The sequence below is a fragment of the Equus asinus genome, chromosome X, assembly GCF_041296235.1.
Source record: "Equus asinus isolate D_3611 breed Donkey chromosome X, EquAss-T2T_v2, whole genome shotgun sequence".
Classification (NCBI taxonomy): domain Eukaryota; kingdom Metazoa; phylum Chordata; class Mammalia; order Perissodactyla; family Equidae; genus Equus; species Equus asinus.
The window spans coordinates 138,625,814-138,761,143 of record NC_091820.1 but is presented as its reverse complement, the minus strand read 5'-3'; the positions used below and the strand labels follow the sequence as shown (position 1 = coordinate 138,761,143).

General features: G+C 55.1%; 2 protein-coding genes across 12 annotated transcripts; one reads left to right on the top strand and one right to left on the bottom strand.

Moving 5' to 3' along the window:
- The first annotated feature begins 47,894 nt into the window (after positions 1–47,894).
- CCNQ (cyclin Q) lies at positions 47,895–59,222 on the top strand. Of its 3 annotated transcripts, none has more exons than XM_070502404.1 (5): positions 47,895–48,125; positions 50,623–50,806; positions 52,321–52,453; positions 54,482–54,709; positions 58,675–59,222. In XM_070502404.1, exons 1-5 carry the CDS (start codon positions 48,008–48,010, stop codon positions 58,762–58,764), a joined length of 753 nt encoding a protein of 250 aa, XP_070358505.1. In that variant the 5' UTR covers positions 47,895–48,007; the 3' UTR covers positions 58,765–59,222. The 3 variants fall into 3 exon arrangements, with proteins under 3 accessions (XP_070358505.1, XP_070358506.1, XP_070358507.1); XM_070502405.1 differs by having other exon boundaries at positions 47,896–48,125; positions 58,735–59,222; XM_070502406.1 differs by lacking the exon at positions 47,895–48,125 and adding an exon at positions 48,749–49,578.
- A 4,313-nt stretch (positions 59,223–63,535) lies between these two features.
- Positions 63,536–135,083, bottom strand: ATP2B3 (ATPase plasma membrane Ca2+ transporting 3). 9 transcript variants are annotated; one of them, XM_070502527.1, is made up of 23 exons: positions 134,841–135,083; positions 115,924–116,127; positions 115,124–115,470; positions 109,843–110,040; positions 109,377–109,634; positions 108,867–108,992; positions 108,063–108,188; positions 104,824–104,865; positions 102,972–103,136; positions 102,447–102,661; positions 101,413–101,655; positions 100,773–101,014; positions 97,454–97,688; positions 92,681–92,860; positions 92,439–92,526; positions 91,686–91,792; positions 90,414–90,605; positions 88,066–88,279; positions 86,350–86,561; positions 85,129–85,236; positions 83,203–83,385; positions 77,682–77,768; positions 63,536–66,542 (listed from the first exon to the last, which is right to left on the bottom strand). In XM_070502527.1, the coding sequence occupies exons 3-23, from the start codon at positions 115,329–115,331 to the stop codon at positions 66,222–66,224; spliced, it is 3,750 nt and encodes a 1,249-aa protein (XP_070358628.1). In that variant the 5' UTR covers positions 115,332–115,470; positions 115,924–116,127; positions 134,841–135,083; the 3' UTR covers positions 63,536–66,221. The 9 variants fall into 9 exon arrangements, with proteins under 9 accessions (XP_070358628.1, XP_070358632.1, XP_044619922.2 ...); XM_070502531.1 differs by having other exon boundaries at positions 77,615–77,768; positions 134,841–135,077; XM_044763987.2 differs by lacking the exon at positions 115,924–116,127 and having other exon boundaries at positions 77,615–77,768; positions 134,841–135,077.
- Between the last annotated feature and the right edge of the window lie 247 nt (positions 135,084–135,330).

The window sequence follows — 135,330 nt, the reverse complement described above, 5'->3', positions numbered from 1 at the left end:
CCCGGGGCAGTGACCTGCCCAAGCCCCTACAGCAGAGGTGGTGAAACTGGAGCCAGAACCCAGAGCTGCACGTGGCAGGAAGCACCTTCCAGGGCCGGGGTCAGAGAGCGACACAGCAGGTACTATGGGCGGGCCAGCTCATAGAGCCACTTGGCCACCAGGAAGGGGACTCGGGAAGGGCCCTGCCACGCCATGTCGCCATGTCGCACAGCCAGCTCTCTGTCCTTTGAAGAAAGCCCTGCTGTCTCCGAAGTTTCCAGCTCACAGATCTCAAACTTGGGGAGCCAGTCCTCCTTACTTCAGGGAAGGCCCCATGCCGGGATCCCAGAAGGTGAGGCGGCAGATCACACCCACCGTGCTGGGAACGAGGACGATGAGCAGCCATGCTGTTATCGCACTGTCCTGGCAGTCCTAGATGAACCTTGGAGATGAGGACACCAAGGCACAGAGTCAAGGCTGAGGACCCCAGCCAGGCCGCAGCCTCCAGAGGGGACTGCCTCTGCCCTCGGGGGGGCTTGGGTGTGGTCTGAGTAATTGTTTCTCACAGGCTTGGGGGAAGCCAAGGAGCGGGGCCAGCGACCCAGCCAGAGCGAGGAGGAGGGCAGCTCCTGGTTGCAGCGGGGCCCTGGGGAGCGGTCCCAGCAGTTGGGATCAGCGAAAAACCCGCTGCGGAGAGGGCCTGCTCCACCTCCGAGTCCGGGCCAACCCCGCCAGGTCGGAGCCCTGGTCTGTGGCTCCAGGGTGACAGAGATGGGCTCCTAGAACAGACGCACCCTGGCCGGATGAGGGCCTTCCCCTCTGTCACCCTCTTTTGGTCCCCCCACCCCTGTCCTCCATGCAGTCCCCCAGGCTCTCGCTGCCCCCTCCCCACTTGCCACAAGGAAGGCTCAGGATATTTCTGCCAACTCTATGGGGATTTTTCCCGTCTAAATTTAGAGAGGAGCGATTACCCCGCAGTCCCTGCTTCCCACATTGCTGACTGATTTGCATCCCGAGAGCACCCAGCTCTGAGAGGAGAGCAGCGCAGATGCAGGACCACGTGACCCCGCCGCCCCTCAGGGCCAGCCCCTGGGCAGAGAGAGGGAGAGAAGAAGAGAGAGTCAGGACCTGGTGGCAGTGAAGCCAGAGGGCTCAGTCACATCCATGCATCCACCCAGAGGTGAGAGCCCCTGAGCCCCTGCCTGAGAGACGCCGCAAGTGGGAAGGGGACAGCCAGGGCCCCTCACTCAGGGTCAGGCACACAGCCCAGCCTAGATGCTGACCCTCCCAGTGGGGGGCTTTGATGAGTCCCTGAGCCCCTTGCCGGGGTCCTCACTGTCCTGCCTGCAGATGACAGGGTACCGGTCCTCAGAGCCATCTCCCTCTATCACTGTGTGCTGGCCAGTGTGGGGAATCAGCCCCCCATGCTCCCTGACTCTTGTGGGGATGCACAGAAGGGCTTTGGCCCAATGCCCAGCGTGTGGTGAGCGCCAAGTTCCTGCCAGCTGCCTGCCTCAGGAAATGCCCAGCACCATTTCATTATCACAGAGAGAAAAGGCCAGGATCTGTTGGGGCTCTGAGAGGTATGGCTCAGCCTGAAGTCCCATTTGACTCTGCTGCCACCAACCTGGAGCAGTGGCCTGAGGCTGATCATCTAGCAGTGGAAGCCTCTTTTCACTGCACCCCCACTCCAAGGACAGCTGTTGGGGCTGGCATGAGGTGTGACCAGGAGTATAACACAGAGCCCAGCTTGTCAACCTGCAAGGTTTGGGGTCAAAGATGGGGTTCCCAAGGCTATAAGCCTAGGGGGACTTCCCAGTCGTCAGAGCAAAGTCACGGTGGCCCAAACCAAACTTCCGGCTCTCAGTCATAGCCCCATGCACCGCAGCCTGTCTGGACAGGCTCTGCAAGTTACAAGGGAGAGAAGTATCCGGAAGTTGTCTTCAGGAAGGGGGACTTGCGGTGCCTGGAATGCTGTCTCCTTCTTAGCCAAGCCTACCTTTCTCCCATGGCTCCAATCACCGTGTCTCCCCGGCTGTCACCCCTGGCCCCTGTTCTCCCAGGACCAGCCTTGCCTCCACCCAAGTCCCTAAACGGTTCTGCTAATCCTCCCATGACCTCCCTGTGCCTTCAGAGTGGAGACACCCACCTCCCAGACCTTCCCAAGGCAGTGGCTTCCAGAAATGACTCGTCTGCCCTCCTGTCGAACTCCAGGGCCTTTGAGCCTCTTCTTCCCAGCCACCCCACCCCTCCCCCCTGGTTGTGGGCCCACTCCTGGGGCCTTGGCTCCAGGCTCAAGGCCTCCCTCCTGCCATGCCAGCCCTCGTCCCCCTTCTCAGTGCTTCTCCGGTGCCCCCGGCCCCATCCCCACTTGGAACCCTACTCTCCGCCTGCTGAATCCCTTACTTGCTCCTGGCCACCTTCCTTCCCACAATCCTCAGTGGCCGCTCCAAACCTCCACTAGTCTCCTGGAGCCCAGCTCAGGCCTGTCCCTCCCAGTGGGCGCCTTTGCCACCCACAACATCAAGCACTTTCAGCCAATCAGGTGAGAGCTCTCTGGACTTCCTGCCCCTCCCCAGGTGAAGCCACCAGCAGTTGTAGTCCTGGTCACCCGGTGTGCAGGCTCAGAAGAGGTGGGGGCCTCCTCCCATCCCCAGCTGGTCCTTCCACTTCTGCCCTTGACAGCCCCAGACTTGTTCTTACTCAGACCCTCGGCACCGTCCTGCTGAAACACTCTCTTCCTCTGCCCTCCACAATGTCCCCTGCTCCTTGTTTTCTTCCCGCCACTCTGGCCATGTGTCCCAAGTCTCTCTTGGGCTCCATGGCCCTCGTCTCCATCTACGTGTTCCCACCGGCTGATGACTGTGACATCAGTGTCTCTTGGGGGCCGTGCCCACAGCTTCAACTGCCAGCTGACTATTGCCACCTGGATGCCCCTTGGCCCTTCAGATGCATTGTGTCCCACAGGGAACTCACTGTCTCCCCAACAGTCGCCCAAATCGCAACCTCGGGGGTTGCACTCAATTCCTCTTTCTCTCCATCGCCCCCTTGCCCTGCCAGTTTCTGCTGAGTTTACCACTTAAAGAGCTTGTAAGTTCATCGCCTCCTGTACCTGGCCGGGTCCTGGCCTCTCTTCACTGTGCAGCCTCTGGGCTCAGCCCTGCCTCCCACCTGCTACAGGGTGGACATGTGGAGGCAGAGACGGGGTGCTGCTCTCCAGAGGCTCTGGGGACCAGAAGGTGCACGAGGTGCGTGAGGCCCACGGGTGGCAGCATCTCCGCAGCCTCCAAGGGGTATTGACTGGGCCGGGTGGAGGCTGGGGCCGCCCAGAGGCCTCTTGCCCATGCTGTTCCGCTTGCCTCAGACAACTTTCTTCCCTGTTCCACCTGGTGAATTCCTACTTCAAGACTCTGCTCAGGGGCCCACCTCTGTTCTGCCCTGTCTGTGGATTTTGTGGGCTACTCGTTGAAGGTAATTCACTTCTTCCTGAGTCCTCAGCTACCATCTCAGTAACCATCCCCAAACTTGGATTATCCCTGGAAACCAATCCGATCAGTTTGTTCATTTATGCCACAGGTGTGTGTTGGATGCCAACTACATTATACTTTCTCCTTAAAGATAAGCTCTTGGTTAGTATAACTAATCTTCAATTAGTACGTTGGGATACATATTTAGGGAAATCTATAGTTTAGAGCAGAGTTTAAAGAAATGCCGTTAATTAAGAATAAACTAAGACCTGTTTCAATGTTAACCATGAACCACCGTTGCTTGCTAAGTACTGGGTCTGTCTTGGAGGCGGAATAAGCAAACACCTCTTCGTGGAACTCTAAGTTTCCTGTCGATCTCCCGCCCCGTCCATGCCTCTGTTGTGTTGGAACTCCCAAGCAGGAGGGGATGTTCACTGGCGGCTTCCTCCCTTTTCCATGATAAGGGGGAGCGGAGGGTGCAGGCCACCCTTCCTTTTCCTTAATCTGGGTCCAGAATTGCCAAAAAAGCAAAACTATCTCCTCTGAGTTGAGTTGCCTTTCTCTCCAAGACCCTCTTCTGCTGCTGGGCCCCCTATACCATAAAAACTATAACTGGTAAAAAAAAAAATCATCTGCGTAAAAATCAAAAATTTCATTTCAACGACAACAAAAGCTTATTATGATAAAGGATCATTCCACCAAGAAGGCGTAGCACTCCTCAGTGTGCGTGTGCGTGCACCAAACAACAGGACTGCAAAATATGCGATGCAAAACTGGTAGAACTGAAAGGCGAAATAGACAAAGCCACAGTTCTAGTTGGAGGCTTCAACACTCCTTTCTCAACAACTAGAGAGAAAATTAGCAAGGATATAGAAGAACTCAGCACCACCAACAACTAACAGGATCTACTGGACGGTTATAGAACATTCCACCCGACAACCGCAGACACTTATTCTTGCCAAGCACCCATGGAACACATACTGATATAGACTCTATCCTGGGCCACAAACAAACCGAAAAGAACTGGAGTCATGCAGAGTGTGTCCTCCAACCATAATAGAATTGAACTAGAAGTGAATAACAGTAAGATAAGAGAAAAATCTCCAGACAATAGGACAATAAACAACACACTTCTAAATAAATAATCCATTGGGCAAAGAGAAAGTCTAAAGAAAATTTTAAAAATACACTGAAATGAATGAAAATAAAACTGTAACATAGCATAATTTGTGAGATCCAGCTAAAGCTGTGCTGAGGAGGGACATTTGTAGCAAAAAAAGAAAGACTGACTATTTCTAGCCCTAAAAAAGAATCCATTTATCAGAGGTAAGACAGTACATAGGGTAAGGGTGGGCAAGTTGCCTTGACTCAATCAACAAAATCTGTCAAGCCCAAAGCTTCAGAAATATACATTCTAAAATAAAATTAAAACCTGACTATATCAGGAAGCCAGGAGACTTAGAGCTCTTCATGTTTACTGGATTGGGATTTCAAATCAGAAGAGCTGCACTGAGCCCTGCATCTGCCTCAAACTGATGAAATTACCCTGTGCAAGTCTTTAAATGCTCTGCATCTTAGTCTCCTCATCTGTGAAACGCTAAGACCGTTAAACAATACAACAGACGAGAAAGCATTTTGAAAACAGTAAAGCTCTGTATTAGTTTGCTAGGGCTGCTGTAACAAAGCGTCACACACTGCGGGGCTTCAAACTACAGACGTGTTGTCTCACCATCTGCAGACCAGACGTCCGGGGTCCAGCTGTCAGCGGGCTGTGCTCCCTCTGGCGGCGCGGGGAAGGGGTTCTCCTGGGCTCCCCGGCCTCTGCCGCCGGGCTGGCGGTCTGTGGCCTGCCTTGGTTCGTACAGCTCTGCCTCCAGCTTCACACGGCGTGCTCCCTGTGTGTGTCTCTGTCCAAATGTCCCCTTTTCACAAGGACATCAATCATATAGGATTAGAGCCCCCCTCTCAACTCTGGTACGACCTCATCTCAATTAGCTACATCTTTGACAACCCTATTTCCAGATAAGGTCATATTCAGGGATGTGGGAGTTTAGGACTTCAACAGACGAACCGGGGTATGGGGGGGAGGACACAATTCAATCCCAAATAAGCTCTATACTAATGGTTTTTTTTTAAGCTCCAGATGGTTTTTAAATTTTTATTTATTTATTTTTGTGTGTTTGTGAGGAAGATTCGCCCTGAGCTAATATCCGTTGCCAATCCTCCTCTTTTTTTGCTTGAGGAAGATTCGCCCTGAGCTAACATCCGTGCCAGTCTTCCTCCACTTTGTGTATGTGGGCTGCTCCACAGCATGGCTGATGAGTGGAGTAGGTCCACACCCGGGCTCCAAACCTGCGAACCCCGGGCCACCAAAGCAGAGCACACAGAACTGTAACCACTCGGCCACAGGGCTGGCCCCGATACTAACTTTACAGTAGAATATTTTAGTCTTTTTGGTTATTGTCCCTTATGTTGGCTACAGCTTATGTGGTCCAATTAAATCTTAAGTTTATATGTGTGTGTGTTTGTGTGTGTGTATCTCAAGCTTGGCAGCTCCCTGTCAGTCTGCCTGGGTGGCTGGAGAGGTATATGTACGCCCTGTGAAGGGGCGTATACACCCACGTGTGGACACCATGTGATGGCCCAGGTTCCAGGTATGTGTGGCTGCCGCGTTGCTATTGGCACAAGTTCCAGCACCGATGCCAGGAAGCAGCCAATGCGCCCAGGCTTCCCCTGCCCCCGCCTGCAGTGTGCATAGCCCTAGCCCCCGGGGGCACCGCAGCCCCAAGGGTAAGCCAGGCCCTCGGTGCCCATCTTTGGGTCTGTCCAGTGGGATTCTGTGCAGCTGCATGGACGCCCCATCCCTCATCCTTTGCAGAGGCGTACTCTGCTTGTCTCCTTCCTCCCAGGTGACAAGAACTCACACATGGCTTCAGCTTCTGCAGTCACCAAGGCCTGTGGCCGCCTGGTCACAAAACCTGCCACAGAGGTGTCACGAGGACTGCCCAAGGGATGACATGGCAGCCTGTCTTCCTCCCGGCTGTGCCCACCTTCCCTCCACAGCTTGTGCCCAGCAAGCACCCCGAGGCGGGGCTGGCCCCATCCTTGGAAAGCGCACACTCAGCCCTCTGAGCTTGAGCAGCCACAGGGCCCCAGCCCCCCCCAGGGGGGAAGCAGACGGGGCAGGCAGGTGAGGATTGGTGCCTGCAGGCTGGGGGCACAGAAAGCGTGGAGGAGAAGGCAATCATCTGGGCCCCACCCCAGGAATTCAGAGTCCTCCCTTGGAGGCAGGACAAGGCCAAAGGCATGAGGAGGCAGTACATACTGCATGTGCAAAGAGAGAGGGAGGAGCAGGAGGGTGGCCCCTGGGCAGGGAGGGCCCTGGCAAGTGGAGGAAAGTGAGCGTGCCCTAGCCAGGCAGAGGGTGCTGTGATGGCAGGAGGCGGCGGGCGTGGCGAGTGGAGACACTGGGATGGTGGGAATATATTTTGCACATGGGCCGGACATGAACTGGGGGCAGCGGGTGGGTTGTAGTGGGCTGAAGAGTGGCCCCACAAAATATATGTCTACCTGGAGCCTCAGAATGTGGGCTTATTTAGAATAAGATGAAGGGACACAAGACATCCTAGTACATTCTGGAAACCAGTTGTAGTGAGCTGGGGCTGGAGGAGTGTCCTGGGAGAGAGGGGCTGGAGAGGTGGCAGGAGCCCGTCACACAGGGCCATTCCAGTGGGCCACAGAGCTTGGACTTTATCTTCAAGGCCACCAGGGCCTTTGGAGGGTGTTGAGGGGACCAGTGCCTGTGGCCTCCGCTTTAGGACACCTGTACCTGGAGCCACACCGGAGAGGGGTGGGCGGAGGGGAGCTGGGCATCGCTGAATGGCTCAGACGCATGGCGAGGGCACTTGGGTGGTGGAGGTGCCTCCAGGCTCCCCGTAAGGGAGGCAGGTCTGGGCTGGAGGACATGGGCCTGCCCAGAACATCCCTGTGAGATGGTCGGTGGGTGGCTGGGCCCCAGATCTGGGGCTTGGCTGCAAGCCTAGGCCGGGCACAGGGAGTCACAGGCAGTGGGGAAGAGAGCCCCAGGGGCAGCACGCCTGGCTTCCTTCCTGCCCACCCCTTGAGGCTCCTGGTCATTGCCCTCTCTGCTCCAGCTCCAGTCACACTTGACCTTTGCACTCAGTTGACGCACATTCCGGCTCTTCTGGTTACGACCTTGCTTCCCCTTGACTCTGCCTCCCCACGTGAACGAATACCTGGGACCATTGCTGTCTGGGCCTGCCGCCACCCCAGGACCCTGCTTTCCGCCTGGGGCCCTTGCAGACACCTCCTACCCACACTGGCTTTGACCCGGTCTTGCAGTGGACCAGGGGCTGATGGGGACTCAGAGCTCCGGGCACTCCTCGCCCAGCAGCCTGAGCCCAACTCAGGACCCCCTTGCAGGCTCCCTGATGAGTGGGCCGGCCGCCTGCCCTGGTTGGTGCAGATGTGGGCCGAGGTTCCAAGTCTGGGCCTGCTGCCCTCGGGGCACTGTCCCTTCCTGCCGTGGGTGAGGCCACCTCTCAGAGAAGGTCCCAGGCCTCCTGGCTATGATAAAGGAGGTGGCTGGAGGAGAGCTGGAGCAGGATGGCCCTGCGTGGATGGCTGTTGATGCTGACCGGTGCATCCCCAGACTTTCAGGAGAACCACCACTCTCCTTCTCCCCACCAAGTCCATGTGGCACACGTGGTGGCCCTTGGGGAGATGCCTACTTCCTGCAGATGCTGCCAGGCTCCTTCCCCCTGCAAAGTCAGCCCATGGCCCCCTTAGGCTTGGTCTCCCCACTGCTGGCTTGGACCCCTCCCTCCAGAAGGGCTTGTTCACTTCCCACTGGCCACTTGGCTTCTCCCTGGGCCTCTTCTCCAGGCCCCTTCCCTTCTGGGGCCCCTGGGATTTGCTGCAGAGGGAGTACCTTGCTGCCCACCTGCCCCCAGGAGGCTGTTGCCTCTGGTCTGGCCAGTACCCCCATCACTGTGGGCAGTGCCATGGCCTTGGGACAGTGCCAGCTCTTTCTGTGCCCCAGCTCCTTCAGCAGCCCATCCTGAGGCAGCTTCAAACAAGGGGAGAACAGAGCTGAGGATGGCCAGGCCAGCCAGATGTGGAAGAGGCCAGGCAGGGGTGTGGGGGGCTGGGGAGGAGAGCCCCCCACTCTTCCTCCCCAGCTCCTCCTCCTCTGCTCCCCCTACACTCCAGCTCCTCCCCCTCCCTCAAAGGGAAGACCCCTGCTCCCTTCCTGGACCGCTGGCCTGTCAGGCTACGGCCCATTTGCATGCGGCCTCTGTGCCCAGTGAGTGTTAGCCCCAAAGGGGCATCCGAGAGAACTGACCACGGGGAAGAGACTTGGACCCAGGGGCAGTGAGGAGCTGGAGCAGGACTTGTGTGATATGTCCCCGCAGGGCCCCCAGGCTCCAGGCTGTGTGACTTTGATCAGGAGGCCCCTGCCCCTGGGGCACTGTGAACCATGCCCCTGGTCCCCAGGCCACCCTCCAAAGAGGAAGAGGGCACAGCAGCCATACCCTGATGACAGTGGCCCAGGGCATGGGCTGCCCAGACTACCCTCTGCCCCTGCTCTTGCAGTGTTGGGCCCCTTCATTCATTCAGGTATTCATTCATTCATTCAACAAATGGTGAGGTACCCCCCACGTGCCCGTGCTGTGCCGTGTGCTGATAAAAAGCTGAGCAAAACCCAGCAACAGTTGTCATGGCGCTGACATTCAAGCAGGGGAGCCAGATGGTTAGCCAGATAAAAGGACCCTCCCAGAGCCCCTTGGGGCCAGCATGGCTGTGCCAGGTCCCTGACTCTCCAGCCTTCTGCCCTCTGGTGACTGGTGGGCCCTGGGTGGCCACTGGGTTTGGCCACATGGAGGGCCCCAGCAACCTTGGCCAGAGCTGTGTCGGAGGAGGGGTGGGGGGCAATTGAATGAGCGGAGACTGTGAGCGAGAGAGCAGTGGCTGGTGGGGCCCCCGCCCCTTCTTTCTGGTGACTCAGGCCTCAGTCATCGAGAACAGGCTGGGCTGTGGGCTGGGTCTGGGACACTTACCGAACAGATGCTGACGGCTCCTGCCCCGCAGCCCAGGCCAGTGTGGGTCAGGCAGGCCAGCTGGACACCGTGCTGCGAGGCCCCCCATCCCTGTGCGTGAAGGGGCTCCATCTCACGCCCCCATTTCCCCCACAGTAGGAGTGTCCCGGGTTGCCCTAACAGATCACCACAGCTAGGGGCTTACAACCACAGAAACGACTTCTCTCACAGCTCTGCAGGCCAGGAGTCTGAAATCAAGGCATGGGAGGGCATTCCGGGGCTCGAGGGGGATCCTTCCTGCCTCGTCTGGCTTCTGGGGGCCCCAGGCATTCCTTGGCTGGTAGACACTACTTCAATCTCTGCTTCCGTCTTCACATGAACTTCTTTCTGTTTCTCTTCTGTCTCTTATAAGGACACTTGTCATTGCATTTAGGGCCCACCCTACTCCGGGATGACCTCATCTCAAGGTCTTTAACTTCATTACATCTGCAGAGGCCCTCTGCCCTAATAAGGTCACATTTACAGGGTCCGGGATGTGGATATACCTTTTGGGAGCCACCGCTCACCCCACCACACTCACTCTGTGTCACATTCTCAGGCACCCCACTTCTGAAGACAGCGATTTGTGGGGGTTCCCAGGTGGCCCACACCATGCTGTGTTCTGCTCTGTGGGGTGGCTGTTCTCCTTTGAAGGCGGGAAAGGGCTGTCCACTGAAGCCACACACTCTGCAGCCCTTTCCCACTCTGGCTATGGTGAGCTGAATGGCCTCCTTCTCCCTGCCACCCAGCCATTGTCCAGCATGAAGCTGGACGGGAGGGCAGCAGCTTGGGTGTGTCTGTGGCCTGGGCATGTGCCCAGGTTAGTATCTGAGAGGTCTCTGTGTGTGACTGAGAGAGTGGTGGCATTGGAGGACCAAATCCTTGACTGGAGTGGGCCAGTGGGGCAGGGGTCAGCGCCCCTGCGGAGGGGCTGGCCTCAGATGGGAGCAAGGACAGACCATCAGGAGGGACAGGGAGAAGCAAGGGGCAAGAGGCACACCTAGGGTGGTGGGTTCAGTTTCCTCAGGGAAATACGGGGCCCGGGGGATGGCGGGGCTGGGGGAGGAGTGTGCAGAGTGAAGAAACATCCTCTGAGCCCTTGAGCATTTTGGAAGAGGGACCAGCCACATCTTGAAAACCTTCTTGTATGCTTCCCTCCGTCCTGCCCCCAAACCTTTGCTCACGAGGGTGCCCCACTGGGAGGCTGGGCACCCTTACAGCTCCGGCCTGCTTCCTTCATAAGATGCCGCTTCTGCTCTCCCCACCCCCTCTTGTCCCCCCTCCTTGAAAGTTATGCAGCCACGTAAATGCCACTCGCAGTTAAGCCGTGCGAGCCATGCTTACTTTTCTTCTCTGCACACATTTTGTTTTTCTAGGAGTTAATAATTGTCCTTTGGCTTGCTGTTTGCTCAGCTTCCCATGCACTTATCACTAATTCAACCCCAGACTCGTCCGGGTGTGTAAATGTTCTCTCAAGACGTTCAAACACGCCAGGCATTCTAGTGGTTTCATCTGGAGAGAGTTGTGCTCAGCGGAGCCCTCTGCCTGGCTGCAGGCTGTGCCACTGCCTGGGCACCTGTCCTCAGGTACAGCTGCCCTCCTGGGCTCCCTCTGCCATCTCCTGGGGAAGCCTCCCATGTGGGAGCCCCCAGCTGATGGTCAATTCCCTCCCCCTCTTTTTTTTTTTTTTTTTACAACAAGCAGGTGTTTATGTTCTGCTTGTGTAAAGTTCAAAAAAATATATTTAAAAAGAGCTTGACTGGTGATTGGAGGCCTGGCATGGCCTCTGCTGATCCATGTGGCCTTGAGCCGGCTTCTCCCCCTCTAAGTCTCACTTCCATTATCTATAGAACCACAGTTTAGACTGGGGTTATTCATTAATCCTTCATTTATTCATTCAACAGACATTAGTTTAGCAGTGACTCTTAAGAAAAGTGTTTATCATGGAAAAATGTCAACCACAAATAAAAGGAGAGAGAATCGTTAATGAAGCCCTGGGGACTGAGCATCCAGTGTCAACAATGATCAATAATTCGCTTGTATTTTTCATTTATACATTATTTTTACATTTACACATACAAAAATACATTGTTCTTCATTTCCTGGAGTATTTTTTTGGAATTTGTTACTTTGAAATCATTAGAGTCATAGGAAGTTGCACAGAAACGTACAGGAGGCCGGTGGCTCCTCTGCCCGGCTCCCCCGGCGGCAGCATCTTGCACATCTGGCAGGTGACATAGGTCTCAGCCTAGAGCTGCTCAGGGTAGCACTCGTCGTGCTTGCACTTGTGCGTGTGTGCGTGCGTGCCTGCACACGTGTGCGTCTCTGCAGTTTGATCACCTGTGTAGATCCGTGTGACACCACTGCAAATACGACCCTGTTCTGTCACCACGCAGATCCTATGCTACCTCTTTATAGAGGTCTATTTGTATAAGAAACTACCAAATGGTTTCCTAGAGCAGCCACCCCTCCTTACATGCCCACTAGCAAGAGAAGGGATCCAGCTTCTCCATGGCCTCGCCAGCATTTGCTGCTGTCCCTATTTTTCATTGTAGCCATTCTGGTAGGTGCGCGGTGATATTGCATTGTGGGTTTGGTTGGCACTTCCCTGACGGCTGGTGATGTTGAGCAGCTTTTCGTGTGCGTCTTCACCCTTTATGAAGTGGATTGTTGCCCTTTTTTTGGTGAGGAAGATTGTCGCTGAGCTAACATCTGTGCCAATCTTCCTCTACTTTGTATGTGGGACTCTGCCACAGCATGGTTTGATGAGTGATGTGTAGGTCCACACCAGGGATCTGAACCTGGGAACCCTGGGCCGCCGAAGCAGAATGCGTGGACTTAACCACTATGCCACTGGGCCGGCCCCAATTGTTGCCCTTTTATTGTGGAGTTTTGCCTGTCCTTTTCGTGAAAACTCCCATTTTTTTCCTGGAATATTTTTTTAAAGTGAACTTTTTTGTGGAATAACTTTAGTTTTACAGAAAAGCTGCAAAGATGGTACAGAGAGTGCCCATGTCCCCTCACCCAGGTTCTCCTAATAAGCTCAAATGACAAAGGTACATTTGTCAAAACTGAGAGATTAACATTGATACTGAACTCCAGACTTCCTTCAGATTTCACCAGTTTTTCCACTAATGTCCTTTCTGTGTTCCAGGATCTCATCCAGGACCCCGCATTGCTTCTAGTCTGGATATTTTAAAATAAATTCTAGACATCATGCCATTTCACATATAAATACTCACCCATGGATTTCTAACAGATCAGGGCTTCTAAAAACAACCCCACAGCATCATTATCACACCTAATGATTGATACTAAAAGTAAGTCCTTAATGCCCCCTAACACCTGCTTTCTCTGATTGTCTCACAAATGCCATTTTATGGCTGGTTTGTTGGGATGTGAACACCAGCAAGGTGTGTGATCAGGACAGGGTTGATGCATCTCCTATGTCCTCTAAAATCTGGAACAGACCCCCTCCCCCTTTTCCATGCCATCTATTTGTTGGAAAAGCCAGTCAGTCCCTTGTCCTGTAGCATTTCTCACAGTCTGGGTGTGGCTGGTGGCACCCCTGTGGTGTCTGCCATGTTCCTCGGACCCCGGAATTTCCTATAAACCAGTGGTTAGAGCAAGAGGCATGATCAGATTCAGGCTAGGTTTTTGTGGCAAGATGACTCCCTGGGTGGGGCCAAGCACTTCCCATCCCATGACCCCACGAGGCACACCTCGTGTCCTGTGGCCCACTTTCAATGACATTAATATGTATCCGCAGATGCAGGTGGGGTCAGCTTGATCCTGCCTTTATAAAATTCCCCAGCAACCTTCCACCCAGCGGTTTAGTAGCCATTAATGATCTCCGTCTAGGTCCATTGTTTAGGGTTACAAAGGGACAATTTTCCCTGTCTATAATTCTTCATGCATTTCAGAGTTGGAATTCTGTAACGGAAGTGCTTTCCCTCATTGACTATTTGGATATTATGAAATACAGGTGATGCAGGAAAAGCAGGATGGATGCACAGTCCTTCTTTGGTTTCTTCTTCTTCAGAGTAATGACTTGGTTCCCCAGCAGCTGCCAGACGAGCAGCCACTGAGGAGACCCAGGCTTTTCCACACTGAACAGGTTGCAGCCGTCACCCTCAAGCTTCCTGCCGATACTCAGAGGGTCCCATCTTTGGCCCGCGGGAGCTCCTTTGAGGTGACTCAAATGTCCCCCTCAGGTTGTCCTAGGGGCCTGAGGACTTCCTCTTTTTCTGCCACAGCAGGATGTCCGAGGCTTATCTTGTACATTTCCTGCTCCAGACCTGGATTGTGACATTTCTCCAAGGAGTCCTGGTGCCTTGTGGAAGGAAGTGGTGTTGAGACAGCACGCTTGGGCCCTGCCGAGTCCAGGTTCGGATTTCCTCGCTGTCCTTTTTATCCTCCAGGTAGGTCCCGTTAGGTTTGTACAATCGAAATACCATGCTTTCAGGGCCCTTGAAGTTCTTCTCCTTTGTCCGGTTATGCCACCAATGTTTACATGGTCACGTTCATTTGTTTCTGTTTGGTTTTGATACTTAGGGATTGCTTTGTTTTTCTTTTTGGTTTTTTAAATTACAGAAAACATTTTTCATGAAACCCTATCTGTATAATTTTATCCCCTGGTTTGCTAGACCAAAGGTGGCATACTGCACTGTGCCTTGCTTTCAGATGTATCCTCACATCCTTCACCCAGCGCAGAGCGCTCCAGGAGGCAGGCCTAGCACAGCTGACGCAATAAGGCCTGAGTGACAGGCGGTGGCGTCATTTCTAGTCATTTGCCATTACTGAGAAGTCCCTCCTCTTGACAGGTCTGTCAGATTCCCTCTCTCTCTCCCCATTCCTTCATTATTTCAATACATGCAGAGTGCTGGCTGTGTGCCAGACACTGGGCCAGGCTCTCTGGACGCAGTGGTTGCAATGGAATCTGCTGGTTGCTTCCCCAGCCTCTGTTCGCCCATTCTTCTCCAGTGACAGATCCTCAGCCGGGGCCGCTTCTGAACTTCTTTCACAGCCAAGGGTGGCCACGTGACCAGTTCTAGCCAGTACAATTTGATTGGGAGTCTTGACTGGCAGCTCCCGGGAGGGCCTTTCAGAGATGCTGGGATTCTCCTTGTTCCCGTGCTCCCCTTGCGCTGTTCTCTTCCTTGTCTCCCTCATGGGTGGCGGCTGGAGCTCTAGTTGCCAGCTTGGATCAACGCAATGAAAGCCACACCCTAGGGATTATGGAGTAGTGAATTGGAATGATCTGGAAGGACCCTTGATCCCTGATGATTTTGTGGAATATCCGTACTAGTCCTGAACATTTTCCCTCTGGGCCCCGTTAACGCAAGAGACTGATAAACGCCCACCTGGGTAAGCCTCCATTATTAGGAGGTTGTTCTCATATGTGTACCTGAACCTAATCCTAACTGACAGAGGAGAAAACCAAACAGCCGTGGTCTCTGTTCTTATCTAGGGAGGGGACAGCCATTTGATGACACATCTAATAAGTAAGTGTGTGATTACTATTGCAAAAATATCTGTGAAAAAGATATAAGGCTGCCCCTCAACAAAAAACCAAGAGTGAGAGAAAGAGAGGCTCACCTTAGAGGAACACATCCAGATTTTTGCAATCAGAAAACCCAGAAGGAAGCTGCTTTTATGTCGGTGTGCATGTAAGTTTTGTGACATTTCAAAAGGTACAAGTTGATTTGTTTCCTTCAGTATTATAAACTAGATGCTCTGAATGACCTTTCTGATGAAAATAATGAAAATTGTTGAATAAAAGATTTTAAAATCATCTTTTTAAATGCACCAATGAGATGGTGAAAAAGTATGGAACTTCAGAGTCCGAAAGTTAAGTTAAGGCAGGAACCCAGAGTGTAATAGAACACTGAGGCCAACTTTCAGCCTAGGGGCGTTTGTGGGTCCTGGTGACCTTGAGCTTCAGTTGTCATGGCCTCATGGATTGTGGTGACAGGCCACGAAGCCCAAGGCTTGCAAAATAAGAAGTCCGATAGGAAACACCCCCTCCCCCTGCCACGCAAAGGTGAGATGGAAAAGGCTACGCCGTCATCATTGGAAAGGTGACCTAGAGACACCAACCTCACCTCCTCGCCCACCAGGTCTTATTTCCAACCCTAGCAGGAGAGGGAGGGGAAAATATCTGCTCTGCAAGTTTGTACTGACAAGCCAGCATCACGCGGCTCTGCAGCTGGAATATAACACCTGGATAGTCTGTAAACTCCTCACACTGAGAATTTAGTTTAAGATGGTTCTGGGTTGGAGTGCCCCTAGAAAATCATCAGAAGCCAGTGCAAATCCCCTCTGGAGGAAACCACCTCTCATTCAGGTTTCAAGGCATTTTCACCATGAAGTTCTAAGAAACAAACATATCCAGTCAGAAAATCTAAACACACAAGTGAAAAAGGGAATAGATATAAATACATATGAAAAAGAACCAAATAACACTTCTAAAAGTGAAAAATAAAATAATTGAATTTAAAAATTCAATGAAGGGGGCCGACCCCATGGCCGAGTAGTTAAGTTCATGCGCTCTGCCTCGGCAGTCCAGGGTTTCACCGGTTCGGATCCTGGGCGTGGATGTGGCACCGCTCATCAGGCCACGCTGAGGCGGTGTCCCACATGCCACAACCAGAGGCGCTCACAACCAGAATATCAACTATGTGCTGGGGGGCTTTGGGGAGAAGAAGAAAAAAAAAAAGAAGATTGGCAAGAGATGTCAGCTCAGGTGCCAATCTTTAAAAAAAGAAAAAATTCAATGAAGGACTTCCACCTCTGGTAATGATAAATTAGTTAATTCATGTCTTGATGAGGACAATTAAAAAAGCTGGAAAAATATAAAAATCACCTGCTTGAAGGCATCACAGAGTAAAAAGAGGACAAAGAATTTCCAGGCCAAGATGCAGAGAAGGGCAGAACCAGAGGGAGATGAGGCCAGTGTTTGGAACTGATTATCCCCTGGGGGCTTCTGAAGAGTCTAGAATGGGTGAGTTGGAGACTCCAGATGGGTATTGACAGCTACACAGGGCTAGAAGGACAGACATCAGAATCTAGGGCCTACCATGGGAGCACCCTGGTGAATATCCCTCATTTTAGTTGAGACACTGAAGAGCTGCTCCCTGGGACTAAGGTGATCCAGAAAGAGAAAGAGTCTCCTAGGACTTCAGCTATCTCTTTGTCTTCTCAATTCCTGAAAGTGGATTAGGATGACCCTAGATTGGTAGTGTCCTCAGAAGCTCATAAAGCTGAGTGGAATCTTCTCTGGAGGAAGATAGCATCATCCTCACCCTCAAGTTATTGCTACAAACGTTTTTGCAATTACAATGTGCAGCAAACAACAAAAATAACTAGGCATATGAAGAGAGAAAGCAATATGAATGAAAATCAAGAGAAATAACAGACAATAGGAAAAGACCCACAGTGGCTCCAGACATTGGAATTATCAAATATAAACTTTAAAATAACTAAGCATACACTGTTCAAAGATGTAAATGACAATATTGAAAACTACGGCAGAGAGCTGAAACTATAAAAAAGCCATTTGAAAATTCTAGAACTAAAACTGAGAGTAACCAAAATTAAATGAATGAATGGGCATAACAGCAGAATATCTGCAGCTGAAGAGAGTGTCAGTGGACAGGAAGGTAAGTCAGAAGAAACTATCCAAAATAAAGCATGGAAAGACAAAGGAATGGACAATAAAAAGAGAGAGAAAGAGACAGAGAGGATACAGTGAGATCTGACACATGTGTAATTGGAGTCCCAGAAGAAGAGGAGAGAAATAATGGGGCATAAACAATATTAAAAGGCATAATGGCTGAGAACTTTCCAAAAATGGAGGAAAACCTCAAACCACACAGTAAAGAGGGCCTGGAAACTCCATGCAGAATAAATGAAGAGAAATGGACATCAGGGCAAAATAGCTAAAAACCAAATTACTTAATTGTGAAATGTTGAAAGCTTTACATTTGAGATCAGGCAAAAGATAAGGTTACCGGCTAACACCAATTCTATTTGACATTGTACTTGAGTTCCTGGTTAGTGCAGTAAGGCAAGGCAAATAAAAAAGATTTAGAAATTATTTGTGAGTGATAAGATAGTTTATGCAAAAAATCTGAAGAATCCACAGATAAATTATTCAAATTAATCAGAAAATTTAGCGTGGTTCCTGGATACAAAATCAGTATATAAAAGTAAACAGAAACAGAATTTGTTTTGTTTTTCTTTTAAAGATTTTCTTTTTTTCCTTTTTCTCCCCAAAGCTCCCCGGTACATAGTTGTATATTCTTTGTTGTGGGTCCTTCTAGTTGTGGCATGTGGGATGCTGCCTCAGCGTGGTTTGATGAGCAGTGCCATGTCCGCACCCAGGATTCGAACCAACGAAACACTGGGCTGCCTGCAGCGGAGCGCGCGAACTTAACCACTCGGCCATGGGGCCAGCCTCAGAGACAGAATTTGTAATCAAAAGAAAGATAATATTTACAATAGGATAAAATATATGACTATGTAGGAATAAATCTAATAAAGACATGCAAGACCATTATGTAGAAATCTATAATAATTTGAAAGACATTGAAGGAAAGACAAAAAACAGTAAAAAATATGCTATGTTCATGGATTGGAACACATAATATTTCTCCTTTTAACTTTTTTAACATAATTTCAAATTTATAGAAAGTTTATAAGAATAGTAGAAATAAATAAAAGGGAACACCTTCAACCTGATAAAAGGCATGTATGAAAACCCCACAGCTAACATTATGGTTAACTTAATGGTGAAAGACTGATTAGGAATAAGACAAAGAAGTCTGCTCTTGTCACTTCCAGTCAACATTGTACTGGAGGTTCTAGCTAGGGAAATTATGCAAGAAAAAGAAATACAGTAGAATGCATCTAGATTGGAAAGGAAGAAGTAAAATTATCTCTATTCCTAGGTGACATGATCTCATACATTAGAAATCCCAAAGAACCCACTAAAAACTATTAGAACTAATAAATGAGCTCAGCAAGGTTGCAGGATGTGAGATCAATGTACAAAAATCAATTGTATTTCTATACACAGCAATAAATAATCCAAATGAAATTAAGAAAACAGTTCTGGGGTCCAGCCCCATGGCATAGTGCTTAAGTTTGGTGCACTTTGCTTCAGTGGCCCAGGTTTGTGGGTTCAGATCCCAGGCACAGACCTACATCACTTATCAGCCATGCTGTGGCGGCAACCCACATATAAAGGGGAGGAAGATTGGCACAGATGTTAGCTCAGGGCTAATCTTCTTCAGCAAAGCAAGCAAACAAACAAAACCCCAATTCTATTTATAAAGCATCAAAAAGATTAAAATACTTAGGAATAATTTAACAAAAGAAGGGCAAGGCTTGAACAACAGTATATTGTTGAAGGACATTAAAGAAGATCTAAATAAGTAGAAAGGCATCCAGTGTTCATGGATCAAAGAATTAATACTAAGATAGCAATACACTCCAAACTGACCTACAGATTCAATGCAATGCCTGTCAAAATTCCAGCTGGCATTTTTGCAGAAATTGACAAGCTGATACTAAAATTCACATGGAAATGCAAGGGATCCAGAATAGCCAAAACAATCTTGAGAAAGAAAGAAAAAGTTGGAAGACTCACACTTCCCTATTTCAAAACTTACTACAAAGCTACAGGAATCGAGACTGTGTGGAACTGGTGTAAGAATAGACTTATAAATTAATGTGATAGAATTGAGAGCCCAGAAATAAACTCTTACATTTATGGTCAATTAATCTTTCAACAAGGGTGCCAAGACAATTCAATGGGAGAAAGAATAGTCTTTTCAACAAATGGCATTGAAACAACTGGATAACCAAGGGCAAAAAGTGAAGTTGGACTCCTACCTCACACCATACACCAAAAGTAACTCAAAGTGGATCAGAGACCTAAATATAAGAGCTGAGACTGTAAAACTCTTAGAAGAAACCATAAGTGTAAATCTTCATGACCTTGGATCAGGCAATGGTTTCTTAGATATGACACCAAAAGCACAAGTGACAAAAAATAAAACAGATAAATTAGACTTCATTAAAATAGTTCTGTGCTGCAAATGACACCATCAAGAAAGTGAAAGGACAATCCACAGAATGAGGGAAAATATTTGCAAATCTTATATCGGATAAGGGACTTGTGTCTAGAATACATAAAGAAACTTTATGACTCCACCATAAAAAGACAAATGACAACTCTAAAAATGGGGAAAGAATTTGAATAGATATTTTTCCACAGAAGATGTGCAAGTGGTCAATGAGCACATGAAAAGATGCTCAACATCATTGGTCCTTAGGGAAATGCAAACCAAAATCATCATGAGATGCCACTCCACATCCATTAGAATGGCTGGAAGCAAAAAATGGACAAAACACGTTGGTGAGGATGTAGAGAAACTGAAACCCTCGTACATTGCTGATGGAAATGCAAAGTGGTGCAGCTGCTTTGGAAAAGTTTGGCAGTTTCTCAAAATGTTAAACATAGAGTTACCATACGACCCAGTAATTCCACTCCTAGGTATAGTCCCAAGAGATAAATTGTATGGCATGTGAACCAGATCTCAAGAGAGCCATTAAAAAAGAATAGTAGATAGATTTCTCCTATACCTTTCATATAAATTCCTCAAATGTTGACATTTTACTATATTTTCTTTATTCTTGTCTCCATATATCTACACATATATACACACACTTATTTTCTGAATCTTCCAAATCAGTTGAAAAATTATGATCCTTTACCTCTAAATACTTCAGTGTGTATTTCCTAAAAACAAGGAACATTCTCTTATCTAACCAGGGTACAGCTATCAAAATCAGGAAATTAACGTTGGTACAATATTATAATCTACAGACCTTATTCAGAGTTTGCCAACTGTCCCAATAGCGTCCTTTCTAGAACAGGACGAATCTCTGATCACGCAGTGCATTCATTGTCGTATCTCTTGAGTCTCCTTTAATCTGGAGCAGTTCTTTGGTCTTTGGGTTTTATGGCATTGCATTTTTCAAGGGTGCAGGCCAGTTATTTTGTAGAATGTCCCTCTGTTTGGGTTCGTCTGGTGTTTCCTCACCATTAGCCTCAGCTTTTGCACTTTGGGCAGGAGTGTCAGAGAAGTGATGTGTCCGTCTCAGTGCACAGATTTGGAGGCACGCAGTGGCAGTTGGTCCCGTTACTGGGACATTTGATCACTTGGTTAAGGTGGTGTCTGCCAGGTTTCTCCACTGTCAAGTTGCTATTATGTTCCATTTATGGGGAGATATTTTGAGACTATTTAAATATCCTTTTCCTCATCAGACTTTCACCCACTAGTTTTTTTAATCCATTGATAATTTTTGCTTGAATCAATCATTACTATGATGGCTGCCAAATGGTGATTTTCCAGTTCTATCATTCCTTCTACACTTATTATTTGACTTTCCACTGTGAGGAAGAGCTTCCCTTCTCCCCATTTACTTATTTATTTATGTCAACGTGGACTCACGGGTTCCTTATCTTCTAGAAGAACAAGATGTTCTATGCTCCTCCAGACTTTCCCTATGCCCCATTCCTAGAATCAGCCATTTATCCTAGGATCCCTGGTTCATTTTGAATGGGTAATTTCACTTAGAAACCTATCGGAAAATCACACACAAACACACTACATACGTACATACATACATATATATATAACATTCATGCATCTGTGTTGATCGTCTATTTATCTATCTAGCATTTATGTATCTATCTAATATCTATCTCTTTATCTGTCTCTGTGTGTATCAGTTACCTATCTATCGTCCGTCCATCCACGTCCACGAGTTCATACTCACGCTGTGAGTCCCAGGTTCGTTTGAGTCTTCATCCCCATTGCTTCCTGGTGAGTCCTCGCTCCATGCCGGGAAGGCTGGCCCCCCTCACCTGCATCACGTCTCCGGATTTCCTTGACGCTGGATGACTCAGAATGGAGCTGCAGAACGGTCAACTCATGTCTCCGGAAAGAAGAAATCCACTCTCTAGGGTTCAATATTTGTTTCTAGTTCTTTTTCTCTTTAGCTTGAGGGCACGAGTCCCAGACTGTGTCCACAGGGGACCTTCTTTTCTCCCCTTCAGGGAGCTCACAGCTGCTGGCTGTTTACTCCCTTCCTTGTGATTGCGTATATTTTAGATAATCCGAAGTTTGGATGCTCTCTGTCCTCTAGTTATGCTGAGGGCATGGTTTTTGTGTGGTTTTATTTTTTCTTGTGTTTTTAAATTGATTTTTGTTTGGAAGCTACGTTGAGAGTTCCAGATTTACGTGGCTGCCATTATCTTGGCTACCCAGAATTCTCCAAAAAAATCAATGTTTTGAACATGACAATTCTTTCCCATTTGATTTATAGATTGAATACAATTGTAATCTAAATGCCATTTTTTAAATGGAGCTTGACAAAGTGGTTCTTAAATTTATATGGAAGAGCGGATGGCTAAGACACTCCTACGGAAGGATGTAGAGGCGGCTGCCGTAGCAGATTCTGAGACTTATTCTACAGGACAGTGCGGGATCGGCAAAAGGATGGACGGATGGACCAATGGGACAGAACAGACAATGCGGAAGCCATGTGTAGATACTCAGTTTATGACAAAGCTGGCATCACAGGTAAGTGGGGGAAGGAGATGTTTTTTCAATGAATAATGCTGGGATGATTGGTTATCCATATGAAAAATAAAGTCGGGCAACATCAGGTGTTGGCAAGCCTGGGGAGCCACAAGGAAACTCAGATACTGCAGGCGGGCCTGGGAACTGGGGCAGCTGCTTGGGAAAGCCACTTGTCATTCCTTCACAAAGTGGAGGATGTACCTTTCCTGGGGTGCAGGGATTGGCCCCTGGATGTGATCACTAGAGAACCTCGTTCAGGGCATCAGGACTTCTGTCCACGAGCAGGCAGAGCAGCCCTGTCTGTAACAGCATGAAGAGTGCAAACAAGCCAACTGTCCGTCAGGCTGACGATGGGACTAAATGATGGAGGTTAGTCCCGCAACGGAAAGGAATGCTGGGAGGACGAAGGGATTTCTGCTCTCAGGGAGTGGTGTGGATGAGTCTTGGGAATCCCATGTTCGGTGAAAAAGCAGGTTGCAGAAGAATACTAACAGCGTGATTCCGTTTATATGAAGTTTGAATCAGGCAAAAGGAAAGAACACATTGTTTGGGGAAGCATATAAAGGAGGTGAAACGAGAAAGAGAAGCCTGGGAGTGGGAAATGGAAAATTCAAGACAGAGGTTACCTCTGACCCCCGGAGGGGACAAGAAGGGACACCCTAGGTCCTTCACAGGTAATATCACCTTTCTTTTTTCCAAGCTGGGTGGTGAGTACACAGGAGCTCCTGGAATTGTTCTTCATACTCACACATATTTTGTAAATATTCTTTCATGTCCTCTTAACATCTAATAGAAACAATTTTAAACACTAAGAGCTCTGCTGAATTACCTATGGTGATCTTGTTGTGGCTGGGAACCTCAGAAGTCACCCTCGGCCCGGGGGCCTCCCCAGGGAGCAGAGCCCAGTGCTCTGAGCCTGCAGGCTCGGCCACAGCAGGTGGTACTCTGGGTAGGGTGGCACCCGTGAGTAAGTACTGAAGTACTTCGGCACCCACTGGTAAATTGCAGCTCAAATGCTCCCACCTGCTGATTGCAGCAGCCTCCCCTCCATGGGGCCGCCTGCCCCCATCCTGATCCTGTGACTAGTGCTTAGGCGGGCACAGCAGAGGCCCTTTGAGATCCTGCTCCAGCCCCTGAGCGGCCTCTGCGCCTGGGTCCCCTGGGGTCAAGTTAGAGGAACATTACGCCACCTCCTGCAGCCCCTGCTCTGTGGCAAAGCCCAGCACCCCCACTCTTGGAGGAGAGAAGACTCAAGGTTATACCCGCCCACCAGGTCTGTCTGCCACCCAGTCCACCCACAGCCAGTTTGCCTAACGACCCGTTCGCCTAATTACCAGGTCACCTCCAAGCCTGAATTTGGAATTCAAATGAAGGAGTTTATTTTCAGCTTTTATTCTAAGAGTGGCTCCAGCTTAATCCGTTCTCTAATGATCAATTTGCCTAATTAAAAAAAATTAAGCATGTTGAAACCAATTCACCGAAGGCCCTTCTGTCTCCGGCTGCTTCTGAGGATTGCTTCGCACTTGGGTTAGGGGTGACTTGCTCTCCTGGGGGCTCTTTTTCTTCTTCTTTCAAAAGTAGATGTGTCTAGCTGTAAACACGTCTCCACGTTGCAGTGTTTCCTAGAGCCGCCCATTCGCCCTCGGGCTTGGCAGTGGTCTGCTCTGCCTGGGCGCCAGGTGGCCAGCATGTGCCCGAGGTGGGTGCTCGCTGCAGCCCTGGTGCTGCTGCGCCTGGGTCTGTCCGGCAAAGGGGCGAGTGGGGTGGCGAGGTAATGCCCTGAGCTGCAGGTTATGTCTCACTCTATCAAATTCACAAAGGAAAACGGGATTGGGAGACACAAAATGATGGACAACGTATCTTGATAAAATATACGTATTCCTAGAACAAAACAACCTCAGGAAAAGATCTTTATACCAAAAGGCAAAAAAGCCCTTAAAGTATTCCAGAGAAGAGAAAACAGAAAAGATGTTGCACATGTGCTGAGCGCCCTCCCAGCTCCTCTTGGCCTCTGGACCCAATGGCTCTGCTGTCACTGGCCCTTGACCCTGGGCAGGTCACCCCAGCCTCCTCCGTCAAATGGGGCGAGCATGGTGCGTCCTTCAGCTCGGTGGAGGAGCTGGCGGGTTAATCCACTTACTGTTTACTGTGGAGCTGGCCTGGAGGTCCACTTTAACTACTATAGAAACACAGATTAAAGCAAGCTGCCTTTAGAGGAAGGCTTTGTTTTCTTTCTTTTCTTTTTAATCCTTAAAATGCCAGAAAGTTGGGTGAAAATAAGGCCCTGATACAGATGCAGAGCCAGCCGGCTCACTGCACCTGGAGGCTGGGAGGTCGGCGCTCTCCAGTCTTGAAGTAGCTTCCAAATGCAGCCCCACAGCCTCGCTGTGGCTTCTTCGTGGCCTTCCCTCAGCCTTTGAGAGCTCTAGATCCTTCTCTCCCTTCAGCACCCTCCCCTGGAAGCTTCCTTGGGCCCCTCCCCCAAGCCTCCGCCATCTTTGGAGGGCAAGGCCTGTGCTCCTCATTCTGCCTCCCTCACTGTCCCTCACACTGTCCCTTCCCAGAAGCTGTGAATGGTTTAATGGGGGGAAGGGTAACCCGCAGCCCAGTGAGGGGGTGATTCAGAGTGTCACTGGGGAGAAGAGTCCCTTGCTCTCTTCCGGAAAGCCCAGTTCCAGCTCCAGGCCGCCGTCACATGCGGAACCTGTGAGGAGCAAGCTCTGGGGAGAGCTGGGTGTGTGGCACCAGGAATGGGGGCGCACGCTGGATTCACGTGGGGGTACCTGTGTCTGCCCGCTGGGGTTTCCAGAGGCAGGAGGCTTGCTGGAGGAGCTGCCCAGCTGGCCAGGAGGGGCTGAGGGTGTGTGCTGGGAAGGAAAGGATGGAGCCCCTGGGAGCGGGAAGCATGGGGAGCAGAGGACTGAGGTTGGGAGGGCTGCTTAGGCAGCTGGCCTTTCAGGAGAAAGAGGGGGCTGATCTGTGGTCATGAGTGGCTTCCAAAGAGGACCGGGCTGGGCAACTCCAAAGAGTCCTTAGCAAGAAGGGGGCTGAGCCCACACTGGGAAAGGGGTGACCCCCTCGGCAGAGGCCACAGGCAAAGATGCAGCACCCTCCCCACCCCCTGGACCTTGGGCTGGTGGCGCAAGATAAGGCCTGCCTGCCCCAGCCCAGGGAGGGGGTCGGGAAGGGAGGGGAGGTCAGAGCACCTTGTCTCCATTCCAGTCCAGTCCAGTCCTGGGGATGGGGAGGAGGAGCTTCGAGTGGGACGTGAGTCTGGGCTGAATTTTAATCATCTAAAAGGACCAGAAAAGTTAATGGTCGAGGTGAGGGGGTGGGAGTGGGGGGAGGTGCGAGAACACACTGTGACTGGCATAAACAAAGCCCATCGTGAGTTAGGCCAGAAAGAAAGACTTGGAATGGCCGGAGGAGCCCCAGGAAATGCTAGGGGGCTGCAGACCCAGGTGCTCTGCATGTCCAGCCCCGGGCCAGGCCTTGGGGTGGCCTCCTTACCCTCTCCCCTCCACAAGGGGCTGGCAGGTGGGCCTCAGCTGGGGCTTGGCACATGGGTAGAGCAGGGAGCAGCAGGCGAGTGCCCAGGGAGAGAGGTCTCCCCCAGAAGGCAGCCGGGAGAGGAGCCCAGGGGCAGGAGGGCGGCACCCCAAGGGACCCTCTACTTTCCCAAAGCCGAGCCGGGGGGACTGGTGGCCCGTCCCTACCCCAGAAGACATTTCCCATAACAGAGGCTACTGGGCAGGGTGAGGAGAGACTCAGGGTAGATAGAAAAGCAGCAGGCTGTGGTTTGGGGACAAACAACAAGGCAGAGGTGAGAGTGTCCCTGAGTTGGCACAGGGGCAACCTGCAGGTTAGGGGACCAGAGGGGCTCAGATCCTTGCCCGCTCTTCTGGGAGGGTGGCAGGCTACCGGGGTGGACAGGCCTAGAGGGCATCCCTGGGCCTGCGGCCAACAGACTGGGCCCAACAGTGCAGCTACAGACCACGGGCCCCCAGCTTGGGCCTGCTAGCAATGTCCTAGGTTTGGCAGGGTGCAAAGGAGCTGGACTGCAGAGTCTGTTGTGCTGTTCAGGATGGGGACCCTCAAGATACCTCTCTGTGGGGAGCATGGCTGAGGGCTCTCCCCTCTCTCTGTGTTTCTCTGGCCAGAAGAAAAGATGGGCTTCCCTGTCCCAAGAACTTAGGCCCAGCGCTCAATTCGATGGCTTGCTCTGACCAAGCGTGGGCTGGCTTTAGCATCTTGCGATGTTTTTCTGCGTAGTCTCTCTTCGAGGTCTCTTGATCTGTGCTCTGCGTGCTCAAGGAGTATGTAATGCCCTGACATTTAATCTCTGGCGGGGGGATCTCTAAGATGAGGTTCTTTTCACCCATCTCTCTCTCTTTTGGCCACCACCAGCTGCACACCCAGGCTGCACCAGCATCCCACTGTGGGAAATGGCTGCCTGGCACTGAGTGGAAACCATGGCAACAGAAAGCGGGGAGGATCTTCCTGGCGCCCCGTGGAAAGGGCAGCCTATTTCTGGGACCTGAGCCCAGTTATTCACTAGTTTTGCATTTTACTGTGAATTTCAGTTCTGGAGAGCTGGGCTTGAGGGTGCTGGGCCTAAGTTTGGGGGGCTGGTCAAGTGACCTGCTCCCCTTCTTTCTCTGAAGGAGAGTCTCAACTCCTGACCCCAACCTTCAAGGTTGCCTGTATCTCCCACAAGACTCAATCTCTAGCATCCGATCGGATCCCTCCTTCGGCCAGAACAGGGGAAGATAGGTGCTTTGGGGATGACTGGGGTGGCAAGGAGACCAACTGGGGGCTCCCTTTCACTGGGTGGCCTCTTCCTGTTTTAAGAGCCTGCTTCCCATTTCCAGGTAGGCAGGCGGAGGCTCTGACATGGTGCAGGCGGTGAGCTGCGTTCCTTCAACTCAGCGATGAGCGAGCCCCCAACGTGCGTGCACGCGCGCACGCACACAGATGAGCACACGCAGACCCAGGCGCACACTCCAGCTGTGTGGCTTTTGGTGTAGACGACTCTGCCCCCTAGTGGCAGGCTGCGGCCAGCACGCTGGACTCGTGGGGGCCAGGCTGCCACTGGGATTCCTTCCAGCTCAAACTTAGGCGAGGGGTCTTCGGAGAAGGAGACAAACAGGAGACTGATCCTTCGATGTTGGGTCCAAGGAGACAACTGCAGGCTAAGCTTGTTTCCCGAGAGCATCCCAGGAGGGGATCGCAGCTGGCTCCTGCCTGGCCGTTTTTTCCACCTGCCACCTTCTCCTTGGGTGACTGCTGCCCCTCTCGGCTGCCCATGCCTTTCCCTTCAGGTTGCCCCAAACTAGGGACACCTCCTTGATGCCCCTCTTTCTTCCTCCCCAGCACCCAACTCTTCACCCATCCTGGGGAAGGTCTACATCCCAAATAGCTTCTGTGGGTTTTTTTAACTCGTTTTTTTTTTTTTGGGGGGGAAGATTAGCCCTGACTAACATCTGCCGCCAATCCTCCTCTTTTTGCTGAGGAAGACTGGCCATGAGCTAATATCCGTGCCTGTCTTCCTCTACTTTATATGTGGGACGCCTGCCACATCGTGGCTTGACAAGCGGAGCTGGGGAGGGTACACAGGACATCATCTGATGTCACACCTGTGAATGTGTTATGTTACCTGGCCGGGGGGACTTTGCAGGTGTAATTAAGGCTACTAACCAACTGACCTGAACATAGGGAGCTTAGCCTGGACTATGGGCTGGGCTGGGTGTTGTCACTGGAGCTCGTACAAGCAGAGCTTCACCGACTGAGGAAAAGATAATGAGAAGGACTCCACCTGCCATTGTCATCTTGAAGGTGAAGGGGCCAGTGTCAAGGAAACCTCGACCTCTGTCCTACAGCCTGAAGAAAGTGGAGTCTACCAAAAACCTGAATGAACTTGGAAGCAGAATCTTCCAGAGCCTCCAGATAAGAGCCCAACCCATCTGACATCTTCTGTTTGTTTTGTTATGTTTTGAAATTATTATAGATTCGCAGGAAGTTCCAAAGACAGTACAGGGAGGTCCTGTGTACCCTCCCCTGCTCCCCCCAGCGGTGACATCTTACATAACTGTAGCGCGATGTCAAACCTGGCCCCGGAGGCCACTGCCTGTTGTCCTCACGGTGCCTCTGAGACTGGCTGTGGCCCTCCCTCAGGACAACCTCCTTTACCTTCTAGCTAGAGTTGCCCCAGGGCAGTAACAGTTTCAGGATTCCCTTCTGGCCTTATTTGAAAAAATACAGCTTTATTGAGATATAATTTACATACCAATTCACCCATTTAAAGTATACAGTTTAATGCTTTTTAGAATATTCATCACTATCACCACATTGTGCAACTATCACCACTATCTTATTCCAGAACATTGTCATCAGTCCAGAAAGAAAGCCCATACCCATTTAGCAGTCACTCCCCGTTCTGCCCCCAGCCCCCGGCGGCTGCTCGTCTCCCTTCTGTCTCTATGAATTTCCCGCTTCTGACCTTTCATAGAAGTGGAATCACATAGTATGTGACCTTACTTTGACTTATATGTTTTATAAGTCGCATTTATGAGTCTTATGTGACTGAGATCTGTTTTCAAAGTCCATCCACGCTGTAGCCCGTATCAGGATTTCACTCCTGTGCTCGTTCCCGCTGTGGCCGAATAGTATTGCGTTGTGTGGACAGGTCGCCGTTTGTTTATCCGGTCATCTGCTGATGTGCTGATGGACAGTTGGGCTGTTTCCACTTTTTGGCTATCATGAACAAATCTGCTATGAGCATTCATGTACAAGATTTTGTGTGGCCACGTTTTCATTTCTCTTGGTGGGAGTGGAATTTCTGTGTCATATGGTAATTCGATGTTTAACTTTTTGAGGAACTGTCAAACTTTTCCACAGTGGCTGCACTGTTTTACATTCCCACCAACAATGTATGAGGGGTCCAATTTCTCCACATGCTTGACAACACTTGCTATTATCTCTTTTTAATTATAGCTACAGTGATGGGTGTGAAGTGGTATCTCACGTTTTTATTTGTTTGTTTGTTTTTTGGTGAGGAAGATTGGCCCTGAGCAAACATCTGTTGCTAATCTTCCTCTTTTTGCTTGAGGAAGATTGTCCTTGAGCTAACATCTGTGCCAATCTCCCTCTATTTTGTATGTGGGACGCTGCCACAGCATGGCTTGATGAGCAGTGTGTAGGTCTGTGTCTGGGATCCAAACCAGTGAACCCTGGGCCTCAGAAGGAGAAAGCATGAACTTGACCACTCAGCCACGGGGCTGGCCCTTATCTCATGCTTTTGACTTGCATTTCCTAATGTCTAGTGATGCTGAGCGTTTTTTCACAAATTCACGGCACATTGTGCACAGTCTTCAGAGAGCTATCCCGTCAGATCCTTTTCCCCCTTTCAATGGGGTTGTCTGTTATCACTGAGTTGTAATGGCTCTTTATCTCGTCTAGATACAGTTCGTGTAGCAGCCGTGTGACTTGTAGGTGGGCTCTCCCATTCTGTGGACTGTCTCTTCACTTTGCTGGTGGTGTCCTTTGAAGCACAGAATTGATTAATTTTGATGAAGTCTGATTTATCTTTTTCCTTTCTTGCTTGTGTTGTTGCTAAGAAACCATTGCCTCATCCAAGGTCACAAAGATTTATGCCTATGCTTTTTTTTAAAAAAGAGTTTTATGGTTTTAGCTCTAACATTTAGGTTTATGCTCCACTTTGAGTTAATTTTTTTATATGGCATGAGGTAGGGGGTCCAACTTCATTGTTTTGCATGTGGCTGTCCAGTTGCCCCAGCACCATTTGTTGAAGAGAATGTCTTTTCCCCATTGAATGTCATGTCACCGTTGTCAAAAATCAGTTGGCCATAGCAGTATGGGGTTATTTCTGGGCTCTCAGTTCTAGTCCATTGATCTATAAGTCTATCTTTGTGCCAGTCCTACACTGTCTTGATTCCTGTAGCTTTGTGGTAAGTTTTAAAATCAAGAAGTATGAGTCCTACAACTTTGTTCTTTTTTAAGATTGTTTTGGCTATTCTGGGTCCCTTGCATTTCCAAATAAATTTTCGGATTGGCTTCTCAATTTCTGCAAAAAAGCCAGCTGGAATTTTGATAGAGATTGCATTACATTTGTGGATCGATTTGGAGAGTATTGCTACTTTAACAATATTGTCTTTTGATCCACAAACATGGGATGTCCTTCTACAGTCATGTGCCGAATAACAACATTTTGGTCAACGACGGATCACATATACCATGGTGGTCCCATGAGATTAGTTCCACGTAGCCCAGGTGTGTAGTGGGCTGTACCATCTAGGTTTGCGTAAGTGCACTCTATGGTGTTCACACAATTAGGAAATCACCTAATGACGCATTTCTCAGAACGTATCCCGTCATTAGGCAAGATATGACCGCATTTATTTAGATCTTCTTTAACGTCTTTTAATAATATATTGTTGTACAAGTCTTGCCTTTCTTTTGTTAAATTTATTCCTAGGTATTTTATTCTTTTTGACGCTGTTATAAATAGAGCTCTTTTCTTAATTTCATTTTGGATTGTTCATTGGCAGTGTATAGAAATACAATTGATTTTTGTATGTTGATCTTGTGTCCTGCAACTTTGCTGAACTCGTTTATTAGCTCTAATAGGTTTTTTTGTGTATGGATTCCTTTTGATTTTCCTATACAAGATTGTGTCATCTGCAAATAGAGTTTCATTTCTCCCTTTCCAGTCTGGATGCACTTTATCACTTCATTCACTTGCCTTCGTCTTAATGTCAGAACTCTTCTGGTAGTTGCCTCCACATCACTCGACAACTGGCTTCCACAGCTATTTCTCCATCTAGCCATTTAGACCTTCTTTATTGACTGCCTGCAAGAGAGCTGAGGGTTTGACTTCCTTGCTCAGTGAAATAGCAAAGACAAGATCTCTGACTGATCTTACCCGCCTTTTGCCTGAGTCCCTTTCTAGGTGTATGGGGGTGATGCACAAAGTGTGACACCTGAGGCAATGGGTTCAGGTATCCTTAGAGTGGTTCTGCCAAGTGGATGTCCTTGGGCTCCTGGGCTGGTGTGGCCGATCCCTCCCTCCCTCCCCAAACTCCCTTCCTCAGGAACCTGTACACACATTGGACTGCCCTCCAGTTGATTTGACCAAAGGTGGCTTCCTGTGTCAGAGGGATATGTTCTTAAACTAGGCTCATCCAAATTCTCCCACTGGCCTTTGAACCTTAGAGACAGAGTTTATCAAATGATGGTGGGTACGTGAGTGAAAGTCTGGGCTGCTCTGGTCCCATGGCCAAAGATACGGGAGTGGGGAAGCCGGGAGGAGGGCAGAGAAGGCAGTGGTTCTGGCCCTGAGCCTCAGTGATCCCAACCACAGGAAGGGCTTTGTTGGCAGCAACCTCAAGAGGGTCCAGTGGAAACTGAGAGCGCTAGAGTTAGAGAGGCACAACAACATGGTATACAGGTGAGAGGGACCTGGCAAGGATGACAAAACTGGCAAGGATTTCACTTTCTAATCTCAATGAGGGCTACTTGGGATAACAAGGAAAGCACTGTGCCAGGAGCTAAAAGCCCCACAATTGATTGGCATTGTTAAAAAGCAAAATTCAGCTGGGTAAATTCGAAGGTCTAATTGGCTTTCTTAGGTAGTTCATGGATTGAGCAGTGTCCCACCTAACAACTAGAAGGGCTCTCTAAGAAGTTGTACAGAATGGAAGGTTTTTATGGGCAGAAGGAGGGTGGGGCAAGAAGGTCTTAACAAAAGGAAAGAAAGGATTATTTGGGACCAGGGCATCCTTTTTGGGTGAAGGGAAAGCAAGGGTTTTATCACGCAGACTGCCTCTTCTTCCTTTGGGGGTGGAGAGGGCCCGTGTGAGAGAGGACCTCACTGATGCTGGCAGAAAATTACAGACTGGTTGATTAAGATGACATTTCTGGGGAAGGTCAAGCTGCAATTAAATCAGGTTTGTATCATGGGCTTTAGCACAAGTGACGCCATTTAGGGCCTCCGGTTTTTCTCTTTACCAGCATCCACGTGCTGGGTGACCTTGAGAAGCCACCTGACTTCCTCGGATCTGATTTCTGCATGTGCATTTTTTTCACCTGTTCTATTTCCTGATGCCCCAGGATGAAGATTATGCCTCCTCAGGCCTTCTTCCCTCCAACAGGGGTTAGGAGGGGCCCGTGCATTGGACGTGACATTCATCTTCTCTACAGTCTCAAGTTCATCAGCGGACGTCAAGGGGAAGGCTTAACCACCCCCTTCCTTACCCCTTTGTGGGACTTCTCCCAGAGCTGCTGAAACAGATGACCACAAACCGAGTGGCTTAAGCAACAGAAGTTTCTTCTCTCCCAGTGCTGGAGGCCAGAAGTCTGAGATCAAGGTGTTGCAGGGCCAGGCTCCCTCTGGAGTCTCTAGGGGAGGGAACTTCCTTGCCTCCACCAGCTTCTGGTCATTCCAGGTGTCCCTTGGCTTGTGGCTACATCGCTTCAATCCCTGCCTCCATCTTTACGTGGCTTATGGGTTAAGGAGATCACCCATGAGATGGACTTGGGTCAAGATGTCCCCATCAGCCCCCTCTCCGGCTGGTGGGCTTTGGGTGTGCAAAACTACAGAGTGGAGTTCTCCACCAGCACCCCCAGGCCTGGATGTTCCTCCATCTCCAACAGTCCACTCCAGCTCCCCAACTGAAGGGGTCTTGTGTCTCAGAACTGACTAGAGATTGTCACATATTGGAGTATATGGGGAACTCTTCTGATTCAAAACTCATTTTGGCTTGAACTAAAAAAACGCCTGATTTATGGCCTATCAAATATAGTTGTACATCTGCTTTAACCATTAGAATAACAATCATACTTCCCCCCCGACAAAGGCAGTAGCACCTTATTGTAGCACCTGCCCATATGAGTGCTCCTAAAACAAGTTCCCTTTCCTGACATTGGGGTCATGTTGACCTGCTAATTTGCAGCTGACTACCTTTTTGAAACTTTGGTGAATATGCATCCTGGGAATGTTTAATATATGTTCTTTGTTCAAAAATGTGTAAGCCTGTACTGAAAACAGTGCTTCTCCGGAATGCTTTCTTCCTTTCTAGAAAAGGCGTTCCCAGGTTATAATCCTCACTCTGGCTCAAGTAAAACTTGTCAATCTCTCTCATCTATAGAATGGTTATTGCTTATTTTACGTTGACAGAACTGACACTGTTTGCTCCATTTCAAGACTTTGAGGACTTGCCCCACCCCCAGGGGTCCTCCCTGCACTGTGACAAGAGATTTTCACATATTGAGGCATAGCGGGTAACTATTCGGCTTCAAAACTGATTCGGCTTGAACTAAAAAGCCTGACTTATGGTCTATCAAACATACATTGTACATCTGCTTAACCACGAAAGTAAAGAATACACTCTCTTAAGAATGCAGACTTCCCCTCCTATGCCCTATTGGTAACATCCTATTGGTAACGCCTGGCTTGGTCCCTTTCTTGATGTCATGGTCATGTTGACCTGCTAACTGCAACTGAATACCTCTTTGAAATTTTGATGGAAATGTATCCTGGGTGTGTTTAATGTATGTTCTTTGTTCTAAGAAGATATAAGACTATACTGAAACTCATGCTTCTCTAGAACGCCTTGTAAGGCCTTCCTGGGTTATAATCCTCACTCTGGCTCGTAACAAACTCACCCCAATTTTGATGTATAAGTTTGCTGTGGATGATTTATGTTGATATTTCTTGGTGTAGTCATCAGGATTTCAGAGAAACCCACCAGAGACCACCTGGAATCTACACCGAGCCAGCATTTAGTGCCAAAAGAGGCCCATGGAGCTCCCCTGGATCTCTGCATTCTTTAGGTGACCCTGGTGAATTCTCCTAAAGCATGGACCTCCCTATTTTAAGTCAAAGGTCCAGAGTTTACATGAGCTGTTTCAAACCTTAGTTCTAGGTGTCTTAATGGGGTACTGGTACATACCCTAGGTAAGAGGAACATGGTGGAGGGGATTCCTAGGAAAGAGAAACCTAGGGGGAATTTCCTAGACCAAAGGTGCCTAGAAAGAACTTTGGAGTGAATAGGGCAGGCTGACCCCTTTAATTTGGCTTCAAATTGGAAAGAATTGTGTTTATAAAGTCTGAACAGGGGCTGGCACCATGGTCGAGAGGTTGAGTTCACATGCTCTGCTTCGGCGGCCCAGGGTTTCACTGGTTTGGGTCCTGGGCACGACATGGCACCGCTCACCAGGCTGTGCTGAGGTGGCGTCCCACATGCCACAACTAGAAGGACCTACAACTAGAATATACAACTATGTGCTGGCGGGCTTTGGGGAGAAGAAGAAGAAAAAAAGGAAGATTGGCAACAGATGTTAGCTCAGGGCCAATCTGTAAAAACAAAAATGTCTGAACAAACTGCTTGGTAGAGAAATGAGAGACTGAATGTGTTCAGCTCCAAAGAAAATGGACATTGCTCCTTCTGGCCGAAAGGCATTCTCAGGTGACTGAGAACCTTAGCAAGAGTGTCAGAGGGTCAAATCCTCATGATGTGTAGTGGTCCCATAGGGAACTCCACTATCATTCACATTAATTAATGAAAGGCCCACCCGGGGAAGCTCATCTGAGGGTTGGTCACCCCAGCTCGGAGCCCCCACGGCAGTTTTAGGCTGCTGGCGGGAGAAACTGAGGCACGTGAGAGAGTGTTTACAACCTTTCCTTAGGGAGTAACACTCACAAGAAGTACACTTCTGACCCACGATAGTGTCCTTAGAAATTGTTCAGACTTTATAGCAAAACAAAACTAAAAGAAAAGTGAGAAATTGAGCTTCTAAAAGCTGACCCGTTCCAGAATGGGCAGCCTCACCTCTGAACTCCGGCTGGCTTCATGCTGTGACTCTTGAGTGGTTAACAGAATAAGGATAACTGTAAATGGCTGGCAAGATAATGATGGATAATTTGAAATTACAGTGGCCACTGTGGGGCTCCTTTTTAAGAGCCAGGTAATAAAAATTTTTAGAGTCAAGCTCACCAACTTCCAGCACAATTGCTCAAACTAAAGGTTCTAGAAGCTGTAAATATTTATAAGAACAGCAAAAAAAAAAAAAAAAAAAACCCTACCAAGCTTGTTTCATGTCCTAAGGGCTTAGCTTAATAATCATCAGGTTAGAGGTCCCAAAATACAGTCAGATAAAATGTGGTTGCACCCCATTTTGTGGTCAGAGATAGGCAGAAATGTGAGTTGCACTCCATTCATGGCTAAGGGTCCTACCAAACTGCTGACAGCCTCAGGGGAATCACATTGGCCATTAGAAGGAACGTTTTGATTAGATAAGATTGTTTAAGAAGTGCACTTAAAGGCAAAAACTTCAACATTCCAAAATAATCTTGTTGAAAGTTTTGCTGCAAAAAGCTAATAGAAAATTAAGTTATAGATAGCACTTATAGGAATATATTTAGGCCATGACTTTACAGACACCCCTGTAATCTACTCTCCAAGTTGATGAGACTCAGAGATTTTTTGGGATACTGCTACACCGAAGATTACTGGAACTGTTCAATACCACTAGGTAGTTACTGTTTGTCCTGGCTGAAACCTGGCAAGGTGTTCAAAAGGATTTAGCAACCTAAGATCAGAAATTTGGCCAGACTGGAAGCTGATAGTTAGAGCCTGATAGGAATTTTCTTTCCAGGCCTTCTTCCCTAAGTTAAAATAAAACTAAACACCCAGAGGGAAAAAAAGCAAATTAGTGTGATGTGGTTGGACAGGTAGGACAACTGTCCTCAACTTACAGACTCTCGTAAGACTGGAAAATCAGCTCTAGAGGCAGTTCAGATTCCACCCAGTTCCTTTATCTCCAAAAGCATTATAGCCTCTGTGGGAACTGCTATGTAGCTCATCACCAATTCCTAAAACTGAAGAAAATAAAAAGGAAAAAGTTCAGGAAAATGGCCATAAGAGCACCCTTGCCCAAAATCTAGCATCTTGAGTGTCTTCTCCACAATATTAGTAAAAAAGCTTCAAACAAAATTTGGATTCATAGCTAGGGAGACTTGTGTTACTGTACCTGATTCATGGCAATAATTTTAAAAATAATAACTGTGGGGTCTCTATGTATGCGTGTCCATATGTGTGATATTTTTACCTCTGGATGGTATAATTTCTAAAGAGCTCTATTCAGTTGGCTAAAAGTAAGTGCTTACATAAATTCTAAATGTAATAGAACTAACCCAAGAGTCATTCAAGTTAACATGATAAAATTGATCTTTGGTAACTGAAAGCTTATTTAAGTTTGCTGGTTTGATTAAAATGGACAAGTCCTCATAATTATCAGCTTTGTATATGATGCAGACATGCAGCCTTTATTCCACATTTATTGGTCAAATAAACTGATGTTATCTCTGCTACAAAACTAGTCAACAAAAATAATAACTTAAAATTATGGATAATTTTGCCAAACATCTCATGAAGTTTTGTAAGCTATCTAGGTAATTATTGGGAACAAGTAACTAAATAAATGTGAAAAGATAAAAGTGTTGGGTGAACTTTAATTATGTGTTATGGCATGTATATTTAAGATAACTTCCAAAATCTCTCTGGTAACTCGAAACTTTGAAGTGTTGCTAGGTAAAATTGAATGATAAAAAAAATTCTGTGAATATCTGGGTCATTTTTCAAATAAGATAAAATACTCAAAGCTATCATTAGACACGTCTAGGTTTATCTACTTTTGGCTTCTTATTACAGAGAAATAAGTCTACTCATTGGGTCTACTAGTAAACATGTCTTGTATTTTATTAAAAAGTGTGCTATGAAGTAGCATGTTTCTAAAAATTATGAAACGTATTTATAAACTTGCTAAGCCACAGAATGCTAATGTAAAAGACAGTTCATAATTGCTTGCTTTTTAGTTTTCACTAAAGTCTGTAAGAGTTAAAAATTCTGGGGGCCGGCCCAGTGGTGCAGTGGTTAAGTTCTCACATTCTGCTTCTTGGTGGCCCAGGGTTTGCCAGTTTGGATCCTGGGTGTGGACATGCCACCGCTTGGCAAAAGCCATGCTGTGCTAGGCATCCCATGTATAAAGTAGAGGGAGATGGGCATGGATGTTAGCTCAGGGCCAGTCTTCCTCAGCAAAAAGAGGAGGATTGGCAGTAGTTAGCTCAGGGCTAATCTTTCTCAAAAAAAAAAAAGAGTTAAAAATTCTAATTCATATATGTAGTTAAAGCTACTAAAAATTAATAAGGAAAACATCTTTGTGTTCAAGGAAAGTAAAAATTCATTTTCAGTAAAGAAGGTATAAAGAATGGAAATATTTTGTTTGTTTTGCTGAGAAAGATAAATTTGTCCCAAAGTACCAGGAGGGAAAAAGAGGCATGAGACAAATTCTGAATGTAAAACAAAGTTATAGAATGTTTGCTGAAGAGAAACCCTGAGGAAAGAGTTTTATGCATGGTCAAGTTGGCTAAGACTAAAATAAATTTAATTAAGTGAATATGCTCTAATATCAGAAGTAAGCTGGTACAAAAATTAGAATTTGGTTTTCTCTTTCTCTTCAAAGGGATAATTTTCTTAAACTCTCAGTCTGCTCTTGATAAAGAGGTGATAAAAGTGATGAGGATCAAGGCTGTCCCAGGGAGAGAAGCCCAAAGCGTCCTGCCCTACACACTGATCTATATCATTCTCTGGGAAGCATGGGACATCCCGACCTGATCTGATCTGATTCTTATCCAAAGTTATACGACCACTCAATAACCAGACCCCACCTGCCCTGATACCATTTTAACGACTTTTTTACATGATCTTTCCCTTGTCTTATAAAGAAATAACTCACATACCTATGCCTTATAAATTTAGCCCTACCTTCAACCCATTGCAGCTCTTCACTGCCCATGGGTCCTGTCCCCATGCTGCAGCTCCTCACTGCCTGTGGGTCCTGTCCACATGCTACCCCATCCTATTCTCTGAATAAAGGAGCACTACTACCAGACCTTGAGAGTCCAAGAAATCTTTCTTTTGACTCCTTGGCTTGCCAAGCCCACATCATTTCTTCTGGTGGCCTGTATGGGGACATTACTTCACCGGCTTGTGACCTGAAGTTCTGGTAAGAGCACTTTTCTTCCTTGTGCCTTCCTCTTTTTCAAGGATGGATCTAAATTCACCTCCACATCAGGAACCTTCTCAGATAGCTGTATGAATCCACGTTTGCTACCCATGGCTACTCTATGGGGCAAACTGTGGTATTCAGCCTGAAGAGAATGAGTACCTTAAGCCTCAGGGGAATGAAGAATGAATTAATACATTCCTTCATAATCCTATCTCTAATATGTAAATTTTACATGGGCACGAGTCCACCACTTAAGTCATTAGGATGGTCGCCAATCTCCAGAACTTCCATGCCAGGTTTCTTTTTCTAAGGCTGGATTGGGATCCCTCTCTATGGCTCCTGACCACACTCCAAACTGCGAGAAAGTCCCAGTTGGGGTCCTGGCTCAAGGAAAGTACCAAACTCTAACCTTTGGCTGAGTATGGGAACCACTTCTCGGGAAAACGGCTCCAGGACACAATTGGGTAGGACCTCCCTCAGACTGGTAGAAAATTCTTCACTGTTTTTCTCTATTCTTCTTTTATCTCTGGGACCATTCACCAGGCACCTATCACTGCCAGGCATAATAGGGAAGATGTACAAGGGATGCAATGCCAGGGGACACACCCATCACCCCCTGCTATAGGAACCCCACAGGAGGAACAAATGGTAGGATGCTGCCCTAAGTTCAAGGGGGATTTTCAAGGTAATGGACCCTCTTCTTTCATCACTCTTAAAGTTACAGTGGCCATTTTGGGCTCCTCTTGAGCTTTGCAACCGAGAAGCAAAGAAATCTTTAAAGAGTTAAAGGCTCCACCCCTGGGAACACCCCCTCCCCGGTTTCTGGACCTGATCACTCCAGTGACCCCAAGTGGGGTGCCCTCTCTTGGCAGTTGACTTGTTGAGTATTTTAGGTGCCTACTGAGTTGGTTATGAGGATAGGAGACTTGTGATTTATTGTGTGAACTTTCCTGCTGGTGTTGTGTACCCTGGCATGGGAACTGTTGTATGACCCTTATCTCGATAATCCTGGGGAAGAGGCCATGAGGGCGAGGCTTGATCTCTTCTTTTCCTTTCTTTGTCTGTCTCATTCATCACCTCCTCTGTTGTCACCAAGTCAAGGTTAAGTTCAGGCTGGACCTGAGCAGAACCTGGACCTTCTGTAAAATCGAAAACTTGAAAACCTTTTGCCAGGGACTTAACTCTTTTTTTGTTTTTTTCTGAGGAAGATTAGCCCTGAGCTAACATCTGTCAATCCTCCTCTTTTTGCTGAGGAAGACTGGCCCTGAGCTAACATCCATGCCCATCTTCCTCTACTTTATATGTGGGACGCCTACCACAGCATGGCTGGCCATGCAGTGCCATGTCTGCACCTGGGATCCGAACCAGTGAACCCCAGGCCCCCAAAGTGGAATGTGCACATTTAACCACTGTGCCACCAGGCCAGCCCCTGCCAGGGACTTAATTCTTAACCCTGGCACTGGGAACCCCAGCCCCCAGCCAGCTCCATGCCTCTGCCTCCTGCTTCCCTGGCTTGCTTCGTGCTGGCTCAGGGACTAAGTACCCCGGCTGAGCAGGACTTAACTAAATCTTATAACTATGGTAACACCTGCAGTCGGGCTCTGCACCCTTCTCCAGCCACAGTCAGTCGGACACCGGCTTTACTGCTGTGGGGAACGCCCCAAGCATCCCTGGAGCCTCATCACTCAGGCGAATTTTTTTTTTTTATAAAGATTTTATTTTTTCCCTTTTTCTCCCCAAAGCCCCGCGGTACATAGTTGTATATTCTTTGTTGTAGGTCCTTCTAGTTGTGGCATGTGGGACACCGCCTCAGCGTGGTTTTGATGAGCAGTGCCATGTCCGCACCCAGGATTCGAACCAACGAAACACTGGGCCGCCTGCAGCAGAGCGCGCGAACTTAACCACTCGGCCACGGGGCCAGCCCCTCAAGATACCTTTTTTTTAAAGATTTTATTTTTCCTTTTTCTCCCCAAAGCCCCCTGGTACACAGTTGCATATTTTTAGTTGTGGGTCCTTCTGGTTGTGGCATGTGGGACGCTGTCTCAGCATGGCTTGATGAGCGGTGCCACGTCCCTGCCCAGGATCCGAACCGACGAAACCCTGGCTACCTAAGTGGAGCACGCAAACTTAACCATCCGGCCACAGGGCCGGCCCCTCAAAATACTTTTGATGCAGATCAAGGCTGCCCCAGGGAGAGAAGCCCAAGGCGTCCTGCCCTACATACTGATCTATCTCATCCTCCAGGAAGCATAGGACGTCCTGACCTGATTCAACCTGACTCATGTCCAAAGTTATAGAACCACCTGATAACCAGACCCCACCTGCCCTGATACCATTTTAACGACTTTTTTACATGATCTTTCCTTTATCTTGTAAAGAAATAACTCACATACCTATGCCTTATGAATTTAGCCCTACCCTCAACCTGTTGCAGCTCTTCGCTGCCCATGGGTCCTGTCCCCATGCTACTCCATGCTATTCTCTGAATAAAGGAGCACTACTACCAGAACTTGAGAGTCCAAGAAATCTTTCTTTCAACTCCTTGGCTCACAGAGCCCGCATCACTATCATACTTGATGAAAGTGACTGATTTGGAACAGACTGGTCTTGAAGGCCAGGCATTTATTGGGCGGCTCCTAATGGAACTCAGTGGTTATGTGGAACAAATCTCTGGCCTTGGCTACTGCCTGGATGGCTAAAACACTGCACCCTGAGCTTCCCTTGGATGCAGGGGTGGATTCAGACTGAGCTAATACCTGTTGCCAATCTCCCTCTTTTTAAGGTCAGATGGACTCATTCAGTGTTCCACTGGTATGGCCACTGAGCAGCTAGCTATGTTTGTTCCTTCTTTGAGGCTAGAAGATGTCATATCACATACAGAAGCCCTTAACAGTAGTCAAACAGGAATAGACTGAAATGTCTTTAATGAGAAAGGCTGTCCTTCAATAGAATGGCCTTAGATATTCTTACAGCATCCCAAGGTGGTACGTATATATCATTCAAACTGAGTGCTGTGTTTTTATACCTGAGGAATCTTCCAATGTGTCATCTTTTCTAAAGCACGTGAAAAAAGCAGGCGAATGCCTTAAGCGATCCTATACCTCGTCTTGATTTGATTAGTTGGCTCCCTTCCGAGATTGGCTTCCATTTGTGACCTGGATTAAAATTCCTATTTCTATTACTCCTTAGAATTCTTGTATTATTTATAATATTCAAACTAATTACTGTTTTCCCAGTGTTGTAAGACTGGAATGCGAGCTAGAGTAATGGTTGCTCAGCAACTTGAGATGGGTGATTGATCTTACAACCCTGGAAGAATCCCCTTTTCTTATTAAGGCTCAGACTAAGAATTCACCTTTAAGCTAATATTTAGAGTATTGGATTACCTGTTCTATAATTGTTATAAACAACATAACCATAGGAAGTCATGTAAAAGCACATGTGCAATGTTTGTGTGGTAATCTAAAAGTAATTGACAAATTACATAACCTATAAAACACTTCCCCTGTTAATATATACGTCTATCCACTGTATCTTACTATTTCCCCCCAACGTGTATAACTGGGCAAATCAATGAAACAAAAGCCTAGCGCCGAGGGACATGATGGACCCAGGGCAGGCAGCAATCACCCTGGCACAGAGGGACAATATTTTGATCAGCAATGCTTCCTATTGAAAGATTATTGACCAAAAGGGGAATATTGAGGTATAGGGGGTAACTATTCGAGTACAAAACTGATTCAGCTTGAACTAAAAAGCCTGACTTACGGCCTATCAAACATACGTTGTAGGTCTGCTTAACCATGAAGTAAAGAATGCACTCTCTTAAGATAAGAATGCAGGGGCCGGCCCGGTGGCCCAGCAGTTAAGTGCACACATTCTGCTTTGGCGGCCCGGGGTTCGCTGGTTCTGATCCCGGGTGCGGACATGGCACTGCTTGGCAAGCTGTGCTGTGGCAGGCATCCCACATATAAAGTAGAGGAAGATGGGCACAGATGTTAGCTCAGGGCCAGTCTTCCTCAGAAAAAAGAGGAGGATTGGCAGCAGTTAGCTCAGGGCTAATCTTCCTCAAAAAAAAAAAAAAAGATAAGAATGCAGACTTCCCCTCCTACCCCTTATTGGTAATGCCCTATTGGTAACGGCCGGATTGGTCCCTTCTCTGACCTCATGGTCATGTTGACCTGCTAACTTGCAACTGAATACCTCTTTGAAATTTCAATGGAAATGTATCCTGGGTGTGTTTAATGTATGTTCTTTGTTCTAAGAAGATATAAGACGGTACCGAAACCCATGCTTCTCCGGAACGCCTTCTAAGGTCTTTCTGGGTTATAATCTTCACTCTGGCTCAGAATAAACTCACCTCAATTTTGATTTATGGGTTGGTTATGGATTATTGGTGTCGACAACTTTCTGTTTTCTGCCATTCAGAGTCCCTTGGCCTTTCTGTGGCACAGCATCGCCACTCTCACTGCAGCTGTCCTACTGCTGACATCCCTGTGGCTTCTCAGCTTCTGCTCCATGGGTCCATGAGTTTCCTTGTCCACACAAGAGCCTTTGCTGTTCAAAGAACTCCCTGGCTCAATAAACGTCTCGTGGTCCTCTGCCAGCACTGCTCTGCCCTCCAACTTTCCATGCTGACAAGTCTTCCGGTTCTTCTTCAAGAAACCCCTTCTCTCAATGAGAGGGTTTTGTCCTTGATGGCACAATTGTCCATGGTAATTTTTAAAATAACAGCTTTAGTGAGATATAATTCGTATACCATAAAATTCATCCACTTAAACTGTACAATTCAATGATTTTTAATATATTCACAGAGTTGTGCAACCATCACCACAATCTAACTCCAGAACAATTTCACCATCCCCTAAAGAAGCCCTATCCCCATTAGCAGTCACTGTCATTGCTCCCCCAGCCCCCATCCTCTGGTACCCTCTCATCTGCATTCGTAGCAGCTGTTCGTGCATATCTATTGATGGGGTGGGTTTTCTGACCCTCGTGCCAACTCTCAGCGCTTCTCCTGAGGTCCAACTTGGTCACACACAGGATCTCGTGGGTGCTCACAGTTCGCACCATTTTTCTCTCTATTAAACCTGTTTTTACTCAAAACTCTGAGAAAAGATATAATCCCAGGCAGTAGATTCACCAAGAAATGTAATCCCACCAGTGTCACCACTTGTAAGGACAGTTCCACCTCCTTTAATAAAACTGAACACTGACCTGCCAGGTAAACAGAGCTGCGTTCTGGCAGCTGGTACGGTTCTTGCGGGCTCAGAGAGGGAAGCACTCTGATCAGACTTCGGCTTTACAAAGGTCGCTCTGTCTTGAAGCGTGAGGGGTTGGGGAGGAGGGCAAGGCTACTGAAGGGAGACCCTGTCTGCTTTGTCCCAGCACCAGGCCTGAGCCTGGCTCGCATGGGCACTCAGTCAAAGTGGAAGGGAGGAGGGGAGCCAAGAGAGTGGGGGGCCTGGAATCCACAAGGGGAAAGTGTCGGGGGGCAGGAGGGAGTGTGTTGTGGTCACTCTACCGAAACAGGGTGGACCCCCACCCAAAATTCGGTTTGGCTATGGAGACTGATGGCACCACACCAACCAAGAGCTTATGAAAAGTTTCCCGAGGCTTTCTGGGGAGAGCAGGGCAGGCACCCAAGCTGGTTGGAAAATGGCTTGAGAGGGCCTGGAAAGGCGACTGGCAGGGCTCTTCGTCATGGCTGCACCTGGGGCCAGGGTGAGGGTTCCTGTGTGTGGTTCCAAGTCCCCTCTGGTGCCCAAGGAGGGAGCACCCAGGCTTTCTCATCAGCTTGCCCAGAAGTGGGGAATGAGGGGACAGGCAGGATGAGGTTTCAAAGCTGTCAGTGTCAGACATCCAAGTGCGGAGCCAGACCCTTTCTTACAGAGCAGTCAGCTGCACTGAGCACTGATGAGAGGAGGCAGTGCTGAGGTGGCACACAATCTTCACGGGGCCTATGGGCTAAATGTGTCCCTCCTGAACTCATATGGTGAGATCTGAAAGCCCAAGGTGATGGTATTGGGAGATGTTTGGGTCACGAGGCCCGCATGAATGGGGTCAGTGCCCTGATCAAGGAGGCCTGAGAGCTCCCTCCCCTCCCCACCACGTGACGACACAGCGAGAAGGTGACTGTCCGCGACCCAGAAGAGGCTCCTCACCGGAACCCAACCCTGCTGGCACCCTGATCTTGGACTTCCGGCCTCCAGATCTGTGAAGAAATAAATTTCTGTTGTTGATAAGCCACCCGGTCTGTGGTTTTCAGTTACAGCAACCCCAACAGACTAAGGCAAGGACTGGGGTGGGGAAGGGCAGTCTCGTGCAGCAGGGGCTGGATGCAGGGGGCTAAGGGCAGAGCAGATGGGAGGCCAGGGAGTCCGGGGACACAAGTGGCTTCAGAGACGTGGAGTTGAGAAAAGTGGGCTGGGCGGGCAGAGGGCAGGGGGCTGGGGAGGGGGACCAGGAGGGAGGATGGTGAGAGGGAGGAAGCTCGAGCAGCTGCCCGTGCTGGCCCAGAAGGTGCTGGGGGAGAGGGGAGAGGTGGGGAAGAAGAGGGGACAGTGGAGCGAGGTTCTCAGGTAGCAAGAAGGTGCCGAGAACAAATGGCAGGACTGACTCGGAGGAGGCTGCTCTTGGACTGCCTGCAGCTCAGGTGAAGGCCACAGGGGAGGAGCAGGCAGGGCGGGCGCTCTGGAAATCGCCCCCTGCCTTTGAAGACCACCAGGGCTTTCCCACTGCCCCGCCCGGGCACAGCCTTTTCTCTGCCCCTGGAATGCGTCTCCCCCTTCTCTGCCTTGTCTTTTGAGCTTCAGCCTGAGCCCCTCACTCGCTCACTCACTCACTAGATGACAGCGCCGTTGTGAGGAAGAGTCTGTGGGTCCCACAGCACAGAGGCGCGCAGTAAGGATTAGACAAGGAAGTGTTGGCAAATATCCTAGAATCCTCTTCTGATACGATTGTCTGCCCCAACTTAACCACTGCACCTGGAGATGATCCCCAGGGGAGGTCAGGGGAGAGGGGGCGAGAGGGGGGATGCCACATTTGGGAGTGGTGACAGGTGGCAGGGAAGGGAGGGCCCCTGTGGTAGGTGTGGCTTGCCAGTGGGAGAGGAAGTACCACCTAGAGGTATGCTGGCTCCAATTGGTGGTGAGTGAATTATTCATTTACCAACCACTGCGCCCAGGCTGCCTGCCAGGAGGGTGCCCTGTGACCCAGGGCTTTAAAAATTAATGTGTTCATTGAGTCATTCCCTTGACTCACATTCACAGGCACCTATTACTTGCTGAGCCCAGACTTTTCCCACCACAAAAGGCCCAGGGGAGAAGGAGGAGTTCAAGCTTCGCTGTTTAACTGGCAAAAGAGTGGTGAGGGAGGTGACAGGCAGGCCATGGGCCAGGGCCAGAGGGAAGAGTGATATAATTTGGGTGTGTGCATGTGTGTGCACGTCTACACCCCTGTGTATGTGGGGGGAGTACCTGATGTGCATGTGTGTGCATCTGTTTGTGTGTGAGTGCATGGGGCTGTGTGTAGTGTGCACGGATGTGGGAAGCTTGGAGGCAGTGGCCCCATCCCCCAAGACCCACAGCCTCTTTAGGCGGGTGCTCCAGGCTCTCTGGGTTTCAGCCTTGGGCCAGGGAGAGGGTGGCGCTGCTCCGGCCTGGGGACAGACAGCACTGAGAGTGCTCAAGGCTTGACAGAGGCAGCAGCACAGGGGGCTGGAGGCCCTGAGCCCCTCCACACACGCACACATGTACGCTTGCACAAAGGTACTCAGCCCAGAGGGCCTGTGCCTTGCCTCAGACAGAAGGAGCTGGCGAGAAGGATGTAGGGCAGGAATTCCTTCACTAGGTGGAGCATGTGCAAAGACCCTGAGCTGGGAGACCACACCTTTAGGGAGTTACCCGAGGCCCTTACCACGAGTGGCAGAATGGTGAGACTCCGGGCTGGCCAGTCGACAGGGTGACTCCACAAAGGCCTTGGGCTTTATTCTGAGGTGAAGGGGCCCTGGAGAGGGTTAAGCAGGGCGGGCCCGTTCAGCCTTGCATTTTAGGAAGCTCACTCTGGTGGCTTGTGTTGTGGGCTGAACGGTGGCCCCCAAAAGATACCCATGTTCTCACCCCAGGAACCCATGAATTCGACTTTATTTGGCAAAAGGGTCTTTGCAGGTGTGATGAAGTTGAAGATCTCAAGTTGAGATCATCCTGGATGGCACAGGTGGGTCCTAAACGCAATGACAAGTGTCTTCTAAGAGACAGAAGAGGAGAGATATAGACATAGGGGAGAAAGCCATGTGAAGCTGGGGGCAGAGACTGGAGTAATGCGGTCACAAGCCAACGCATGCCCGGGGCCACCAGAAGCTGGAAGATGCAAAGAGGGATCCTCCCCTAGGGCCTCCAGAGGGAGCATCACCCTGTTGACTCTTTGATTTCAGACTTCTGGCACCCGGCACTGTAGGAGGATGAATTCCTGTTGTTTCAAGCCACCCCATTTGCGGTCATTTGTTACAGCAGCCCGGGGAAACTAACCCAGCTGGTGTGGAGAGAAGACAGGAGCCTTGAGGAAGGAGATCAAGGCTGTCCCGGGTGGCGGTGGGGTGGGGGGGGGGGTGGGAGGTGGAAACATCAGGATCGTCCCTGGGGTCCAGTCACCAGGGTCCAGTCACTCTGGCAGAAGGGCTTGGGAGCAGTGGCTTTTTCCTCCCAAAGTTCCCAGCCCTCTCACATCCCAGCAACTGTTATCAGAACTGTCCCTCCCTAGCTTGTTTCTACATCCCTAACGCTTGATGCACAATTTCCCGCTTGTGGAAGACTTAAACAAAATGTGGGATGGCAGTGTGAACAGGATATTCAACAACCTTCATTCAGCAAACACTTATTAAGCTCCTACTGTGTACCAGCCTGGAAAGGCGAGCAGAAACCAGATTCCCAAGGGACGCAGGGCCGCTGGAAAACCCAGAGACCAATACCCTTCATGCCCTCATTCTGTGCACAGCGTTTCCTTCGGGGCGCTCGGGCAGACCTGGATTCGGGTTTTATGAATTCTGACACGGAATCACACGCCTTCTGTCGGGAGCCGAGACGCCTCAGCTTGAGCTTTCGTACGCGCCCCTCGCCCAGGGCTTGGCAGACGCCGCCAACTGCCCCCGTCCTAAACTACGCTGGGCCACCAGTCTGGAGCGACACCTCGCTGGGACCGCAGGGACTTGCAGCTCAAGCGCCCGGAGGTGCCCTCGCGCCCCAGCCCCAGTCCCGAGACCTCGCTGAACCCTCGCGGAGTGGCCCGGCCGGTTGCGCCCAGGGTGCTGCGCGTGACCTCCGGGGTCGGCGGAATGGCCCCGGGGCCGGAGCGCGAGGTTCCCTCGGGCGGGGCGGCGGGCGGCGTCCCGGGAGGAGGCCGGAGGCGTCCAGGGGCGGGGCGGGCCACGCAAACCGCCCGGCAACGTCGGCCTCTGCGTCTGCGCCTGCGCATTGGGCCGGGCCCACCCCGTGCGCGCAGCCGCGCGCTCACCCGAGGGAGGGAGGGGGAGGAGGGGGAGGGGGAGGAGGGGGAGGGGAGGGGAGGGGAGGGGAGGGGAGGGGCGGGCCGGCCGGGGGGCGGGGGCCGGCGGGGCGGGGCGGGGCGGGGCTGCCGCACCCGCCGCGAGGACCCCCGGAGCCGGCAGCGGCGCTCTGGGGGCGCTGCTCCTTCGGGGGGGCGGCCGGGCCGCGGAGCCGGCCCCATGGAGGCCGTTGGCCCGCAGAGCTGTGCAGGAGGGGACGTGGCGCGGGGCGCCGAGGGGCGGCCGGCCCCCGAGGCGAGGGTGCACTTCCGAGTGACGAGGTTCATCATGGAGGCAGGTAACCCCGGCCGGGGAGAGGCGGGCCCCGCGCGGGCTGGACCGGCTGGCCGGGGCCGCCGAGCCGCGCTTTCCCCGACCCCGCCGTGGGAGGGCCGGGCCTCCGGGACGGCGACCCGCTCCCCGAAGAAGGCCCCACAGGACGCGGCGCGGGCGCGGCTGGGCGGAGGGAGAGGCCGCCGGCTCGAGCGGGGGCCCGGAGGGAGGCCCGGCCTCGCCGCCGCGCCCTGCGTCCCGGGCCGTGGGCTGCGGGCCGCCGCGGTCACTGCCACGGCGGGGCTGGCGCGCAGGCCCTGGCAGAGGGCTGCCGAGGCCGCGGCCCCGCTGGCAGGCGGCCACCCCTGTCTCCCAGCCTGCGGGGACACTGCGTGGCGTTCGGGCTCACGGAACCTCTCGGAGCCCGCCGTTGGTGAGGCTCGTGACCAGTCGTGCTGGGGAGGTCCCGTCGCCCCGAGCCCCGGGGCGGCTCGCGTTCGGAGGCCCGCCACGCTGTGCGCACTGGGGTCGGGCGCCCGGCTCTCCGGCTAGGCGAGGCAGCCTAGCGGATCCCGGTAGAAACATTGTTTCTCTGTCAATAGTATCTGGCTCGGCCGGCAGCCGCTTATTTCCGATCTTTGTTACTTTGTTACTCCGAGGCAGAGGGGTTTGGGTGAGTCTGCTTTCAAGTCAAGGTGGGCCGCGTCTGCGGAAATAGTGCAGGACCGTTAATCCCAGTGATTTGTACATTTAATTTCCAAGAAGAGTTGTGAAGTGTAGAAGGAAGGATGGCAGTGTCCCCTCGTATGCTGCCACCCATCTGCTCGGAGGGTCCGCGTAAACCAGGGAAACTAGTCGTCCTCTGAGGGAGGCTTTGCTGTGTAAAACGAGACCTGGAGGGCCACGTGCAGCTCTACGACCTTATCTGACATCTCTGAAAATGCGGTCCGTGCAGGAACTGTGTGTGTAACTGAAGTTTAAACCTTGAAACGCTAAAAGGTCTTTAGGTATCACTTTTAAAAGACTTGTTTACAAAGTGTATTGCATATACCCTCGCCTTCTGCGCCAAGCTAAATACTAGTCCTCTCAGGATCTTCCCATCCTAATCCCTGGGATCTGTGGCTCTTACCTCATGTAGCAAAAGAGATTAAGTATCTTAATATGGGGGAACTCTCCTCGATGATCTGGTGGGCCCGATGTAGTCACACCATCCTAAGAGAGAGGCCGGAGGAGTGACAGGCAGAGGAGAAGTCTGGGTGGTGAGGGAAGCAGAGGTGGAAGCTGCTGCACCACTGGCTTTAAGATGGAGGGAGGGGCCACGAGCCAAAGACTGCAGGCATCTCTAGAAGCAGGAAAAGGCAAGGGAACAGGTGCTCCCCTGGAGCCTCCAGAAGAACCAGCCCTGCTGACACCTTGAGCCTAGGCTCCTAAGACTCATTTTGGACTTCTGACCACCAGGATTGTAAGAGAAGATAAAGGTGTGTTGTTTGAAGCCACTGAGTTTACGAAAGTCTGTTCGAGCAGCCCTAGGGAACTAATGTACCTTCTTAGGTGGCGGATGTTGAGTGGAATCCTAAAGATTGTTGGTTGCTTGTTCTCCACCTTCTTCTTTCAGCCTATTGGAGGTCATGTAAACTTCGCTTGCTAACCTGGCCACTGTGAATCTGTTTTGGTTCTGTGACCCGATGCAGTGCTTTCCTTAGCTGCTGTCTGGGGCTGGGGGCGGAGGATGGGCTTTAACTCCCAAATCACACCACCGAGCTCTGGTTCTTTGAGTTCTGTCCCCTTTTCAGCATGGCAGGCTTCCTCCCTGGTGCCTGGCTGTGGCCATGGGCTCTACTTTTCTCCTGCTCTGCCCTGGGTTGCCTTTGGCGGTCACCATGCTAGCTTTTCCTGCTTTTTCTAATCTATGGACTAGGAAATCATTGCTGAGCATAATCTTGACCTGTAGCATCAGGACTGTGGTGTCTGATGCTCAGAGGCCTTTGTTCCCTCTTGTCATCTTGGGAGGATTTTGGTTAGGTGAGCTGCAGGGGCAGGGGCAACCTCTAGTTAAATGTTTGCTAAGGCAGAAACAGACACACAGCAGTGTGTGGTCCTTTCCCAGATGTTGTGCAGAAGCCGATACGCCCAGTGCTAACTGAGCAGTAGTCTGAGCCTTCCCTCTCCTAGTATGGTCTGCACATCTGTAGCTAGAGCACGACCTGGGGCCTTGGTAGAAGTGTGGACTCTGCAGAGCCACTGAAGGAGGTGCTGCCTTTGAGCCCCCCCCTCCCCCCGCGCCCCCCCCCCCCCCCCGCCAGGGGCTGGTTAGTCCTTTAGAGTCTGAGAAGCCTGCCTCTAAACCCCTCCGTAGAGGACCCAGTGAAAGACCCACTGCCACTGCCAGCCAGGCTCCAAACTCTCGGTCCTGTCTGAGCAGGGATGCGCACCCTTGGGGCCCAGCACAGCGGCTCCCCTCACCCTTTCACAGTGGGGGAGCACTGGGTTTAAGTCCTCTCCTGCCTGCTTTCTCTCGGTAGGTGTCAAGCTCGGGATGCAGTCCATTCCCATCGCCACTGCTTGTACCATTTATCATAAGTTCTTCTGCGAGATCAACCTGGATGCCTATGACCCCTACTTGGTTGCCATGTCTTCCCTTTACTTGGCTGGCAAAGTGGAGGAGCAGCATCTGCGTACTCGTGACATCATCAACGTGTCCAACAGGTAACAGCTTCTGGGCGTCTACCCCGATGGGAGGGCAGAGAAGGGTCCCACTGGGCCTGCCCTCCAGACTCTAGTAGTCAAGCTCGGAAGGAAGCACCTGAGTGGCCTTGAACCAGGCCGGAAGCACTAGCAGCAAAGGCGAGAACGAGCCTGGTGGCAGAAGCCCAGGGGCGTCTGTGGGAGAGAAGCTTGGGCCAGAGGGAGTGTGGAGGGGGGTGGGTAAGAGAGGGTCACTGGGGTGGGTGGGAGCACAGCTAGAGCAGAGGGGGCTTGGAAAGGTGTATCAAAGAAGATTCATCTGGAATCTTGGACAGGACAGATGGAATCAGTTGGGTTCTGTGGGCCCTGCAGGTCAGCCTGCCATGCAGGAGAGGGTGTAGAGCCAGCTGGGCAATCGTCTTATTTAAATGCTGTGAGAAACTGAGTCAGAGTTGGTAAGGAGTGTCTCTCACCCTGGTGTGTGCACAGTTGTCTGTGTGCAGCAGCCCTGGGCCCAAGCAGCCATGTTCCTGATGGGGAAGGACATGGAGGCTCAGCCAGCCAGGCAGTCTGTGCCAGGCCTAGGAGAAAGTTCCTGACTAACGGCACGTCATAGCCTTTTAAGGAGCTCTAATCATTAGGAAAGAAAACTATTTTGGCTTCTTCTCTTTTAATCAACAGATAACGGATGAAGCACTCCCCACCCCCTAAGCGTGACAGGTCCATGGTGTACAGTGAAAGACTAAGAGAAAAACAGAAGAGAGGCCTAAGGGTGGGCAGCTGGGGTCCCCCCGTAATTGCTGGGTCTCCAGCAGGAAGGCTGCAGAAGGGGAGATTGTGTGGATCGGTAATGAGATGTGGGCACCCGGCTGGGGTTCTGTGGGGAAACTGGAAGGCGAGTAAGGAGCTAGGAAGGCTGAGTCATCGGCAGAGGATTTCGATCACTTGAGTGTGAATCCTGTTCTCGTACATCTTGATGATCTTGGGTGGGTGGGAAGGTTGTGGATATATCTGGTGTAAATAAGGACAGAAAGATTTGGAACGAAGGAAAGACAATCTGCGAAACGTGAAGCTGAAATACATTTACTCTTTTGGATACATCATCCCCACGATATGTTTAGATCCCCTCCTTGAGCCCAGAGTGAGTGCCCTGGGCATTGCCACCCCAGGTGATGAAGACTGTCCTGCTGCCAGGCTGACTGTAACGGGAAGCATGACCAACCCGGCGTGCCAGAACTTCTGGTTCTCCTGGAGCAATTGCGGAGAGCCCATCTTTACACTGGACATCTTGCTGAGTGATATGGGGCAGCCCAGTGGGGCTAGAACTAGAAGCTGGCATCTTTCTTCTGTTGGTTTTGGTTTTTATCCTGAACACTATACGTGTGGACAAAGAGGGACTTACACAGAGGGAGAAGGGCCCGATGTTAGTCTGTGGCCAGAGGACACTGGGGTTTGTATCTGGGCATCGTGGGACTTACGGGACTCTTCCTCAGGGCCCCTCTCTGGTCGCCTTAAGCATGGTCGTTTCTCCGCAGGTGCCTTCACCCAGGCAGCGAGCCCTTGGAGCTGGACTCCCACTTTTGGGCGCTCCGGGACAGCATCGTGCAGTGTGAGCTCCTCGTGCTGAGAGTTCTGCGTTTCCAAGTCTCGTTCCAGCACCCACACAAGGTGCGTGCTGGGGAATTGACAACTGTGTCTTCAGGCACAAGCCTCTGTTTTTCATCCTGAAAGTGTACCCCTCTAACCCCCATGAGCACATGGGCTCCTGACTGCTCCTGGTGCGGGGCTTGGGCGCCCTCTCCTGGCCTGCTGCGGGCTTCCCTCAGGCAGTTCTGATTTCAGCATCTGCCTTTTCGGCTCGCCTGGCTGTGGCCACAAGCTGGAGTCTGAGCGACCCTCTGAAGCAGTTCCTGTGACTGGTATAGTCTGTGTGCTCAGTGAGCCGCAGGGGAACAGGGCTGGTTTCCTGACCTTCCCGAGTCCCTGTCACCAAGAGTTGGTGCTCTGCCTCGGAGCTCGCATGCAGCTCCACTGTGCTTAGAAACCCCGCACAAAGCCAAGTTGCTCGAGCTCAGTAGCACACTTTAACTGCTAGGAACATAAGGGCCCAACAGAAGAACTGTTTCCAGCAGCAGCAAAGGGACACGTGAAACCCTTGGATGTCATCCTTTGGGGGCCCCAGGCCCCTGTGCAGGCAGCCTGGAAGGGTGGCCTGCAGAGAGAGCGGGGGGAGGGTGTGTGTGTGTGTGTGTGTGTCACATCTGGCTCTGTGCCAAGATTTTGTTTCTTTTTCATTGAAATTTTCATTGAGGTGATTGTCGACTTACAAGCAGTCAGAGGAAATAACAGAGATCACATTTGATATGGAGCCTTTGCCCAGTCTCCCCAAATGGAAACATTCTGTAAAACTTGAATACAATGGAACAGGCAGGGTGTTGGCATGGATGCAGTCCCCCTGGTTCGGGTGGTTACTTGGTTGTGTGCTGTGCCTGGGAGGTGCTATGCAGTTGTATCACGTGTGTATCTTTTTGTATCCACCACCACAGTGAAGATACAGAATAACTCCCTCACCTCAGCGGTCCTTCATGTTGCCTGTTTTATAGTCTTACTCCCATCCTTCTAAACGCCTTCCTAAATCCCTGAAACCCCTGGTGGAGATTTCGAAACCCTTGTGTTTTCGGTCGGCAAGATGGTTGACAAACACCCAAGGGGAAGGCAGGAGTCGCCCTGGCTCTGCCGGGGGCAGTCACGGCACTGAGTCTGGGGAGGAACAGTGCTCAGCTGGCCTCGGGGACTGTTGGGCTGGAGAGCGGGGCTCCTCATGGCCAGGAGTCCGGCAGCTCTCCCTTTGCTCTGGGTTAGGATGGGCTGGAAAGCAGCCAAAGAACCGCTGCCTCCTCCAGGCTGGAGTCCCAGGTCCATGTGTTCGGGCCACTCGTGTGGGCTCAGCAGTGTGTTCAGTAGAGTGTGAGTTTTGGGCAAAGCAGCTGCCTTCCCGGAGCGGGAGCTGGCAGACGGCTGAGCTGGAAGGTCGTGAAGAGTTGTCAGCCGAGGACGGCACTGCTGGGGAACGCAGTCCCCGGTCTCTAGTCCTGAAGGCAGGCATCCTGTGACCACTGGCCCCAGCCTCGGGCTGGGTGCAAGGGCACACTGTTCTGTTCTGCAGATAAGGCTGCTGTTTCTGGAGCTTTTCTTTGAGTCGGGCAAGGGGATGAGCAGAATGATTTCCGATGGTGGCCAGAGCAGGGCCACGTGATGGAAAAGGATTGAGGTGGGGGTGGCCATCCAGAATGGCCCAGGCAGGTTTCAGGAGCTGGGCCTGGAGGATGAGAGTGGGTGGGCACGTGGGGACTGGAGTGGGCATGAGATGATTTCAGGTGGAGGCAGCAGTACGTGCCATGGCCCTGAGGTGGAGCGCGCCTGGTGCCTTCAAACACAGCGGGAGGGTGAGGTGAGGGCGAGGCAGGGCTTGGAGGCCAGTGGAAGGCACTGGGGCTTTTTCCTAAGTGACACAGGGAGCTGTTGGAGCGTGTGAACAGGGAAGTGACTCGATCCCATCTGTGTTTTGTACACATTGAGACAGCTGAGGGGAGAGTGGCTGGCGGGTGGAGGGGCCACCGTGCCTCGCAGTGAGGAGGCAGGCAACCGGGGGCCTGAGCCCCGAAGGCCAACTGGCTGACTGGCATGTCTTTGCAGTACCTGCTCCACTACCTGATTTCCCTCAAGAACTGGCTGAATCGTTACAGCTGGCAGCGGACCCCCGTCTCCGTCACTGCCTGGGCCCTGCTGCGGGACAGCTACCACGGGGGGCTGTGCCTCCGGTTCCGGGCTCAGCACATAGCCGTGGCAGTGCTCCACCTGGCCCTGCAGGCCTATGGGGTCGAGGTGCCCGCCGAGGCTGAGGCCGAGAAGCCATGGTGGCAGGTGAGGTGACTGCTCAGTGCACTGGCGTGTGTCCCCCTTTCCATTGCCTAAGGACTTTCGGAAGTTCCTGTACCTGGTGTTCGTGTTTCTTTGTGGTAATTATCCACAAAGAAAGATGTGGGCTACTTGGGGATGTAGAAGCTTGCAGATGCCCTGTCACAATAGTCTAAGGCAGAACTTGTTCCCCTTGGCATTGTGGACACTGTGGCCGGATCAGTGTCTGTGCCGGGCCATCCTGGGCACTGTGGGATGCTGAGCAGCATTGCTGGCCTCCACCCATCAGATGCCAGGAGCACCCTCTCCACCAGTGATGACAGCCAAAATGTCTCCACACATTGCCAAATGTCCTGGGGTGGGGTCGCCTCCAGTTGAGAACCACTGAGCTCAGCCAAGCACTTTTATTGGCTTGAGTGCGAGCTTGTTGCAGATCAGAGGTTAATAAACCTGGCTTCACATCAGAACAAGTACAGTCTTGCACTGCATCATGACGTGTCGGTCAGTGACAGGCTGCTTACACGACGATGGTCCCATGAGATTAGCACCATGTAGCCTAGGTGTGTAGTGGGCTGTACCATCTAGGTTTGTGTAAATGCACTCTGTGATGTTCACACAATGACAAAATCGCCTAACGATGCATTTCTCAGAACGTGTCCCCGTCGTTAAGTGACGCAGGACTGTGTAACGGGTGCTCTAAAAACATGGAGGCCGATGGACAGGTAGACAGGTGATAGCTATAGATAGATGCTGGATAGATCGGTAGGGGGTGGATGGGGGGATGGACGGATAGATGGGTGGATAGAGAGATGAGACTGATGAGTGATTGATGGATTCCCCGGCCTCCTCCAGACCTACTGAATCCAAAGCGTAGTTTGTAGAGAGCCAGTTGAGATCTGTCTGTCGGAAGGGCGTTGCTCAAGGACTTCTGCAGTCCTGTCCGATTTTCCCTGAGCAGTCCCCCTGCTTCTCAAAATAATGGAATTTAGGGATCATTTTCTGTTTTTCCTTTCCCATGCTTGGAGTTTGCTCTTCCTTTCTCATAACACCTTATTGTCTGGCCTTGTCCTAGAATGAGCTTCTACGTAAGCTGACTTTGAGATTACTGAAGGTTTCTCCTTTTTGTGCCCCACCCCTCTCCTCAAACCCACAGTGGCCAGAAATCTAAAATGTGTCACCTGTTTCCTGAACTGAGGTGCCCCCTTGGTGCCTTCCTGGGCCCACACCTGCCCACCCCCCCACCCCCCCCCCCCCGCTTGCCCCACATGGTGCCTCACCCTTTCCTGATGCTCCCTCTCCCTGGCCTGCTTGCCCTCCCTGGGAGACCACAGCGTTTCCTCCTCTTTGCTTTGCTGTCCTTTATTGCCTGTCTCATCCCCCACACAGCAGACTAAGCGCAGAGACAGGGTCTTGTCTGCTTCATCACCTGCCCCTGTCTGGTGCCTGGACCGGACACACAATCGGTGCTCACGTGTCTTTGAACAAACGCATCTGCAGCCCCCATCTCAGGGCAGACGCAACCCCCTGGGAGCAGTGTTGGGGTGAAAGGGCCTCTGTGTGGACAGAAAGGATTGTTCCATACTGGGGCTTCTTGGGGACTTCTAGATCATGTGACTGCAGTGTCCCTGCTCTGTTGGAATCTGGTGGTGGCAGAAGGGGCTCCCCACTGCGCAGCCCTGCTCTCTGAGGGCATCTGGTGGGCATGGTGGCCCCTGTTCCTCGGCTGCTTGCATCTGTGATGTCGTGCTTTGTTCCCCATCGTCCGTCGCGGCTCTCCCCCATGTGTCTGCCTTTCTGCCCTCCTTTCTCTTCACTGGGTGGCACTGCGCCGCCGCTGCTTCCTGCTTTCGGCCTCCTGACAGAAGAGCGTCGGCAAGCAGCGATGCCATGGGCCAGTTTTCTGGGCAACACAGACTTACCTGGTAATTGCTAAAACTTGGAAGAAGTGGCCCCTTTTGGAGTAGCACACTCATATTCACCCAGCTCTTCACCTTTTCTGGAAGGCTCTGGGCTGCGTGCACCAGGAGTGTCCAGAATCCTGGCAGCCTTTGGGCTTGAGAGGTGCTCCGGCCAGCTGCCTTGCGATGAGTGGCTCCCGATGGCACCCCTGCCTGCCCAGCCCTGGGACGCTTATGTGTGATTTGCGAAACCCTCTTCCTCCTCGCATGCTCTCGGCCGCCACTCCCTGCAGCAACCGCCTCTCTGTTGTCGCTTGTCTGCTGTGGGCTGGGGCTTTGCCGTGCTCGTCAGGAGACTTGGCAGAGCTTGTTGTGTTTCCCTGCCAGAAGCCTGCCTGCACGCAAGCGCGCTAGCGGCAGGGCCAGCCTTTGTGCCAAGCTGGGTTGGGCCTCTGGGTGGACGAGGCGCTGACTCTAAAGCAGTAGCGCGTGTCAGAGTTTCCCTCCTTTTTAGAGCTGAATACTATTCCATGGGATGGATGGACCACATTGTGTTTGTCTATTTCTCCATAAATGGACACTTGGGTTGCTTCCACCTTTTGGCCGTGGACTACTTTGTATTTTTAATGGTCATTTCTCAGCTTGGGGTCTCTAGGAGCACACAGATAGTGGAACCTGATGAACAAACCCATATTTCTGAAATATTTCTTTTCCACCTAGAGTCCAGGGTGAGTCAGCCAATCTTCCTGAGCTCTGGCTCAGGGTTTGCAGGTCACTGTCTCCCACCTAAGGTGGTCGCCTGTGGAGGGTCCTAGCTTTCTTTGAGGGCTGTGGACATGGAAGGGATGGACTCAAGTCCAGTTTTTGCCCTGGCTCAGCCCAAGGCCTTGACCCTTGTGGTACCTTGGTTCCCCAGGCAGCAACCCCTGGGCCCAAAGGGGCTACGGCATCCAATCGAGGGATCCTTGTTTTGTTTTTTACTTCCCATGTGGTCAGGGGACCCCAAGAGCAGCCTCAGGCCTGATGCTTCACTAGGAGGACTCTCAGAACTCAGAAAAGCCATTGTCCTCGTGGTTATGGTTGTTCTGGTTAATTACAGTGAAAGGATACAGGGTGAAACCAGCAAAGAGAAAAGGGGCGGTTGTAGGGCGGGTTCGGGAGAGACCAGGCAGGAGCTTCCAGGTCCCCTGCCAGTGGAGTTGGGCGGCAGCACAGTTTCTCCCAGCAATGACGTGTGACAACATGCATGGAGTACTGCCACCACGGAAGCTCCCCTGGAGCCATGGTGTCCAGGGACTTTACTGGGGCTGGGTCCTGTAGGCCTGGAGCGCCCGAGGGCCTGACCTCAGTTACTCAGTCTCTGTGCCCTGGAGGTCATGCTGCTGTGTGCGGCCCAAGGCCCCACCACAAATCACGCTGTCAGCATAGACTGCCTGGCAGGGCCCTTGGCCCGGGCAAACCAAGACCTTCTCATCAGGCAGGATGTGCCAGGGGCATAGAGGTCCCCTCTCAGGAGCCGGGGGTCAAGGCCAGACCTTCGTTGGGAATGTGCAGGGTTAGCCCCGTGCCCCTAGGGACTCACCTTAGAATTTTAAAGCTCTCCAGCGCGGTCAAGAGGTTGTCCGGTCCAGGCTGTAGAGCAGTCCCGGTGTTCCCCAGGGGAAAGCCTAGGGTGGGGTGGGGTCCAGGTGATCCACCCTGCCTATTTTTGGAAATGGACTCCCACCCCCTCCTCTCCCAAGATCCCCAGAGACCCTAGTATTGAGAGAGTCCTTGGGGAGGCAGGAACCGGTGCTCCAGGTCCAGCTCTGTCACCTACTCCCTGTGTAACCCAGGACAAGTCTCCTCTCCTATCTGAATTGGATGATCACCAAGGCTCTTCCGTCTGGAAGGTTCCCTGCTTTGTGGTCAGCCTTGGTAGGCTGGAACTGAACCGGCTTTGCAGAGAGCCAACATCGTTTCTGATAGCCAAGTCCGCGGGCTGGCCCCTGCAGTGTGAGTCTGTGCTTAGTGGGAGGCGCCTCGGTTAACGCAGAGGGAATCTAATCAGCCTGTTTTCCTTCTCCTTTCTAGGTGTTTAGTGACGACCTTACCAAGCCAATCATTGATAACATTGTGTCTGATCTCATTCAGATTTATACCATGGACACAGAGATCCCCTAAGGCCCTGGTCCAGGCCTCCCCAAAGAGAAGCCCGGACGCCCGGCTGCCTGGGGACGGCGCCACCACATCACCGTGACGCCCAGTCCCCAGAAGACCGGCTGGGAGGACAGGTTTTGTGCTGCTGGAGACGGGCTGGTGAAGGCGATGACATGCTGCCGCTTTGGTTCTCATGCTTTGACTGGCCCCGGCAGCAGTGGTCCAGACGCTGGCGGGGCCGCGCCTCCAGTGGTCAGGCCGGGAGTGCGCTGTGTGGGGCAGCCCCCAGCGTCCACGTCTGCTTTTGTCCTTTGAGAGGATACCGACTACAGTTGAGATGTGACGTCATGGGAAGGAAAATCAAAGAACAGATGGGACTGCACCCCTGGGGAGTTTTTAAAAGCCAGATTTAGAGAAAGTATGAATGTGCAACATAGATGGAATTTTATTTTGTGTAATAAAAGATGATACAAATCAACGGAGACACCCTGTCTTTGCTCTGTGGCCCCTTGTGCTCCTGAGGCATTCTTGGGGCAGGCCCTCCCTCTCTTCCTGAGGGTGTGCTGGCACAGTGTGTGCCCATGTCACGGCAGCGTCCCCTAAAAGAGCCCACGTGTCCTCACTCTCCCTCCACTGGGACGTTCACAGGGCTTGGCAATTGTCCTGCTTGGAGAGTGAGCATAAATTTTGGAAAGAGGAGTTAGGGGGTATCATTTGGGTTCAAAAAACCCAGATCTGACCAACATGTAACTAGAAAGTAATAGACGGGATGTTTTAAATGTCAAGACAGTGAGTCTAGATGGGGAGTCTAGAGAATCTTAGAGCTGTGGCACCCCGACTCCCACTCAAAAGGCCTTTCTTCAGGAGGGCCTGCTCTTGGGTGCCTCAGAGAAACAGAGCAGCTGGCTTGTTCCCCCTGGGAGCCCCCACTGGGCTCAACGCACACTGGCGGGACTGTTCTTCCACATGCGGCGGTGGGGGAGCCGGGGGACTGGCCAGGCACTTCCCTGAGTTTGGGAGGTTCTTCCCAGGGGATCATGGGCTCAGGAGACCGCCGTCATGCCTTCCAGCACCCACAGGAATGGAGGCTGCGGGTCCACCAGGGTGCTTCGGAGTGTTCATCCCTGCTTGGGGGCACAGGGAGGGGTCACACACTGGTGACAAGTGAGGAAGTGGGGCTTGCTTGAGTTTACGAAGTGACTGTGTTATTTGTCTTCAGGGCGAGGGGTCCGAGTAAATGTCTCCTTTTCTACTGTGTCCTTTTCACGTCTGTCCACCCAGCTCATTTGGGAGCCCTTTGAGGACAGGGTTGGCATCCAGGCCCAGGGCCAGCACTGGGGCTCTGAGCGTGGAGTGTGGAAGGTGAAGGGCCCAGCCGGCAGGCCTCCGAGGGCAGCTTCGGCTCTCTCGCTGGTCCTTTCTGCCTTCTGCTGTTTGAAGAGCACCTGACTGCCGTCATGCCCTTCCTTCCTGCAGGCCAGGCCCAGGCACCGCCCAGCCACCCCCGGCCTTGCCTGCCAGGTGTTGACTGGGCACTGCCTTTGGCCAGCGCTCATTGTGGATTTGAATGGAACTCAGAGACGGATGTGTCACTTTTGGATTCTCTGTCTTTGCCCCGACAAGATCACAGCTCCTATAGAAGCTTCCAATTCTTTGGATCTCCTCAGGTTCAGCCTCCAGCGAAGCAGCCGGCCCCACACACTTGACTTGAGGCAGTTTTCTTAGCCCTCAGAAAGCAGAATCCTGCTCTGGATGGGAGGGCTGCGTGGAGCGGGGGGCAGAACTCTCTGGAGAGCTCTCTCTGACTGCGCCTGGTCCAGTCTGCTCCCTCCCCGCCCCCGCCCCAGGACTTAGTGGAAAGAAGTGGGGGGATAGTTGGATAAAGCTCCCTAGGGAGTCCATGGGCATCCTGCCCCCAGCTAGAGCCACGGTACTGAGCCAGGGAAGCATGGCCCCAGAAAGCTCTGGGCTGCTGGGGCTCCCTGCAGTCTCTGGAGATTTTGTGGGTCTAGGTTTTCTTTCATGATGACCGAATATTAGGCAAGTTCCTTTCTCTCTATGGGACTCAGTTTCCCACTTGTAAATTGAGCAGGTTGGACCAAGTGATCTCAGACTGTGATCGCCGATTGTGTGCCTGTCACACTGCCCTGAGGACTTGCTGGGCCTGTCATCTGAGCACTTGTCACACAGGGCCCATCTGTGTGTCTTCCTGATGCAGCAGGGGTTGAAGCTCCATCTTCGGTGTGTGTTGTCATTGGAACAGAGATGAAGAAAAAGTATTGAGACATATGTGACACTGGGACTATGTGACATGGTCAGCCCTGCTTTGTAAGGACACTGAATTAGTCAGTGGTGCTAACGGTTTTGTTTGTTTTAGCTTCCTATTACTGAGGCTTTTGTAGAAAATAATGGAGATTAAACAAATACAACCTTCCATCTCCTTTATTTCAGGTTCAAAGAGGTCAGCAATGAGACACTGACATAAGATTTTCTAGAACCTGAAGCTTTCAGGAGCTTTTCAGTTCAGAGCACATCTTAATTACTGTAAAGTGATAAATGGCTGAGCCTTACTCGACCTGTCAATGGGTGGAAGGAGCTGTGATGGAGTGAATGATGTCCCCCAAAAGATGTGTCCACATCCTAACCCCTGGAACCTGGGCACGGGACCTTATTTGGAAGTAGGGTCTTTGCAGATGTCATCAAGGGAAGATGAGATCCTACAGGAGTAGGGTGGGCCCTAATCCAATATGACTGGTGTCCTTTTTTTTTTTTTGGTGAGGAAGATTGGCTCTCAGCTAACATCTCCTCAAACAACAACTTCCTCTATTTTGTAACAAAACATCTTCCTCTATTTTTACGTGGGACGCCACCACAGCATGGCTGATGAGCAGTGTGTAGATCCGTGCCAGGGATCTGAACCCATGAACCTCGGGCTGCCAAAGTGGAGCACGCAAACTTAACCACTATACCACCAGGCCAGCCCCAACTGGTGTCCTTTTAGGAAGAGGAGAAGAGACACAGAGACAGACAGGTGCGGAGGGAGAGTGCCATGTGAAGACACAGATGCACAGGGAGAAGCCATGTGATGAAGGAGGCAGAGACTGGAGTGATGTGTCTGCATGCCAAGGAACACCAACGCCTGCTGGCGACACCAGAAGCTGGGAGAGACAAGGAAGGATCCTCCCCTAGAGCCCTCGGGGGGATCAACCCTGCCAACCCCTGCCTCTCAGACTTCTGGCCTCCGGAACCGGGAGAGAAGACACATCTGTTGTTTGAAGCCCCCAGGCTGCAGGCATGCGCCCTTGCTCCTAGGCACCACGGCTGGGGAAGATGGCAGCCAGCTTTGTGCAGGGTGGGTGTTGTAGTGCTCCCTGGCCCCAAGCCATCGGGCTAAGTATTGATTTCTTCCCATGGGAACCTGTGTCATATTTGATAGCGGAAGTCAGTGGAAAAGAGAGTGCACAGACACAAATGAACGAGTCTTTCGGGGGAGCACAGTATCTCTTTATAAGGTACCAGCTATCTTGATAGGGCGTTTTGCCCGATCTAGACTTACTTAGCCTTATGGCTCAAGATGGATTTGCTATTTTTCTCCTTTCTTGGCAGCTTCCCCAGAAAATGTGTCCTCTGGCACTGCCAAGTCTAAAAGGGTGATGTGTGGAGAGAAGAAATAGAAATGTGAGGAAACGAGATGCAAAGTCTTGGCGCCATGGCCACAGTAGTCATTTGTAAGTCTCGGGCCAGAGCTGCCTTTGTCACTCTGCTGGTGAAGCAGAGGGGATGGGCCACGGAGCACAGATGTTCCTACTCACAGGTGTTCAAAGACACCTGAGGAGTGAAGGAATGAATGGGGGAATGACCCACGGAGCAAGCGAACGAGTGAAATAATGGGTTTTCTTTCCGTGGCTTTGGGTTAAAGAGGACGTAGGTGACTGGACCCCTTGTGCACTGCTGGCGGGAATGTAAGATGATGCAGCTGCGGCGGGAAACACTTGGACAGCTCCTCAAAAAATTAAACACAGCATTCCCATATGATCCAGCAATTCCACTTCTGGATATATACCTAAAAGGAATGAAAGGGGCTCAAACAGATGTTTGCACACCCATGTTCACAGCGGCATGATTCACAGTGGCAAAAAGGTGGAAGCAACCCAAGTGCCCATCGACAGGTGAACGGATGAACAAAATATGGTCCATCCACACACTGGAATGTTGTTCCGCCTTAAAAGGAAGGACATTCTGACCCGTGCTACAACCTGGACGGACCTTGAGGACATCATGCTATGTGAAATAAGCCAGACACAGAAGGACAGCTGCTGTATGATTCCGTCTGCATGAGGTCCCTACAGCAGTCAGATTCATAGAGACAGCAAGGAGGACGCAGGTGACAGGAGGTAGTGGTTCATGGGGACAGAATTTTAGCTTGGGAAGATGGAAGGTTCTGGGGATGGATGTGTCAGGGTTCTGGCGTTTGCGTTGGTGTGCTGACGTTGATTTGTTGTGATCATCTTGGGCCCTCCACCCCCACTCTTCTCTGGGGACAGCGGCCTGGACATTCACACCAGGCCCTTCCAGGGCAAGACAGTTAGAGCAGCATCATGCGCATCTCCGCTCACAGCGCCTCTGCCCCTTCAGGCCAGGGCAGCCTCTTGCTGTTTGTTCCACAAGGTTTGGAAAGGTGGCCACACCCCCAGGGCAACTCTGCCACTCTCAGCTCAGCGAAGCGCATGAAGACGCCTCTCTTTTGTTCTGGACGAAAATTCACCAAATAATAAATCACACACGTTACCCAGACCGGGATTGTAGGAGCCTTTCATTTTTTTTTTTTTTTTTTTACACAGAAATTTTGGTCTATTCTTTAAATTAGGAAATTCAACTACAGACTTTAAATTATTATGCATCTGTGGTCTTCCTCATTAAGATATTTTTGTTCATCTTTATAACAGGCAGATAAAAATGTAAAACATACTTAATAACTGAACGCAGTTGACCAAGCCATTCCAGGTAATATAATGCTTTAGAGAGAGGGGCTGCCTGCAGAGCCAGGCCCCTCAGCCTGAAGCCTGCGGAGAAGCCAGAGCTGTGGTCCGAGCTCCTGGCGCCCCGTTTCTGAAGCCCACGCCCCGCAGAAAGGCGACCTAGGGACTAACGATGGACACTTTGTACAGCAGCACTGAGGGAGCTGGATGTTGGTCTATCAGCGCGTCCACAACAGAGAATGAGAAGAAGCCCGTGAGTGCGGCATTATGCAGCGTATCTTCTTCAATTTCAACATTTCCAATTTTATTTCTTGTTTAAGAACACACAGACCCTCAACAAATTGAGTTGCCCTTTTTGTTGTTGTTTAAACGAGGACATTAGGGAACAATTTACAAATGGGTGACATTCTCAATGTGCCCTTTGGAAAAAAGGGATGGCTTTGAGTTATCTGTAGCTGGCATTTTAAGTGGGATTTTCTTTTCTAACCGAAATTCCTTTGCCCGAGATTTGACTACTCCTGCTCAGGGGTGACGTGACACTGATGTTAATGTGGGCACCCAGAGTGTTGGACGTCGGCCCGGACACTCAGATGCAGGTGGTGGTAGATGAGCCCCTGCTGGTGGGTGCTGGAGAGGGGACGTGATGGGCCAACCAGCCTTGCCACCAGTCCAGCTGCTGCTCAGCTGCTGAGCATGCGCAGCCACACCTGCAGTTTCCATGCTGACCCTACATCCCTCAGCTCCCAGCTGTACCCTAGTGACTCAGCCCCGCGCACAAGCGACAGGCACGTGTGGGAGCTGTGGTCAGACCCCAACAGCCTCCCTGCAAAATGTGAGACAGATGCATTCAGAAGATAAAAGAACCTCTGCTTTTTCTGCATTTCCCTCTCTGTTAGCATGCATTTGGGGGAAACTGAGGCTTGGCACACTGGGTGCCCACACTGCAAGGAGAGGCTTCCGAGGGAACCGTCTGGGGAGCCCAGCCCCAGCTCTCCCCGCCTGCAGACCAAGTGCTCAGCTGACGTGGTGGCACTGACCTCCTCAGCCTTCTGGACTCTCAAGAAAGAGCCACAGGTTGATTAGAGGCACAGCAACGAGGTGCCATCGCTCCCAGGGGCTTCGCTTCTGCATCCGCTTCCCCAGTGTCATATAGGTGGCTGCAGACACAAATCCACGCCTTTGTGGGTCATATTTGTCCTTAAACGAGAAGACTAGGGTCGGAAGAGCGCTTAGGCGGCTGGTGACTGAGGACTTTTCCCAGTCGCTTTAGAGGTGCCTAAGTGACAACTTCTTGGCCTTTGCCAAAGCAAAAAGTGTTAATCCAGGCAGCAGCGCCGAGGGGGCTGGGGTCTGCACTGTGCCCATCAGCTCCTCTTCCTCTGCGCTTTCTGTCTGCCTCGAGGCAACCCGCCTCCACCTGGCTCTCCCGCGGGGTCAGGCGCTGCAGGGGGCGGTGCTTCATGCTCTTGAAGTTGGGGTGGGGACAAAGAGAGCCCACCAGCTAGAATTCAGGACTTGGAATTGGAATTGAAACCAAAAAAACTTGAAAACAAAACTCCCCCTTCCACCCACTGGAGGGGGTCATTCTCATCAATACTTTGGCATTTTCCTTTGAAATACAAAATTCCATTGAAAGGTTTTTTCCTCTGTAGGCAGGGGTCTCAAAGTGCAAACGTTCCGACTGTAACTGCTCCCACCCCGAGCCCCCCCATCTTCTCCTCCAGACTCTCACGGGTGACATTCCCAGGAAGTGTGCCCGGAAGACCCGGAGGAGGGACGGTGGAAAGGAGCAGAAGGTGGGCATGTTCCCAAGCGACCAAAAAGATATTCTTGCTGTCTAGTTCCCTGAAAAAACCCTGCCTCAATAAATAATGAAATTTCAAAATGAAAACACTTGATAAGAAGAATGGAAGTATCATGCCAATAAATAGTTCCTTATTCTTTAAATCTGCATCGTCACACATGTACGCATATGTCTATACGCACACACATTTCTGTGCACACGCGCATACATACAGACTGCACACGTGTCCTGGGAAGGGCGTGCTCGGCAGGGCAGGTACATTTGCAGGCAGTTCCCAGGGGTGAGCTGTCTGGGTGGGGGCATCCTTCCCGGCCCTGCAAATCAGCACTTGCCTTTTTTCTTTTTGTAGGAATCTATCGATCCAGTTGCTCACGAGTGGGTGCAACGAAGCTCCCAATAAACCGAAACCGGCCCCCTGCCCCAGCGCATAGCCCAAACGGACAACATCCGGTGGAATTGGAGTGTTCATTAAAAAAAAGCCTTGATAGAAAAAAGGGGGGAACATAGCTCTTCTGGCTCTCTAGTTTCTCCTTCCTCCTCCTCCTCCTCTTGCTCCTCCTCCGTCTCCTGGGTCCGGGTAAGAAGCCTTGAATGGACTGGCTTCCTGCAAGTGCCATGGCCGAACCCTCCTTGCAGGCCTGTGCTGCCCGCCCGAGTGCGCGTGTGTGCGGGTGTGCGCGTGCCAAGAGCAGTTCTGCTTAGAGGGACGTCTCCACGCTGTGGAGCGGGCTCCCGGGTCTGGAAGAAAACACTGACGAGGTAGCTGACTTGGTGCCGTGCGTGGTCAGGTAGATGCCGCTGTCTATGGCATTGTTGTTCTGGTTGGGGGACGGAGGTGGGGGGGCTCGCAGACGGTCCTCGTTCTCGTCCACGTCCGTGTCATCGATGAGCGGGATGTTGTGGGTGTAGTCATTGATCAGAAACTCGGGCGTTGCCATGAAGTTATGGATGGAGGTCTTGGATTCCGGTTTCTCCAGGCCTTCATAGAGTGAGCTACGGAATGCCTTCACCACCCGGATCTGGATCAGGAGGTAGAGGGACAGGGGCCCGAGGTGGGAGGAGGGAAGTAGGGAGGGAGGGAGGAAGGAAGGAAAGAAGGAAGGAAGGAAGGAAGGAAGGAAGGAGACAATCAATGGCCGGCTGGTGCTGGCGAGCTCCGTCCTCGTCAATGGCAGGGGGCACTGCATGACAAGTGTTCAACCATTGGAAAAGAACATTTGGGGCAGCTCTACCTGGCTGTGGTGAGGGTTTTCAGGTTTGGGTCTCAGTCTCATCAACTGATCCACAAGCAGGACAAATGGCAGTGGCTCTCTCTAGGCTGACCTGGACAGATATTCTGGAACTCAAGTGATGGACGCACTGGACTCTTGGCTCCCCTTTCCCTGCACCGGCTTAGGTGACCCCTGGGCTCTTTGCCACATCTGAATTCCAATTTGGTAGAACAGAAAGATGATTGGAAAAGGGACAATGCTGGAGAGAGAGCTCTCCACTTCCTCTTACCAGAAAGTCGGAAGGACTTGCTGGTGAGAGAAAGTCCTCAGCCAATGGGCACATTGCTGGCCTTGCTTGAGTGGGTCTCTCTCCCTGGCTTCTCTAGGGACCTCTCCTCTGTCCCCTCAGGTCTTGTGGCCGCAGCCAGCACCTGTCACGGCCAGACCCATCTGGCCACCAGTCTCCCTGCTGCTAAGCTCAGCGGCCACTTCTCTGTCTCCATCTTATTTGATCCCTCAGGGGCACTCAACACAGCAGACTGCCCCTCTTTCTGGAAACTCCTCCTTGCTTCCCTGAGATTGCCCTTGCCTGGCCCTCCTCCTACCTCGCTGGCTGCACTGGCCCCGTCTCCTCCACTGCTTCTTCCTCTGTCCCAGGGTGCCTCGGGGCCCTGGCCTGGTCCGGCCCCTCCTCCTCTCTGTCCACATCCCCAAGCCCATCTTCTAGCCCTGCCTATGGCTCTGGGGTTCATCTGGCTATAACCGCGGACTGTGACCCAGGTCTCTTCTCAGAGCTCCAGGCCCAAGAGCCCACCAGGCCCCCATCTGGAGGCAAAGACTGAAAATGGTCCCACTTTTGATTTGCGCCCACCAAACCTGTCCCGCTCGGATGCCCTGAGGCACTGTGGCGGTTCCTCGCGTCACCTTTGGGCTCCCTGGCCTGCAGCTGGGTGCATCTGATTAGGTTGCCACTGCCCTTTGCAGACCCTTCCTGCCACCAGAGGCCCTTTGCAATCTGGTGCTCCCTGCCCCTCCAACCTCGCTTATCCTGTTCTCTCCTCCTTCTCTTCACCCTCCAAGTCAGACAATTTCTGTCAGTCCCTGAAATCCACCAGGCTTTTCTACACCTTGTTCCCTGGTTGCCCTGCTGGCATCTACAGACCTCAGCTCAGCATAGCTCCCCACAGAGAAGAGCTTCCCACAACGCCCTGTTTTCAAGCCACTGTGGCCCTCTGGCCCAGCTGAACTCAGGCACCCCCTGAGTCCCGCACCTGCAGGAACCTGCTCCCAGAATTAGCTCCTCGGTTTCTTTAGTCCCTCCCTCCCCTGGCTGCTCCACCCTCTCTTACACATGTGCTCAAGTCTCATAGCGTTTACAAGCCACAGAGCTGCTGCCTCTTTTGGTCCCTCCCTAGTCCCCCAGCCTGGGCTCCCTCTTGCTTCTAGAAGCCAGAGTTGACGAGAAGGCCTCTGCTGGGCCCCACATGAGCCAGCTGGCCTTGTGCTGGGATGAGAAGCCAGCCCCTCCCTATGTGAGTGTGTGGACACAACATGAGTTCTAAAGTCATTTCCAGGCCCAAGGTTCTAGGGTTTGGTTTTCTTGGTGTAGACAAAGTGTTGGCAAACTGTGGCCCAAGGGCTAACTCTAGCCCCTAGCCTGGACTTTTGAATAAAGTTTTACTGGCATGTAGCCATGCGCATTCATTTATGCACTGTCTATGGCTGTCTTCGAGATCCAAGGGCGGAGCTGTGTGCTTGTGACAGGGGCCTGGCCTGCAAAGCTGAAAAGCCTGACCCTCCAGCCTCGAGAGGAGAGTCTGCTGCTCCTCGATTAGACCATGAATCTCACTGTCGACAAGGAGTCCCTTCCAACCCTCCGGCACCTGGACCTTGGGGCCGGCCTTGCTCAGCCCAGCTCAGTGCTCCCAGATCAGTTTAAACCAGGCCAGCCTCGCAGTCTTTCGAGTGCAACAAAGGGGATCAAAGAACTCCAGAAAATCGATATTTTCTAACGTCATGTCTTAGATCTAGTTAGGGTTTTCTCTGAATTTGGGGAGCCACAGCTTCCTGATAGCAGATGGCCACTTATTTGCACTCAGTTCCTTAGCTCCCCCAGACTGGCTTCGGAGATAGGGGTAACACAGAAACTGGGAATCATTTGATATTTTTAATGCAAAGAAGTAGAATTCACTTTTTGTAGCCATTGCAGATGTGGCCTCATTATTTGGGCCTCTTCCAGTGGGGGAGCCACGGCGGTGGCGGAGCACCTACTCCAGCTGCTGGCCACACCCCTCAAGTCACAGAAAGGAAGGCAAATTGCCCTTGACCCCTGGGGCCTCTGTGGTAAGTATGCCAGCAATGGTCCGATGACCCTGGCTACAACCTTTCCACTCGCTAAGCTGGTCCCCTCACTGCAACCTGGGTCACATGCTCAGGCCAGGCCCCTGCTCAAACCCATCCTCAGGTCTCCTTGCCCCTGGCTGAACTCCAAAGTCTTCGCCCCAAAAGGGTGGCCACCCCTCCCCTCCCCAGCTTCTGCTGCTCTGGCCTGGCTGTCATCAAAGACTCACTTTAACAGCAGTCTTGTCACTGGCCTCAAGGAGAGGGATTGTATCTGCCCCATTTGCTGCTTATTGTTGGAGCCTGGCACAGAGCAGTCGCTCAGTCATCAACAGAGGGTGCCAGGGCCGCCCGCTCAAACCTTCGACTATTTGGGGCTCTCAGCTCGCCTCGTGTCATCCTGAGTCTCTTCCAGCTTTCCTCCAGGTCCCATTTCCCCACATTCACATCTCGGGCTATTAACAAATGGTTTTGTATTGGTCTCATGACGGGGTGTTTCCAGGCCACCCAGCGCCGAAGGGCACAGTCAGTTCCTGGGACACTAGCGCTGGTTTGGTGAGAAACAGCAAAATGTTTCTGAGGGGAAGGCCTGAGCCCCGGAGGCCTGAGCTCACACACGGGGGCCAAGGACGTCCCCACAGTGGAGTTTAGTGTGTCCCAGTGAAAGCACCATCAAGGCTGAACGGAGCCAGCGCCCTTGTTGCCTCCTCAGGCTCCTTGCCCAGCCTGGGACCATGCCAGAGGCCCAGGGCGGGGTCCTCAGGCCATCACTACCTCTCCATCACTACCATGCCATCACTACACTCCCAAAGAGACCTTGCTGCCCTCAAAGCTGTCAACGCCGCGCACAGCCCACAGACTGCCTTGAGACCATAAACGCCCTTGGCAGCACCTCCGCCTGAGTCTGCAGCCACGGCCCACCCCTCCCAGCAGGCCAGGCCTACGCACTTGCTGCTCCTTCACCTCCCCTCGGATGGCTAATGGGCCTCTCAGGTTGAAGGAGGCCGAGGGCAACCCTCAGCCTTGCCCCCACCGACCCTGGCCCTTGCCTGGTCTGCCTGCCCCAGCTCCAGATGGACTGTGGAGGCACCTCGACCCCGACCCCAGTACCAGACATCAATGGGTCCTGTGGTCCCTGGTTCCCAAACCTCTTCACTGCTGCCACCATGTCTGCCGGGGTTTGGAGGCCCCTCGGCAACCCCACCAAGGGCAGAGACCCTGCCTGCCTGGTCCCTTGATCTTTCCCGGCTCCTGCCTGCGTGGCCAAGGTGACTTTTCTTTGACCTTTGAGCCAGACCCTGCCCTCCTCCACCTAGCAGGTGGGGACTCCGAACATTCCAGCAGTGATGGAGCTGCTCTGAGTGCCAACTGCGGTGGTGTTTGCCCCAACCTGTGCAGCGTGGGAATTCATCCAACTGAACCCCCCCCCCCCCAAGGTCTATTCTACTGTGGGGCAGTTTAAGAGTAAAAGACAGACATGAAAAGCACATCCCCGTGAAGATCACTCCTAGGGTCACAGCCCGGAGGGCTGGGAAGGCCGAAGAGGATCAGCTCGGGCTGGGGCTGGGCTCTCCCATAACTTCCATCTCACTCAACATGAGGCCGACGTGCCCCCCACCTCCTGGCATCCGAGACGTGGCCCTGCTTCCTCCTTCACTGCCCAGGCACCCCATCCCAGTCCCCGCACCCACTCAAGGATGTCGCCCAGCCATCTGGCTCTCCCTTCTCTAGGTTACTTATCTGTTCCGTCTTAAGAGAGACCCTCACAGCCTCCACCTTATTTCCCCCTGTTCTCTCCTGCCCCCACTCCCTGGGCACCTCCCCGGCTGGGCACTCAGTACTCTGCACAGCACACCCCTGCTTCCCCGCTGGACACAGTCTCCAGGTCCTCCTCCTTTCTCTCTCCATCATCTCATGTCCCAGGGCCCCAGGGCTCGTCTTTGGACCTTTTCTCATCTTTGTCTACAGCCACACATTTCTTTTCTCCCCTGGCCTGAAATCCCAGCTGGCTGCTCACAAGTCCCACATCTCTGTCTCCAGACTCTGGGCTCCACTTGCCTCTTCAGCTTCACCCCTGCCCCATGCCTCTGCCCTGGTCTCTCTGCTGCTGCCCTTGACCTCCACAGTCTATTCTCAGCACGGTAGCCAGAGCAATCCTTTCAAATGAAAGCCAGAGCTTGTCACCCTCTCCACTGGTCCAAACCCTTCAATAGCTGTGTCTTCCTCGAAGGAAAACCTGAAGTCCTGCTGGGCCTGCCATTTTCTTCCTCTTCCTCCTGTACTCTCCCTAGCATTGGCCTCCTGGCTTTTCCCCAAGCACATCAGGCACACTCCTGCCTCAGAGCCTTTGCATTGGCTGTTCCCTGTGCCAAGAAGCTTCCTCTCCAGTGAGCCTCCTGGCTTCCGCTCACCTCCTTCCCTATTTACAGTCACAACTCCTCATCTCCTCTTGCACCACTGCACCTCTTCTGCTTCATTTTCTCCCCAGCACAGCTCATCTTCAAACACCCTACACATCCCATTATTCTCGCGTCTGTCTCCTCTCCTCAAAACACGAGGCCCCTGAGGGCAGGGGTCTGTCTGGTTCACTAATGTCCCCAACACCCAGAATGGCACCTGCATCCAGCAGGGGCGCAGTGGGTGGGTGCTGAAAGTAGGGGACCTACACAGCCTGGCATGTGGCTCTCCACCCACTTCACTCTAACCAACTAGCTTGAGTCTCCCCTGGGGCTGTGACAGCTCCCTTCCCCTGTCTAGACTCTTCTCCCGCCACTAGGGCCCATGCTGGCCTCGTCTCCTTATTCGGAAGTCAGCTCACATATCCAGTCTCCGAGCAGCTGTCCTGGACCACCTTATCCAAAATAGCGCCCCAAATAGTTCTCTTGCTCTGCTTTCTTCTCTGCTGAGGCTCACGACCACGTGCACTTGGCATAAGCGTGCGCCTCTGTTCCATAATGGCTGCCTGCCCCTCCCCCTGCATGGAAGCCCTGGCCTGCCTTCGCCTGAACCATGAGCTCCATTAGCGGGGGCAGGGCGGGTGACACTCCAGAGCCACAGAACCACCCCAGCCACACCAAGCTGAAGCAGAAGGGATGCTTGCGTCAGACTCTGCAAGGTGATCATGCTCCTGATGGAGGGCTGGGGCACGATCAGAGGGGTGGAGGTCACAGCTGAAAGTGGGTGTGCCTCGCTTTTGTTTCAACCTTCAATCGCTCGAGTTTGCAATGCAGGTGGGGGTGAGGCAAGAAGGGATGTGAAAGCAGGGAGGCAAGCGAAGGCTGAGGGGACCCCCACACTGTTGAAGGAATGCAAAAAGGGAAGAAAAACAAAAGAAGAGAAGAGAAACATAAAAAGAAAGGCTCCTGAATGATGACAACAGTAACAACAGAAACTGCCTGATCCTCCTGGCCTTTTCTCCCCTGGGCTGTGGTGACAAGCAGGCCCTGGGGATCACCGCACTCGCAGCCCTCGGCTCCTGTCTCACCACCGAGGCCCACAGAACTCAGAAGTCTTCCGTCTGACAGCTGCCCTGCCCTTCTGCTGCTCCCTCAAAGCCCCCATATGCTTGGCAGATATGCCTGGCTCTGTACCAACCACTAATCCAGACCCTCTGCGAGAGGAAGGGACCTGTCAGTTCCCCTGGCATACGGGCTTTGGATTTAGAGCAAATTCTGGATGCAGCAGCCGTGGAGAGCCATAGGAACTGCTTGCTGGGAACTTTGGGGTTCCCAGGCCCCAAATCCTCCCTGTAGACGTGAGGGTGAATCATGACTTGAAAGCAACACAAAGAGGTGTGGGCCACCATACCCACAACGAGGGGGCAGCACGCAGAAGGCTCCCTTTCCTCACCAGGGAATCAGGAAACACAATCATGCAAATTCCAGAGTTGGCCTTTTCACTGAGTGATTGAGCCGCAAACCAAACTAAAGACATGGCTTTGTGTACGTTGGCAAGCCAAAAGTGCTAATGGCTGGTGAGTTTTGTGAAAGTTACCTCCTGTCCTGTATGCATGCATGTGTGCCCGGGACTCAGAAAGCCCAGACATCACACTGAGCTGACCCACGCACAGAGAGTGTCCAGCTGCAGGACCTCCAGTAAGTCTCCTGAGCTCCCTGGGGGCTGGCTCCCAGCTCTGGGAGTCAGCTGGGAAGTGCCTACCGGGGAGGGCTTGGAGCAGGGGTTCTGGGGTTGGCCCTAGCCTGCGAGCTGGCATGTGCTTTAGGAATCACCTGGAAGGTCCTTTCCCGCGGCAGGGCCCGTGGGTGCAGGAATGCTCAGGCAGGGCAGGGCTGATACTCTTCCTAGTGTGGAGACAGTGTGCACACTGTCCAATAGCCAAGAGAAAATGCCAATACACTATTCCCAGAAACCCAAGTGGGGAGACTCGGCTCAAAATCAATGAACTTCCTGAGAAAGAAGCAAACAAGATGCCTTCACTTTGCAGGGCTCCTTCCTCTGCGGGGCTGCCTTAATGATGGCAGCTGCATGTCTCCCTGGGCTCCAGAGGGTGTGGCCAAGAAAATCGTGGGGGCTCACCTGGCCTGGCTTTGCCACGTTGGACAGAAGGTTTTCATGTTGCAAAAGCCAATTAAAATAAAGCAACTGCCCTGATCTCTTTCCAGCACAGTTAATCAGAACTCACCAGCCCAGAGGGAGCCCTTCTGGCCACACTTGACCAAACCCACTGCCCGCCCCTGCCCCTTTTGCCAGGCTGGGTCAGGAGCCCTCTCACGAACCACTGCAACAGTAAAGATTTGAGTACAGAGGCCCAGCGTTGCTGCTGGAGGGCCATTGAGGCTAGCTGCTGGCAAACAGGCTTTGAGTGTGTGGCTGGGGAGGGGCTGGGGTGTATCTGTGTGTCCCTGCTCACAGCTGGAGGCAGCCATCCAGCTCCCTGCTTCTAGTTAGTCAACCCAAGTGAACCCCATCTCCAGCCACACCTTGGGGATCTTGACAGCCAGCTGGGGGAGTGATGCTGAGCTCCCAGCAGCATTAGTGTGTCAGTGTGATTCGGGCAGGAACAGCGGTGACTGACATGCCAATAGGGGATTGACTAAAAGTGGTTGTTAAAGAATGCTCTTTCCTGAGCCACTCAGATGGGCCGGCCTCAAGGCCTCAGCTGAGGTCCCGTGAAATGAGGTGGTGGCTTGAAGGGGAAGGTGCTACACCCAAGGCCGAGAATGAAATGATTGGGATGGGGGTGGGGGGGGGTGGCCGCCAGGCCAGGCAGAGAGGAGAAATGGCTGAGTGAGCGGGAAGGAGGCAGCCAAGGCCATCCTGGAGTTGAGAGGTCGTTGCGTGCGACTGTGGGAGTGGGGACCGTATTGGGACTTGCAAATCCAGAAGCAGCAGAGGTGCATGCACACATGCAGGAGGGCGTCAGGGGCCGGCTACAAAGCAGGAGTGGATGTGAATGTAGGTGCACTGAGCCCCAAGGGTCACTGCATCTCTAACCCCCCGTCACCCCTCTGGGGGCTCTCCTTTCCCTCTGGCACCGAGGACATTCTCCGGCCACTTTTTGCATTGGTACTATGTGCCAGGGCCTGTGTTGGTGAGCAACGTCACCGATCACTCTGGCCCTCAGGCTCCTGTCCACACCCCGCACTGGACCTTCCACCTGGAGAGCCTGAGGTTCTCGGTGGAAGTGATATTGGACCAGAGGCCCTGATGTGCTGGAGAGACCTGCCCCCACACCGGGGACAAGGGGCAGGCTGGCTGGGCAGTGGGCGAGGAGGATAGGAACCTCCGCCTGAGAGCCTATGAGCACTGCACCTCACACGATACTGCCTCTTGGCAAGGCTGGGAGCTCTGTCACCACCTGCCCCTCGCCTTCCTTCTGACAAGTTCCAAGAGAGGGTGAGGGCCTGGGGCTAGCCTCTCTCTGCTAGGCCTTCCCCTGATTTGTAGGATGAGGGTGCTGGCTTGGTGATTTCTCGGGGTCTTCGCAGCTCAGACTGGGGGCCGGTTCAGAGTTCCAAACCAATCTGCCACACGGTGCGGTGATGCTGGCAGAAAGCGCTTTTGGTCGGCAGCTTCAGAAAGCAGGCATGTCCCCCGGTGTCGCCTGATCCTCCAACCAGCATCTTCCTCCACAGCAGGGCCCTGGCCCTTGTGAGTTGGGACATCAGGATCCCCTTGCTGTCACACCAGTGCCCTCCTCAGACAGAAGGTCCTCAGCTCTCACCGGGGCCCTGCCAACTGCTCCTTGCCCAGCAGCATGTGGTGTGGAAAGGGACAGTGGCCCTTCTTCTGGCAAGACACTAGTCAGGAGTGGCTAGTGACCAGTGGGAGGAGTGGCATCTCTCCCACTGTTCTTACCAGGCACTGCTGGGCTCCCAGAAGTGGGAAGGGGGTGAGGGACACACGGCTGTAGAAGGAGGGAAGGAAGGTGCTAGAAGCCAAGGAAGAGAGGAGAGAGAAAGGGAAGAAGCCCAAGGAATCCAGAGGGAGCCAAGAGACTGCAGGCCTCACCCAGGAGCGTGGAGGGGAGGCCCAGGCTGGCCCCAGAGCGGAACAAGGCCAGAGCTGTGGAGAAGGCTGAGGGGCATGCAGTGTGGGGACCTTGTTGGCTGCCTTCACCCCAAGTCAACAGTCAGGCAGATGGACAGACAGACAGACAGAAAGAGCAGAGAGAGATGGTAAAGAAACACGTGGAGGAAGTCAAGGGGGAGGCAGGGACAGGAGCAGGTCAGTGCATGCCCCTTGAGCAGACTCACGCCCTCTCTTGTCCCTTTGTTCCAAGAAAGGAAGGTGCTGCTGCCCAGCCGGGTCCTGGCCAAGGCGCACCTGGGAGGACACGCACCAATTCTGTCCTTAACTGACTGGCGAGCCGTCTGCAGACCTCTCTGGGTGGAGTTGTGGCAAGGCCCCTCTGGGACAAGGCCAGAGCTTTCCAACCCACCTGTGACAGCTGTTGGGCAATATCTGTGGCCCAGGTGGGTGGCCCAGTGAGTGTGTAAGGGAGCTGGAGGTGTGGTTTGGAGGAGGGGTGTGTGCGCGTGTGTGCACGTGTGCACGCGTGCGCACACACGCACACACACACACACGTTGTTTCCGAAGGGGACAAGGTGGCCCGGTGGGGACGGGTGCGGCCCACATCCCTTCCTTAAAGGGCAGAGTGGCCTGAAATGACAGCTTAAGCAAGAGGAGGGATGGCCCCCATGGGGGACCTCTCACCAGTTCCTAAAAAAAAAAAAGAAGAAAAGACAAAAAAGAAAAGACAAAAAAGGAAAAAAAAAAAGGAAAAGAGAAGAAATTGAGCAAAACCCCAATCCCAGAATCTGAGGGGCAAGGCGCAGGTCACATCCTGTCTGCGGGAGGGCTGTGCTCCCGGGGGTGAGAGCAGCCGGGTCACTGGAAGGAAAGGCAGGAGGCAGCATCAGCCCATCCCGGCAGGGGCTCTGGGCTCCTACTGGAAGGTTTACTGTTCGGTTTTTGAAATCTCGAGTCTGTTCTGAGAAGCAGGCAGCCCTGGAGGGGGTGGGCAGGGCAGGGGGCTCACACGGTTTGCTGTGCTCTCTCTCGTTGGGGGAGCCGTGGGTGGCAGCTTCAACAGTCTAGTGGCTTTCCCTTTGTCTTTGTAAAAAGATGTGAGAAATTATGGACGTTTCTCCCTCTTCAGGACAGGCCCTGGGTTCTCTTTAAAATGTGACCGACATGGCGGGAACGTTCCATTGGAATGTAAAGAAGGGGATTGATTTCTCCCGGCTTCTCCTCGGAGGAAAGAGGAGAAAGAGTGTTGACCAGATGGGGTTAAGACCTTCCAATCCCGGCCTGTTTGGAAAGAGCGAAGGTGCTTTGGGAACAAATAGAAACGGAGCAGAGCGCAGGCTTGGGGCGTGAGGAGGGCTCCAGTTGAGGGACACCTCAGACACCACTAACAGCCGGTGGCTCAGGGCAAGGGCCTACAGGGCAGGCAGCACCTGAGCAGGAGCAGCTGGCCACCACTGAGCCCACCTGGGGACATGTGATAGCAGCCTCCTGAAGCTCACATCAGGTCTACTGCTTTTGGAAACCACTTCAAGGAGAGTTCTGGAAGCTGCCACTTTAATCCCAAGTAGGTGGGCTGGATTCTTCCCCTGCAAATGATGCCAAAAAGGCACTTGCTTCCCGCTCCAGCCCCAGAAGGTGGCCCTGAGCCTGCATGCATCCCTTTCACAGCCCCACAGGACACCGACCAAGGCCCCACCCTGACACCAGACGCCACCAGAAGTGGCCCAAGTTCATGAAGAACTATCAGCGAAGGCAGACAAGTTCAAGAAAAGAAAACCAAGGACAGAAGGAGCACTAAATGAAAACCAAAAAATCAAACAAAGAAAAGAACAGAAGGTCCAGCAGTGCCATGGGTTCAATACATTTCATAAGAGAATATGGCTTTGGAGAGACACCATCTGGGCGGGAAGGACTGGACAGGGCGATAAAGAAAGAACGGAAAAGCCACGGTGAGCGGAGGATGCAAGACTGGAAAAAAGAGAAGAGGTGGGAGACTTTTTCTCCCCCAGAGATGCCATTTATGAGAGAAAAGGGGACTCAAGACTCACTCCCAGCGGCACTGGCGGGATTGGCAGCAGAGAGAATTAGGTGAGTAGGGGTAGAAAGATTGGTTACGTCATGGAGCTGGCTGAGGACCGAAGACCGCCGGCGCACAGCACCCTGAAATGAACCGCTTCTCTTGAAGGTACTCACTACCTCCATCTGTGGGAGAGAAAATGAGATAAAGTTTGGCTTGCACTGTTGTCCGGGCTACCGCACGGGGGTGGGGCTGGGCGAGGACAGGGGCCACACTGGGCACATATCGTGACAGCAAAGCCTCATCTGAGTCACCCCGCTCCCTGGGAGCTGACGGTGCTGCTGATAGGGCCATGGCCGAGGCCAGCCTCTGCTTCATCCACTAAGAGGGTTTGCTGAGCAAATGATTAGCACTCAGAAGACTGGGAGGGCGGGGTTAACCATCGGGACACACTACAAACGTTTTAGAAAGAGTTATTTGCATTCACGATATGCTCATTGCAAGCCACTCGTCAATAAATACCTTTGTCTGGCAATACTTTGTTATCCTAGGTCAGTAGTTCTCAACCTTTTTTTCCGCCCCAACACACCTGAGGGATGTGATATGCTCCCATTAGAAACCAGGCTCCCTGTGGTAGCGCTCCTCAATGGCATGGGGACCATGGCCAGGGGACTCCCTGGGCCGGCCTTCCTTTACACTGCTCTAAGTGGTGGGGGGACATCTAGTGCCCTGCTGGGAGGTGCGGCCATCACTCTCCTCTGTGGCTCGGCTCGTCCAATCAGCGAATGAGGGGGCTCCCCGTGGGAAGCTTCAGCGGAAGAATGGATTTAAAAAGAGGGGGAGAGGGTTTTCCAGAAGCACCTGCTTTTTCTTATTAGAACTCCTTCCCACAGAGCCACAGGCATGGCTGGAGGGAGAGCAGAGAGCCTGCATGGTCTGGGGAGCAGAGATGGCTTTTGCTTTGTCCCCCACCCTTTAAGCTTCCTAGGAGCCAAAAGAGACATGAGCCCCAGGTGGGTGAACTCGCTAAGCGTCTCAGTGTCTTTGGACTTCCTGACCCTGCCTTTGACTGGCAGGGGGTCTAGGGCAGGTCAGACCTGGGCAGGAGAGGGCTGTGGCCAAGTGGCCACAGCGGGTCTCCCCATCGGGAGGCCATGTGCCTAGATTCTGGGAGGCCAGCCCAGCATGGGGCACCTTTGGCCGCCTCTGAGGGAATGCCCTCAGTGGGAGGGGGGAATCTCTGGCCTCAGAAGGTGGATCTATTTCTGGAAAGTGCCATACAGTTCACTGGATGATGTGGGCAGCAAAGCAAGTATGCATTTCTGGAGCCCGGAGCACACCGGCTCCCTGCTCTGGGCCATGGCCAGGGGCCCCACCTCACCCGGGAGCCCTGTGGTGGCCAGCAGGGTCAGCAGGGTATCTGACCCAGGGCCAGGCTTCTTGAAGGAAGGCAGCTGGAGTGCTCGGATTCCCCTGACCCCAACCAAAATGAAGATGTCAGTCATTTCAACCCCTGGATGCGTTGTGGAAAAGACATCAGGTGTACTCGGCCACCCAGCCCCTTCTCCCAGTGTATCCCGTGAGCAAGGTGCACCGAGCACCCTCGGGGGCTGGCACAGTGCCAAGTGCACTCCACAGCACTGAAGGAAGATGACCCCTGCCATGATGCCACCGTCTCCTTGGGGGACATCTCCTCCCTAGATTAAGGAGACACTCCCAAGGCTGTGGACACAGGTCTGTCTTAAGAGGGGACTCTTACTGTGGCAAAGGCAACGAGGGAAGGGAAAGACGCCTTTCCTGCCTCTGATTTGGTCTCTCCACGGGTGTCCCAATGGGATGACGGCATCAGTCAAAATACCACAAAATTGTCGTCTCCCCCCAACCCCATGCCCCAGAAGCCCACTTGCTGCTGAAGCTTCTCATTGGTCTATAATAAATAGAATGCGAAATAGACCACGTCGTGAGTGCTTCTGAAAGCTCTATGTTCTGGGTTTCCAGGACTCTCTTTTGTTCTGGAATGACACCCTAAGTGTCTGGTGCATTAATACGTTAGTATGGAATGACGGTGAGAGCAGGTAGCAGGTTACAAAATGCCTTCACTTAGCAACTTAAAAAGCTGTGTTGGCCTCTAAAATCTGGGGAGGAATTTTGTGCTTCACAAAATCCAGAAATCTAGGGCCAGCTGCCTAAAGAATATTTCTCTTGGCTTGAGGTGGACATGCTACCTGGGGGCTTTATTTCTCCTGGGTTTTATTTCTGTTTTTCAAGTAGATATTCTGAATCAAAAAGAAAGATGCTCTTAAAAAGTGAGCTAAAGTGGCCGACTGGCTCAGCGTCCTTGAGCACGGTGAATCCAACATGGTAAAGCCAAGACGCTGTGGAGGGATGGAGGTCTCTACGGAGCAGACGGGGAGTGCACTAGGGGACGGGGGGGGGGGGGGGGGGGGGGGAGACTTGCGCCCTGGCTAGCTCACGCTGTCACTGAGTGACCTTGGGCGAGTCCCTTCCTTCTGGGCCCCTGATCAGCCAGTCTACATGGGCACTGACAGAATAGCCTGGACTCCAAGACTCCAACTGAGGGGACCCGCTCTACTAGCCAGGCAGCAGTGGCAGGCCTGAGAGCCCACGGGCACACAGAAGACAGACACACAGGTGGCCAAGGCACCACTGACCTCCCGCCAGATACCTCAGATCGGGGCGGGGCTGCTGTCTCAGCTGCTGGAAAAGCCAGTGCCGCCTTAGGCTCGTTGATGGGAGTGAAATGGGCTGACTCGCAGCAGAACCAGGGCCAGCACAGGGTGGCTGAGGGCTCACAGCTGAGCGGCCGGGAGGCACGGGGGTGACCTGGACATCTGGCTACAGAAGCTACTCCCGTTCTTCTAGCGGGACATTCTTCCCTGGCCACACTGACTCAGAGGCTCGGGACGCCAAGAGGGATGAGCCAGAGACCTGGCCTGGTTCTCTCCTGGAGAAGCCCCTTGGACCCTAGGGGAGCTCCTTAATCGTGGAGTTCTTTGGTGCCATCTCACCCAGCCCTACAGGATCCTGAGCTTTGGGGGCAGCCCAGGGCATGGTAGCTTTGGAAAGTTCCCCGGGGCATTCTGCTCCTCACTGGTCCCAGCGCCCTGGGTGGAGAGCACAGATGGCCGTGTGGAGAAGTAACTGCTGTAAGTGTGTGCTGTGGGCGCATGAGGGCCAACGGTGGCCAGAGGGACTGGACTCTGAGGAGGGTTCACAAGGTGGCAGCCTTTGAGTAGGCTGCTGCAGGACGAGGAGGGGCCCCGAGGGGACACAGCGGGAGCTGGGGAGGCCTGGGGCCCAGATAGCGGCCTGTATGGAGGTACAGTGACACGGGGATGTAGAGTGCATGTCTGGAAAGGCAGCAGGGGTTACAGGGCTGCAGGGCATGTGGGGTGACACCAAGAGCCAAGGGCTTGAAGGTCACGGTCAGGACCCTGAACTTCACCCTTAGGACAGGGAGAGAGTCTGCATGGCCACAGTGTGGAGGGTGGCCTTGCAGGGGCCGGCGGAGCAAAGGCTGGCAGAGCAGGAGGGAGGTTGGGAGTTCGTGCTGGAGCTGGGGCTGGGGCCCGGGGAGGAGAGAAGGTGTCCTGTGAGGCTGGGCCCCATGAGACCCCCAGGGGTTGTGTGGGAGCAGCTGGCAAGCCATACACATCCAGAGGGAGCATGGGACCTGGGGCGCAGGCTGCCCCAATGCACTTTGGATGCATTGCAAGGAAGATTCTTTGGGACAAGCCTGTGGCTACGTGTGACGACAGGCTGGAGGCAGACACTGGGGAGAGGTGCGGTCTCAGGTCCTGCCTCAGGCCAAGGGGCCCACAGCAGGAAGTTGCTTAAACAGACTCCGCAGAAGGGCCTGGCCAGGTGCATAGTGGTGTCCTTCCCTCTCGTGGGACCCTCAGGAGGAGAAGCAATTGGAGCTAAGGTCAGGGACAGTGAGGCTGGGCGTCCTGGACAGAGTATGGAGAAAGGCCAGAGGCGGGCCGGTGGGAGGCCCAGGAGGAGCAGGGAGTAATAGGTGTCACTGGGTGCTATGCTGAGATAAGGTTGCAGGGGGCCAGGGTGGCAGCAGGGAGCCTCAATCCAGGCAGAGATGCTGGTAGCTGGGCCTAGAGAATAGGGGGCAGGGGGTGGCTGAATTGGGGACGTGCATTTCAGGGGGAAGAGCCAAGCCAGTGGGCCACGCCCATGCACCAGGTGTGGAACAGACAGGAAGAGGGTCCAGGATGGCTCTGGGGCTCTGGCTTGGGCAGTGGAGGTGACAGAGCCATTGCTCAGGAGCCGGGGGGCTGGAGGAGGTAGGCTTGGGGCAGCGGAGCCTATGGTCTGGGCCAAGCCCAGTGTGGGTGCTGAGGGGCATCTTGGTGTGGGTGTGGCACTCTCGGGTTCCTGGCTGGAAGGATGACGAGGTGGTGAGTGAGGGTCTTCGGGTTGCGATCTGGAGGCTGTGACGGGTGGGGCAGGCCGTGGGGAAGAGGCCAAGAAGAGACCAGTGTTTCCAGGGCCCAGTGGGGCAGGTGGGCAAGGGCTGAAGGAGAAGCTGACGAAGGGGGCTGCAGCTGAGAGGGGCCTGGTGACCCAATGGGACTGAACGCTGCCCCTCCTGCCTTCCCGACTAGGCGCAGTGCCCCTGGGGCCAGGGTCTTTTCAGCATGCGGGAACCACAGTGGGCAGACCAAGGTCTCAGTGGGAGGCAGGGGTGCCAGGCAAGTGCGGACTGGGAGCAGAGAGCAAGAGGGAGAGGGGACAGCAAGCAGCCAGGGGGAGCAGGGCCAACTGCGCTTTCAGAAGCAGGGAGGACAGAGCGACAACCTGACCCGCAGAGCTGGGAGGAGTCCTCGCAGACCTTGGCAAGAACTGCCTCTGGGACGTCGAGGGCAGAGGCCAGGCCACAACGAGATCATGAGAGAGTACAAGGGAAGGATGTGGAGAGACAGCGAGTATGGAACATTCTGGCAAGAAAGCTGGCTGGGAAGGGTTAGGGGCAGAGATCGGGGTTGGCTCTGGCAGGCAGGCTCTCATGGAGCCTTCATAAGTGCCCATGGCTGGGTGCTCATGGTGGCTGTCTGACTTCATAGAAGACTTCAGCTGACAGCCTTGGCCTTGACCAGCTCTGATATGTAGAGATTGGGAGGAACAGAGAGGACCAACTCAGTGGCCAGCGTCCGCTTCCCAAATGAAATCTTCCACAGAATTTACCAGATAACCCAGTGAGCGGTGAGCTCGCCAAAGGCTATTTGAAATGGGTATCTATCTCATCCCCAGAATGTCACTTCCCGGTGACCAGGGGCAGTTCCAGCAGCTACACAGACAGCAGGTGGTCCACGCCCCGTGAGAGCCAGCCACTGGTCACAGCACACACCTTTAGCTGATACCTGTGCCCAGCAGGAAGGGAGGGCCATCTGGGCTATGACGGAGGGGCTGGGGACAGGCCATCTCAGCACCACAACCGCCAGAGGGCACTTGTGGGTATGGCAGAGGGACACCAGCAACTGCCCTTGTGATGCTCTCATGGCATCAAGACCCAAAGGTCTCCCTGTTGGTCTAGGGCTCATGTCGCTCATTCTCTGCCTCTTGCTTGCTCGCACGGCAGCTTACCTGTGTCTGGATCCGGTTGAGGCCCCGGAACCAGAGGATCTGGCCTCGGCGGAGCTCGCGCTCAGCATGGTCGATCTCTTCCTCCCCCTCGGCCAGCTCCTCGTCAGCCATCTCATCCTTCCCGGGCCCATGCCCTGCTTCCTTCAGGCACTTGAGCTGGCTGGTGGGGATGGTGGCAATGACCTGGGGAGCCAGAGGCAAGGGACAGCCAGCAGAGGTGGCCATCAGAGCAGGGCTGGGCCTTTCAGAGTGGGAGCTCTGCCGGGGCTGGGAAGGGACCCAGGCTGCCCCACTTCCTCTGACACAGGCTTACACTGGTGTCTGCACCGCACCCCGCTGCCCCCCCCCCCACCCCCCGCATTGTGCACTGTTTCCAAAATGCCTCTTCCTGCAGGCAGACCTGGGGACTGGACGTCCCTTCCTGGTCTCTGAGGCTGCGTAGCTGCGCTGCCTTTGCTTGGTGCCAAATCCCACTCCCTAGAGGGAGACACCAGCCTCTTTCCTTTGGAGGGTGTTGTTTTCAGTGTTTAAGCAGAGAGCAGACCGAGAACAGTCCCCAGGGAGCCGGGAGTGGAGGGCGCTGGGGGCTGAGAAGGTTTCCCAGGGAGGTGGCAGGGATGTGCGTGCCTATGGCTCCCCCTCCACGGAGTGCCGGCCAGAGGGCCAGAGGAGCAGCCAATGCACCTTCCTGCATAGTGTGTGCCCTAAGAGATTCGCCTTGCCAGAGAGGGTTCTGGCCTTGACTCCTGGCTCCTGAGAGGGGACCTCTATGCCTCTGGCACATCCTGCCTGTTGAGAAGGTCTTGGTTTGCCAGGGCCTAGGGCCCTGCCAGGCAGTCTATGCTGACAGCGTGATTTGTGGTGGGGCCTTGGGCCGCACACAGCAGCATGACCTCCAGGGCACAGAGACTGAGTAACTGAGGTCAGGCCCTCGGGCGCTCCAGGCCTACAGGACCCAGCCCCAGTAAAGTCCCTGGACACCATGGCTCCAGGGGAGCTTCCGTGGTGGCAGTACTCTGTGCGTGTTGTCACACGTCATTGCTGGGAGAAACTGTGCTGCCGCTCAACTCCACAGGCAGGGGACCTGGAAGCTCCTGCCTGGTCTCTCCCGGACCCGCCCTACGTCCACTTGATCTGAGACTCGCAGCCTCCAGAGCTGTGAGAGAAGACCACGTGTTGTTGAAGCGGCTCATCTGTGGTATTTTGCTGTGGCGGCCTGAGCCAACTAAGACACAGGGCAAAGTGGATCCTGGACTCAGCCTTCTACACCAATGTTCTAGAATTCTGGAGAAATGCTTTCAGAGGCCTGCTGTGCAACTGTGGCCTGGGCTGCCCCTCCTGTTCTCTGACCTGCCCCAGCACCCAGCTTCTTTCTTCCTAACATAATCATTGGGCTCTCTGAACTTCCCTTGGCGCCCGGCTCTCACTGCAGCCCACAGAGATTGGGGTGTCCGACTTGCATCTTCCATCAGCTCAGAGTAGTTTCTCAGTTCCCTTGAGACTTTCTCTTTGCCCTTGGAGGATTTAGCAGGGTGTCGTTTAGTTCTAAACATGTGGGGATTTTCCCAGCCACCCAGTTTTAAGGGACAATTTTCAGCTCCTATCATGGGAAGGGGAGTGGAGGGTGGCTTTGCCAGGGTCCTGTGACATTTCAGCCATGGCCTTTTGTGTTCTCTCTGCTGGCACTATCACTTGTGGTCGTGTGCCTGGGTCATGGCATGTCCCAGGCCTGAGCCCTGCTGTGTGGCACCGCCCACCTGAGCAAGCCGCAGGCTTTCCTGGGCACAGGCTCTGAGGCTCCAGAGCAGGGAGCCGGACAGGGGGCCCTGGGCTGCCCACCCTTCCCGGTCATTGTGCCCATCACTGGGGCTGTGGCAGAGCAGACAAAAGGGGGGTGCTGGGAAAGCTGACAAGGCAGACACTTACCTGTCCCCAGACCAGCTCCCCAACGCCAACAAACAGGCACCAGAGCCACTGCTCCGTGGACAGGGGGGAGCAGCTGAAGGGCTTCCCGCCAAACTGGACGATGACAATCTGTGGAAGACGGGTGTGAGGGAGGCACGTCCAGCAGTGGGCCCAGCCCAGCACAGCTCCTGAGCCCGTCCTCCTCCTCTAGCCCTCAGGGTGCATCCTGCCCTCCGGGCCAGCCCAGCCCCCTGCGGGCTTGGCCCCCTGCAGGCCTGGCCTGGTCAGAAAGTCAGAGGGCCCATCGGTTCCCCCAGCCGTGGATTAGCCATATTTCCAGCTCTGTGAACTCAATGCTTTAACATCTGCCCTGCATGCAAATGCTGGGCACACCTTGTTCTGGACACCCTGATGGCAGACACAAGTCATCTTGCCTGGTCCTCCTGCTCCCTCATCAACCCCTCCCTCCCAGGGCCGAGCTTTTGAAATACAGGCGAACCAACCCAGTGCCCACACCCCAACCACCTCCGTTCCTGGGCTGTCACCCTCCAGGGCCCTCCAGGGCATTGTCCTCCACCCCAGTCACCCAGGGCCCGTTCCCAGACAACCAGGGCCAGCTCTACAGCCCAGAGCCCTGAAATGATTCCTACTAGCGAGTCCACAGCCTGCTCACCCCACCTCACAATTTTCTCCCCCGGAAACCGCAATAAAGGCTCTTTGCTGCCCACGGTTCCCTGCTCTCCCTCTGCCTCCTGACCAACCCAGGGCTTCCCTGGGTGGTCACTCACGGTGTGGAGGGCCCCCTCCTCTAAGAACCATGAAGAACAAATTATCCTGGCCTGTTGGCCTCACTATGCCTCACATTTTCAATCAAGACACTCTATTTTTGAATGCTCAGCGCCCCCTGGATTGCTGACGGACCAGCCTGTCCAAAACACTCTGGCAGGCAGAGGCCGGTGTGTCAGCACTGGGGACAGAGGGCATCTCCAAAGGAACCTTCTGGAGTTATAGTGGCCTCCCACCAAGGAATCAAGAAATGGGAGTGGCAGGCCTGGAGGGCCCTGTGGGAAGGTCAGTTCTGAGGAAGTCCCACTAGACCCCTCTGGAACCCAGGGCAAGGCTGAGGTGTTCTAAAGATGAAGAAGACCTGCTCTGTGCGTCACAGGGAATGCCGGGAGGGGTGGACCTGACCCTGGGAACGGAGATGGGAAGGCCTCCTGCTCCCTCCCTTTTCCCTCCTACCTGAATTGCAAAGGTGCCCAGGACGATGGCGCAGAAGATGGGGTTGCTGAAGATGCCGTGGAACACGTTGCGCTCGCCGTGGATCTTGCGGGCGTTGACCTCGTTGAAGAGCTGCATCATGACGAAGGTGTTGAAGATGATGGTGTAGTGCTCCGAGGGCGGCGAGTGCAGGGGCGCATTCCTCCCGCTGTCGATGTCGAAGAAGAGCTCCCCTGCAAGCCAAGGGCCATGTGAGGGGCGCAGGGTGCCCAGTGGGATGCAGCTCTGGCTGGTGGCCCCCAAGCAATGCTAGGGGCCGTGCGCAGCCCTGACTTTGCAGTGAGATGACTGTGAGGGGACAGGAATGAGTCCCTCATCCTACAGGGTGGCAAACGCAAGCTCACAGCCAAGGCCAGGGGCTCGATCACGGGGGCTGGCACTGAAGCCCGGAGGGCAGGAATGAAGAAGTTACGACGGACGGAGTGTTGTGAACGTGCTTTGCCTCAGACGCAGAGCGCCTCTCTGGTCACTTGCATGCCTGTTGAGTTAGGGGCGGGCTAGGGAGGAGTTGATCAGAGGCTGCAGGGCACAGGGCAGGCCGGCCCTCCTCTGTCTTGTCCCTGGGACCGGACAGCTGGGCTAGGTCCTTGGATGGAGCAAGAGAGGCTTCTGCCCCCAAGAGACCAGATACTGACATTTGGGGGCCCCCGCACCGTGACTCCTGCCCCTCAGCACATGCCGTCCCTGCACACTGAGCTTTGAATCCGCTCCCAGGAAGAGGAGCTGAAAGCTGAGCCTCACCAGGCCCTGGAGGACAGTCACGGTGACCCGGACCACCACATGGTCAAGAATTGCTAGACACATGGAGAGCACCCTGACCTAAGGGAGAAAGGCCACAAACAAAGTAACAACCCCCTCCTCCCCATGTAAACACAGGAGCTGATGCTGGGCACAGGAGAAAACTCCAATGACAGTCGCCACCCGCAAGGCTCGGTTCTCCACATCTCCGCATGCTGTGGCCGGGGGCCCTGTGGTTTTCTGTCCTCCTTGGCCCAGCCTCCCCCACCATTCCTTTCCTCTGCTGTCGGGTCTCCTGCCCCTGCCTTCCCTCCCCTGCCCTGGCCCCCTTCTTGCTTCCTGAGCCCTCTCACCCCCCAGCCTCCGCCTTTCTCTTCTTTCCCTTCCCTCCTCCATTCTCCCTTCCTTTCCCTCCCTCCCCCTCCTCTTCTCCTCTCCCCTTCTGCTCTCCCTCCTCCTTCTTTCTCTCTTCTCCCTTCCTCTTTTCCTCCTCTCCCTCCTCCTCTCTATCCTCCCTTCTCTGCCTTGCCTCCTTCTACGCTCCCTCTCTCTCCTCCTCCTACCTGCTTCCTCCCTCCCCTCTCCCTCCTCTTGTCCCCTTTCTCTCCTGGTCCTCCTTCTCCCACAACTGCCAGCTGAGCTCTCTGCTCCTTGTCCCCTGGAGAAATAGTCATGGAGTAAGTGGATGGATGGGTGAGTGACCTGGGTCTGGGTGGAGGGTGAGACATCCCACCAACTCTATGGAGCAGTGGAGTTTCTCAGCTGCTCAGGGCCTGGGACACCTCAGTGGGGCACACACAAAGGGACGGCAGGGAGGTGAGGGCTAAGGGGTCCTCACTGAAAATCGGGTCTCCAGATGCTTGGCTATCCCTTCCACCGACAGACAGGGTCGGAGCCCATGGGTCTGGCAACAGCGCACTGTGCCCTGGGGCAACCTACCCACAAAGAGCAGCGTGAAGATGATGGTGAGCTGGTACACCGCATGGCCTAGTATGTTCTTCATCATGGTGCGGGAGATCAGGGGCTTGTCTCGGCCGTATGGCTTCCGCAGCAGCAGCGATTCGGTGGGGGGCTCCGTCGCCAGGGCCAGAGAGGCAAATGTGTCCATGATCAAGTTCACCCACAACATCTGCACAGCTTTGAGAGGAGAGTCCTGCCAAGAGAAGGCAGTCACCCCAACGTGTGGCTGGAAACCTCACCGGTCCCCTACTCCTGGGAAGAAACTCAGCTTGGGGTCAATGCCACTGGAAAGTCATTCAGGTGAAAATGCGACAAATCTGACCTCTGCATACCATCGTGACCTCCCCACCCTCTGTTTTCTGAAGGTTAGCAGAGAGCTTGCTCTGGGCTTTCCAATTCCTGCTCTTAAAATGTTCCCAGGCTCCCTTCTGCTCTCCCCTGGTGGCAGTGATTTAGAAGATGCGGTCAAAATGGTTAGCAGGGGGCTGCCAACCCCTGTCAGTTGCCCCAGACCATGAAAGAGCCTGACTGATGGGTGCCCTGCTGGTCTCCCACGCCCAAGGGGCAAGAAGAGGCAGAAACTCTGCCCTGGAACTTCCTTCCCCTCATCGCCTCGGAGTTTCTGGTTAAAAACCAGCCCCACAGAAGCCAGATACAAAGGACCACATACTATATGATTCCATTCCTACGAAACTTCCAGAACCAACAGATCCACAGAGACAGACAGCTGATGAGTGGGTGCCAGGGGTTGGGGGAGTGGAGAGTAGGGGAGTGGCTGCTTAGTGGGTACAGGGGTGATGAAAATGTTCTGGAATGAGATAGAGGTGATGGTTGTACAACATTGTGAATGTACTAGAAACCAGTGAATTGTACACTTTAAGATGGTTAAAATGCCTATTACGGTGCAGTTTATGTTAGGTGAATTTTATCTCAATTAAAAAAAAAACCTTTGAAAGGGAGACAAATACATTCTGGACACTCACTAATGGGGAGAATTGGGCTATTGAAAAAGGGGCAGAGAGACAGCTCTGATGGGCTAGTGGTTAAAGTTCGGTGTGCTCCACCTTGGTGGCCCAGGTTCAGTTCCCGGGCATTGGAACCTCACCACTCGTCTGTCAGTAGCCATGCTGTGGGGGCGGCTCACAGAGAAGAACTGGAAGGACTCACAACTAGAATATACAACTACGTAGTGGGGCTTTGGGCAGACACACACAAAAAAGAGGAAGATTGGCAACAGATGTTAGCTCAGGGCGACTCTTTCCCAGCAAAGAAAAACAAGGGCAGAGGCTCCTCCAGAGGTGAAATCTGGAGCTCCTGTCAGCCCCAGCCCTTCCACTCCTAGGTCCAGACCCAAGAGCAGTGAGAACACAGGCCCACACAGAGCCTCGTCCACGCGTGTTCACAGCAGCACTAGTCCCAGTAGCCAACAGGGGGAAGCAACCCAAGAGTCCATTGATGGAGGAATGGAGAAAAACATGTGATCCATCTATGCAACAGAACATTATTCTGCCATCAAAAGGAATGAAGTAGCGATGTGTGCTACAGCACAGGTGGACCTTGAAAACACTGTGCCAAGCGAAAGGTGCAAGACACAAACCACCACCTATTATTTGATTCCACTTATATGAAAGTCCAGAATAGATAAGTCTGTAGAGACAGACATTAGATTGTTGGGTATCAGGGGCTTGGGGAGAGGGGACTGGGGAGTGACTGCTAATGGGAACAGGGTTTCCTTTTGGGGTGAGGGAAATGTTCCGGAATTAGATAGAGGTGATGATTGCACAATTTTGTGACTATACTAAAACAAATCCACTGAATTTTACACTCTCAAAAGGTGAATTCTGTGGTATGTGAACTTTATCTTAATAAAAAAATCTTCGGGGCCAGCCCCAGTGGCCTACTAGTTAAGTTTGGTGCGCTCGGCTTCGGCAGCCTGGGTTTGCAGGTTCAGTTCCTGGGTGAGGACCTACACCGCTTATCAGCCATGCTGTGGTGGTGATCCACATACAAAATAGAGGAATACTGGCACAGATGTTAGCTCAGGGCTAGTCTTCCTCAGCAAAAAGAGGAAGACTGGAAACAGACGTTAGCTCAGGGTGAATCTTCCTCACCAAAAAAAAAAAAAAAAAACCTGTAGCAAAGAAAACACCTGGCTCTCCCAACTAGACCCTCAGGCAGGAGCTTCCCAGCCCACACACTCCTGGGAGCGGGCTCCCCTGTGCTTGCTCTCTGCACTGGGGTCCAGGTGCCCAAGGCAGAAGGGGCCCCATGGGTTATGGGAGGAGAGCCCAGAGTTCTCCTCGGGCATGGTGGTCCCCAGTGCCCACCTGAGTAATGCAGGCGCCCGTGAAGGCCACAATCACGGCCACCACGTTGACTGTCAGCTGGAACTGCAGGAACTTTGAGATGCTGTCGTACACGTTGCGGCCCCACATGACCGCCTTGACGATGCTGGTGAAGTTGTCATCGGTCAGGATGATGTCCGAGGCCTCCTTGGCCACGTCAGTCCCTGCGATGCCCTGGGGGGCATACACACAGTGTCTGCGAGCCCCTTTCCCAGCCCCTCTGGGCTGGCTCCCCCCCTTCCCTTTCAAAAGAAGCTCCCCACCAGCTGGGAATGCAGCACGGTGAGGGGCTCTGTTCATAAACAAAGAGGGTGCTGCCACTGGGGCCACCAACATGGCCTTACTCACAAGGCCCAGCTGCCACTGTGTGGCCACCAACCGGTCTTTTGTCCTGTCTTAGTGTGCTAGAGTAGCTTGCCACATAAGGAGGCCCTGGGAGTCCTGAACGGGGACACCTCTGGCAGAGCGAGGACAAGTCCTCCCGGCCCACACAGGGGTGTTTGGAGGAGGACTCCCGTCCTTGCTGCTCGAAGCCTCAGACGCAGGGACAGCACACTCTGTCCGCCGCCCTGAGGCCGGGCCCTGTGTTGCTCCAGTGCGTCCTCCAAGCCCCCGGGCACTGGGGCCTGGTCTCTCTGGGGGCTGGGTTCTGGGAAGGACTGGCCGGTGCCCCCGGGGCCTGCACGCGGTGGGCCAGACTGAATGGGGCGGAATGAAGGGCACTCCTTCTCGGGAGGGTGGGGAGAAGGGCTCGCTGGGGTTCTGCCTTTGGTGGCTGAGCACAGCTCCCTGCAAAAGGCCGTGGGGCCAGGGCCGGCCACTGGCCACCCTGCTCAGTGGGGTCTGGGTTTTACAGCAGGAATTAGCTCCATGTAAGCAACAGGAGAGAAGCACAGAGGAAAAGCTTGTTTGGGGCTCTGCTGATTACACTTGGGGCCAAGGTCCACTTAGACTGGACTGGGAGTGGGTGAGGCAGGCACACAACTGGCAAGTCCCCTGCCCCATGGCAATGTGGCTGGGCCCCACTGTCACCTCGGGCATCATCACATCAGATACCTTTAAACAAATCACACGTGTGTCCCCTGACCAGCAGAGCCTGAGGAGGCCCAAGTGGGCAGGATGTGAGAGAAAGAAACTTCTGGCACTCTGCGACTTGCTTCAACACTAGCTCCCACCTTCCTACACAAAGCTAATATCCTCGGGACACAGGGCCCAGCCTGGGGTGGTGAGCCAGGCTGGCGCTGGGTGGCTTACCATGGCGAAGCCCACATCTGCTTTCTTGAGGGCTGGCCCGTCGTTAGTGCCATCCCCCGTCACGGCCACCACCTGTCGCTGCTCGCCAGTCGTGCTGTCAATAATCCCTGGAACACAGAGTGGCGCCATCTGTGGGCCTGTGTGACCAGCCCAGGGGGCTCTGGGGGGCTGGGTAGCTCTGGAAAGCCTTTGGGATTGTGACTGTGTCTACTGCCCCCAATCCTCCAAGCTCCCTGTCACCTTTGTACCCTGACTGGCAGCCTCGTCCCTCTCATCCCACCCTGGTCCATCACCCAGTGAGATGATATAGGGCCGTGTGATTTGGTGGAAGGCAAGGGCCCAGCGCCATGTGACTTGGAGAAACGTCTCCCTCTCCTGGGCCTCAGTTTCCCCATCTGTTATGATGAGAGGCCAGCCTCTACTGGTGTCTTTCATTCATGTTGTTAGCTCAGAGAAGAGGAGGGGTGAGCTCTGGCACGTCAGCCCTTTGAGGGGGTCTCCATTATTATCCCCATGTCCCCAGTGAGGAAACTGAGGTTTGGGGAGAGCCAGTGATTCGCTCTCAGACACAAAGCAAGTCTCCAGTGGCAACAGGTCCAGAGCTGAGGACTCTGTTTCCTGAGCCGGCCCTGAAAACCTGTCTGGGAGCAGATAACATGCGGGGGGGATGGCTGCACTCAGCCAGCGCCGTGTCACCTTGGGAAGGGACAAGGGACGGGGCAGGGGTGGGCGGGGGTGAGCTAGCTCCATTACCTTTGACCAGAGTGTGCTTGTCAGTGGGAGATGATCGGGCGAGGACCCTCAGCTTGGGCCACACCTTGTCCAGACGCTCCTGTTCTATCTGGGAGGGGCAAGCACACAGATGCTGCAGAGCCTCGGGGGCTGGGCAGGTGGGGCTGAGCAGAGATGGGGTGGGGAGAAACAGCCAGAACCCTGGACCGAGGTGGGCAGAAATGGGTGGCCCCCTACGGGAAGGCCGATGGGCTGGGAGCTACCTCGCCTTTCTCATTGCGGATGCGCCGGTTGAATTCTTTTCCCTCCAGGCACAGGAAGTCCTCCCCTGGCTGGATGATGCCACACTTGGCCGCGATGGCCCGGGCCGTGTTGATGTTGTCTCCAGTCACCATGCGGACTGTAATGCCAGCACGTTGGCATTTGCGGATAGCTTCAGGGACCTGGAAGAGACAAGAGAGGTGCGTGGGGTCATCAAGGCAAGGCACATTTGTGTCCAGGCTGTATCCTCTCCTCCATCCAGATCTGCAGCCCTCCCCCCTCACTGTGGTCCCAGGGAAGGGCCCCTGAGAAGGGCAGCCCAGAGGAGGCGAGGAGAGGCCTGTCTGCTCTGATGCCACTGTCAGTCTAGCCCGAAGTGGGCAGGGCGCCCCCCTCAGTCCCTGAGCGCCCCCCTCCCCAAGGTGCCTCCTTCACTGGGCCAAGCTCTGGGGACCAGCAACGACTCAGACCCAGGCCCTGACACCATGAGTAAGGCTAGGAGAAGCCACCGGAAGCTTTTACACTGTCGAGGGGCACCATCGGAGTTGTGTCTGGAAAGGTGAGCCCAGAAGCCCATCCCTCTGGGGCCTGACTCAGGGCAGGCTCCCGGCCGGCCATCAGCTGCTGCGGGCGGAACTCTGGGCCCCTTGCTCACTTGTCTCCGCCGTTTCTACAGCATACCTTTTTCTACAAAAAATTGAAGGCCTGCGGAGCCGAGCGTTTTCCATGATGAGGCATTCTCACTATTCATCAGGGGAATGGAACACTGCTTTGGTTACGGAGCACACATTTCCATTTTCTAAATATAATATTAGACTTTGGTAAAGGGGGGAGAAAAAGAGGTCCCCTTGGTGCTGAGTGGAAAATGGGCTGAAGGGAGCTGAGAGGTGGTGGCATTGTCCCAGAGAGTGGAGATGCTCTGGCTCCCCAATTAATGAGGAGGTGGCTCTTGAGCCTGGAGACTGCAGTGGGGAGGGCAGCTGGGCAGATGGTGCTTGTGCAGCCAGGGAGGGGAGAGGACAAGGAGGAGGGGAGGAATGGGTTCAGAGCTTGGGGAACTGGATAAGGAGGTCGGGCCGAGGCCTGTGAGATGCTTGGATGCAGCCCCTGCGAGGGGTGCAGCCTGGGGAGCCCCGGCTCCCTGTTCTGTCCGATGGGCCCAGCGCACCCACCTGCCAGACCCCAGTGAGCACCACTGGGCTGACGAAAGCCCTGGGAACAGTCTGAGCTTGAGGAGAGACGGGGAGGGAACACGCAGTGTGCCGGGTGTGCCCCAAAGGCCAGGACTAGGAGCCCGGGGACAGGGGCGTGAGCTGGGCCACACAGACTTGACGGCCAGAGGAGCAGGAGCCAGGTGGTGGGGGCGGGGCAGGGCAGCCGGGAGACCCCAGGGGAGGCAGGCAGCAGGTGGGGCTGGGTGGGGGGTAGGTGCACTCTGACCTGGGAGTCCCCAGCACGCTGGTGGTCCCCAAGGCCCCCAAGGCAGGGGGTCAGGGTGTGGGCTGGTTGTTACCTCAGCCAGGGAGAGAGAGGGCATGACAAGAGGGGAGGCCTGCGGCCCAGCCAGAGGGGCCCCCACTTCAGGGTTGTGACAGAGCAACCCTGTGATTCCTGTAGCAAATACTGCCAAGTGGCCTGGAAGGCCAAGCTCCTGGAAAGGGGCTGCATCTCGTACCTCCAATAATGTGTCTCTTTGCTCCAGGACTTAGGGACACTTTTTGCCCTTTGGGGATCTTGGGGTGCTGGATGATGAGCTACAGGGAGACACTCCCCTTCCAGCAAGCTCCCTCCTGGCCCTGAAGCGTCTGGAAGCCACTCCTCTGCTGCCACCAAGTGGCCGTGATGAGCTGGAAACCCGGGAGCCCTAGACCGGGGCCTTGCTCGCCTTCTCTGGGTGCAGCCCAGGCCGGCTCACTTTCCGCGGAAAGGCCCTCGGCCTCCCAGCCAGCGGGCAGGAAGCCTCCCTCCCTCTGCAGGTGCCCTCTCCCTCATGGGGCGGCTGTCCTTCCTCACCTGTCGCCCCGTGCTCCTCGTCCAGCCCCAGCCCAGCCGTGATGCCGATGTGCTCCTGGAGGCCTGACGGCATGGCAGCCAGCCGGCTGCGTGGAGGAGGCCCGCACCCCTCCAGCGTTAACGCGGCCCACGCCCAGGGGCCCTGCAGCCCCGCAGCCTGCCTCTGGCTGCAGTCGCCCCACGCCTCTAGGCGCCTTGGCAGGTTTAATGGCGCCCCATCCACCCTGCCGCCTGCCACCCAGCACTCCACCGGGCCCTCGGCGCTCCCTCCTTGGCCACCATCTGGCAGGCCAGTCTCCATGGGGGTTTGCCTGGCCTCCCCAGCCTGGCCATGTTGGTGCCATCTGCTGCCCAGACTCACTCAGCCACTCTCAAGCCAGAGAGGAGCTGTCCCGTCCCCTGGGCCCTTCTGCCAAGGCCATCTCTGGAGCTCACAGGAGTGGCCCATTGCTCGGCCTCGGGGACTCTCCCGCCACGGCAGCCACTGTGGGGCCTTCACTGTACCCTTCTTTGGACTTTTGCCTGTGTTCCACCACTAGAAGGCCAGGCCTTGCCCCACCCATGTGCAGCCATTCTGGACAGTTCCATCTGACCCCCAACCCCAGTCTAGCCTCATTGATGCCTCTGTAAATGAGCCGACTTGGACCAGAAGATGCCCGCTGCAGTCCTGTTTACATCTGCGACTCGAGCTTTGAGTGGCTCAACAAATGTTTCTGCTAGGAACGAGGAGAAGCCTGCAGGGCTCCTCGGCCTGGGGACCAGGCAGGAAGGGCTCCCTGGGCTGTGCGGCCGGGAGTGGCTTCACACCCTACACCCCTCCGTCTGGGCAAGTGGCTGAGGTAGAAGGGGAGGGCGGGCGGGTCATGATGGTGGGGAAAGGGCCTTGGCCAGGCTCTGGGAGTTGGGGAACGCCACCATCTTGGGTCTGTGCACACTCCGGCGGGAGCCCCGGCCTTCTGGCAGCTTCACACGGCCCCAGCAACTGGGCAGAAAAGTTTAGAGCTGCCACTGTCGACACCTCCCCGGAAGTAACGAGGGGACACCCACCACCCCAGGAGCAGCACGGAACACCAGCCAGCGGCCCGCAGCCGTGTGGGGTGTTGGGGGGTGTGGAGAGCGGCTCCATCCCGAAGGGCAAGGCCATCAGGTCTACGCAAGGGCAACACAACTTTGTGACTCGGCTTTGCTGCATGGACACAGCCCTCCTCCGCTCTGTGCCTCAGTTTTTCCCTGGTCTGATAAAGGGAGAGGCCTGGCCCCTGTGTCCCTGGGGGTGGCTGTGCCACCCTCAGCAGCGCCTTCTCCTCTTGCTCTCCCAAGCTGCTCCTCCCATCACCTACATTTGCCAGGCCTGTATCTCTGGCTGGAAGTCTCTCCCCTCCCCTCTGTCACCATCCATTTCCTCCCAGGCCAGCCTCCATGTGTCCCCACTCTGCATGCAGTGGCCTCTACCTCCTTGGAATGTGGGGACGTGCCATCACTGATAACCTGTGGCTGGCGTTCAGATGTGCCAAGCACCGACTTATGAATCAAGGGTCTTTGGTCCTTGATCCAATGTGTGAATGCCTGTCTCCCGAACGAGAGCCCAGAAGCTTCTCCTCCATTGTGTCAGCACCCTCCAGGACAGCTAGTTTACATACGTGTTTTCAGGCTAATTGGCAGGATCAAAGTGGCCCTGACTCTAACATGAGGTAGGCACCGCTAGAAAGGTCCTGGGAGCAGAGAGATGGTCCCTCCATGTCTCTGGCAACCTGCACCTCCTGTGCCTTGCACACTCCCTCTGGGACCTGGTGTCTTACAGCCCTGGCAAGCTCTCCCTCCCTCAAGGATCTCCCACCTTTAAGAACCAACAACTCTCTCCATTGCTCCTTCACTCTACTCCCTGTCCAGCTTCTGCCCTGTTTCTCTGTTCCCCCTTCAGAAAAGCTCTTGATAAGGTTGTCCATATGCTGGCTCCTTCCCCGCCGTCCCACAGAATCTGTGAGGTCAAGGTCTCCAGTGACCTCTCAATGTCGAGGGCCCACTGCAGCCAGGATTGGGCTAAGCCACCCTCGTGCTTCAGCCACATGGCCCTCTCAGTTTCCCCTCTCTGCCTAGCCCATTCCTTCAAGTCTCCTTGGCAGGGTCCTCCTGCCTCTGCTCAGGCATGCCCACTCCAAGACATCACTCATGTAAAGCTGCTTCTGGATTCTCTCTCCTGCCAGGACCTCTGCTCTGAGCTCTCCTACCCACTTGACATCTCCATGGGGACGTCCTAAACCTCACTCAGCCCCAACCAAACCCTCAACCAAGAACTTCCCAGCCTGGTGATGGCAGTGCCACCTGCCCACCTCTCCAAACCACAGCCCTGGGAGCTGTGCCCGGCTCTTCCCTCTCCCTCGTCACCTGCTCCAGTCCATCAGTCCTGGGGGTGTCGAGGTTCTAACTGCCACCCCCTCTCACCTGGTGGAGGCAGAGCCTGAGCCAGGGCTGGAGGCCAGCGGGAGGGGGCCTTCCAGCGGGCAGGTCAGAGCCTCCATGTAGGAGCAAGGGCGAGAGGATGAGGGGGGTGAAGTGCACCAAGGAGGGTGTGATCTGGGGTGCGGTGCCCACACTCACCTTTCCAGACTCCTCCAGCAGGTGGCAGTTCGCTCTACCTATAACTCTAGCAGGAAGTGGTGTGGCAGCCAGGAAGGAGGGAGAAAGGGTTGGGTCTCTCCTTGCAGTGATATGCCCCTCCACCCATCCCAACAACCCAGCCGCTCAGAGAAGTGGGTGGTTACCTCGGGTCGCACAGGGTCCTCGATGCCCACGACAGCTATGCAGGTGAGGTCGCCCACCACCTCATTCTCATTGTCCCAGTCAGGCTCCTGGGCAGCAGAGAAGTCGCGGTAGGCGATGCAGATGGTGCGGAGGCCGTCGCAAGCCATCGGCTCAATGATCTTCTTCACCATGTCGTCCCGGTCCCGAGGGCGGAAGCTGCGCAGTTCTCCGTTGCTGTTTAAGATGTTGGTGCACCTGGGGCAGGGACAGAACACGAGGAGCAGGTGCCATGAGGCCAGGGGAGCCGGCTGGCCGAGAGTCTTGGCGGGTATCAGCCTGAGCCCTCCATCCGACAAGGCAGACAGGCTTCTCCAAGGAGGGAGGCGCTCTACTTTTGCAGGGCCTGAGAGTGTACCCCCCAATTCATGCTCTCCCACAACCTCAGAATGTGACCTTATTTGGAAATAGGGTTGCTGCAAAGTTAAGATGAGGTCATACTGGATGAGGGTGGGGCCTTGATTCAATAACTGGTGTCCTTATAAAAAGAGAAGAGTACACACAGAGACGCACAGGGACAAGGCCATGTGACAACAGAGGCAGAGCCTGGAGTGAGGCAGCTGCCCACCAAGGAAGGCCAAGGGTGCCGGTGACCGCCAGAAGCTGGAGACAGCAGTGATCCTCCCCTGGAGGCTTTGTGGGGAGCCAGGCCCTGTCTACACCTGGATCTCAGACTTCTGGCCTCCAGAACTGGGAGAAACTAGATTTCTGTTGTTTTAAGCCATCAGGTTTATGGTACTTGGTTCCGGCAGGCCTAGGAGCTGGAGACTCATAGACTGGTCTAAGAGAGCCAAGCAGGAGGCCGGAGCACAGCTCCATCACAGCTCCACCGGTGTTCGATGGGCGCTGGGGCACATCACACTTGCGACACTGGGCTTCGGGGCAAGAGTGTGGAACATCAACATAAACTGAGTGCCACAGAGTGGGGCCACGGCAAGGCAGCAACTGTGGCATGGGCCCTGATGACCCTGGAAGCTTCTCAGAAGGGCCAGGGTGGGGCAGGCTGCAGGATTCAGGTGTGGAAGAGGAAAGAGCAAAGGAACCAAGGGCCCTAGAGGCAGGCGAGGTGGAAGGGTGAGGAGGGTCTCCAAACAGACTGGTGAGGAAGGAGAGAAGGAGCTGGCTGCAGAGGTCAGGGTGGGCAGTGAGGATGAAGCAAAAGCCGGCACGGACCCCGGTCTTTCTGGGGATTCACCCATGCAATTCTCACAACACTCTCAGGAGGTAAGTATTCCTGCCATTGCCATGCTACAGTGGGAGACTGAGGCCTGGGGTGGGGAGTAAGGTGGTCACGTTCACACAGTCAGCAAAGAGCAGGGGCCAGCCCGGTGGCGTAGTGGTTAAGTTTGGGCGCTCCACTTTGGCAGCCCAGGGTTTGTGGGTTCGGATCCTGGGTGTGGACCTACATACCGCTCATCAAGCCATGCTGAGGCAGCATCCCTCATACAAAACAGAGGAAGATGGGCAGAGATGTTAGCTCAGAGACAAGAAAAAAACAGGAGGATTGGCAACAGATGTTAGCTTTGGGCCAGTCTTCCTCACCAGAAATAAAAAATTGCAGAGCTGGGGTTGGAGCCCAGTGCCCAACTACAGAAACTGGGCTCTTAGCCATGGTACCCACCAAAGGAGAGGCACAGAAAGAGGTGGGGTCCTCCAAGTCCAGCCGCCACATCTGCTGGGAGCCAGTGGGACGGCTTCAGGGAGCAGGTGGCCTTTGCACCAGGCTGGGGAGGCTGTGCCTGGACAGAGTTTGAGAGGGGAGCATTCTGGGTGGCGCAGCAGTCAGTAGAGGCCAGGACACAGCCAGGTGGGGGCACACTCAGCCGTCCTGGGAGGCAGGGAGCCTCGGATGGCCTGCTGAGGACTCTGTCCTGAAGGCCCTGGAAGGCCAGCTATGAGCTCAGAGGCACAATCAGGTCATGTCTCAGAAGGTGGCTCTGGAGGAAGTGAGGCGCCAGGTGGGCAGGGGAGGGCTGCTAGATACTGAGGAAGAGAGAGGCTGAGGCTGGGGGCGGGGCACTGAGAGGACTTGGGGCAGGGGCTGCGTGCTCCCCGCTCAGCTTTTCTAACAGCTTTATTGAAACATAATTCACACACCACACAATTCACTCATTTAAAATGTCCAATTCAGTGGCTTTTAGTATATCCAGAGTTGTGCGACCATCCCCACAGCCAGCTTCAGAACATTTTCATCACCTCTAAAAGAAACCCCGCACAAACAAGAAGAGAAAAAAACATTTGTGCATCCAAGGACGAATCAAGAGACTGAAAAGACAGCCCATGGAATGGGAGGGAATCTGCAATCAGATCTGTGTCGAGGATCTAGTCTCTAGAACGTACAGAGAGCTCTCGTGGCCGACAGCAAACAGCTGCCTCGGATCAAAGGGCTGGACTAGACGTCTCTCCAAAGAAGACACACAAAGGGCCAAGGAGCACAGGAAAGGTGCCAACCCCACTGGCCATCAGGAAATGACATCAAAACCACCACAAGATCCTGCCTCACATCCACTAGGATGGCTGGAATCATAATAAGAAGAAAAAAACCAGAAAATAACATACGTTGGTGAGGATGAGGAGAAGCCAGACCCCTCCTGCACTGGTGGGAACAGCAAATGGTGCAGCCCCACAGAAAGCAGGCCGGCGCCTCCCCCCAGAATCAGACGCAGAGTTCCCCTTTGACCCAGCAGTTCCACTCCAAGGACTAGACCCAAGAGAAGTGAAAGCAGTGTTCAAACAAAAACCTGTACGCTCATATTCACAGCAGCATTATTCATAATAGCCCAAAGGTGGAAACAGCCCAGCTGTCCATCAGCATGTGACTGGATAAACGAAGTGTGGTGCATCCATCCTATGGAAGGTTATTCCGCTATAAAAAGGGGTGAAGTTCTGCCACATGCTACACCATGGATGGACCTTGGAAACATTATGCTGAGAGAAAGGAGCCAGACACAAAAGGCCGTAGATGGCATGATTCCATTCCTATGAAAGGTCCAGAAGACGCAAATCCGTGGAAACAGAAAAGAGATGAGTGGCTGCCAGGGGCTGGGGGGTGGGGATCTGGGGGAGAGACTGCTTAATGGGTATGGGGCTTCCTCCGGGGTTGATGAAACGTTCTGGAACTAGACAGTGGCGGTGGCACAACACTGAATGCACTTAACGACACTGAACTGCGCACTTTAAGGTGACGAAAATGGCCAATTTGACGCTATGTCTGTTTTACCACAATAATAAAACCAGAGACCCCACGCTCCTTAGCTGCCTCCGCCCTGGGCAGCCACTCACTTTTTCAGCAGGATCTCCGAGGCGCCCTTGCTGAAGAGGCGGAAGCCGCCGTCGGGCGTGCGGATGACCGTGCTCATGGACTTGCGGACTGAGTTGAAGGTGTACACTTTGTAAAGCTTATCTTCCGGAATCTGCTCTCGCACAGGCTGGAAGTCCCGCTTCAGGTCCAGGACGAAGCCCAGCAGGGCACACTCCGTCTTGTTGCCCACTTGGCGTGGGAGAGCCCCTTCCTTCTCTGGAGGCTGTGAGGTGAGGAGAATCAGCACGGTGTGAGGGCCAAGTCCTCCCACCTTGCTGCTCCCAGGGACCCAGCCTGGCTGCGGCCACGACATCTTTAGGGCATGGTGGCAGGGAGCCAAGGAGGGCCTCCACTGTGGACTAGGTGGGCAGGTTTCCCACCATTCATTGGGCTTGGAAGGGGCTTCCAGAACCCGCGGGCCCTGCCCAGCAGCCAGGGTGGGACTACTGGGTCCAGAGATGAGGAAGAGGGTGTTCAGCACCCCAGAGACCATTGTAGCTCTGGTTAAACGGTTTTCCGAGAGCTAGCGAGCCCCTGGCGACAGCTCTCATTGCACCCCTCGTCAGGCCCTGCCCTCGCCCACCCTCGCTGGGTCCAGCCTGCCACCCACTCTCAGCTCACTAGTATTTTGGTGGTGTAGGCACTGTTGATGGAGATGGCGTGGACCAGGAGGTCGAGGATCTTGGGTGTCAGGGCGCTGGGGGCTGGAATCTCCTTGTAGTGAGTGTCCCCGAGGTAGGACTGGACCACGGTCATACGGTTGGTGGTGAGTGTGCCCGTCTTGTCCGAGCAGATGGCCGTGGCATTGCCCATGGTCTCGCAGGCGTCCAGGTGGCGGACCAGGTTGTTGTCCCTCATCATTTTCTGTAAAGGGCACAGGCAGGGGCTTGGGTAGCCAGTTGTCCTTGGGAGGTTGGCCCAGGGGGTGGGGGAGCAAGAGGTTGTCAACACAACATCATGTATGACTCTGCTTTGCCCGACCAGCTTTCCATGTGGCACTAACAGCCCAGGGGCCTCAGTTGGCAGGCACACACCGTCACCGCTGGGCTGCCAGCAGTGCCCAAAGACTCAGCTCAGAGTGGCTACAGAGCGGTGGTGAGGCCTAGGTAGTGGGCCTGTAAGATGTAAGGACTCTTATCAGACACACCGATTGGTTGACTCTGGGCGGCCACTCTCCCCAGAGCTCACCCTGGGTCTCCATGCTGCCTAGGACAACCCCCCACCCACAGCCCCTCTCATGGCCCTGCAGCACCCCCACTCCCCACCCCCCACAGCCATGCTCCGAATACTGTCTCCAAGGTCCTCCGTCCTCCTCTGATCATCCTTCCTCTCCGCCCCTATCGCTGCAAGTGGCACCAGCACCCTTAGCTCCCTGGGCCCTCCGTGTCCCCCGCTTTCATCCTGCAGATGCCAGGTCTCTCCCACCGCCTGCCTGGTTTCTGGCTCCTCTCACCGTGGCCAGAAAGCCGGGCAGCGAAGGATGTCTGCGTTCAGCTCTTGGTCCCTGCTCAGGCTCCCTGCTCTTCCCCTGAGTGATCCCAAACTTTCTCTAGTCCCCACTGCGTCCAAGTTGCTTAACGGCTTCGCACCCCAGTTTCTGGGTCTGTATCCTGGTATCAAGGGATTCTTATTCCTATTGTGTTTATTATTATTACCTTGACAGAGTAAGCTAAGGAGATGGTGACAGCAAGAGGGAGGCCCTCCGGGACAGCCACGACCAGCACAGTGACACCGATGATGAAGAACTTCACGAAGTACTGCACATAGACCGGCGTGCACTCCGCCAGCCACACCCGGCCGTCGACGACGAAGGTCTCAATCACAAAGTAGAGGACCAGGATGATGACGGTGATGGCAGACATCACCAGCCCTGCCCAGCCACGACAGAGGCCATGGGGGTGGGGGCAGGAAGTGGGGTCGGCAGGGGTGAGGGAAGGAGAGAGCAGGAGGGAAGAGGAGATAAGGGATGCTGCAGCTGGCACCAGCTCGAGCCTGCGTTGGGTGAGGCCTCCCGGAGGGCTGGGAATCCATGCTCACTGGAGAGGGGCTGGACTCTGATGGCCACCATCGGCCCCTGGGCTGTCCCCTTGCCGCCTGGCACATCCCTTTCCCACTTGCTCTCCAAGGCCCGGTCTTACGTCCAGGAGCCCGTACCCTCCGTGCCCATCGGGGGCCCCCACCTGCTTTCCCGATCTGCACAGCCAGTTTGGTGAGCTTGCCCTGAAGGACGGATTTCTCCTTCTTGGGCACGGTGGCTTTCTTCTTCTCCCGCTCTTCCATCTCCCCGCCCTCCGCGCTCTTCAGAGGCTGCATTTCCATGGCAACCGCCCCATCCTGCTTCTTAGCTGCATAAGAGGAACCCCATGGCCAAGGTTAGGGCCCAGTGGCTGGGGTCACAGCTACAAGGGGCCTTCAGAGGGAAAGACATGCCACACCATACGAGAGGACACGGGGTTCAGGGGGTTTCTCTGATTTCCAAGTGTCACACGGCATGGAGGCTAGCTCCTCTCCCTCCTCTCTCCTTGTCAGCCCAGTCCCTCCTGAGGCAGGTGGGTGGGCCGCTCCAGTGCTGTCCTGGGCAGGACAGAGAAGGTTCTCTCGGGGCCTTGCAGGGGAAGGAAGGACAGACACAAGCACGAGTAACTTGGGCACACAGACAGGGGGGCCAGCCCCAAATCTCAATACCTGAGAGCAGAGGCCTGGGGCCCAAGGAATGTTCCAGAACCCTCAGCTGACTCATTGGCCCACTGGTGTCCAAGACACCTCTCCACTCCCCTCAGGGAGGCCCAGGAGGCCCTGCACTCTCCTCCCCTGCTCCCTACTCAGGCTGTCTCTTCTCCCACCGACCCCTTGGTTGGGCCCCTTGTCCATCGGGGCCTAGCTCACCTGAGCCCGCGCCCTGGCCGCCTCCTGCTGCAGCTGGAAGGGGCTGCTCTGGGCAAACCTCACGCCTCTCTCCTTGTGGAGCCTTCCTGCCTCCTCTCTGGAACAGGTGGCCCCCCCGGCTCCTCATGCTACCCCTGACAGGGGGGTGGGGGGTCCCCCACCCTGCCTTCACAACCTCTGTCACTTTATACATTCTGGCCTGCAGTTGTCTTCAATTGTACTGCCCCACGTAAGCCTGTTCTTCTCCCACCTGGAGGGGGCACTCGCCCCCGCCACTCGTCCTTTTCCCTCACTGCTCTTGTCCCCACCCAATGGGGCTCTTGGTGCTCCTGACACCACCTCTGCACGGCTCCTGCCACCTCGCGGCATTAGCTGTTTCCTCTTCCTTCCAGTCTTCCCACCCATCCCTTGTCCCCTCGACTGTCTGAGGCCACTCACCGATGGCTTCTTCTTTCCAGGGGCCTCAGGCCAGAGGCCTTGGCCTCAGCGACACTTATGGCCCCACCCAGCTGGGCCACTCTAGCCTCATGCCCCACCAACTGCCACTCCCTGCCCCAGCCTGGGGCCCTAGTCACTGGGCTGTCCCGTGCCCCAAATGCCCTCCCCATTGCAGCTATCCTTGAGCTCTGGTTTGCTTGTCTGATCCCATCTCGGTCCTGGGTCTCTGGGTTCCATGCTGCACTTGAGTTTTGCCCCTGGGCCGCATCTCTGGACCGTGACCTTCCTGAGGGCCAGGACCAGGCTTTATCCACCTTTCAATCCTCAGATCCTACGACTGCCTGCTGACAAGCCTTCAGCCCGGCCACAGAGTGTCGGCACCATCAGGCATCCAGGCCGAGAGCGGAACAGGCGGCGGCCCCTCGGACGGCCACCCAGCCACCTCGCCTCTAAGGCCCAGCAGAAAGGCAGCTGAACTGGGAAACCCACGGGCCTGATAGGTCTTGGGCGAGTCACCCTCTCAGTTTCCTCTCCAGGATGCTTGCTCACAGGTGATCTTTGTGCACTCCCGGCGGGGTCTGCAGACGGGCTGCCCCGTCCCACTCACCTGGTCTCTAGGTGCTGCTCCTGCAATGAGGTGGGCACCCACCCCCCCCCCCCCCGTGCCATGCCCTCCCTACCCCACCCTGAGTGCAGGGCTCGCATTACCTTTGGTCTGGCTACTCTCCATCGCCCCATCCTGCTGCTTGCCTACAATGGAAGAGGAACGACAGACACGGAGACTTGAGAACATCCACGTGGCCCTGGCACACACACACACACACACGCACAGGACAGTGGGCTATAGACAGTGCAGCCAGCGAGCACAGGGGACGGGGAGGTGGGAAGAGGAGGGCCCTGTACTCCCCAGGCTCACACAACGCCCTCTCACCACCTCCCGACATGTAGGCGCCTTGACCCAGTCCTCCACTGAAGCCCCAGAGCCAGCTCTGGATGGACCCTGGGTCACATGCAGCCGGCAGTGGGGCTTTCCACCAGGGCTGCCAACACAGGGAGTTATTGCTGCCAGGTGTCCGGTCCCAGCTGTGCCGCCTTGAGAAGGGCCTCTAGTGGAAACATGCGTTGCCCCCAGAACCAGCAGGGAGGTATACCTAGATGGTTCCTAACCTCTGGTGGCCTAGAGATTAGCCTCCTCTGCAGTGCGGCCAGCAGTTAGCTCTGTGTGTGATTTAGAGGAATCTGCCGGGCTTGGGGCACCAGGCTGAGTGCTGGGCACCTCGCAGCACTGCGGGGACGGGCAGGGGTAGGGACAGGTGGGGCACCAGGTGGACCCGTCCGGGGACTCATTCATGAAAGTGCTCTACAACCACAAGGACCATAGCTGAGTGTCAGGGACTGCAGCAGTGACTGGCTTCCCAAGGCCAAGGTAAACAGCGCTGGTGGCGCTTCTGGTTTCCAAGGTAAGGAAGGACTGCCACTTGGGGAGGGCCCAGGAGACCTGACAAGCAAGGGGACCACAGCAGTGAGCCCGGCACTGTGCTCAGGCTCAGGCTCTGCACCCTAGCCCCTCCTGCCTCACCTTCCCCAGAGCATCATGGGTGGGACATCAGTTTGGGGGGATTTCTCGGGGGCCACACTTGTGCTGGCCTCAAATCCAGAGATGACTGACAGGGGGCAGGAGGGGTTTGTGGACTGGCCTGTCAGCCACCACCCAATAGCTCATGTCACTAGGGATCCAGGAACACAAACAGGGTGCCAGGTGACTACCAGGTAGTGGGGTCTGGTCTGGGGGTCCCAGGGGGGAGGGAGAGGCCCTCTGCAGGGCGAGGTGCAGTGTGAGTCAGGCCCTCTCTGCCCAGGGCCGCTGTAGGGGTACGGGGGTTGAGTGAAGGAGACTTCTGCGGGGAGGGGAGATACCCATAGACACAGAGTGACGATACAGTGCAATGAGGGGGTGTTGCCGGAAGCCCTGGGGCCCTGGGGGCCCAGAGGAAGGATGGACCCAGAGGACCCAGGCTGCAGACAGGGCCGGGGAGGCCTCTGGAGGAGGGAGAGAGGTTTGGGATGAGCATTATGGGAGGGAGAGAGACAGGAGCCAAGGGAGGGAGGAGGAGGGGAGCGAGGATGCCCCAAGGAGAAAGGTGATTAGGAGTCAAGGCCAAAAGGCAAGAAACCGGTTGGGGGGCAGCGGGTGGACAGGGAGTGTTGGACCCCCAGACGAGGTCAGGAGGAAGCAAGGGTGAGGGCCAGGGGGAGGCGCCAGGTGTGGCCACCCTCCTGTCTCCACAGAGGCCCAGGCCTTGGGCTGAGACCTTGGCAAGGGGTTGAGGGTGCTGCTGTCCCCTCCCTGGAGGCTGGCCAGCTCCGCTCCCCCTCCAGAGCCCCCTCAGGGTTCCCCTCCTCCAGGAAGCTGGCTGGTGGAGATGCCCCTCTGACTCCTAAGTAGCACAGCCCGGGGGTGCTGTTGGGGAGAGGAGCTGGGGTGAGGGAGGGACCTGTGGGGGCTGGAGGAGTTTCATCGAGGTCTAAGAGGAGGAGCCTAGGACCAAGTCCTGAAGGAAGCCAACATTTAAGGGACCAAGCAGGAGGGGAGGAGCCTGGGAAGGAGTGTGGAAGGGGCACCTTGCCAACCAGCCAGCAGGGTGTCGATGGAAGGCCACTAGGCAAAGTCAGCTGGGCCTCCCTGGAGAGAGGCATGGGGACTCTAGCCCAGCCCACGAGGCCTAGGGCCCGCCCACTAACCTGCTTACCAGCCTGTGGACCCCAGGGCATTCACTGTGGAGAGACCTGAGCTGAGCTCTGCAGGGAGGCAGGGCTGGGTGTGGCAAACGTGGCTGTGAGGGGTGGGCCTGGCCATCCAGGAGCAGGGAGGTGTCCGTGCAGAGAGGCCGGGCCCAGGCTGCCAGGATACAGGGCCCAAAGAAGCTTCTAGGCAATAGTGGCTCATCTATTTCTTCCCTCACTGCCTCTAGGAGCAGGGTGGCCCAGGGCCGGGGACACTAGCATATCTTTCCTTAATGCTGACCTGTGCCCATGTTGCTGGGACTGGGCAGACTGATCATGCCTGCTCGCTGGGCCCAGTGGCCTTGACTGACTGAGGTGGGGCCAGTGACTGCCAACCCTCTGTCCCCTGCCCAGGTCACCAGCCCCAGCATCTCATTGCCCCCGGAGGCCCCGGGTGCAGGCTTCCGGCCCACGTTCTCCCCACACGTGTGCGGTTTCTTTGCACTTCTTTCTAGTGGGCCCAGGTGGATTCTCTCAGAGGTGAGGCGCACATCTAGAAAACTCTGCTCCCCACCTGGTTTGACTGCAGAAGTGGCCTGAAGGGAGACCCAGGTCAGAACAAGGCGAGTGGTGAGCAGGTGCAGGCCTGAGTCACAGACGGGAGCAGGCTCCTGACCCTAGGCCCTGAGACAGCGTGCGGGGGCGCTGAGAGCAGCTCCACAGTCTTGTAAGCTCTGTTCTGAGGACTGGAGGGGACCCTGGCCATGCCTGGGGCTCAGAGCAGTGGCAAGAGGAGGCAGCAGGGGGGCCGTGCGTCAGGCTGGCTATAGGGCTGGGCTCTCAGAAGACATCTGTCCCTCGACATTGCTTTCCCTTGGGTGAGGGCCCCCGCCCCATCCCAGCATCCTCTGGCCCCTGGGTGCCATGTTGGCCTGGGACCCTCAGCACCACCATGGGGGTTGAACACCCCCAAGGGTGGGCACGAGGCCCCCGGCACACACGACCCAAAGCCTTCAGGGAATAGCCATCCGAGGGGCGCTGCCTGTACACAGAACTGGGGGGCCCCAACCTGCTGGCTCTGGGGCAAAGACCCCAGAAGAGGGGTCCGCAAAAGGAATCAGAAGAGAGGGTATGGCCTCCCACCCCCGGAGCTGGAGCTGGAGCTGCATGGAAGGAGGGCCAGCCCCCATCGGCGCTGGGACTGGAGGTCAGCGTCACCTTACCCTTCTTATCCTTCTTCTCCTCCTCCTCTCCGCCTGCTCCGAGCAAGGTGAAGATGATGCCTGTCTGGGAGTTCACACCGACGGCCGTCACCACCATTCTTCCGGAACCTTCCATGACGTGAGTACCTGGCATAGCAACACAGAGAGACCGAGACAGAGATTCTCACCGCCAGGTGGGAGGCAGGCTCGGCACCTGCAGCCTGCCCCAGGAATCCCAGAAGCAGGCGCTCAGTGTCTGGAGGTCCCTGGAGGCTGTGTTGACCCTAAGCCTAGGCTGAAGCCTCATCTCCAGCTTGGAGGGGACCCGGAGGCCTGCACAGGAGCAGCTACTTGCCCAGAGGCAGGGGGTGAGCTGTTCACAGGGTCCGGCTGGGGCCTCCAGCCCCTCTGTATTGTTCCACACTGCATTTGCCACTGGGATAAACATTGGGCTAAGGCAGAACCTTCTAGAAAGGGAACACTGCCCCCACTGGCTCTTTTTCAGGGTCTGGATTAGGGAGAAACAGACCCAGAGCCAGTCCCCACCTTGAGGTGGCCCTCCCAGGCTGAGAGGACCCATTTCCTTCCCCGGCAGCTGGAGCTGCCCCTGTCATGCCTCCCACTGGCCACTCTGGCCTTGTGGAGGGCAAAGTCTGCAGACTCTCTAACCAGAAGCGCTACTCAGGAGGGCCTTCATTGAGGGGGTTGCCAGGTCAAATGGCTTCCAAGGCTCCTCAGTGCTGGGCTGGTTCAGAGAGTGCTGGCCGGCCGGCCGCATCCTGGCATCCCCATGGGCTCCGCCGGCCAGGGCCTTTGAAGGCTCACCTGAGAGCAGCATGGGGTCTTTGTCGGCTGACTTGCGCACGTGGTCCGACTCGCCAGTCAGGGAGCTCTCATCGATCTTGAGGTCGTTGCCCTGGATGAGCACGCCGTCGGCAGGCAGCAGGTCTCCTAAGACCAGCAGGTGGCCAGAACCAGAGGCAATGGGCCCCGGCAGCCTTTCTTTCTGACGCCTCCCACCTCCCCCAAGGCAGGTCCCACTGGATGTGGGACCCTCTTCCTTCAGTCTCCTCCTTTCCGGGGGGATCCACCCACCCTAGCCCTGTTATCCAGCTCCCAGGGAATGGGGACAACAGAAGCATCTTGCAGTGCTGGGGAAGCCTTCAACAGACTGTGGGGACAGCCTACTTCCTGGGGCTCTGCCTCCTGCCCATGCTCCCCACCTACAGCCTCCCGCAGATGAGGACACACGTGCTCCTGGAGAGAAGGCCCACTCTCCCCCCGAGACGGGAGCTGAGCTTCCTTCGCAGGGTGGGTCACGATGGGCACACTCACCATACTTGACCTGGGCGATGTCGCCCACCACCAGTGCGGCCACAGGGACCTGGAGGAGCTGCCCATTGCGGATGACTGTGAACTTCTGCTCCTGCTCGATGCGGCTCTGCAGGCCCCGGAACTGCTTCTCCTTGCTCCAGTCATTGAAAGCTGTGACCAGCACCACGCAGACTACAGACAGCAGGATGGCGGCCCCCTCGATCCAACCAGCCTCAGCCTCGCCTTCATCTTCTGCCCCGGCTGACACATTCCCGCACGCTGCACCGACGACAGAAGGGAAGGACAGAGGTGGCAGAGGAGTCACTCCCACCGGCTCCTTCCTGCCACCAGGGTTGGGACATCCTGTGACCCTCCCTTGTCTCAGGTTCCACCCCTGCCCTCCTGCCAGCCCAACTGTGCTGCTGCCCTCCTCCTGCCTCTTCCTGCCAGGTCCTCCCTCACCAGCCCTCCGGGCCCTGCCCCTCACCCTCACTCTCCTCTCCGGGTGGCGCATAGAACGAGAGGCCCAGGGAGACGATGGCAGCCACCTCTAGGATGATGAGGGTCACGTCCTGCAGGGCCTCCCACACCAGCTGCAGGAAGGTCTTGGGCTGCTTGGGAGGGATGAAGTTCTGCCCGTAGATCTGCCTGCGCTTCTCCAAGTCACTGGCATTGTCGGCCAGACCTGCGTGGTGTGGGGACGGAGAGCAGACGCACAGGAGGAGAGGATGGGAAAGGCTGGCCTCGCTCCCGCCCTGCACGACCCCGCTCCATCCTCCCCTTCTCACCCTGCATGCCTGTGTCTCCCTCTAGACTGAAAGCTCCTAGAAGGTGGGGACTGCACGGGCCTGGCGCCCAGAGCCTTTCTGAAAACCCTGGGGACATGTATGTAGGAGTGCATGTGTGACCCCTCTAGCCACCTAGACAGTGTGGGCATGCGGCCACGCACCGGCGTGGAGCCCCTACCACGAGGAAGGGCTGGACCATCCTCCTGATACGTTTGGGGAGGTCTAGGGACTACAGCGGGTCCCTCTGAAGGGGGGATGTAAAGGAAAGTGCTAATACCCAACGTGGGGGGAGGCCAGAGGGAACCCAGCTGGGCCAGGGATGGCCAAGTGTCACCCAGAGACAGAAGCAAAAGAGACCAGTCAAGGCTTTCTCAGGGTGTGCAGGGCCTGGCATGAGACTGGGATGCAGGCCAGGGGGAAGCATCCCACTCTCGGCTGTGCCCCGGGTGGCTGATCCCAACATGGGCCATGAGGGAGCAGGAGGTGCTTGTCCGATCCCACCAGGGTCCAGAGGAGGAAACTGAGGCCAGGAGGGAGAGGGCCCTGTGCTTGAGTTGGGGCTCTTGACTGCAGCTCAGGACCCCTCTGCTGCCCCATCCATCGGACCGCAGGTCAGGATGGTGGGAGCCTCACAGATGCTGAGCCACCAAGAGGCAGGCAAAGTCAAACCATGTGTGCAGGACACAGAGCCCTTACTGTCCGACAGGCCCTGGCAGAGGGTTGGCCCAAGCAGCCCAGAGACCTTGTCAGTCTTGCTCACCCTGCTGAGAATGGGCCTGGCACCCATGGCATCCCAGAGACGCACAGGGACTACCCCCACCCTGAATTCTCACAGCTTGTCCTTCAGAGAGAGAAGCCTCCTTCCTAACCCCTTCCCTGGCCTCCACTGCAGCGCCAACCCAGAGCCGTGAGCTGGGGGTCATGGCAAAGGGCAGGAACGGAACGTGGGTCCTCACCCTGTCCACAGGCCCCCACTGCCTCCTCCCGTTCTGTGGGGCTGCACATCTGGCAGCTGCTGAATGTCTATAAGGCTATGGAATTGTCAGTGGTTCATGCTGTTGCCACGGTGTCCTCAGGCTGCCAGGCAGAGGACAAGGAGGGTAAAGGGTGGAGAAGCCAGTCCCAGTGGGGGACTCCCTGTGGCCTGAGCAGCTCAGGCACTGTGATGTAGGGCTGCGGGGCTGAGAGGGGCCTGACCAACGGGAGGCCCCCTCCATTTCCCAGACAAGCTGCTGTGTGTGAGCGGGGAGGGAGGGTGGGCCTGGTCGACACGGGGGCTCAAGAATCAACACCCACAAAGGGGCTGGCTACCACATTTGAAAGCTGGGCTTTTACTTCTCCTTCTTGGGACAACCCACTTCCTACCCAGGCTTTCTGGGTCTATGCCTCTGGAGCATGAATCTCCTCAGGCCCACCATGCCTGGAGGTACCAGAAGCTTCCATATGGGACTGGCATCCAGGCCACTGCCTCCCAAGGCTGGATACCCACTTGGCCACCTTCCCCAGAGGCAGGCAGATGGGACGACAAAATCCCCTAGCCCTGCCCTCAGCCCTCAGGGTTCTGGTTCCTTCCAGGCCCATCTACAATGCTCCCCCGCTCCTCCCCCCCGATGCTGCTGCGTACCCCAGCTTTTCCCGCGTCTCTGCCCCCAGTGTCCAGCCCCACACTGACACCTAGTGGACGGACAGCAGCTTACAGTTCCCAGCCCTGGGTAGCTGTGACTCTTGCTGCCTCCTGTGGGGGCAGGGGCAACCAGAAGGGCTCCAGGTCCCAGCCCATGGGCTGTTCCCAGCCAGCTTGGGAAGGCACACAAGACCAGGCCCAGACGACTCAAGAACAAGACAGCGCTAAGCGTGGTGCAGAAGGAGGCCGGGAGGCAGGAGAGTGAGTGTGCGCGGGGCAGGGAAAGATGGCTCCTGGGGAGGAGCGGGGGGGGGGAGGGGGGGCTGTCCCAGGTGGAAGGACGGATGAGCAAAAGCCCGCAGCCGGCACAGCTTTGGCATGTCCCCTGGGCTAGGCGATGACCACACGCTGTCCTCCCTATCCAGCAGAGCCGCAGCTGTCCCTGCCCTTCTCCCCCTGGCCTCATTGTGCCCGACCCAGTTGCAGCTCAAGTTTCTGGAGACACAGCTTCCCAGTTGGGTGTCTGGGAGAAGCACAGGACCTCAGCTCCTAGGGACCGGGGGCCTAGCTGAGGGCGTGTGCCCTGCTCCTGACTGGGGCCTGTGCCCTTGAGTTACAGGAGCCATGGAAGGTGGGGTCAGTGCTAGGGAGGCGTTCAAACCCTGGGTCTCCAGGCACCTAGGGCCTCCAGTACCCCTGCCCTGGGAAAGGGCACTGATCTGGAGCCCCGAGAGGGACGAAGCCCCACCTCACCCTCTAAAGAGCCCAGTCCCCCTGGCAACCTGCCCGCCCCACTCCATACACCCAGCTTGTCCCCAAGGGTAGCTGGGCCCTCAGGGTCCCTTCCCCAGGAACTCGCTCCCTCCCTCCCTCCCTCCCTCAGCCTGTCCCTTGGCCTTGATTTGCCCTTGATGCTGCAGCAATGCTTCTCTTTCCCTCGCCCTAGACCAGCCTGAGGCCTTGGCCTTCCTGTGGACTCGGGGTCCTGACAGCTGCTGCCGCTGAAGCCCTCAGTGGGGAGCAGAAGGCAGCTGCAGCCCCTCTGGTTCTGAGCACACATTGGCCCAGCAGGCCTCCGAGGGCAGCCCAGGTCTGGGGTGCGGGGGCAGGGGCCGGCCGGTTGGCATGGACACAGATGGGCAGCCTGCCCAGAGCAGAGGCCAGATGCCATCGAAATTGGATTAGGACCACATTGTGTGGCTCTGGCTAATCTGCCCCTCCTTTCCATGACCGCCGGTGGATGCCAGACAGGGGAAGGGCCAGGGTCCCGCCAGCGGGCCTACCACTGAGCCTGGCCTAAGACTCAGCTTCCCTGGCTTCTGGAATCCTCTTGGATCAGTAGAAAGGCCAAGCCCATTGTCGTACTTACTGCCAGGAGAACACAAAGTCCCCTCCCCCAACACACCATGCACTTCCTCGGCCTCCCTGCCCTCCCCAAAGCACCACTCTGCTGGCACCCTCAAGTCTGTCCACCTTGCCAGGGGGTTGGTGTGAGGCCTGGGGGGCAGCTAAGCTGGCCCCTCCCACCAGCTCAGGCCACTGTGTCTGAGCAGGAGTCGGGGGCTCTGGGTGAGAACTCCAGGGCCGAGTCAGCAGGCACTCGAAGACCCCATGCTTGCTGTGGGGGCCAGAGTGACCCGCTCCTGGCATCCAGACCTCGAGGGCTCCCCGGGTCAGAGAGGGGAGGATGGTCCTCGCAGTGCTCATTCTTCGGGATGCAGACGAGGCCTGGCTGGCTCCCTCTGTTGGGGCCGAGCCACCCACCTGGGCACCTGCCCTTCTCCATGCCTGCCCTCCACAGGGACCGGGTGAGCTCCGGAGCTGCTGTGGCAGAATCGGGCAGGTTCCCAGGGGCCTTGACATTTTAAATATTTAACAAGGCCTGACAGGCAGGGGAAGGAGCTGCCAGCTGAAGCCCATCTGCTTCCTTTTATCTGGGAGAGGCCAGAGCCCTTGTGGCTAAGTGGCCCTCCATCCCAGCCTCCCCCACCCCAAATCCTGGGGGGGGGGGTGGGCAAGGAGGAGGGAAGGAGAGAGATCCTCTGGCCCCGAGCCAAGCCATCTGCCCCAGTGACATGCCATACCAGGCTGAGTCCCTTTAGAGCACAAAGTAAGAGAGATTCAGACAGCCCCCAAGTTCCTGACCTGGCCGGGTGGGCACCCTCTCACCCGGCCCTCAGGCCCACCTCCTCCCGAGTGGGCCGTCTCCACGGCCTGCTCCAGCCCATGCACCACCAGCAGACGGACGGGGCCAGGGAACAGGAGACTAGGGCAACAGCCAGGGCCCTGAGTGGATTTAGGTGTGACGGCTGAGACAGGAGCTGATATCAATCAGCGCTGGCCGGGAACAGGCCTGGCACTGGGCTGGGACAGCCCTAGCAACCCTGCCAGGGAGGGGCCGGCTGGGCCAGAAAATGCTCTGGCTCCTGGAATCTGGGGCCAAGCCTGGCTCCTGGTGGTCCCGGCATCCCAGCAGCCCCAGGAGGCGGGACCAGGGAAGGCTGGTGCAGGCCAGGGCAGAAGTTTGCCTCCAGAGCAGGGGAAAAATGCTACAGGGCAGAGGCGGAGACCCAAGATGGCAGTGAGGCCTCCACCCCTAGAACCTCCTTGAGGACATGTCCCAGGCTCCCTAGAGGCTCCTGCAGCAGATCTCAAATCTACACTGCCTCAGGCTTGTGCCTCTTTGGGACAGCCTGCGGCCAGTGCCACCTCCACTGGGCACTCTGGGTGCCCCCTCCCAGGCCTCCCATCCCCGGGCCGTCCCCTCCGTTCCCAAGGAGAGGCCCCTGCGATGCAAGCCCTCAGAAGGCCTGCACCCTGTACCCCTTCTTCCTTTTCCCATCCCCCTTAACTGGACACAGGGCTGAGCACACAGGGACCCTGGCACACGCAGACAGGGGCCGTGCCTTCCTCCTCCATCCACGGGAGGGCTGCCCCACCCGATTTGTCGGAAGAACTTCTGGGCTATTGGTTTGAGGCCATCCCACCTGCAGGGGCTGTCTCCTTCCTTCCCCTTCTCTGTTGCTGGGTTTCTATTTAATACAAAGAGGAGACGAGACTGGGGAGCTGCTGATTATGGAGGTGTGGGTGCAGGGGTCAGGCCACAGCTCCTTGAGGACTCCAGGTTGCCCAGAGGGCAACCTCCTCACTCCACGCAGCGCGTCTCCCACTCAGGGGGCACTGGCTGCCCGGGGAGGGCACTGTCAGGGTCAGGAGTGCCCCCAGGAAGCTGCTGCAGTAGCAAGTAGTCCTTGCCGGGCCTGCCCTGGGGGTAGGGCCGTCTTCAGGAGTCCCTGGAAGGTCAGGTGGTGCATGGCCTGGAGTCCCCGGTGGGCAGCTCGGGCTGGCAGACTTACCCTCTGTGGGCGAGGTCTTCAGCCTCCTGCAGAGCCCGCTGACATCCCCATAGGCTTCCTGGACCTTCTGCAGCGCCTCGGCCCCTCGGAGCTCCATGAGGGAGCGCAGCTCAGCCAGTGTGCACCCAAAGCCGCCTGCATGGGGCGCTTCCCGTTGCTGCTGGGGCTTGGGGTGGAACTCAATGGAACTGTTGGCCATGTCGCCCATCCTGCCTGTTGCACTGGGAGGAGAGGGCGCTGGGCCGCCTCCCAGGCGCGGCCTCAGCTAGGGGCAGGTGGCTACCTGAGGTCCCAGTGCCGGGGTGAGGCGTGGCAGAGGCGACGGGGAAGAAGCTAAGCACAGATACCTGGGGAAAAGGAGGCAAGAAGAAGCCAGGGGAGCAGTTGAGATAAGACTGAACTCGCCTCTTCTAGAATATTCTCTGCAAATCTGTACTTAGTCTAAGCCATAACTGACTGAGAGCAAAATTCACCTCCCAGGCTGGGCCAGTGGCCCTCACCTGCTGCCAGGCCCCACCCTAGTCCTGCCCCCGTGAGCACCCAGGCCGGGAGGGCTCGCCTAGGTGAGGAAGGAGGAAGCATCCATGCCTCCCTGCCAGCACAGTCCAACTGGGATGTGAAGGCTCTGACTGCCCCCCAGGTCCGTTTGGGAACCCACACTGAAGCAGGCGCAACTTGTTAGGATGGATTAGTGGCCGGTCTCGCCCTGGCACGGGTGAGTGATCTGCGCCACTCTTCTCCCAGGCGGGCCCCACCTCGAGCTTCTCGCTCATCTGCTCCGTTGCCCTCCCCACTCTTGCCTGGTTCAGACTCGCCCTGTGCGGCGGGCATGCTATCAGTCCCCAGCAGCAGTGCTGGCAATCTTCTGGCGCCACCTCTGCAGCTCACGGTTTCAGGCGCAGGGCTGCGTGGGGGTCCAGGGAGCAGGCCCACCCATGGATAGGGCCAGCTGGGCGCCAGGTCAAGGCTTGGCGCACAGGGTGTCTCTGCTTCCCTGAGGGTACCTGGGGGGCCAGGGCAAGGAAAGGAGGAGGCCCAGAAGGAGGGAGAGAGGAGGGAGGGAGGGAGAGGGAGGGAGAAGGGAGAGAAGGCAGAGGGAGAGAAGGGGGAGGGAGAGAGGGAAGGGGGAAGGAGGGGGAAGGAAGAGAGGGGAGAGGGAGAAGTAGGGAAGAAGGGGGAGAGAAGGAAGGAGGGGGAGAGAGAGGGGAGAGGAAAGAGAGGGAGGGTGAAGAAGAGAGGAGGAGGGGGAAGGGGGAAGGAGAGGGGGAGAAGGGAAAGAGAAGGGGGAAAAGAGGGAGGGGGAGGGGGAGAGAGGGGGAAGGAAGAAGGTGGGGGAGAGAGGGAAGGAGGGTGGAAGAAGAGAGGGAAGGGGGAAGGAGGGGAGAAAGGGAGTGGAAGAGGAGGGGTGGAGGAGAAAGTGGAAAGCAGCTACAAGTCACTGGCAACTTCTCCATCGCCCTGCCCCATAGCACGGTGCCACCCATTCCCCTCCACACCCTCCTGCCCTGCAGGTGACAAAGGAGCCAGGGGCCCCCCACACTGAGAGCAGCCAGCCACACCACCTTACCCCTCTGCAGAAAATCATGGAGTTGTTATTCCTCTCGCTGTCCCCACATCCTGCTGCCACTGCCCCCACCTGCCCAAGCAACCTCCACGTGGTCCGGCGGCGCAGACCATGCGGCCTGCTGGGCCTCCCTGTCTCGGGTCCCGAGTTTCTCCTGCGCCTGAGTGGAAACATCCCTCAAGGCTATGCACTTAACTCCCAGGACTGAACTAGTCTCAGTGCACGTAGCCTTGGCCTTCACACCAGCAAAGGGGCCTCCCAGCAACATGGCTCAGTTGGGCCTGATCCTTCACCTTCGGGGAGGCTCCTGGCTCAGAAGAATCCTCTTGGAAGCAGAACTCGGCCACTAATCCAGGCTTCTGATCTAAAAGTGCCCATGGAAACACAATAGCCCAGAGCCCCGTGGCCTCTGCTCTCAGGAGAGCCCCTGCTTCCCACTCCCAGCCCAGCACCACAGCCCTCAGGGGATGAAACCAGGGTTTCTGGGAAACAAGGGTCATTCCCCACCCCCACAGCCCTGAGGGGGCTCGGAATCTGGTGGGGGACTCAGTTCCTCTAGACGCTGGCCCCACACTGTCAAGAAAAAGTGCATATACTTAGAAAGTCCCTGCTCGCCAGGTCTGGGAGGCAGAGAGGCGCCTCAGAAAAGGCCACCCAAAGTGATCCACATTGTACAAGTTTGGGCACCTAAGTGTTAACTCTCTAGACACTTTCCACGTGGAGCAGGCTTCATTGCAAGAAGACGTGGGAACAAGATGGCAGACCTGCCAACACGCTATCCTCTCCCACCCCCACACATCTCCCCACCGCCCACGCTTCCAGAGCATTTACTACATCCGCACTGGGGACAGAGGGTGGACAGGACAGGACAGAACCGATTGCTGCGCTCTCAGGCCTCGCTGGTGAGAAAGCGATGCGGGCATGGTTTCAGTTGGGAGTGGGGGTCAGGGAAGCCCTCTCGGAAGAGCCCGTTGAGAAGTGGCCGGAACAAGGCGGAGGAGTGAGCCATTCTTCTGGAGGGGAGAGTGTTCTGATACCAGGCAGAAGGCAGGTAACAGGTAACGGACAGGCGGGTGGGCCAGAAGCCGGGAGATGACAGACGAGCTGCCCTCCTTGTGCTGCCTGATGGTGTGAACTCTGAGCTCAGGGAGGGCGGCAGCAGAGCACCCAGGACTTGAAGGAAGCCAAGCTTTCCCAGTGCGTGAGGCAGGGCGGGCTCCTTCTGGGGTGCTGTGTGAACGTACCCCACCCACCCAGGTGACTGTGGCAGAAATCATTCTCCCATTTGCCAGCACAGGAAACCGAGGCTTGGCCAGGCGAAGTGGCAGAGCAACGAGGAGACCCAGGTCTCCCGCCTCTGCCCACAAGCCTTGGTGAGCCATTTCAGGAACCGCTGGAGGCAGTGATGGCAGCTTTTGACTGTCACCCGCACTCATCTGTCCCCTCCACCCTATGCCTTCATCCTTCCCAGGTTCTTTCCCCCCTTTGCTTAGGATAGAGCTCCTGCCGGGACCCCTTCTCTGCTCCCATCTCTGACCCTGAGCTCTGTGCTCTGGGCCTCTTCATTCCCAGGAACTTAGTGAAACTGGCAGGATTGGGTTCTGGATCCCCAGCACCCTGGTCTGTTGGCTGCTGGAGGAGAGGATGGGGCTCGTCTGTGTAGACACCAGCTCCGGCCAGCCTCGGGCCCACCAACAGGCACAAACCCCCATTGTGAGTTGGCTTCCTGGCCTTGGGCTGTCTTCTAGGCCCCAGGTAGGCAGGGCTGCTGAGAAAGGACCACCCGACGGGCTGTGTGTGTGGTGGGGGACACATCCAGCAGAAACGTGACTCAACTGTCCCTGAGCACAGTTCCCAGGCCACACCAGCCCTGGCAGGAGGCCCCTTCCCAGGCTGAGGGGAGTGGCCGGCACTCACCCCAGGCTCTGATGCCCTTGGTGGGCTGGCCACCGGCCTGCATTCTGAGACCTTATGCCAGCTATGTGCCTGCATGGCCCCCACTGAGCCGCCTAGGGACTCCACAGGGTTTCTTTCTAAAAGGGAAGCCAGATGAACAATTTTGGTCCTTTGGAATCCTTTTCTCTTTTCTGCCTCTACACCCACTTGGTGAAGACTTGGGTTTGGAAGGTGCTCAGCCCCACCCACAAGGCATGGGTGGGCTCCAAGGAGCCACAGAGGGAATGGCCCGTAATTGGGTGGGCTCTTGGGCTGGTTCTGGGAGTCAGCGGCTCATCCTGGTTGAGGTCATACCCTCACGCACCAGCACGCCCTGCATGGCCCGACGGAAATGCCCATTCCTTGGAGCAAGGGCACCCTGCAAGCCAGTGGCAGAGCCTCCCCACCCCACCAGGGCTCACCGAAGATCAGCTCCATCCTCCCCCTCCCGCTCCCTTCCCCTGCCCCCCAGTGTGGCCCTGCCCTCCATTAAACAATAGTCGTGGCCCAGACAGAGCCATGCCAGGTCCTTGAGCTTCTCCTAACTGGTGTGCTGTCATCGGTGTGGCCGACAGGGCCCTTGGTGACTCATGGTAAGGAGGTGGGGCAGGGAGGCGAGGCCTGGCTTTCTGCTGGGCCACAAAGCACCCCTGCCCCTTGCCACAGCCCCTTGGCTGGCCCTGCTGGCCCTCTGTGCCTCACACCCCTTGGTGCCCTGCCTGCAGCTGTGGCTCGCTCCCTCTCCCTCATCCCCCACCAAGTAGGCCCCACATTCTGTCTACCACCTCATAGGTCTCCCTCCAGCCTCATGGCTTGTCTCCATCCTGCTCTGGGTCACCACCTTCCCTGGTTCAAGGGCTGGCCCTCTTTCTCTCTCCAAGCTGCACTGGCCTACAGAAAGCCACGTCCCCTGTTTCAATCCCCAGCCCCGCATCAAGCCAAAGGCCGCATTCCTTTGGTTGGAAGCCAAAGGACCTTCCAGCTCCTCTCCTGCCCTGGCCCTTTCAGCCGGGCCACGCACTGGTCCACCCATGGCACCACTTGCCCTGCCCTGCACACCCTTCTGTCTCCTCTCCAACTGATGACCTCTGACGAAGTCAAGTGGCAATTCAAGTGGAACGTTCTCCACAAAGTCCCTGCCAAACTTGATTGCTGCTGAGTGTGGAGCCCCACGGCCATTCCTACCCACTCCGCTTGCCGTTGCAATGAGCTGTGAGGGCATCTTTCCTACTCCTGGGGTTGTAAGCTCTTTGAGACACGTGGTTATTGAGTCGCCGGAAGTCCACTGTGCGGTCAGCCCTCGGTGGGGACACGGGCCTGGAGGAGTGAGTGAGTGGGGGCCTAGCCAGACAAGGAGGAGCGGGAGCCTTGGGGGGTGGGATCACCATCACGGAGAGCATGAGGTGGGGCGCAGGATGACAGGCAGGAATGCCCACAACCCCCAGCAGGCCACTGTCAGCATCCTGGGGGCTCTGCCCCAGCTCCGGGGGCCCCTCAGGTCGAAGACTGTGCCTGTGCTAACCGTCCTCACCTTCATGAACTCCACAGGCCATAGAGCAGACAGGAGCCATCAATAAAATCAAGGTCTATCTTGAGGGACTGTTGGCCCCTGTAGAGACCAAACGGCACGGACTCTCGTCTGCCTGGGTTCTCTACGAGCCTGGGCCATGGCCTCCCTCAGTCTGAAAAGGACAGCAGCCATCCCTGAAATGGCCCATAACAGAAGTGAGCGGGCCTATGGGTTCTGCAGGCCTGACAGAGACTTTCCGGCCTGGGCTGGCTGCCTCGAATGGTCTGCAGGCACCCAAAGGGCAGGGGACGTAGCATTTCTGTGCTCTTTCATCTTTCAGGCCATAATTGGCTTAACTGAATTGAAAACCCCCACAGAGAAGGACTTGGACCTTCTGGCATTGGTTCCGTCCCAGTACAAATTGGCCAGCACGAGGAGAGGGCCAGAGCAGAGCCCTGTGATGCGTTCCCTGGTCCACCTCACCCTTGCTCCGTGACTCTCAACAGGCTGTTTACTCAGGGGTTGCCACAGAGCTGCAGGAGATCCCCCTAAGTTCAGGCCTTCTGGACCCTTCCCTCCAGTCAGGCCTAGACACCCTGACGCCGCTGCCCCAGGCCCAGGGACTCATGTCCACCTAGCCAGAAACCCAGGAGTCCTCCTCCCCCTGCATGGGCCCTCCCTCGTCACCTCTAGTCGGACTTTGGCAGCTCTCTCAGCACTTCTGATTTAGTCTGCCCAGATCCCCCACTTTGCCTCCTTGACCTCCTCCCCCAAGGCCCTGGGCGGCCCACCACCCTCCAGAAGGCTAGGAGCTTTCTGAATGAGGTGGGGGCACCTCTGTTGCCAGGCTCCTCTCTTTCAGGGCCCCACTCCCAATGCCTCCCTCACTGCACCCTCACAAACACCCCGTGAGGGCGAGGAGACGTCTTTTCTCCATTTCACAGAGAGGGAAACTGAGGCTCAGGGAGGGCCAATGATCCCAGACCTTCTGGCCCTGCCTTCCATGTTCCTGAGGAGAGTCGTGACACCCCAAGCACCTCAGCCCCTTGTCTGCCAGGAGAGGGAAACTTTCTGCTTCCCCAGTGGGCCAGGTCCCACGCTCCGCCAATGGCCTGCTCAGTGCGGGGCCGCCCAGCCCCACCTTTACAGAAGGGACAAGAGATGGAGGATGAAATCCCACTGCCGCGCCCCCGGTCAGAGGTCGCAATGCGTTAGAATTCACCCCATTCTCAACTGTGCAAACACTGTCCCTCTGCAGCCACTAGCCACCACCAGTCTGCAGTTGCTGGGGGCCCACAGGCATCTGTTTCCACGCTGATGATGGGGCGTTTGCTGCCCGGCACCGCTGCCTCCCCAGGGTGCACAGAGCCCACCTGGCAGCACCAGCTGGAAGCCAGGAAGTCCTAGCTCCCCGTGGCGCTCCCAAGTCACTGGGCCCTCAGCCCTCCTGTCAGTAAACTGGTGACAAGAACATTCCCCCGTGTGAGTCGAATGGGCCAATGCCTGAGGGAAAGGGCTGGGTCCTGCTGCCCGGGGGCTTCCACAGGCCCAGGATGCCACACTGTGTGGCAAGAAGGAAGCAGAGCCCAGTATGGGCCGAGTTCCGAGTCCCGTCTGAGGTGGAGTCAGAGGGCAAGAGACGCAGGCCCGAGGGCCCACCCTGCACGTGCCCTCCAGCGCTGCCCTCCTTGAGCACACCACCCACCAGCATCTCCCACCAGACCCACCGAGCAGGGGCTCGCCTTCCAGAAGGACCCAGGGCTCAGCAACATGACTCACTGTGGGGATTCTTTGAAACAACAGCCCCGTCTTCGCTCCACCTCTCGGCACCTGGAGCTTGGGCCAGGCCCCCCAGAAGTGAGAGAGGAAAGGCAGGAGGTCCCGTGGGCTCCGAGCACCTGCAGCAGCCGGCGGGTGCGAGCGGGCAGGGGGGCGGGTGCAGAGGCCCTCGGGACGCCGGTGCCCTGCCCTCTCCTGGGCCTGGTTTGATCCGGGCAGGTGAAGACGGTGGCCCTGGTGCCCCATTAACCCTTGACTTCCCACGCTGCCCCATCCCCCACCAGGTCTTCTCCCTCCTGCCCAGCCCCCGCCCCCTCCCTTCTGCTTGACGCACCTTGGCGACCACCGGGTAGGGGAAAGGAGGGCTCCAAGGACAGGCCTGCATTCAGCCAGGGAGGGAGGGAGGGAGCCCAGGGGAAGGAGCCGAGGCAGAGAACAGCCTCATTAATATTTCAGAGGCGCCGTCACTGCAGCTCCTGGGCCCTCACAGCTCCGCCACTTGTGCTAGTGGAGGGAGGAGGATGGGAAAAAAGAAGGAAATAAAACCGAGAAAACAGATTTAAAGGGACAGGCCCCCCCCTCCCCGTTCCTTCCTCCCCCTTGTTCCTGGTACAATCTGTGCACACGCCAAGTGGCTCTCGCAGGGAACAGCTTTGGGCAAAAACAATAACAGTAGAAAAGGGTCAACCATTGCCATGGCACCCTCTCCCAAACTCACGCATGCACCCACCCGCTCGCACCTCCACCCCTGCAGGGCTGCCTGCCCCTAGGGAGGCCCTGTAATGCTGCAACCAGGGCACCACGGCCACCTCAGGGACCCACTGGGGATTGCCAGCGAGGCCGAAGGATGCTTCCCATCCAGCGCCGGCCCAGACTCAAGGATTGTCGGTAGCCAGCAGAAAGACAGATGCACAGATTCCAGGCATTGGAAGTCCCCACTAATTAGAGTCCAGCCAAGGAGGATTCTGGAACCCAGAGAAACACAACAACTGTAGATTCCTGGAGGTGGCAGTGACGTGGATTTTACCAGATTTAGCCCCTGCCTTCGGGTGGGTGAACTTCTACAGTATCCCTCACTAACTGATGGCCCAGCGCTTTAGTCTACTCCAGAGTGGCAGATGCCAGACCTGGAGGGGCCGCCTCTCCAAGAGGGGACTGTAGAAATGCACAGTTCCAGCCGGAGCTTCACTGTCAGAGGGAGCTGACATCGCGACTCTGTAAAGGCCCCTAGGGGATCTGGAGGCCTAGCCAGGTTTGCTACCACACATTGGCCTGCCTTCAGAAGCTCCAGGGAGGGCCCAGAATGCTCCAGTTAAAATAGGTCCCAATAGAGAATATAAGATGGTGCAGCCGCTATGGAAAACGGTACAGTGACTCCTCAAAAAGTAAACATACAATCACCATAGGATCCAGCAATCTCACATCTGGGGGTCTACCCAAAAGGATCAAAAGCAGGGTCTCTAAGAGATTTGCACACCCATGTTCACAGCAGCATGATTCACAGTAGCCAAAAGGTGGAAGCAACCCAACTGTCCATCAACGGGGAAACGGATGAACAAAATGTGGTCAATCCACGCAGTGGAATATTATTCAGCCTTAAAAAGGAAGGACATTCTGACACGTGCTACTACCTGGATGAACCCTGAAGACATGCTAAGTGGAAGAAGCCAGCCACGAAAGGACAGATACTGTATGATTCCACCTGTGTGAGGTCCCGAGAGCAGTCAACTTCAACTTCACAGAGACAGAAAGGAGGATGGCGGCTGCGGGGGGGCAGGGTTTCATGGGGACCGAGTTTCAGCTCAGGAAGATGAACAAGTTCTGGATGGTGGGGATGGCTGTGCAGCAATGTGAATGCACTTGATGCCCCTGAACCGTAATCTTAAAAGTGGTTAAAACAGAAGTTTTAGACTACGTATATTTTACCACAGTTAAAAAACCAAACAGGTCCCACCAGCCCTGTTGCTCTGTGTCCAGAGTAGCCTCCCCCGGGGCCCAGCCACACAGTGATCACACAGCCCCATCACCTTGACTGGTGATGGCCAACGATTCTGCCCATGTGGCTTTAACTTTCAGGAGCATCCCCTACCTGAAATGGAAACCTAAACAGACCCTTCCACACGTGCCCTGCCCCGACCCTTCAGCCTATCAAGTGGCAGAGAAGCCGACGAGCTGTGAGGCCGCGCTTGTGGCAGCCTCTGCCATTGCTCTTACCCTTCTACTTGGCAGAAGTGTGGGCACCGAGTGCCCCCTCTGTCGTTGCTGCTGATATGCATTTCCTCAGAGGCGACGACCCCACCCCATCCTCACAAGGGACCAGAAGGGATGGCCAGGACACTTGGGGAAGGCCCAGCAGGTTCTGTTTATACAATATGGCTTTAGGAGGCACTAACGGACCCCCAGGAGGCTGTGGCAGAGACTTGCTAGACACTCCCCGATTTCTAGTCTCCTCTTCCCACGTGGTATTTGGATTTTAGCTAGGCATCTTGTCATCCAGCTAACAACTATGTTCCCTCAACTTCAGTGCAGCTACACATGACCGTGTGACTATGTCCTGGGATTCCCACAAGAGGGACAGGGAGACGCCTTACTCTCGGATAGCACTAGGGAGAACGAAGGGATAGGGACAGCTTCAGAGCTGTGTCCTTAAAGGGAAGGAATGTGCTCTCCCCTGCCTCTTTCCTCTTTCCTGCCAGCTGGGATGCTGATGTGAAGACAGGAGTGGGAGCAGCTATCTTGCTCCATCTTGCACATGGAATCAGCATCTCGAGGACGGCAACACCACCAAAGGAGCTTGGAACCCTGATGGGCAAGCAACTGTCATACCAGCCCTTGGTTGCCTACCTAGGCTTTTACGTGTGAAAGAAATCAACTTCTCTCTTGTCGATGCCTCTGTTAAGCTGGGTCTCTGTTAAAGAGGTCAAGTCCATCTCCTAGGCAATTCCGGTGCACAGGGAGGAATGCACCCTCAGGCACCAGGTACAATGCCTGCCTTCCGTCTGTGTCCAAAACCAGCGCTGGCTCTGGGAAAGCCAGAGGCCTCCTCTAAGTCTCCATGAGCTACAAGCCCCCACACTTCCAGGGGCTCCCTGGGCTCCCTCTCACCTATGTCATTTGACATTGTCCTAGAAGTTCTTGCCAAAGCAGAAGACGACAGACCCATCAGAAGATTGAAGAGAGAGACAGAACGACCATCTGGCCAGAGGCAAGGCGGAGCTTTGGTGGAACTATGCGCTCCTTCTGGGCTACGAGCCTGTAAGGCTGGGAGAGTGACTGTCCCCACTTTATAGCTGAAACCACTGAGGCACAGAGAGGTTAAAGAGCTCACTCAAGCTCACACAGTGAACTCAGGTGGTCTGGCTCCAGAGAATTCTGCATTGTTCCTCTGCCAATTGACTGCCCAGGAAACCCCAGAAAAGCAATGAACACATGATTAAACCAACGAAAAGAGTTCAACAAAGTGACCAGACAGGAAAGCTGTCCCCATAACCTTCACGGTTTGGGAGTACTGGCATTGGAGCCAGGCCTGGCTGTGCGAGCTGGCACAAGTCAGTCAGCCTCTCTGGGTCTCCACTTTTGAATCTGGGAAATGGATCCTTGTTCCTCCTGGCTGGGTTAGTGTGAGCTCCGAGGACAGGGCACTACCACATACACATACCTAGGAAGGTCCCCTGGGGGTCCATTTCCCTGGAATGGGGAAAGGTTCATCAGATCTTCTCCAGGAAGATGAGTGACGAGAATGCTCCTTGTTGAGTCAGTCCGCCTGCCATGCCGGCCATCCCTCTGCCTGCCCTGAAGCCCTGAGCTCTCTCTGAGCCCATTTGGACCCCAGAATTCACAGGTGAGGACCAGCCTCCACCAGTGAGGCCAGAACATTCCCTTGGCCAAGGGCTGACCCCATGTACCTCAGATGTTATCCCATTTCTGGGGCCATCCTCAAGCCGGCTCGGGCCTTGCATTCTTCCTGGAGAGCACTAGGCACTGTGCCCCAGGATGCTTCCTGAGGGAAGTCCACACTCCCACATGGGTAGCCCTCACAGCACAGAGTGCCCCTGGGTCCCAGAGGGAAGTTGGAAGCCGCTTTCTGGCTGGGGCCTTGAAGTGTCATTATGGGGGTCGTGACTCTACCCTGGGAGGGCCAGTCATTTGTTTCCTGCCAGAGAAGCCAAGACTGGAGAAGGAAAGTGCAAGAGAGCAGGAGAGGGAGAAGCCGATGGGCAGGAAGCATAATGACACTAATTATCCAATTACAGCGAGCCGCGTGCCCAGAGAGCTGCATTGCAGCATGGAGCCTGAGCCAGCGCGCCACCCCCCCCCCCCCCCCGCCCCCCGCGCTCGTGGTCTGCCTGGCTCTGGCCCATGCCTCTTCTGCTTCATCCCCAGAGCAGGTGGCAGGCAGTGAGGTCTTGGCCTGCCCTGCAGAGCGTGGCCTGACCTGTGGTCTCAGGAGTGGCGGGGGGAACGCAGAAACACCACGGCAAAGGGGCAGAGAACACCTATGTGGAGTCTGGGAGGTAGCGGGCTCCTGTCCTCCGGGCCTTCATAGTCAGAGAACACATGGGCAATCCTCCCCCGAGTCTCCCCAGCTCTGTCCAGGGCACCACGCTGCCCACCCCTGCCGGCTTCCCATCCCTGGAGCCAGCTCCAAGCCACCGGAAGCAGCCAAGGCCTAAACAGGTAATTGAGGAAATTACAGACAGCTGGAGGCCATGGGACACTACAGGCCCAGGGTTGACTAAACCAGGAGACTGCCAGGACATACATGTGTCCTCCTGGGGACAGGCTCCATAAGGGCTCTATCGTGGGTCCTGGTGGGGAGAGGATCTGGTTTCTGAAAACAGGCTGAAACAGGCTTGGGGGGACTCATCAGGTTAAGGTCAGGGGCTAGGGGCACTGCCAGGAAGGGAGAGGCAGTAAAAGAGCCCAGAAGGCTGGGCCCCATGGCGAGGTGGGGGCTAGCTTGGGCTCTACCAGCGGGGCTCTGATCGCTGGCAAAGTCAGCCTCCTTGTGTCCCTCGTAGACCCCAGCTTGGCTCAAGGTTAGAGCCAGGTCCAGTAACCGGGCTGACTCCTCCACAGAGCCAACTCGACGTGGAGAAGGAGCTGACAAGGACCGTCACCAGAGAAGGACCCTAGACACAGGCCACTCTGAGCACCCAGAAAAGACCCAGGCCTTGGGCATTCCTTTGGGAGGGGAGAACAGCAAGGTGCTGGGTGGAGCAGAGAAGACCTGTTCAGAGGATGCCTCAGAAGCTGCAGTCCAGGAAGGGGCATCTACAAGGCTTCCATGCTCTTCTTCGGCATCCTTACTAACTCCAACTGGCAGCGACAGCAGGACCTGAAGGTCACCAAGGGCCTGGCTGCCGTCTGAATCACACGGACCGAGCCCTGATGGGTCCTGAAAGGCTATTTTTGATGGCAGACTCAGGGACACAAATTCAGAAGCATTTCCAGTAAAGTCCTGAGAGGACACCACAAAGCTCCTGCAGGCCCAGCGGGTGCTTGGAGGCAGTGAGGCATCATGCAGAGGCAGGAGGGCCCCTCTCACGTGAGGCCACCTCGACGACGACAACAACATGGGGTCTGAGTCTCCCCCTTAGAATGTCCCATGCCACGGCCCAGCGGCCGAGGAGCCCAGGGCCACGGTAGGGAGGGAGCAGATGGGGTTGGGGGGCGCCCAGGATGGGCCTGCATCCCTCCCTCCTGCCCTGCTCCAGGTGCTGGGCCACGGCAGGTGGGGGTGTCCCTCTGACAGCAGGCCGCCTGCTGCCGGGGCAGTGCTCAGGGACCGCCTGGCCCTGGACCATGCACATCCCTCCCAGGCCCATGTTCAAACCAAGACAGGACATTCAGCTTCGAGTTCTTCCAGGAGGAATGGAGCAGAGGTCCGTAGGAGGGTAGGTATCAGGGAAGGTCCCCTGGGCCTGGTGAGGCAGGGCCCAAATGCGGCTCAGGAAGCGGGGGCCCGGGCTGTTTCCTATGCTGTGCACTGAGGCCAGACTGGTCCACTCTGCAGAAGGGCCCTCCCTGTGCAGTCATGTCCTATGCCACCATCATGGCCTGAGCCATTGATTGTGGGGACGGACAGTGGTTCTGCAGAGAGGCCGCCGCTACACAGGCCTCAACCCCGGTCCAGGGTTTGCATCCACACACCAGCATGCAGGGACTCCGAGTGTCAGGATAGCCCAGGGACTGACGACGTTCCCAAGCCAGTCGGGAAAAGTGACCACGGTAGCTCCTTTGAATCTGCCTTCATTCGGGGTAGGCTGGAGACGTGACTCCCAAAGGAAAACAGAAAGACCAAAGCCCCGTGCTCAAGCCCACAGCAGCCGGAATGGAGCCGGCCAGCGGTGGCGCCCCATCTCCCCGTCCCTTCCTCAGTTGCCAGCTTTGTTTTTCGGTTTCTTAATCAGGAGGGTCTGGTGTTCCCTCCTCAGCTGAGGGCCTTCGCTTCTGCTCACGCTCTCCTGCCCACACCTGCATCCCCCTGTGTGCCTCCGGTAGGAAACCTCGCAGGGTCTGCGGAGAGCAAGACCCCTGAGTCCTGGGGAGGCACCTGCTGCTCCGAACTCTAAAGAGGTCCAGAGACTGCCTGGCCGAAAGCTTGATTTGGGGGAAGGTGGGAAGCGGGCCTGACAAACGGTTCTAGCGTTCAGCGGACGGACAAAGAGGCAAGCGAGAAGAGCAAAGGAGTTCTGTTTCGCTTTAAGATTACTGAGGTGGGACCCCCAGGCCACGGAGCAAAAGATACAAGGTGCAAGAAAGAAGCGCACGTTGCCGGCAGAGGAGCCCACCGGCGGGTCCTGGGACGGGACAGTCAGCCTAGAACAGGATTACTCCACATCACACATTAGCCAGGGGACAAATGATTCCATAAAAGAAATGGGGGCACTGGGTTAGCACTCGGGAAAACGATGTCCCTTAGAGCCTCACCTCATACTATTCCCCAAGACAGATCTCCTTTGGATTAAATAAGGTTCGGCAAGCTATGGCCTGAGGGCCAATCTGGCAGCTAAGTGTTTTTGTGAATAAACTTTTACTGGCACGCAGCCACGCCCGTTCACCTCTGTGGTGTCTGCGTTCATGCTCTGATGCGGAGTCGAACAGTCCGGACAGAGACCATGTGGCTCGAAAAGTGGAAAATATTTACTATCTGACCTTTGCAGAAAAAGTTTGCACACCCCTGGATTAACGAGTTAAACATCTTAAAAATGCATAGACACACACACACATACGGCAAATCCAGAAATGGATAGTTCTCAGATTTCTGTAAGAGATTTTGTAAGCAATAGAAGAAACCACAAAAAACAGTGAGATAGAAAGTGCTTACCTTTGGCATGAAAATATTAAAAGGCAAAAAACAAAGAGGTTTTAAAATTATTTGCAACAGTATGCTAAATTGTCACTATGTTTCATGCATAAAGTTTATTCAGACCCACAGGAGAAACACCAGGACCTCGGTAAATACCAGGGAGGAAGAGAAAAAAAATCCCTAAAAGAAGAGCCACAATCGTCAGCACGCAGACAATCGTGCACCCTCACGGATGTTCGAGAGATGGAGACTGAAGCCACACTTCGGCAGGTCGTTGGATTGGAATACCTAACGCTGGTGGGCTGCGGGGAGCATGCCCTTTAGACACACAGAAAAGCCCTTTGGGGGAAGAATTTGGCAGAAAGTGCTCCTGTCTGGGCAGTCTCTCCTCAGGACGGGACGAGCATCACCCACCACGGCGCTCAGCAGAGCCTCATATATGACAGCAAGACAAATCTGCTGGTCTGGATCTCCACAAAGAGCCAAATAATTAAGTGAATTGCAATCTCTTGGGAGAATATTATGCAGCCATTAAAAATCGTAATTCCAGCCCGGAGGGCCACCCTGATACATCCAGGGTGCTTGATAAAGAGATGTTGGACGGGCCAATGACCCTTTGTAGTTCCTTCTTTGCACCGTTCAAGTTCTTTCTTTATTTTTGCAATAAGTACTGTGTGCTTTCACAATCTTACAAAAATTAAACTATATCCATTTTGGAAAAAAATTCATTTAGGAAGGGATTATATTAATAAAGGAGATGCTTATGTGAAGTAACCAATAGATTACACAATTGTGCCACCGGTACAATGACAGTAATGTGAAAATAGCCCACGCAAAGGGATGAAGCGGAAACTGGTCCTACCGAGTGGAAACACTGGCTGCATTCAGTGACGGGACGGAGGGTCCTGTGTCTTCTACTGCTCTGTGTCTTATGCATTTTCTATAAAGATCACGCGTGTTAAGAGCATTATTTTTAAGTGGAAAAAGAAACATGTTTTTAAAAACCCAAGAGCCTCGGCCCTCTGTGCAGAGCTGCTGGGGCCCCTCCAGCATGCCCAGGGGAGTGAGCCTGAGCACACGGCGGGGCCTCATCAGGGAGCAGGCCAGGGCCGGGTTTGCCCCAGGCTGGCATGCCAGGGCCGCAGGAGTTGGCATGTGGCCAGGCCAGGCCCGGCATCCCCACTGCGTGGCAGGCTGCTCCCAGAGTGAGGCGCTCTCCTGCCTCCCTCGCCCACATTTGTGGGAGCATCTGGGCCAGGCCTTGGCGAGTGTGGCAAAGGCCCTTAGACTCTCCAACGGGAGGACAGGCTGCCCTGAGGCATCCACACCCGCCTGACCCATTCCCTTTCAAGCAGCCGTGGCAGAGCACAGGAACAGCCTCAGGGTCTGTGTGAGGATTTGGGTCTGCATTGGCTCTAATGCGGTGCCGTGTGACAGAACCTTCTGGACTGATAGAAATGTTCTCTGTTTGCACCGTCTGATATAGCAGCCACCAGCCACGTGTGGCTACTGAGCACTTGAAATGTGGCTAGTGCGACTGAGAGACTGAATTTTGAATTTTACTTCATTTTAATTAAATTGCCGCTTGTGGCTAATGGCTACTGCATTGGACCGCACAGCTCTAGAAAGTGCCTCAAGATTGTGGCTGCAGGAAAGAACTTCCCATTTGAATAAAAGAGTTCTTTTACTGAGGGATCCACTACAGAACATCGAAGCAGGCTCAGGACCCCTCTGAATAAGGTGCTCCCCAAGGACACGGACCACAGCACCCCGTTCGCACAGCTCTGCTTTGGACCCACGTCTCCGGAAACCTCTTGTGCTCTGAGTCCCTTGCCAGTCCTCGGAGGTCGGAGTCAGGAGAAACCTCCAGCCCTTTTCTCTCCCCTGGGCCTTTCCACCTGGCCCTGTGGCTCTGGTTTGGGTTCTGCCACCTACTCAGCCATGCGACCTTGGCCTCGTCCCCTGCCCAACCCTGGGCAGTCAGGACGCCTGGCCTTTGCTCCTCCATCTGAGATGCTCTTTCCCTCCGCGCTGGTGATGTGTGGGCTCAGCTCCTGCTCTCCAGGCGGCACTCCCAGGCCCGCTTCCAGCACCTCCCACCCAACAGAAGGTGCACAGGCAGGGGAGGGCTTTCCAGCCGGGCACCACTTGGCCTGGCTTCTGCCAGTGTAGCCAGGGTGGGGAAGACAGGAACAGTGAGGAGCTGGGGCCCCAGCTAAAGAAATGGCTTTCTGGGAAATGGTGGGGGTGGGGAGGAGACATCTGCACATTCCAGGTCTCTGCCTGCCATGCCCAGCAAAGTCACAGCCAGAGCCCAGCACCTGGGCTCATCTCAGAGATGGCACTGGTGAGGCTCCCAGGCAGCACACCCTCAATTAGATTTAAGTGTCTGCCATCAGTGCCACAGCCCAGGTCCCCATCTATCAGCTGCTATTTACACACACTGAGATCGTGCCTTCGTAGGGATGCCCTGGAGGGGCCATGCAGAAGACTTAAACTAAAGAGCAAATCGTTCCCCACCTGGCTTCACACTGATGTGAATCCACGGTTTGTCTATTTCTCTCAGTGGATAGATGGGGGCGCAGGTGGCTCAGGTTCTGAGCTGCAGGGTCTTCCAAAGAAGGCCCTCGACAATCGGCTCATATGCACAATACCCCATTCTGCTGAGTTTAGCACAGACTTCTAGAGTCTATGGAACTAGTGGTTACATGTGCAGACCAGACTCAGGAGCCTGAAGGCCTGCCTTCCAATCCTGGTTTTACCACCCACTGGCTGTGTGACCTTGGGCAGGTTGCCCTACCCCTCTGGGCCTCAGTCTACTCACCTGCAAAATGGGGATAGTAACAGCCCTTGCTTCATTTTATTATTGTTTCAATGAAGTGAGGGAATGTCTGTGAAGCACTGAGAACAGTGTCTGGCACAAGACGAGTGCCCTTATTATTATCACTGTCATTACTGACATTATGTGATGTGCTAGTAGCCTCTGATGGAGACAGCGGCCATCGGTGAGAAATACATGCTCTCAGTTTAAAATCGGAAGGGAGTGCAATGGGCACGGCCCATGTGTGTGCTGACAACTCACTCTGTCAGGTGGGAGGAGGAAGCTGGGCCTGGCTTTGCTGGCTTCAAGAGTCCCAATGGAAGCTCAGCTCTCAAAGCCCCCAGGGGCCCAGGGCACACTCATCTTGTCCACCAGGAAGGCAAGGGACCCCTCTGTGTAAGCCACGCTGTGAGAGGTGGCGGGGGCCACAGCTGACCCCAGCACCCTTCTACTGCCTCCCTGGCTGAGAGAAGGTGTCCTGGGACACAGAGCACTCACTGACTCACGGCCCCGGCCTCTCCCTGCTCACTTGCAAATGATTCAACCTCCGAAGCTGCAGCTCAGAATCCTGAAATGTCAGCAGAGTCTGCCGAGGCCCACCCCCACCCTCCCCAGACCTGGAGCAGAGAAGGGACTTGGCCAAGGACACAAAGACCATCAGGTCCGGAGCTGGCACCAAATCCGAGAGCCCCTGACCTAGGCCAGGACACCTTCCACAGGCCTTCCTTGCCCCTCCAGGGCCTGCTGCAGCGTCTCTGCCGCCTGGCATTGTAGCTCTCTCCGCAGAGCGCTCTTAGCCTCGGGGACTTCCTTCCCCAAAGGACTGGCTCTCCTTCTGGCTCTGTGCAAAGCCCCCTCCCACGCCACCCCAGTTCCATCTGCCTGCATTATCTGCCACCCCCCCCCCCCACTTCTGTGCCAGAGCCGCCTGCCCCTTTGCTCAAACCACCTGGCAATGCTGGGCACGGACCAGGTTGATCTGATCAAGACTAGCTGTGTCCTTCGCCCTCCCTCTCCTCGAGGCCAGCAGCAGGGACAATCAATGCCCTGGAGTCCCTTCCGGCTGGCCAGCCCCTTCCGACTGGCTTGCTCTCCGGGGGCCAGCTATACCCTTGGATCCTCGGCCAAGGCCGGCAGGGGCTCTGGCAGTCCCCAGTCCTCCCTTCTGCAGGTCAGTTCAGGTGGGAGTTCCCACTGCATGGGTCTGAATCCCAGCTCTCCTCTCACGAGCCACATGGCCTTGGTTTCATCAGCTGTGAAAGGGGTGATGACAGCAGCGGCTCACATATGGCGTTGATGGTGAGACTCAGCCGGAGGGTCCAGGAACTTGCTCAGAACCATGGCTGGATGTGCGAGGTGCTCCCCCTGCCAGGCCCATGGCAGTGTCCCCAGCCATCAGCCCATCCAGTCAATGCAGGTCCAAGTCTCTTCCCCTCTTGGAACCTCAATTATCCCATTTGAAAATGGGGACAAAAATCCAGGCTTTGCCTCCCTCACTGGGTGATTCTGCAGATTCAGTGAGGTCAAGGTCATGAATGTACCATACAGAACCTGTGCCCACTCTGAGCCAGGCCTGTGCTGGGTACTCCAGCAGCCAGTGCCGATTGATAGCCAGTCCCTGCCTTAAGATGCCCACAGACTAGGTAGGGGCGACGGCAGGGGGAAGAGCACAGAGCTAGCGGGCAAATGAGGAAGATGCCCGCCAGGCTGGTGCCCAAGTCCTTGCAGGGAGCCAGAGGACACTGGGACGGCCAGGGTCAGGCTGGACTCCACCCTGCGACCAGCAGGGCCCCACTTTAGGTTGGAGGCCCAGTGACCTCATCTTTGAAATACCAAGTGGCCATACTCCTCGGCCCCAGCCCAGGGAGTGTCTGGCACCTGGTTGAGGGATGCTGGCCCTGCCCTGCCCCTTGAGGGAGTGTTTCCACACTCTCCCAACCCTCACCTGGCCTTCACCCCAGGCTCCCTGCAGTTTTGCCCTGCCCAGATGCCCTGCCCTACCCCCACCTGCCACCCCTCCTCAGCCGGCCCAGCCGCTGAGCCCTGCAGGGGCCAGCAGAAGAAAGGAGACCAGGTCCTAGAGAGAGAATTCGACTGTCCAAGGGGGAAACCCAGGGCTCCCCCATCTGGGAGATGCCACACCAGCTGCTCAAAATTCCAGAATCCTAAACCTGAGACAACTGAGGCCTGGACAGGAGAAGCCATCCGGCCAAGGTCACACAGGTGAGGAGGGGAGGACAGCTGTGCATGGAAGGATGGAGAAGGAGTTACCCAAGTGTGGCCGGGGTGGCTTGCCGTTGGCACTGCCTATGCGAGTGGGGGGTAGGCTGGGTGGCTGTGTGGGCGTGCGGGGGACAGTGTGAGAAGTGTGAGGGTTTCTCAGACAGTGTGTCGGGGGAGCATGACACAGTGTGAGGGCGCGGGGGGGGCGGGGAGGGGGTGCCGTGATGCTCTGGGAAGGTGCGTTCGCGCAGCCCGGCTCTCCCTAGGCCGGGCGCTCCCAGCTGTGCCCGCCTGGGACCCTGCCCGCAGACCCCAGCAGCCTTTTTCCCCAGACACAGATGCGCGTGCGCGCGAGATGCGGGGCGCAGGGTGCGGGGTGCAGAGTGCGGGGCGCTGCCCGCCCGCCCAGGGCCCTGGGGTGACGCGCGGCCAGGGCGCCACAAGGACACGCAGGCCCGGCGTGGGGCGCAGGTGCTGCGGGCGGGGACCCGCGTCCCCCCACCTGCCGGCCGCACCACCTGCCCGGCCGCCTGCCCCGCCCGCCCCCGCCCGCGCGCCCGGGGCACCACTTACCCGGTCATGGGCACGGCCGCCGCCGCGGCCTCGGCTCCGGCGGGTGCTGTCACTGCGGGCGGGCGCCCGGCGGGCAACGATCCGCTCCAAGGACGGAAAGGCCCGGGCACAGGGCAGCCTGGCCGGCGGCGCCGGGCGCGACCCTCCGCGGCAGGCGAGGGCTGCGGCCGAGTGCTCCCCACGCTCCGCACTGGCGACGGCGGGCGACGCGGCGCGCTCGGCTCCAGCCGCAGCTCTGAGCGCGGAGGGAGGGAGGGGGGAGGGGGAGAGGGAGGGAGGGAGGGAGCGAGGAGGGAGGGAGGAGGGAGCCGGCCGGGGGGGGGGGGGGGGGGGGGCGGGGGCGGCGCAAGGCGCGGGGCCCTCGGGGCTCCGGAGCCACACGCGTGGTGCGCGCCCTTCTGTCCCCCAGGACGCACCGGGGTGTTTGCCCTTCCTGGCCTTGCAGTGCCCCCAGAGGGAGCTGACTGAGGAAGTGGGTGGGCGCTGGAAA

Excerpts from the sequence above, each read along its gene's own strand:
- ATP2B3 (XM_070502534.1), bottom strand. The coding sequence starts at position 115,331 with ATGGGCGACATGGCCAACAGTTCCATTGAGTTCCACCCCAAGCCCCAG. Across the intron at positions 101,015-101,412 it reads CCTACACCACCAAAATACTA|CCTCCAGAGAAGGAAGGGGC; the intron begins GTGAGCTGAGAG and ends CTCACCTCACAG. Across the intron at positions 85,237-86,349 it reads TGGGCACCTTTGCAATTCAG|ATTGTCATCGTCCAGTTTGG; the intron begins GTAGGAGGGAAA and ends CGTCTTCCACAG.
- CCNQ (XM_070502404.1), top strand. The coding sequence starts at position 48,008 with ATGGAGGCCGTTGGCCCGCAGAGCTGTGCAGGAGGGGACGTGGCGCGG. Across the intron at positions 50,807-52,320 it reads ATCATCAACGTGTCCAACAG|GTGCCTTCACCCAGGCAGCG; the intron begins GTAACAGCTTCT and ends GTTTCTCCGCAG. Across the intron at positions 52,454-54,481 it reads CGTTCCAGCACCCACACAAG|TACCTGCTCCACTACCTGAT; the intron begins GTGCGTGCTGGG and ends ATGTCTTTGCAG.